At 42.2% G+C, this 144,179-nt stretch overlaps 1 protein-coding gene across 3 annotated transcripts; it reads left to right on the top strand.

Annotated features, from left to right (window-relative positions):
• Window positions 1–23,078: 23,078 nt before the first annotated feature.
• On the top strand, window positions 23,079–142,655 carry AMOTL1 (angiomotin like 1). Of its 3 annotated transcripts, XM_016158703.2 has the most exons (14): window positions 23,079–23,211; window positions 33,087–33,137; window positions 76,621–76,770; window positions 80,788–81,712; window positions 93,466–93,757; window positions 100,239–100,383; window positions 101,600–101,689; window positions 119,372–119,517; window positions 122,681–122,830; window positions 128,078–128,268; window positions 132,286–132,411; window positions 133,058–133,284; window positions 135,513–135,776; window positions 136,721–142,655. In XM_016158703.2, exons 1-14 carry the CDS (start codon window positions 23,094–23,096, stop codon window positions 136,825–136,827), a joined length of 2,982 nt encoding a protein of 993 aa, XP_016014189.2. In that variant the 5' UTR covers window positions 23,079–23,093; the 3' UTR covers window positions 136,828–142,655. The 3 variants fall into 3 exon arrangements, with proteins under 3 accessions (XP_016014189.2, XP_016014192.1, XP_036076249.1); XM_016158706.2 differs by lacking the exons at window positions 23,079–23,211; window positions 33,087–33,137 and adding an exon at window positions 51,041–51,325; XM_036220356.1 differs by lacking the exons at window positions 23,079–23,211; window positions 33,087–33,137 and adding an exon at window positions 75,624–76,460.
• Window positions 142,656–144,179: the final 1,524 nt, after the last annotated feature.

Genomic DNA, 144,179 nt, shown 5'->3' with positions numbered 1-144,179 from the left:
AAATGTCAATAGAAGAAACTATGTGATAGTATGGGTATTCACTGTAAAATTCTTTCAACGCATCTCTAAGTTTGAAAATTTTATAATAGAATGTTAAAAACAAAAGATAATTGAAGAGAATTGGCAGATTGCTCATTAGAAGGAGTCCTGGCCTTAGAAAAAGACAGTAGAGTCTAGCTGATGTGTAGAGGAACAGGGTAGGCACAAGTGGCTTCTGGGTCCAGAAACTCGCTTTCTTTGCTCCATCCTAACTTTGGCAATAAACTTGAGGCAAAGCAAGGGCCTAGTTCCTCTTGCATCTCATGAGACCCCCGGGCTCATGCACTCTGCAAGTGCCTTGTTAACCAGATGGTGATTTTAAGTGTTCTCAACAGATCTGTTCTAGAAATCAAACAGGAAGGGGCTGTCTGACACTACTTACTGTCTCCCTAAAGAGCACCTACTGTGTGCTACTCTCTGTGCTCAGCTTTGAAGAGACTGTGATGATGTGAATAAAAATAGCTCCTATCCTTTTATTGATCTTACTACCGATGAAACTCTGCTCTTCTTCTACTTATGTTGTTATTTATACCCTGACCAGAAGATCTGTGAGTTCCTTTTATAGGCCCTATTGACATTTCTTAAATTGCTGAGTTCAAAAACCCCTTTCTAACATTGGACATGAATTCCATATTCTAAACAGAAAGAGATTTCTTCTTGTTTTACTCTCTCTGGAGTGAAACTTGACACAAAAAAATCCCAGAGCCTCAAAATAATTTGCAAGAAATTGGACACATTCCTAGTGACCCAAAGTCAACCTTTTACGCTCCTGAAGTAGGGTAGTGAAGGAAAGGGCACTGGGTGGCTAGGCTTAACCCTCTGCCCCACTTCTATCAGAGGTCATGCTCATCGCCATTCCTCGACCTGGAACCACAGCCAGAAGTCCTGTCCAAAGTTTAGCCCAAGGACAATGGCATCAGGGAGAAGTGCCTGGCCTACTGGGGTAGCTTGACATGACCTCGGATCCCATGTTACAAATCCGGTTGCTCAAGCCACATCTTTAACATACAAAAGAGAGAGTTCCTTACCTAAATATCTCTTTCCCTAAATCTTCTGGTGAAATGTAAAGATGTTTTGAGCTGATATATTAATGTTACAAATGACACCAGATTGGTTGAATGGTACCATATTCAATAAAAAGAAAATAAAAATCGGTTGCTTTCTTAGAAAGGCTGTCACACTTTCTTTCCATACAATGACTCATCCCCTTCGCTTAACAGAATACTTCTCTGGAAAGTCCAGACTGTCACCCATTTGTCACCTTCGTATGCTTATAAATCCGCCAGCTCTGAGAACCCCTTAGCAAGGTGATTATTTCCAGCTTCTTAATGTCCCTTGTCCTGACTGAAATGTCTTTGCTTCTTCCCTCTCCCCTACTTCTTGAAAACTTTTTACCTCTCAGGAATTTAAACATCTGTTTTTCTTCCCTAGAAGCTGTTTTTCAGACAGTTGGATTCTTGGGTGATAATAATAGGACTCAGGAAATAAGTGCTTGGTTTTCTATCCCTGGTGCTGGTTGAGTCGATCGGTGTTTCAGGACTTTCTGCAGCTCTGTGGAAACAACAGGGCTAGTCAGATTCCAGCGATTTACCTTCTGGAGACTGAGCATGTCTGGGCAGTGGCTGCATAATTTGGATGGAGTCATCACCAATGAGACAGAGTTGGCTCGGCCAGGAAGCACTCGTTGCTCTTTTAAACTTCACGGCACCAGGGATGAAGTCACCTTTCTTCTTTTAAAACCAACAGATTTGCCCTGTGAGTCCCTATCGCTTCTGTTAGAACTTGGTATTTTTTCCACTGCCAGTCACCAGGACCTTCTCTCAGGTAAGAAAGCTCTTATTTCATGAGTTTCCATCCAGGAAAGCTTGATTTGAGGGGGAGTTTTTAGGGCATCTCTGGATTAAGTTGGAATCAGGTCAAGGGACACTCAATCGGGTGTGGAGGATGGCTGGTTTTCAGGCAGCTGGTGTCCACCTGATGGGCTGGCAGGCCCTGGGCTGGGTGAGCTGAACCCAACTCAGCTTGGAGCAGCAGCGGTGCGTTCTCACAGTGAGCACAGAAATCTAATCTGGGCTTTGTTTCAGGTGCCTATTCTAAGAATTGTGTAACAAGCGTGCTGGTGAAGCACCTACAGGTGATCTCCCCTGGGTTGGAGCTATCTTACACCCTTTGCCTTCCTCACGACTGGCTTTGTGTTTGGGGCAAAACTCTTATAGGGTCTCACAACAAAAGTTGATGTGCAGAAAAGCAGCAGCTCTCTGGAGAGACTTCATTTGCTTCATTTGCTGGCTTGAATGCTTTCCATCTTCCTCAGAGTGTAGCAGGAGACAAAGGGGCCCTGGCTTTCTGTCCTGACATGCAGGCACCTTGTGTAAATAATAGCTGTGCTGCTTTGTGGGGCAGAAGTGTGCAAACACGTCTTCATGCCTGTCCATACAAGTTCTAAGAAAATGAGCATGAGTTTTGGGATGCATGCATGCATGTATGTGTGTGTGTGTGTGTGTGTGTAAGCAGACATGTGATCCCACAAATACTTCTCTGCAACACTTACTATAAGTTATATGAGCACTGTTGCTGATTGAATCATACATTTCTTATTAGCTTTGGAAGGCTCAATAAAGACATCTTGGTTATGACAAAGGAGCCTCCAGGGTGATAAATGGCTTTGGGGGAAAGTTGAACCACTGTGAAGTGAAAACTTTGAAAATTGCAAAGCCCTTTCTTACTTGACACAGAACCCTACTACATGTAGTTTTCAATACATTCATCCTTAACCGCTGAAGGGAGCAAGAATCTGCTCCCCCTTCTGTGTCCCCAGCTCAGTGAGGAGCACCTGGTTGTCTGTAACAGATTTTTGGACTTCACATTTGAGTCCTCTTTGGTCCTCACATTCCCACATCTACTTTGGAACACATCCAGCAGATCCCATCTCCATATTATCTTTCAGATCTATCCATCCTCCTACTTCTATGGCTTTTTTCCTAGTTAAGCCCTAATCATCTTCTTCCAGGATTATGGAAACCTCCCATTCAGGCTTCCTCTCTTCGGCTTACCTTCCTAGTGCAGCCAGGTGATTCTATAATGACTGATCAGCACCTGCACAATCCAATCACTCACTAGTCCAGTGATTCTGTCTTCTTAATATCCCTCAAAATTTTTCACATCTCTCCATTCCTTCACCAGTACCTTGTTCCAACCCACCAACACCCTGCCTGAGTTGCTGCAGTCGCCTCTTAGCTGACCTCCCTGCTACCAGGCTCACTCCCTTCCTAATATAGTTAAGATTTTTATCTTCCTAAACTTCCCCCCCCCCGCCCCCACAAGAGCAGAACTTGAAACACCTGTTCTCCTATCTGGGATTTAGAAGCATCAGCATTTTTGTGACTCTTGTAGAAACTCCAAGGAGGGAGGCAGAGAGAATGGGGGGACGCTGGGGGATGTGTATCGCAGTGAGAAGATGGCCTGAAGAATGCATGAGGTGCAGGCCTTGGAACCATGAAGGTCTACATTTAGACCCCAGTTGCTCCACTGCCTAGTATGGCCTTGACCAGATTGCTAAACCTTCATGAGATACATTTTTCTGAACCATGAAATGGAAATAATAAGGCCTACTTCACTGGGTGAATATAGAGTTAAGTGAGAACACTCATGGAAGGCTCTGAAACATAGCAATTAAGAATTTTTAGTTCCTTTTCTTCTTTCCTTCCCTAAAGGCTTGTAATCTTTACCCATCACATATCTTGTAAGTATTCGTGTGTATGTATATGTATAATTATCTGTTTTTGGCATGGTGCAAAGGAGGAGTGGCAAAGAAATACATGAGAACTCTCTTAAGGAATTTGCAGTTTATTAGGGAGGAAAAGCAAACCTAAAAAATATAAAAACATCTATAAAACAAGTATTCTGCAACTGTCTCGTGAACAGTACCAGGTGAGCACATAAACAGGGAGGACTTGAGTAAACAGGTTTGTGAATACTTGCAGACAGGGTATAAATAGATCTATATTGAGCAATTTTAGATTTAGGCTTTTTGAGGACTTAAAGGTTATTGCCCTCTGATGTTATAATAAAATTTCCCAGAAGGCTTTCTACTTTTAGAATGACTTAAGGACACACAGATTAGTGTTTAAGTAACTTTACTCATTCATCCATTGTTCATCAAGTATTTATTGAGCACCTACTCTGTGCTGGGTCCCATATCACACAATTTCTTTGCTATTCTTCCATGGGACATGACAGATAATTCTCCTTCTCTTGAATTGGGGCTAATCTTAGGGACTTGTTTGAACAATCGAATAAGAAGATGTGACTTTTGAGGACGCCCATGATTAGGTTCTAAGAAGCTTTGCAGCTTCCTCCTGGGTTTTGTGGCCCAGCCACTCTGGAGGAAGCCATCCACCATGTAAAGTCATGTGTGGGTAATCTGACTCTTAAGGAAAGAAAAGAAAAAAAAAACCTGATTTGTAGTGTTTGCACATTATCATGGTAAAACTACTTCCTCCTACCATGGCTGATTTCATGCTACCAAAGTGACAGCACTAAATGTTGGGTTGGAAAGAAATACACAGAATCAGCTCTAACATGTTGGGACAAGCTGGCCCTGGTGCATGACTGCCAATCGCTTTGAGACCACCACGCTGTGGGAAAGCTCAAGCTAGCTAGGTGGAGAGCCCCCCTGGAGAGAAACCCTACCAGCTCCAGATTTTCCAGCTGGTCAAATTTAGGCTCTGGGAAAGAAGCCTTCACATGACTCCATACCCAGCTACTGACTGCAACTGTCTGAGAGCCCCTGTGGGAGAACTGCTCCGCTCAGCCCAGTCAACCTTCAGAATCCTGAGAGATAAAAACAACATATGCCATATAAGTTTAGAGGTAGCTTGTTACACAGCAATAGATAACTGGAACGAGGTCGTAGTCTTCCGTACCCACAAGCCAGCCTGGATGAAGCTGGAGGGTGTGGAAGAACAGAGAAATCTATCCAGAGTGTTCTTGGTCCTTGCGTGTTCTCTAGGCCTTAGACCGAGAGAATGTTTTAGTTTAAAAGAAAATGTTTTAGTTTAAAAGGTCTGAGAAAGAGATTCAATTACTTTACAAACTAGTTTACCCCTATAACAAAATCAATGGGAAAAAAAATTCTCTTATACGCACACACAGACACACACACTCTCACACTTTTTTCTCATCATCTGTCTCCATCACTCATCCACCTAATTCTGTTCACACGGAACTCCAATAGAAAATCTCCCTCACCTGCTCTTTACACCCTGCTCCGTCCTCCACATGAAATTTGCTGGAGAAAGTAAGCAGAGCAGAGAAAATATGAAGTCAAGGAAATATCCAAAGTCTGCTGAAAAGCAACCGAGATCCCTAAAAACAAGCCACAAAAAGGAGGATTTAAGACACGTGGATTAGTGGTTAGAGCATGAATTTTGAAACCAGATGACCTGGGTTTCAATCTGGATTCTGACATTTCTAGCTGGTTGACTTTGGAAAGTGTCTAGACATCCCTCTTCTCAGTTTCATATTTATAATCTGGATAGTAATGCCATCCCACAAATTTATCATGAGGGTTAAATGAGATATTCGTAGAGTGCTTAGCACAGTGTCTAATAATACATCGTGCTGAATCTATCAATTGCAGTTAGTAGTAGTAGTGATAGTGTTGGTGTCTACTGGTGGTAATGTCACAAGTTCCAAAGCCACAGGCTCCCTGGCAAGCCCAGAGCTTCAGTCAATCGGTCATACTACAGTTGCCCAAGATGCATGTTCAATAAGTACTTAAATCAGACTGGATATCTATATTCTGAATGTTTATTTTGCTGTCAATTTTTTCAGTTATTGTCTCCAAAACATATTTCCAAATGCTTAAAAACATACCTGTGAAAATAAATTAATTAATCAAAAAACAACTGTGCATTATTTTCCCTGTATCTTAAACAATGTGAACTAAGACTATATTTTCTCATTTCCTATAAGTCCTCTTCTCTTCTTACCTTCTACTGCATGTTGGGTAGTTGACTAGTTAAGTCCTCAATACATTTTAACTATTATTATTATTATTATTATTTTAATTCTATTTAAGAAAAAATTGAAGTGACTTTTACAGGGATCCTGAGCCCAGGGCACTGCAGAAATGTCAGGTTCGCCAGTTTGCACACAACATCACTTTGGTAGGACAGTCAGAATGAAGGATAACAGAATTCTGAAAGCAAAATGAGAGTTTTAAGTTCTACATAATTTGTACTTTGTGAATAAAAGTTACTAAAACTTTAATCTATGAACTGATATTAGGCAGACTTGTCTCATTAAATTTATGGTTTGGTCTAGTCGTTGTGACTATTATAAACAAACAATAATATGAACATTCGGATTGTTAAAGACTAGCTGATTTGTGTATTTAAAAAAGCTTTTATTATGAAATATTTATATGTTTATGAGTGTGCTCGCTTTACCCCGCTTCCCCCAATATTAACATTTTGCGTAACTAAAGGACAATATCAAAACTAGGTAATCGACATTGGTACAATCTATGGACCTTATTTGGATTTTATCAGTTATACATGTACTCATTCGTGTGCGTATGTGTATAATTGTATGCAATTTTTTATCATGTTCACTTTATGTAACTACCACCACAATCAAGATACAAAACTATATCATTACCCAGCCCCCAACCCTAACCTTTTGTAACCATTAATCTGTTGTCCATATATATAATTGTATTTCAGGAGTGTTCTATAAATGGAATCATGCAGTACTTACATACATGAGATTGACTTTTTCCACTCTGCATAATTTTTATGAGATCCATGCAAGTCGTAGCATGTATCAAAGTTGCTTCTTTTTTATTGCTGAGCAGTATTCCACAGGTGTGGATATACCACAGTTTGTTTAATTATTCACCATTTACCCATTGAAGGACATCTGGGTAGTTTCTAGTTTAGGGCTATTACAAATAAAGCTGCTTGAGCATTCACATGAAAGTTTCTGCATAAGCATAAATTGTCATGTCCCTGGGATAAATGCCCAAGGGTGCGATAGCTGGATCTTATGGTAAGTCCATTTTCTAGTTCTAAACTGAACTGCCTAACTATTTTCCAGAGTAGCCATAACCTTTTGCATTACCACCAGCAACGTATAAGTAATGGAGGTTCTCTGCATCCTTGTCAGAATGTAATGTTATGGCTATTTTTTATTTTAGCTATTCTGATAGGTGGGTAGTGATATCTCATTGTGATGATGAACATTTTTCATGTACTTATATGCCATCTGTATATCTTCTTCAATGAAATGGCTGTTAATGTCTTTTGCTCATTTTCTAATTGGATTGCTTTTTTATACTGTTAAATTTTGTGAGTTCTTTATACATTTTAGATATACATCCTTTTTCAGATGTATAGTTTACAAACATTTTTTCCCACTCTGTAAAGTTTTACTTCATCCTCTAAATAAGATCTTTATAGAGCAAAAGTTTAAAATTTTGATGAAGTCCAATTTATCAGGTTTTCCTTTTATAAATTGCTCTTTTAGTATAACATATAATAACTTTTTGCCTATTCCTAGTTCTCAAAACAGCTGGGTCTATTTATATGATTCTGTCCCTGGGTTTTCCATTCTATTCCACTGATCCATGTGCATATGCCTCAGACAGCACCTCACCATCTAAACTACTATTTCATACACTATATAGTAAACTGTACATCAGGCAGAGTGGTTCCTCCCACGTTAGTGTTCTTTCTTAGGGTTGCTTTGGCTAACCTCAGGCCTTTCACTTTTCATACAAATTTTATAAAATGATTGTCTATGTCTACGAAAACCTTGTTGAGATTTCAATAAGAATCCTGTTAAACATACAGTTTAATTTGGAGGGAGGCGACATCTTTACTATATGGATCTTCCAGTCCTCAAATGTGAACAATTTCTGCCATTATTCAGGTCTTCTTTGGTTTCTGTCATCAGTAATTTGTAATTTTCAGAATGAAGGTTCTGTATATATTTTGTTAGATTTATAGCTAAATATTTTATTTTCTTTGGAATAATTGAAAATTGTATTACATTATTAAATTTCATTTTTTGGTATATATTTAGTATATAGAAATACCATTATTTTTTCTTTTCTTTATTCCTTAGCTTTATTGAGGTATGATTGACAAATAAGCATTGTATATATTTAAGGTATACAACATGCTGTTTTGACATATAGACTGTGAATGATTACCATAATCAAGCTAGTTAACATATCCATCTGCTCACATAGTTACTGTGTCATGATTGTATGTGTTGGGAACATCTGAGAGAGCTAACTCAAGATCTTATTCTCTTAGCAAATTTCCAGTATACAATACATTATTATTAACTATAGTCATATGCTGTATATTAAGTCTCCAGAATTTATTCATCTTATAACTAAAAGTTTATACCCCTTTATCAATGTCTCCCCAAAATGCAATTAATTTTTGTGTGTTGGTATTAAATTCTGCAATTGTGCTGAACTCATTTATAAGTTGTAATTTTTTTGTATATTCATTGGAATTTTGTGCATAGACTATCATGTCATCTGAAAACAGAGATAATTTTAATTTTTCCTTTTCCAATCTGTATGACTTTTGTTTCCTTTTCTTGCCTTATTGTGCCGTCTAGAACTTTTGGTACTATGTTGAGTAAGAGTGGTGAGAGCAGACATCCTTACCTTGATACCAGTCCCAGAGGAAAAGCTTTCATTCTTTCTTTCACCATTAAGTAAGATGTTAACAGTAGGTTTTTTATAGATGCTCTCAATCAAGTTAAGAAAGTTTCTCTCTATACTCAGTTTGCTGACAATTTTTATCATGAATGAGTGTTGGATTTTGTTAAATCTCTTTTCAGCATCAATTGATATAGTCAGACAGTTTTTTGATTTTATCTGTTGATAAGGTTGATCACATTTGAATGACTTGAATATCGAACAAGCTTTGCAGCTTCGCATATCTGGAATAAATTCCACTTGGTCATGGTATATTATTCTTTTTTATAAAGAACTGCTGGATTCAACTTACTGATATTTTACTGAGAATTTTTGCATCTTAGTTCATGAGAATTATTGATGTGTAGTTTTCTCTTTTTTGTACTGTCTTTGATTTTGATATCAGAATAACACTAGCCTCATAAAATGAATTACAAAGTGATTCTGTCTCCTCTACTTTTTTAAAGAGATAGTATAAAGTCGATGCTAATTATTCTTTAAATAGTTGGTAAAATTCTCAGTGAAATCATTTGCACTTAAAGATTTTCAGAAAGCTCTCATTATAAATTAAAACTCTAATGATTGTAGAACTATTTAGATTATGTATTTCATCTTAGCTGACTTTTCATTGTTTATGGTTTCAAGGTTTTAGTCTATTTCTTTGAAGTTGTTGAATTTAATAGTATAAAGTTGTCCAGAGATTTTCTTATTATTCTTTTAATGGCTGTAGGATCTGTAGCAACATCTTCACTTTTATTCCGATGTTGGTCATCTTTTCTTTTTATCTTTATTAGTCTAGATAGAGGCTTATTAATCTTATTGAGTTTTTTTCTATAACAACCAGTTATTTGTTTCACTGACTTTCTCTACTGTGTTATTGTTTTCAGTTTCATTTATTTCTGTGTTATCTTTTCAATTTTCTTCCTAGTTGGTGAGTTTTTTACTTCTGCTACTGTGTATTTAAATTTATATTTTGCATTTGGTTCTTTTAGATAACTTCTATATTTTGATGAGATTTTAATTTGTAATTGTTTAAGGATTTTTACAATGGCTGTTAAAATCCTTGTCCAATAATTCCAACATCTGATTCACCTCAGCGCTGGCATTGGTTTGTTGTCTTCTCTCATTCAAGTTGTGTTTTTCCTGGTTCTTGGTGAGTGATTTCCAATTGTACTTTGGATATTCTAGATAGTTAGGAGACTCTTGACCCTACCTAAATATTTTATTTTTGTAGGTATTCGCACTATTTAGGCTTACAGTATAAGTCCAGGCCTACTTTTGTGAGCTGTAGTTCCAGTGACAAGCTGTTTTCAGATTTCTTGCAATACTAATATGGGTACCTGGTGCTAGTTAGGTTCCTGCTGTGTTACTGTGCTTCATGGCTGCTTGTGGGTATGGGGAAGATGATGGATCCCTACCCAGGCTCTGCTTACTCTATCCCTGATGATGGATTGGCCCATCTCCTGTCTCAGGGACCCTACTGATGATGATGCAGATGGGGATTACTGCTGTTCTGGTTATAGGGTGAGGATCCTGCTAATGCTGACACTGAGGAAGGTAAATCTTGCCATCAGGTGTGGGGTGGGGAATGAATTAGCCTGCTCTACTGTCATTAGTGCTACAGGCAAGATCAGTCTCTTTGTTCTGTCACTATACTGCATAGAGACAAGGGGATGTGTCTTTCCCACTAGGTCTCTGCTGAGCTCGCCCTTTCTTTGTCCTTTGGCCAGAGAGAGAATGTTGTTCTTGCCCATTATTTTTTAATTCTATGCCTGTTTGGTGGTTTCAGGTTGTAGGCTTCCTTGGTACCCAGTATGGGTTAAAAAAGAAACCTGGGGAAATCACCAGGGTATCTCAAGTCCTGAGGTCCATGGTCAGTCAGCCTCCTTTTTTCCATATGTAAGAGTTCTTTTATGCTTGTTCATTGAGTAATCTAGGATATTTAGTTAAATTTAGAGGAGATGAACAGGGAGAAATAAGTCTGTAATATCTTGTCCCATTATAAACTTAAAAAAAAAAAAAAAGAATAGCTAGGCACCTTCCTGGGGGTGGAGGGTGGTAAAGAGATGTGAGAAAGGAAATCTAGCCATACTAGATATTAAGGCATGATCCAACATACAATAATTAAAATAGTGATGCAACACTGGAGAAATCAATGGAAAAGCATAAAGAGTCCCAAAATAGACCCAACAAACATGGCAATGTAGCATTTCAACCTAGTGGTATTGAGAGAAGACTGCCATTTGGAAAGGCAAATAAAGCTGGATCACTATCTCTAAATGAATTTCAGATTAATAAAAACATATATTAATATTCAATAAAAAATAATTTAAATGAATAAATTATTTAAAAATCTTAAAGTAGGAAAGACCTTCCTAAGCACGGCACCAAACCCAGAAACTATACAGAAAATGATCAATACATAAAATTATGTGAAATATTAATGAAACATAGGTGATGAAAACAGCATAATGAAGTCAAAATACAAATGACAGATAGAAAAGTCATTGCATTATCTATGTAGCATATCAAAATATATTTTTCTGAAAACTTAAATAGTACATTCAATAAGAAAAAAAATTGAGTAAAACTGGGCCAAGTACATGAACAAACTGTTCAGAAAAATTACAAATGGCCAATAAACATAAGAAAGGAAGATGAACTCATAATTTCAGTAGAATAAATTAAAAATGATAAAACTTTCTTTTTGTTATTTAAAAATGATTAATTAATAAATATGCATTTATTATAAAACTATACAATATATAAAGTGTATTATGTTAAATGACTATTTCCTTTAAAGCCTCACCATAGTCTCAAGCTTAAAATCTCTCCCTTCTCTGAAGTATTAAAAGTTTGCTATTCCTTCTAGCCCTTTCTCTGCACAATTAGAAAGGTACATGTGTGTGTGTGTGTGTGTGTGTGTGTGTGTGTGTATGTGTGTACTTCTTTCTTTTACACAAATTGAATCCTACTTATAGATTGTTTTCCACCTGGCATTTTTTTTATGATTCACATTATTATCACAACTTTTCCTATCAGTTCTTAAAGAGTCACCTTATTTGTTTTAATGGCTACCTAGGATTTATAATATAACTATATTTTATTTAACTATTTATTGAGAGGCATTCAGTGTTTCCCTTTTTTATTATAAGGAATGCTTCTTTATATGTATATATCTTTGTGCTCACTTGTTTTGTAATTGTATTCTGTAAAATAGTTACTCAGAAGTGAAATTATTGGATCAAAGGACTATGAATTTTATATTAGAGAATATTCTAATTGCCATTTAAAAGCTGTATCAATATATTATTATTCTACCAAACTGTGTGAATACCCATTTATTGAAAGAATCACTACTTATTGGTATTAATCAACATTTTAAAATATTTTTGACAATATAAGTGAAAAAAATAATCTAAATTCTCTGAGTATTGAGATTGAATATGTTTTCATACATTTATAGTTTGTTTACCTGTTAATTATTAGTTTATACATAGCTTTGCCTATCTTTCTGTGTGATTATCATTTTCTTATTGGTATGTAAAAATTTTTCATAGTATGGATATTTATCTTTTTTATACATATTGTAAATATTGTCTTCCATTCACTCGCTTTTATTTTACTTCTCTTTATTGTGTCTTTCTCTTTAGAGAAGTTTTAAATTTTATGTAGCCTAATCTGTCTTTCCTTTATTTTGTGACTTCTAGATTTCACATGTTAGTAAAGTTTTCCCCACTCTTGAATAAAACTTTCTTCTAACATACTTAGGAATTTGCTTTTATTGTTTAGATATTTTATTCATCTTGAATATATTTTTATATATACTATAAAATAGAAAACCACTTTAAAAAAACAACCAATTAGCCCAGTACTATCTATAAATAGTCTACCCTTTCCATGTACTAGCTTAAATGCTAATTTTCATATACTAACTAAATGAATTTAATTATTTTTCGAACTTTTAATTTTATTCAAACATATAATTTATCTATTCCAATAACAAGATCACACTGTTTTAATTCCTTTGGCTTTATAATTTATTGAATTATCTGGAAAAGTATGTACCCCCTGAAACCCTGTCATTATTTTTTTTGTTGTTAAAATTTTCTAGGCAAATAACCAAGATATATTAGTAAGAGAAAAAGATAAAATATATATATGTGTGTGTCTGTGTATGTATGCATGTGTTTGTGTATATACATATATGTGTATGTATATAAATATATACATATAAGTATATATGTGTATACACGTCTTTATATATAAGTGTATGCACATTATACATGTATTTACCTATATATATTTGCACAGGCATGAACTATTTGTGGAGAGCACACAAGAAACTATATTAGTCACTTGTTGGGAGTGGGGCTGTTGGAGATTCTATTGATGAGTGAGACTTACTTTTTACTTTGGATCATTCCCTACTTTTTATATATTCTTTATAAAACAAATATGCATTTATTTTATAATTAAAAATAGTACATGATTTTCTTTGCCAATAATCCAAGGCTGTACAAGGGTTTACCTTGTATATCAGTGTTTCTCAGTTGTGGCTACACATTAAAATTACTTGGGGAGCTTTTAAAAGAAATTCAGATGTTCAGGGACGAGCCCTCAGAGATTCGAATTTCGCCCGTCTGGGAGAGGGCCTTAGCGTCAGTGTATTTTAAAAGTACCCCAGGTGGCTCTAATGTGCAGTCATGTTTGGGATCTACTGCTATAGATGATGTTAAGGCTTGAAAGAGTCCCCAGAAGGCCACTGTGATGAGGTCTTTTCAGAATAATTAGTTGGGAATGAAACCCAAAGTAATCCATCACTTCTCTGTCAGGCTAAGTGTTGGCATGAGACTGAGTACAAATAAGTCCAGAGGGGAGCGGTGGAAAAGGCTTTGCTCAAACGTGTGTGAAAGCTTCCATCTCTGTGGTGGGCCTTATTGTTGAAAGGTATAGGCTCACTCAAGCTCCTTCAGAACATAAGGGATTCTTGCAAACTAGTCATGACCATGAGAGATACTGGAATCTCATGGAAAACCAGAAACAGCCAAACAGCCGTGCCTCAGGAGCCCAGAATGTGGTTGTTACTAGAAGATTCCAACAGAGCTCCAGGAACCACGGTTATTTGGAGACCTTCCCAGAGAACGATTTCAAATTTTTTTTCATCTGGAGAATTGCTTTGTTAAAATGAAATGGCTTTTGGAAGGCTGATCTAGAAAACAGATTGAAGACCTGAAGAAGCCTGAGGACTGACTGGAAACACAGGATTAATGTCGCTCTCTCTATTTCTGTTTGTCTTCTTCTGACGCTTCTCTCTACCAGCTGATCGATTGTGCTTCTGCAGTCCTGACGGAGGATCTGATTGACCCAGCTGGTCCCCAGTGGTCTGTTCCTGATTGGGCGGGATTTTCCACACCAGATGCCGCCTGCATAAGTGGGTGGAATGGTTCGTAGAGTCATGCGCCCACCCTTGGTCAGCTGGGCCAGGAAAGTTGTGGGGAGAAGCAGATACATAAAGCTGCCTTAGACTTGCAGGACGAAGGTGTGGGCAAAGCAGTTTCCCCTGGAATGGGAGAATGGAAGGGGCATCCACCATGATTAACCTGTTCAGCCAACCACTAAGTCGGCCCTCGGTGAACTGGATGATGGTTTACAATGGGGTGTGAAACTACTTAAATTCAGCAAAGATGCTAAGGAAAAACCTGTCAGGAATGTGTAGATGGCCTTTGGACTCTGAACATCTCCAGAGGTCTTTTCTGGCTCTACGAATTTGGGTCTTTAAAAGGTCAGGAAAATGGAATTCATTTTCCCTTGAGATTAGATCTATGGCCATATGTGGCTATTGAGCACTTGAGGTATGACTAGCACAAGTTGATATGTGTCGTGAACATTCTCATTACTAATTTTTATATTGATTACATCTTGAAATACTATTTTAGATATAGCAGATAAAATAAATATATTATTAAAATTAATTTCACCTATTTTACTTTTTTTTTTTAATGTGACTATTAGAAAATTTGAAATTGTTCACATGGCTCACATTATCTTTCTAACAGACAGGTGGATTAGAGGGCCACTCTGATATTTTCCCCTACACAGATGTGGCTGTAAAGATCTTCATGTGAACTGTGGGGCCCATGTCAGTATCCTACTCTTGGCTGATAATCAGAGCGTGGCGATTTATCTTATTCTGGCTCCTCTTTGCCTCCTAGGCTGCAGCCCAATTCCTTTTCTCAAATGGAGCCACTTAATCCTCTCCTGTGGTTTCCCAACATCTCACGCCCAGGCGGCATTATTTGCTGCTCTCCCTCACCAAGCCCTTGCAGAACTTTACTCTGCCTCTTTGCCTCTGATACCCTTTCCCGCCTAGTCTTTCCCCTTCCTTTCTCAGACTGACATAACGCAAGGGTTTCATGTTGGTACTTTTATCCACTTTTCAAACGTCCTTTTCTGGGAAAGTGTGTTCTGAACAGCAACCTTCCTTTGGAAGTTGGTGACTGCTTCCAAGTGCCTCGTCACAGTTCATCCTGTTTCCCCACAGACTGAAGTTTGCAGATGAGATTTAGTCACTTCCAGCAGTGTATCTACTTCAAGAGTAAATAATGATGATAATAAAAACAACTGCTATTGCCATTTATTGAGTTTTATTACTAGCCAGGATCTATACTAGGTACATTACAGATATTTTTATTTAATCCATGCAACAACCCCATAAAAGCATGTCCTATGATCCCCCATTACAGATGGGAATAATTAATCTCAACAACATCATATACCTTGCTAGGAAATGGTGGATCTGGGATTTAAATCTAGATCTGTCCCCAGAGTCCTTGCTCTTACCCACTACATTTATACTGCCTCCCACATGCTATGTCATCTCCCATGTTGAGCAACTCCAAGTTGGAATTCAGTGGTGCATAGCAAGTGATATCTATAAGCGAATTTGCTGAATGATAACAGTGCTGTGCATCGTGTGCTGTTTTGATGATTCTCTACTTGACATTTGATATTCACAAAACTCTATTAAAGATAGAATAATGGACATTATAAGCCCTATTTCACACACCAGGAAAACAGAGCTTCAAGGAGATGAAGCGATTTGTCCTGGGTCACTAAGTTAAAGAATGATCCCAAGCCAGATGAGAACGCAGTTCTTTTGAAATATTTATTTCCCTTTTTCTTTGCTCATCCATGTGTACTTGGGAATTGTGTTGCCCGGATAGCAGAATATGGTGACAAATGTTTTGTTATGATTGCTGATTTAACTCTGAATTATGTGAAGAGTTTGCAGGTAGAAATTCATTTGAGTTTCTCAGCTGTAGGTATGCCAGTCTCATTTATTCAACAAGCATTTCCTAATTCCAAGTCTGGCCAGGCATTGTATAGGAAGGGAGGGGTGAATAAGATCTGACTTTGTCATGAGGAGACCACCTTCTAATGGACATGGCAATCACCTTGTAAAGAGAGTATTACCATCCAATGGAAAAGCAGTATCTTAATGGAATATAAAAATTTCTGAGAAGCACAAAGGGAGAAGAAAATAACTCTGCCTGGGAAAGTTTTATGGTGGAGGGGGCTTCTGAGCTTGGTCTCAATGGACTGACTTAGAGATGAAAAGCCTGAGTCACAGAGTTTTGCAAAGGACCTCATCATTTTTTAACTTCATTAAGTTTGCTAAAAAATGTGCTTGTTGCCACAGCTTCTTAGAGTAGTAGCATAATTTATTTATTGGAATACTTAAAATATTAACATCAATAAATTCTATAGTAGCTTTACAAATACTCTACCCAGTTGTATAAGCCAATTTGAAATAATAATTTTCAAGTTTCTCAAACTTTCCAATTCTACAAAGCTGTTAAGAATTCTTTGAAAAAACAAGAAGCCTGGAATAATTATGCCAACTTGCTAAATATCAGCCATTTCAGACAGAGGGAGAATCTGTGCTTCTAACATTTCATGTTTTTTTATTTATGTAAAGAGGTGTTTTCTCTCACAGTAGATACTTAGAGCATTCCACTCTTTTCTTCCAAGTTTAAGAATTTATATCGTGTCACTAAATTTTATCAGTTGAAAGTTAAGAGTCCAGATGTATACTGCGATGTGTTTGGACTATTTGGAGCAGGAAGAAAAAGAAGTTTAAAATTGTAACTCATAAGAGCCAAACATTGGGGCAGCCCCAGAGGAGACTGCCCTCTCCTCTATTGTGGTCCACAGGTGGCTGATGACCGAGTTTTCTGGTAGTTGATACCAGGCTAGACCTAGTGCAGTGGACTGAGTGTTTGTGCCTCCTCAAAATTTGCATGTTAAACTCCTAACCCCCAATGAGATGATATTACAAGGTGGGACCTTTGACATGGAATTAAATCATGGGGGGCCCTCATGAATGGGGTTAGTGCCCTTATAAAAGGGACCTCAGAGAGCTCTCTAGCTCTCCTTCTTCTGTGAGAGGATGCAATGAGAAGCCAGCAGCCTGCACCCGAGAGAGAGTTCTGGCCAGAACCTGACCATGCTCATACCCTAATCTTGGCCTCAAAAACTGTGAAAATAAGTTTCTGTTGTTTATAAGCTACCCAGTCTATGGCACTTTGTTATAGCATCCAAAATGGACTACAACACCTAGAGCCTAGATAATGTTGACCATAGCTAGAAATTCCCAGATGAGAAGGAAAATCCCAGCCTGTGACCTCTTCTCTCTTGTGCTTCAATTTAGTTGTTTGGTTTGTTTTCTGGGTGTGACAAGATAAATTCACACCCTCCGCTCGTAACCAAGATGGAATGTTTCTCCTGATGGCTGACTCATGGCAGAAAGAGGTCCTTCTATGCAAGGCTTGGAAAGCATCAGAAGTAGGGTACAATCTTGGCATTCCTGGAAGAGTATTTCACTTTCACGCAGCCTCTGAAGAAGAGAACAAGGTGCAGAAAGTCCTGCAACAGTTCAGCAGCAATCAAGATTGTTGGTGAATATCAATATTTTGTTGAGAATTTAAAATGAATTGCTAGACAAAAGTGTTCACAAACACTGGGCAGAAAGTGAGCTCCTTTCCACTGGTTGTGTTTAAGTATAGTCTGGGTAGGCATATGCTGGGGAGTCATGCATAAAAGCAAGCATTGGAATGAAGGCCCTAAGATCTCTTGAATTTCCAGATTCCATTATTTGCATATCCTTGATTTAACTTGTGCATGCCTCTATTCTTGTACGTAACACATTGTTCTGCAATGATATGTCCAGACATGTGTCTCCCCTACAAGGCTGAAAACTCCTTGAAGGAAGGGCAATATTTATCCTTTTCTATTGCAAGCATTTAGCACAGAGACTAGTACAGAGGCGATACCTTAGTAAATATTTATCAAACGACTGAATGAATTTATTTAGTATATCTATATTTATCTATATTTATGCATCTTTTGATTTATAGTATAAGTATATTTCAATGTATAAGTTATCGGCGAATGGACTTCCTTGCTGTGAGGGTGTTCATATTCCTTAGAACCCGTGGTTGCTCGACTACCGGAATGACGGCATATACAAACAAGGCACATCTAGTTAATTAATTATTTATCTACAGACCAAGCTATATCATGGTAGTTAAGGCAGAGCCAAAGTATGGCCAGGGTTTTTCTGAATCAGTATTTTTAGAACAAGCCCTCACTGCCAGAAATGACTCTAGAAGTGTTGGTTAGAGGTCTAGGTGTGACAGGGCTGCATTATGGGAGCAAGTGTCTCCTGTGTAGTTTCATCCCCAGCTTGGGGAGGGTTAGGGATGCAGGTACATCAGGGTAGGGGTTCTAGTGGCATGCTGGGCAGAAGAGCAGGTATGTTAGCTTAAGTGGGAGCGTAAGTGGGAGAATCTCAGCAAGTTAGACTGGCTGAGACAGTCAGAATGGGGCCAGGAAGCAGAGGCAAATAGGGTGTGGTTTTTAGGTGGAGAAATTTCCAAAGAAGCTGAGGGGGTGGGTAAAGTTGCAAAGAGAATATTCTCCAAAGGGACATGTTAAACTGAGATATGCTTGTGCCAAACACTATCATTCATTCATATATTTATTTATGCAACAAATATATATTGAGTGATTACCTTGTGACAGCCACTATATAAATGCTAGGGATACAAAGAAGTAGGATCTCTGCTCTCATGTACATAAACTAGAGACTAAACCCCAGAGACATAGGAACAGTCAACTGCACTACAGCATGATACATGCTGTAATAGGGTGAGCACACAAAGTCTGAGGCACACATAACCAAATCTAAGATGAGATGTAAAATGGTAAGTTGCAGTTAGCACTGTGAGGCAGGAAGGACAATTTTGCCAGAGCTCTAGGAATGGCTGAATATACAAAAGACCAAACAGGAAAGCTTATTCAGGGCTTGCAAAAACTTTGCTATAGTTTAACTTTATATGCCATGTTAAGACTTTCTCCTGGGAATGATCAATCATTGGAATATTTTATTTTATTTATTTATGTTTAATCATTGGAGTATTTTAATCAAGGAGCAAAGTGATCATATTTGTGTCTTAAAAATATTACTACAGCAAAGCATAGAGAATGGGTTGGAAGAAAGGGAGACCAAGGCCCCACTAAAGTCACTGCAGTATCTCAGTGAGAGATGCTAGAAGCTGAGCTAAGGCTGAGGTTATGAAAATAGAGACAACCAGTTGCATTCTTGAGACATTTGAAAGTTAGAATAGACAAAACTTGGTGATTGATTGGATATGAGTTATAATCAGTCAATCAAGGATGGCCAGTGTCTGCTCAGGCAGCTGGGTAGATGGTTCACCCTAGAGGCAGCTCTGAAAAGAGAGGATGATGTATCAGCTCAAGGAGAGTTCTTTCTGGTCATGGCGTAGCCATAGAGCTAAACCTCCTTAATCCCAATGGTCCATTTAGGCTCACACCACTCTCTCAGGGCGACAGGGTCTTGATTGGGAGCTTAATAGTAATTACTATCTGACTAGGGTCCTTATTCACTAGTTATTATCACTTATTCATCCATTCAATCAATTGATATTTATTAAATATCAATTATGTATTCATAGTATCCCAGTATTCCATAGATCCCAGTGCCCAACTCTGCAGGTGGCTTAGTTTTTCTCTCCCTCTCCCTCCACCAGTATTTTCTGCTATTTATTTATTTATTTATTTATTTAATTTATTCTTTTGCTTTATTGAGGTAGATTTGACAAATAATATTACAAGATATTTAAAGTGGACATCATGATAATCTGATATATGTTAACACTGGGGAATGATTCCTTTCATTTAATTAACACATTGATCACCTCACCTATTTATCTTTTTTAGTAGAACATTTAAATTCTATTTTTAAACAATTTTAATTATACAATACAGTGTTATCAATCATAGTCACCTGTTATACATTAGATCCTTAAAACTTATTCATCTTATAACTGTAAGTTTGTACCCTTTTACCAATCTCTCCCTATTTCTCTTATATCCTGGCCCCTGGCAACTACTTTTCTACTGTGTTTCTATGAGTTCTATTTTTTTTTTCTTTTTAGATTCTACATATAAATGATACCATGCAGTATTTGTCTTCCTTTGGCTTATTTCACTTGACATAATGGCCTCCTGGTCCATCCATGTTGCCCAAATGGCAGGATTTCCTTCTTCCTCATGGTTGAATAATATTCCTGTGTGTGTGTGTGTGTGTGTGTGTGTGTGTGTGTATCTTTATCTATTGATCTGTTGGAAAGACACTTACATTGTTTCCATATCTTGGCTATTGTGAGTAATGCTTCAATGGACATAGGAGTACAGACATCTCTTCAACAAAGTGCTCCTCAAAGTCAGAATTGCAACCAAGTTTTCAATAGGCTTTCCCACTCATGCTACCCCACCTTATCATACATGTTATTGTTTGAGCTGCCACACACTGCTTTACAGAAAAGTATTTCTCACTTCCTGCTCCCATGGTTGCATTAACTTCTTTTCTCTCTTAGGTTTCTTCTCCACAGACTTACTCTTTGATAGAATTTTGACTTGGGTAAAGGTTAAACACATTATAAGAAAACTCTGGATAAGTTGTTTTATATGGCCAGAGGCCTGGAAAATATTTTCTAGGCTCCAGAGTCCCATGAACAACTCTGGGGCTTCTCGTGACTGAATGATGGTGTTAGAGTTTCAGTAACAGATGTGATTGATCAAAGTCTTCCTTGAAATACTGGTGTTTGGTGCAGTTTCATTTCACATTTTGTGCCTGGCCTTCTCAAGTTGAGGTGTGAAATTCAAGTATCAGAAAAACCAGCAGGTTAATAAAACACTCAATATGAACCTATGTAGTTCAGATTAATAAAATAAAATGCATGGATGTGAGAGCCAAACCTCACACATTCAGAAGATAACATCTTGCCAGTCTGTTTCCTGGGGGCCAGTGAGTGCCTAGGCCCCTGAGCCAAGAGGAATGGGGAAACTACTTTGAAAACTACTCTCCAGTTAATCAGTAAAGCTCTATTTTTGTCAAACAAAGCTATTGGGATTTCCAACTCACTTTTCAAGGATACTGCAAGGATTAATGAAATGATTTTAAATGTCCAATCTATTACAAATAAACATTGCTTTTTAAGGATATAGTATTATTGCTTGTGTTGTTTCATAATTGATGAAAATAGAAGATGTTAAATATTTAGTTCATTTGATTAAATGATGATACCAATGTGATCATGGCCCAAGATTGGATTTCCATATTCCAGACACGTTTTCACTTTTGCACCAAGAACATGTTTTGTGCCAATGGCAGTCTACCTCTGGTCTCAATCAGCCACCTCTCATGTGCTGAGGCTGATGTCTCTGTTTGCTAATGGATAAATAATGCAGATTTCTTGGCCCACTGATGTAGCTGGAGAGATTGCCTTTGTATGCAGAAGCATATTGTTATAGGCTACAAGTTTTGAAAGACCGAACAGATCTTTGACAATATCTAGTCCCGATTCCCTCCTTTCAAATTGAGGAAATTAAGCACAAAGAGAATAAGTGGTTTGCCCAAAGTCACCCAGTTAGTGCCAGGGTCGAGGGTAAAATCAGAATTTACTGATGAGTCCAATGTTTTCACTATGGCGTTGTGCTATATCCATTCTGGCCCAGGACTCCCTTCTAAAACTTTTGGGAGCTTGGGTTGAACACAAACTCCTAGAGACCCAGTACCCAATAGAGAGCAGTGCACCCTTTGGTACCTCCTGGTATTTTGTGAAAGATTTTTGGTTGTTTGTTGCAACTCCCAAGAGTACCTGACTTCTCTAGGCAGACCGCCAAAAAGCAACAGGTCAGTTTGCCATGTCTGCAGTCCAATGGGCTGTGCAAGAGCCTACAGGGTAACTCTGAACAGCATTCTAAGGACCAAATCTAGCCAGGTGATCTGATTACAGCAAATGATAATGGCTGCCCGTCCTAATTAGGCTGACAGGATTTCTGCGATGTGGATGTTCCACTTGTTGCATTCACAGGTTAGGTCAATCAGTCGTGTTCAATTATTCAGCCACATTTGAGAACTTGCTACATGCAGAGTGTTATAAAGATGTCTTTGTAATGTGGGCAGAAGTTTGGCTATGAGTTATAATCTTCCCAGATACAGTTTATAGATAGATATTCCCCAGGTTGGACTTCTTGGGGGCAGCCAGTGAGGTATCCTTTTTAGGAGAGCCAAGGGCCCTTGTGACATATGACTTTTTATCATAGTTTTCTAGAGGAAATGGAAAATTTGTCTCCTTGTTCCTTTTTGGCTCTAGAATTTTTAAAAAATAATATTCACATATATATATTAGATTATAAAAAAGATGTCTTTTTATTGTGGAAAATGCAGACAATTACAAAGGAAATAAAAAAGCGTGAATATATCCAATACAATGGTAACTACTTCCAACTTTTTAATTCAATTTTTTTTCGGTTTCTTTTTCAGGCATATATTATATATACCTATTTATTTTTACGAAATCGAGATCCCACTGGACACAGCCCTGACATTCTAGGAGTCTATGAAACACACAGAACTCAACATAGTCAATTCCTTGCTCGAAGCCTGGCATGTAACAGTTGTTCCCTGTACACATTTGTTAGCTAATGGAGTGGGAGACCATGGTTTCCAGAATTTAGCAGCTTCTTTGGAAGATCTCACACACAGGCCATGCCCAAATTTTGACAATATTTGCATGTTAAAGAAACATAATAAACTAGGAACAGACGACTTTCCTACAAGAAAGCCTCCCCTTCCCAGGAGAGCATCAATAGTAATTCATCTCCATGTGTGTGCTCATTATTTATTTTAGGAGATTCCATTTGATCTGAGAGCTTCGCACACAAGAGACTCACTGGAAGCATGGACCTCAGTGAAAAATGGCCTTTGGAGGAAGGAACCTGGTTGTCTCATGCTGGAATTCATCATTTCACCAGCACCAGAGGGGGTATGGCTGCTTTTGATGTCCCTGATACACATGGTACGCTTCAACTCCTGCACTCATTGTGTCAACCCAGCTGTATTCAGTAGGTGCCCAGTGCTGTTTATCGTTTAAAAATCAGTGGGGTAAAGAGGAGAGGTTATGGACTTTGGAGTCAGACAGACCCAGTTTCAGATTCTGAGTATCCTACTTACAGCTTTGTAGCCTTGAGAAAATCTATTGTGTCCTCAGCTCTAAAATTAGAGTAAGAATGCCTACTTTGTAGGGTTGTGATAAAGACCGTGAGTAAAGTAAGCTGTTATTTATTGAGCCCTTTCCATAGCCAGGTGGAAGTTAGTCGCATATCTTTGGGCACCTAACCTGTGTTAGGTACTGTGTTCCTGCTCTCTATTCTCTTCTCCTCCGCTTTCCTCTTTCCTCTTCATAGCCTTGAGGATAATGCAACCAGTATAGTCAGAGTGGGGCAGTTCACTCGCTCTTCTTTTTCTTTGTCCTAGCATCTGATTAATGCAAGTCAGCATTAAATTATGGGGACATCGTTGCTGTCCTTGAGTGGAACATAAATGTAAGAACCAAAACCCTGACACTGAGCTGTGGTCCTCTGTCAAGTCTAAGAGTCCAACTCTCCCCCAGCTCCCAAAACTAAAGATCTATTTTGGTGGTAGGAGCCATTCTATGGATGGGGAGATCAAAGGCCACTAAGGTCAATGTATTCACATGATGTTTTTATTAAGGGTATGCCTCCCATTTGCTTGCTGTTTATAATTCACTCAGTAAATACTGAGTATCTACTATGTACCAAGCACTGGAAATACGAGAGCACGAGACAGACATGGAGATCACCAGACCACTCTCTCTGCTGTGTCCCAGCTCTAAAATGGGGTAACTTATACAGCAATAAACATTTATTGAGCTTCTGCATTGCACAAGGACACATCTTCCAACCAAGACTTCTGCACACAATGAGAGGGAGATTCCCCAAAGGAAAGTTCGATACTCGGAGAAAGAAGTTTGGATGCAGTCCAGCCAAAAACCAACAGCTGTTCACTCCTGGCCCTTGTCACCCTGCTACCCTACCCACTTTCTTAGAGGTTCTTAAGCCAGCATTTCCTCACAGCCCGTGGAATAAAATTGAAACTTCTGCCTGCTTCTCTAGGCTCATCGCCTGTTGCTCATTACTAACAGACAAACAAACAAACCCTTCCTCATCACTATATCGACCTATCTGTGGATCCTTGAATATATCAAGCTCTTACATACCTGTGAGCCTTTGCAAAGGCATTCATTAGTATTCGCCTTCCTCTTGGGCAGCTTCTATTCATCTTTAAAGCTTCTGCTTAAGTCATCTATTCTGAGATCTTTTCCTGCTGCTGCCTCCTACATATCCCAATCCTGGTCTGAATGAGAGGTCCCTCTTCATTGCTGCCAGAGAACTTGCAATTTTCTGTGTCAGAGTGGTTACCAAGTATGGTGATTGTCTAGATCCTAGACAGCCTGTGAGATTCTTGGGGCAAATGTCTGGTTTTATTCACCTTTGCATCCCTTTCAGGAGTAGTCTGGCAAATACTTGATGTATATTTGATGGCTGGGTGGCTCGATGCATAATAAATGAATATATGAATGAATTAGGGGCAGGACCACATCCTCTGCATCTGTCTGCTTTCACTGAGAGCCTTTTGGACTGTGGCAACCCCGATGATCACACAACTGCTTCTAGCACTACCACCTCAGTTCACTTTTCTTTCAGCATACCTGGGAGAGCATGTTATTTAATGATTTCAGGCATGTTTACCAAAACTTAAAGGCAGAGATAGAGGTGAGGAAGGAAGTAGGTGTCGTTTTCTGCTGATGCTTGTGTAACCTAGGCAATAGAATCGTCCATCGTAGATTTTTAGAAATGAAAGAAGCCTTAGGAATCACTGCGACAAAGGGGTGGCTAGCTCCAAGCACTACCACATCTTTCCATGAGTTCACAATGTCCTATAACTATAATCTTTAGGGCATGACTGGCTAGTTGGAAGGGGACCCAGATTTGTGTCTAGATCTGCCTAATGGGAAGGCACTGCTCTCAGGTAAGTGACAAGCTTCTGGGGCTGATGGAGGAGCTTACCGCTGGTGGGCAATAGACACTAGGGTGTCTTGCCCGAGCTGAGACAATCAGTCAGTGGTGATGGAGGTGTCAAAGACAGAGTAGGTAGTGTCACTGTATGTGGATGAAGCACCACAGTGAGAAATTGATGTGGCTAAAAGTTGAGAATCCTGTGGGCAGCTGGTATTAGGGTGTTTCTCAGAGGCCTGAGCTAGGGTTCTGGAAAAGGGCTCGGGTCCTAAGAGGATGCGGTAGTGTGCCCAAATGGGAACCTGGTGAAACGAAGTGAGATGAGGAAATTCACCTTCAGAAACTGAGTGGAAGCCCTGCTGTGCCAGACCTAAATCAGAATTGGACAGATTACAAAAAAAAAAAAAAAAATTATGACCATTTATTAGGTAGATACGTTATACCAGACTTTATGCTAAACCGTTTTTGTATAGACTGTCTCAGTTCATTCTCGCGACAACCTTATTCTCATTTTATGAATGAAGAAACTGAGCCTGAAGACACTGAAAAACATATGCAAGGTCAGTCAGCTGGTAAAGGGCAGAGTGGGGATTTGACCTAGATCTGCCCAACCCCAAGCCACCATAGACCATTTCCCCTCAATTCACCTTCCAACACTCCCTAGTCTACCTTATCGGTTTAAGGCTCTGGTGGTCCAGTTACAGATTTTATTGCTGCTTATTTTATTGTCACAGTAAGAAAATAAAAAATAAAAACAACAACAGCAAAAAACTAGCTCTGAGCAGGGTTGGAAAATAATCAGTGCTGTTGCAATGTGTGGAGTATCATCCAAGACCTTCCTACGGCTGCCTCAGCTAATGCATTGCCAAGGCCTGACCCACCTGCTTCAGAGCATCTTTCGTCCACAGCCCAGCCCCCAGTCCTACCGCTCTCCTCACTGGCTAGTACCAGCTGCTCCACGTCCGAGGCCCAATGTGGGCTAATGGGGTTGACATTTTTAGTGAAGTACCAGGGAAAGTCCTGGAAATGTCCTGGCTTTGCGGCTTTGTTCTTGGCTTCATGGAGTCCTCTGGGAACTGTGTTATCTGCCAGGAGGCTCAGTCATTCTGGTGAGTCACGGGCCTCGAGGCAGGGCCAGATCCACGCAACATCTGCCTTTGCGTTATCCTCAGAGCATCTCAGGCTCCTGTGAAGTTGAGAGGCCTCCAGGAAGCTGCCTGGAGAGAACCCAGGCGGTCCAGGGGTGATAAGGAGTTTCTGGAGGAAAGTCCCTCTGCCATTCCTGCTTCCTACACTCCTAAAAATACCCTCAGGGGACCTGGGGCAGTGGTTTTATAATCTTATTTCAAAGGTCTGAAAGACATTTTCCAAATGAAATCGCGTGCAGTGCCTCACACACAAAACAGGGGTTGGCCCATGCTGGGCCAGAACCCTGTTTCTGATTGTCACATTGTAAGCTGATGAGGCTGCTGCTTCAACTCGCCAGTTGCCACCATACCTGTGGGGATTGGTGCAGCTCTTCTCAGCGAATCTATAATATACTTCTTCCTGTTATAGATGTGCTCACTCAGCTGTTTGGGAATCCTGCTGTCATCTACTCTTCCCAGGGGACTCAACCTGCTTAAGTTCCTCATTTGGGGAGAGGCAGGAAGTCTGGGAAACATAACCTGGCAGTAGGGCCAGGTGCAACTAAGAAGTCGGTGGTGCGGTTCCTATGACGATTATAAAAACAGGAAGGAGCAAATTTCCCTTCTGGTGCCTCTCAAGGTCAGGGAGAGTTTTAATACATCAGGAAGGAAGGAAGAATCTCTTGCTGAGAGTGGTCTGTGGGCCAAGGACTGCCATGGACATTATTTCATTTTATTCAATCCTCACTGAAATCTTGTCAAGAAATTATTACCATCTCCGTTTTGCAGATGGGAAATAGAATCTTGGAATGGCAAGATAACTAAGCCAAGCTCCTCCAAAGGCCAGAGGAGCTCATGTTCAAACTCAGGTCCTCATTCCCCAGAGCTGTGCTCTGTCCATTTTAATTCTGTCTCTCCGTTTCTAAGAGCAACTCTTGAGCATCTCCATCTTCTTGTAAAGCTTGATCCTTTCTGTCTATTTCTTTTGCATAAAATATGGTAGAAGGATTAATACAATGGCATCCATTACCCATGATCTCCTATTGGTATTTGTTTTAAACAAGTTTTATAAAGGTCTTTTCCTATTTACAGAGGAGATCACAGTCCAGGCAGACTTGGCAAGATCAAAGCTTACTGGCAGCACTTGGGCTGGAACCCAGGCCTCCGCTTCTTCTTCCAGCACCTATACTATGCTGCCTGTTAAGGCCTTAACTTCATGGAAAAAGACACTTTAATATGAAAAAAGAGAGATCTCCCCCACCATGCAGCCAAGAAGACTCTATCTGCAGTCCCGAAAAGAAGCAATGCCCTTTGAGGCCTCTGCCCAGGATGCTGGGGTGGAAAATGCGAGTTTGGGGTAGTCTCTGTAACTTGCCAGAAACTCACATTCATCCTAGAGATTTTAATAGTTTAGTCATAGATTTCAATTGTAGCTAACGTTTTTGCACTTAATCTTAACACAGGGTATTTTGTCTGATTTCACTCAGTAGATCCAACTGAGTGTGAGTTGGAAGTTTATGATTTTCCTCTGCAGGGACATTTTTCTGTGTGTATTTTTGGAATGGTTTTTTATTCTGATTCATGGCCACATACACCTTCCAGTAGCTTCTTGGCTCAGCCAGAGTTTATTTCCTTTGATATGATGTTGAGTGAACAGTCTTTTAAATCTTCATCTCTATTCCTGGATCGATTCGATTTGTTTATATATTTCGCAAAACACCTTGCTATTGTTAATAGCATCTGCTGCATTGGTATTTGAATTTTTCAGAGACCATATTTAGCATTTTTACCAAAATGAATCGTTGGCTTCCTGTCAAACTTAATATCAAATCATCTCTTGCCTGTATTGTTTCTGCTAAAGATAATGATTTTTTTTTTCAAGTGAGATATAGTTAACTATTCTTTCTGTAGAGCTCATTTTTTTCTTCTGGAAGTTACAAAACACTTAAAGCAGTTATCTGAGGCTTGATTTTTATTTAAGGGAAATGAAGCAACTACATTTGTTGTCTCCCTTTTATCAAACATTATAAAAATGTGAGGTTTTGCTAAAAAAAAAAAAGAATATTAAACCCTAAGAGATGAAGAAATATCCTTTTGGCCAATTCAGTCTTGGAGCTAATGCTGTGACCAATTATTGCAAATTCCTTTTTGATGAAACTGTATGGGTGTATATACATTTGTCTTTGGTGTCCTCTATTGGCTTGTCCTAAGAGGATGTAAATAAGAAACAGGGTAACAGAAGAGAGCCATGCTGTGCTCAGGCAGCCATAGCCCCACTCTTTCTTCCTACATCGGCCCTGCTCCCCAGGGAGAGGAGGAGAGGAGGGGTGAGCACTGCTTCTCCACTTGCTCTGCTGTTAAATAGCAAAGGGCCTCCAGCAGACAGGAGGCTACCTGCAGAGAAGATGAGCAAAGAGCAATGCCAGGGAGGAGAGGAAGGCAGAGGGAGGGCACAGCCCATTTCTTTCTATCTTTCATGCTTGAAATTGGTGACTTCTCAGGGGTTGGGTTAGGAAGGTTGTACAAAGATCCTAGTGGCCTCTGGTGACCATTCTAACTTGTTATTATGACATTCGTACAGCTCTTTCCTATAAAGGGAATTGACAGCATACCTTGGCTTAAAAAAAAACTTCTCCCTTTGTGGCATTTAGCCCTTCACACATCTCTTGGAAGGAGAAGCCATATTTGTGTGAGACTCATCTCATTCTCTTGTCTACTTATCGAAGAGCAGTATAGCCCCTAGAGACCCTGGAGTCAAAGTAGCCCATAAAGGCTAGCTGCAGAAAGCAATAGGGACCTTTCCTCCAGGCTGAGCCTACAGTCAAGGCAGACCCTGCCACCTTTACAGCAGAGACCAGCTAGAGGCTGACGGCATTCCTAGACTTCTTCAGGGCATGGTCCTAGCCCACAGTGCAGTTCCTTCACATTAAGCAGGGTATCAGTAATGGGCCTTGTGCTAAGAATGCCTCTTCCAGCCACCCCAAAATGCATTTGAAGCATGCCCTTAGCTCTAGAAATGGAGCTAAGTATTCCTTTGATCCTAAAGTGGTATCCGATATTGCTATATAACCATACTTCATTTACTGGAGAACAAGGATTCTGATTGAGTTTTACTAATAACTGAAGCATAACCCTTGAAATGCCTAAATTTTGTTCCAAAATTTATTGTTTTCTAATAGCTGATAAGACCTTTTTCCTATGGCTTTTTGTACATTTTCTTGCCCTACTAAACAGAAAATAGTCACATCTCAACTTATGATGGAAGTTGAACCAACTTTTCATTTAGAAATGTATTGCCCTTAATTTGAAGTATACTCTGTGGTTAGTGACTCCTTTCAGTAACTCAAAGATATTAAGGAAAAGAGCCCATTTTCTCAGCTGGGAAAGAGGTATGCCATCCAATAATGACTAATATTAACTCAATCTTTACGATACAGCAATCTCTTTTCTGGGCACTCTCAGTGAATTAGTTTATTGTAGTTTCACTACAACCTTATGAGTTAGGTATTATTATTATTATTACCTCCATTTTTTCCAGAAAACAGGCTGGCGGAAATTAAATTGCTAGCTAACAGTGGAGCTGGTGTTAGAACCAAGGTCTGGCTGATCCCAAAACCCTTTGTAGACTGTCTAAAGGCTTATTGCCTCTCAGTATGATAGGGAAATAAAGGAGACTGATCCTCCAAAAAGTCCATCTGGGCTCATCCATGCATGGGATCAGTGGGTCGAAAAACTGCTATTAGGATGAAAAACCAACCATTGGAATTGACAATGACAAGACCAAGTCTTGATCTTGAAAAGAGCTACTTCGGATAAGCGGTGAGCTAGAAGCCTGTTTGCCTTTAAGAGCAAAAGGAAGAAGTGAACACAATGAGTATAGACAATTCTTTTGATGAATTTTGTTGAGGGCAGCCAAGAATTGAGAGTGGTAGTTGAAGAGAGAGGTGGAACCTAGAAAGGATTTTTTAAAAGAGAGAAACATAGAAGCATGTGTATATATTGATGGAAATGATTTAAAAAAGAGGAAAACTTAATTTAGGTTAGAAGGGAGAAAAGTCACATGAGAGGGTACAGGATTTGATTCATAATGAAGGAGTTGGCCTTGGATCGAGTATAGATGGTTTATCCACAGTAACAGGAGAGCAGGAAGATAAGTAAATCAGGCAAATGTGAAGTGATTACTGGGCTGCAGTAAGATATACTTGAAGTTAGAAGTCATGAACTAAAAGTAAGACCAGGTAACATGATGGTATGCTTCTCCAATCATGTTTTAGCTGAGTGCTAGAAGAGAGGAGGTAAAGAATTAGATTTTATCAGGATTATGGTTTTTCTAAGGATATAACATGGAGAGAGAGAGAGAGAGAGAGAGAGAGAGAGAGAGAGAGAGAGAGAGATTTGAGTATGTATGTAAAGGAGAAATGATAATAATGAACCTGAAACCAAGGTGGGTATAGGAGAAAGGAAAGTCATGAGGGGAGTAAGTGACAGAGAAAATTTATTGGGCAAGTAAATTATAGGAGCTATTAGGGTTAAGGAGACATTGAATTAGATAATAAAATGAGTTGGAAAGGCAGAGGTGGTGGTTGGAGAGTGGAATGCTTGACAGTGATGGTGTCACTATGAGACCAGAGAGCCGAGGTTGTTAGAGGTCAAGGGAGGGAGAGGACGTTGAAGAGTTGAGAGACCAGAGTATGAGAAGAATCCATATGTGGATTTGGAAATTCTTATCATGGGAATGGTATTGGGGAAAATAACAGTGAGCTAGATACCAATATTTGTGAGGAATGAGGTAGACTAACCCAAGGGTCTGCATATGACTGCAATAAGTAGGATAATGTGATCTGTTATTTTCAAAAAGAGCCAGATTTGATCAAAGTAAGAAAATGAAAGAAACATTCAGACAGGAGGCTGTGGATGTTGGGGATTTTGCTGGTAATGCACCATGAATTCCTGAAGACAAATGGGAGGATTCTAAGAAGTGGGAGGGGATGGTGTGATGTGCGCATTCGCCCAAGCACTTTCACCTCTTGGATTTGAGAGCTCAGATTGTCCAGAGTGGGGAAAAAAGATGATAGAAAGATAGGTTAGTCAGCTCAAGAATGGTTGCTTTGATGGGGAAGGACAGCCTCGCCCTGTTTCCCCATGAGATACGCTGGCTGGTTAGAGTAGCTTCTTTCTGTCCTCCAAGGTAGTTTGGACACCCAAAGCTGACAGTGGAAAACCCAGAGATGGCTGAGTAGTGTCTACAGAATTAGAGCACATTGGCACAGATCCAGGGGCCCTCAGGCTGGAGCAGCTGGTGATCTGATGACTTTGAGACTAGAGAAGGCCCCCAAGAGGTTATTCCGACTGCTGACTCCAACTGTCAGTCTCCTAGGACAAGGAGAGAAAGGACAACCATTTTCCATGTTTGCTCCTACTTTCTCTTAACTCCTTCCCGAATTGGGGTGGGTTCTCTCTCTCTCTCTCTCTCTCTCTCTCTCTCTCTCTCTCTCTCTCTCTTCCCCTTCTCACTCCCTCCCCACTCCCCAGCACATCTCAAAAGCCCTGGTCCTTCCCAGGCAGGGCAGTCAGTCGGTCTTGGGGGAAAATACATAATTCAACAGCCCAAGTTTTCAGGCCACTGACCCAGAGAGAGAGATTCTTACAATCAGACATGAATTACTTTAGGGCCTATAACTCCAACTCAGGCCATAACTTTTCTCTCTACATTATGTATTTGAAACTACTCAATTCGATATAGTGGCAGGGGCACTGCTCTGTTCTCTTCAGACAGACAGACAGACAGACAGACCCCATCAGAATCCATAAGTTACTTAACTTCCCGAGGCTGTTTCCCAGTCTATGAGATGGAGATATTACTTCCCCTGCTTGAACCAGGTGGTTGGTTGTCTTAGGGGGGAAGAAATATTGTTTGAATTGAGTTAGAATCCAGGTTCATAAAGAAGGAGGGGGTTAGGGGCATTTGAAGCTCCTCCTTCTCTGCTGCATGACATATTCAAGCTCTAAAATCCTGCATCTCCCTCATGAGGAGCCGAGAACAAACGATTTCCCAAGCATTAGAGTACGACAGACGTTATACAAAAAAGCAGAAATCGTTTTGGAACTGGTTATGCTCTCATTTTTAATAAATGGTCAAAGGAGGTGGGATGGGGTGGGAGAGGACACCCTCCAACCGGGAGTTGGGAGGCCGCGCGCGCGCCGCTGCAGAGCGTGACGGCCGCGGTCGCCTAGCAACAGGAGGAGGGGATGAGCACGGGGCGCCGGGTTGGGTGGGCGCGGGGAGCTCGCCGCCGGCGTGCGCCCTCGAGCCTCCCTGACCCGCTGGGAAACTTTGAGGCTTCTCCGCGCCGGGGCGTCCGCGCTGGGCCCGGCAGACTCAGCGATGCGCCCAGCGGGCTGAGGGCAGAGGATGAGGTCGCGGCCGGGCGCGCCTGGCCCGGGGAGCTGCGGGGTCTCACCCGGGGAAAGTTGGTGCGCACCTGCCCGTGCCTGGAAGACGCTTGGTCCCAGGGCCGCATTGCCCCCGGGATTTCTTTGGCCATTCCGTAACCCCTGTGGATCTGGAGTCCCAAACCCTGCGTGGCCCCGGGTTCACGGATTTTAATCGGCAGGAGAGAGAGAAACCCGCGCTTTTCTTAGGGACCTGCGCGGTAACTGATGTTTAACAGATTCACCCTGAATGGTTGCGATTCTATTTTTGTGTTCTGTTTTTCTTCTTCCCCTAGACAGTGAGTTTGTGGAAACCTCTCCCGCGTCCTATGACCAGGAGGAGTTAGGTAAGTCTGCTCTTTTGCCTTTTTTCTTGAATTCTGTTCGTAAACCGCGAGTTTGGGGGGGGGCGCGGAGACGAGATCACCGGAGGGGCGGAGGAAAAGAGTCGGGGTCACTTCTCGGGCTGCACGTTCCTTTCGAAGAGAAAGCTGGCTTTTTCTCGGCGCGTGTGCTCAGGGGTCGCGGGGAAAGAAAGTGTAGGTTATGTGGGAAGGAGGGAGCGGGAATGGGGGGCCAGGTCATTGATGCTGCTCTGAGGACCGCGGCACAGGAAACTTCCCGACATGGAGCCCTTGTAAACGTTCAGACTCATCCTACCTGGAAGAATGCGGCGATGGCTGGTTCTGTCTAGCCAAGTACTTTGCAAGAGGATATCGTGTGAGTAGTCTTAACCCGAATTTAAATAAATTGAGGACCGAAAACGGCATTTCAGTAATTAATTTCCAGGACCTGGAAGCTGCATTTCTTTCTGGTTTATTATAGTTCTCGTTTTGCCTATTACAGCCAAAATAGGGCATTTCAGTTTCCTATGCCTGGTCTTGTAAGTGGTGATCTGTGGCTGGTAAACCGTGACACTGGTCAAAGACAGACTTCCTTATGCGAAGAGAAGGAAATTTGCACTGTCAGGATCCCTCTAAGTACTTCCGCCACCTAGTCTCACTTGGTGGCTTAAAGGTTGTGTTCTTTTCTTTTTTCTTCTTCCTCTCTCCTTCCCCTCCCTCCCCCCGCCCCCCCCCCCGCGTTTAGTTTAGCCGCTAACAATCTGGGCTGTCAAGTCTATCCTTGCTGTTCTCTTATTATCAGCTTAAAAATCTTGCCTTCCTACCATGAATGACAGCTGTTTAAAAATGTTTATCCACAGTACCCTTCTCAGCCTTGCGTACTTTGTTTCTGATCAACCTCTTGTCTGGGATGTATGTCCTCATCAAATCCCACACCACCTGATGTAAAATTCCACTTCAACAATGACTTTCATTCATTTCTAGAAGCCAGGCACCCAAAATAGGTCCGGATCAAGGATGGCATTCTGAGGAAGGGAAGAGTACCTTGTTTTATTCAGAAGATGTGTTTTTGACAAGTTCCAAGGCAATCACATCTCTGTAAATGGAATCATAAATTAAATGCATGAGCATAACTAGCATTTAAAGGCACACTATGGTGAATCTTATTATGAAATGAAAGTGACATCTAAACCATAGCTCTATGTGACGTGATTTATTAAGGGGGCAAATTCTTGGTCATCTGCTCTGCGTGTATATAATTGTGGATTAATGACACCAGCATTGGCACTCCACAGTGTGGCAGAAGCTATTTGGTTGTGTTAAATTATAGATACGTGTAAGCAGTGGCAGGATGAGTATTCCTTGCTCTGAGAAACCACCTGTCTAACTACTAAATCGTTTGCATTCACAAAACGATATATGTACCAGAAGGGACCACGTGTCTGACCCTCTTCCATCTCTCTCTCTCTCTCTGGGACTAACAGGCAGGACTGCCCAGCTGACATACTGATAAATAGGGGGAGCCCTTGGAATTAACAGTACAGAATAAGAAAACAACGTTTTTTTCTCTTCAGCTTCCCCATGCGAAAAGCTCAGTTTCTCATGAGGAAATGAGCATGTCATAGGAACCATGGAACTCTGGGCTTCCAGAATGATAGGGAATGTAAAACACAAGTTTGAGTCAGACCAGGGTTCTAACCCTCATTCTGCTCCATCTTCCTTAGTAGATATGTTAACTAGCCTGTTTTTTCATCTTCAAAAAGCTAGAGTTGTGCCTGCTAACCTCTAAGGCATCATTGTCCACTTCTAACCTCCAGAGATGCTGTGCGTGGCCGGAAGCCAAAGGAGATCCATAGCTATTAGATATTTATTATTTACATTCAAGTGCCATGCTGTTTGGGTGCATGGTGTCTCCAAAGGGTTATTCCCTTCCTGACAGAGCAGCTCACTAGATGACACTGCATTGTTTTCATGCTATCTAGGTCAGAGAGGGAGCTGGCACTTCTCCCCTGGAAAGAATCATGATACTTTTTGGTGCTTTTCTTAAGAACGCAGAAGGAAAAATGCCTCTTATTGCAGTGGATGTGCTTGTCAAGCAGTTCTGGAGCCCAGATGAGCACAGCTTCCCCCCGCCCCAGCTAGAATATAAGGGTAGAAAGTGATAAAAATTTAGTTTGAATTCTAACACTGCACTTATGACCTTGGGCAGGTGAATTAAGTACTCTGAGCCTCAATTATCTCATCAATTCACTTGGAGGCCTTGCGTGGGTGTTGTAATGGAACATGTAAAGTTTTAGCTCCGTGTGTTGTATGTGCAAGTACTCAGGAAGTGCTTGTTGTCATTACTTTATTATTATTATTTATTTGAAAGACATTTATTTCCCATGAATGAAGGATGGAGTAGCTTTTATCAATTGTGCCACCTGGTAACCAGAACCATCTTTATTTCTACAAATTTCTCTGCAACACACCTAGTCTCCAAAAACAGATGCTCAGGCATGATGATCAGGTCAACTGAATTATTTAGTGATTTGTCCCTGGAGCAGCACGTGGGATAGTTTCCCATCTGAGGTCTTTGGTGACAATCCCACTGCTTTCTTGTGGCATGATCGGTACTCTTTCACTTCCAGATTTCTGTGTCAGTCTCCAAATGAGCTTCAACTGGATCCTTGGGGAATTTATTCTCCAAGTGTTGCAGCAAGATCATATAATGAAATTATTGCCAAAAAAGGGGTTTTCGAAAAGGCAATAGAAAAAGGAATGTATTTCTGCATGAATGCTGTATGTAAGGCTTCCCGTGATGGAGAGTCCAGAGATATGACCTCTCTTCTGTGGTGGTACCATTTTCTAAGGGAGCAACGCCCACATCTCTCCATAGCCTTTTTGTGGAGAATGCATGGAGAATTGGGATGAGCCCAGATGTGACCATGTCTGCCCCTATCTAACAAGCTTTATCGACTCCCTGCTATCTAGAGGAAAGATATTTAGTTCGGCATAGGAAGACCTCTGTGATGTCTGTATTACTCTCACCTGCTGTAACCTTGTAGGTATGTCGAACTATGGAGCAGTCCTCTAAATTTAGCTTTGTTCCCTTTGTCTGCCTGCCTTTCCTCCCCTTCTCCCTTCCTTCTGTGGCTGGCTCTTCCCTGTCCTTCAGCGCTAAGCCCATGTGTCATGTCCTGCTAGTAGTTCTCAACCCTACACACTAGAACTGGGAGAGCTATTAAAAGTCTTGACGCCATGTCCTAACCCTGACAAACTACATCAGAATCCTTGGATTGTAGACCTGAGCATCAATAGTTTATTAGTGTATGTGTTCATGTGTGTGTTGTCTGTGTTTACGTGTATGTGTGTTTTAACTCACATCTCAAGTGATTCCAGTGTGTAGCCAGGGTTGTGAGCTACTGCCCTAGATTTGGCCCTCTCATTCTTTTTAGTCAATCTAGTAGCCAGCACAATGCCTAACACCTGTAAGTCTTCAGTAAATGCTTATTGTACAGGTGAGTGAAGGAGTCACCCCAGGGTGTTGTATCGTGTATCAGAAGAATGATTGGGTAGGGTTTAGGTAGAAATTTGGGCTTGATAACTAGTAATCTTTTTAACAAGTTACAGGAAGCAAGTCTTAGTGGTTAAGAGCATGGACTTAGAATCATACTGTGTGAGTTTCAATTTCGATTCACCCCTTATTTGCTTTATGTCCTTGGGCAAGTCACTTAATCCATGTCTCTGTTTCCTAATTGGTAAAATCATGTATAGACTGTTTTCTGCTACTCTTCCAGACCCACTCACCACCCTTTACCACTCTGATTTGAGCCCTGGAAAACTTACTTTTGGGGATGTGTCACCTGGCTTCCAGTTGGATTTAGCCAGTAAGGGTCATTGGCAGGATATGGGAGGGTGGAAAGAAAGATGTCTTGGAACTTATTCCTCTCCCTTCAGGCCATGGGGTAATACGGTCGTATTATTCCAGGCCACAGCTCTTCTTATAGCATCAGATCTTGCTGGATTCTGGAACCTCCTCTTTCAGCTTAGGGCTGGTAGCAGCTCCCCACTGTGGCTAGCTCCAGGTGCTGCTTCATTAATTCTTTTCCTTTAGCCCTGCCCATCACACTTTTGTCAGCAGAGTCCCTTCGTCAGGCTTTCTTCAGTCACTCCTTTTGAGCATTCGGTCTATTTCCTGATAGGGCCCTGACTTATATGAGGGAGATGATAATCGTACCAGCTTTAGACCCTGGTCATGAGGAGTAAATACACTTTAGGAGGAATGCTCAAATGAAATAACCGTCATTAAATGTTTACTGTGTTTTCATGTACCTGGGCAAGTGCTCTAGTACCTTTCAGCCCTGGTCAAAACCTTCTGAAAGATTTAATTTCTGATACACCCCATGTTGGGAGGATGCGTCGATTCAAAAGTTGAACAAATCTGTTCCAAGTTAAATGTATCTTGCATCCAAAGTTTCTTCCTTCCTATTACATGGGGACAAGGAGAAAAGCTCTAGACCTAATATTCACCTTCTTGGTACTGGGCACTTTATGTGTATCAAGAGCCTGCCCAGCTCCCCAGCTTGGCATTTAAATCGTGTCACCCACATTAGTACCTCCAAATATATTGATCTCCGAGGATTCACCTGCCCATATTACTAAGAAATCAAGTCTTTTTTTAAGGCTACCCTCTAATTTTATATCCAAGAATTCTCAGGGGTGGCTGTTTGCATCCACGGAGTCAGTTCTGGCTGCTCTAGCCTTTTTCCCGGAGAACTGGAATTCAGATATACCTTACCAAGGCCAGTGGACACCGTGATACCTGCTCCAAGTCCTCTGTTCTCCAAGAACCAGTGCCCACACGTCACTAGCCATCATTGCTGCTACCCCTGCTCACACCAGAACCTGGAGGCTCCTCATTTGCTTGCTGGGATCCTGACTGGTTTCCCAGTGTCCTAACCTCTGCTGGCTGCAATGACAGAACACCACTCTCCTGCATTCTCTTTCAGCTTCAGAGTACACCCAGATCCTGCTAATTACTACACAAGCCTAGTCCCCCTGAGGATCTGGGATCAGGTTGGCTACCTGCCCAGCTCTGAGCCAACCTCCAAACAGCCAGGGCCATGCACTTCACCACTAGATCCACCCCAGACTTATCTTACCTTTCTTGCCTTCTTCCTTCTAAAGCCCCAAACATAGCTTTTGAGAGGGAAGGAATTTTTCTCATGATGATTGACAGTGGAAAATTCAATTCCCTTCACAGGAAACCTCACCCTGTGAAAGGGTGTGGTCTGGCCTCCTGGCTACAATAACACAATCACAGAATAGTTCACCATCGTTATAGTTCTCTAAATCTGGGCAACTTAGTCTTTCCCATTATTGATCTTTTTGGGTATATCAACTCATTTCATCCTTAGAACAACTCAGTGAAGCAGGAGAAATTATTTTCACTTTACAGAGGAGCAAACAGGCTCAGAGAGGTTAAATTATTTGTCCAGCGTCACACAGCTAGTTGGAGGCAAAGCTTAGATTCAAAATACAATCTCTGACTCCAGAGCCAATTTCAGTTTCCTGGGGAGGAGAGTAGACGAGTTGCTCTTTTCCCAGGGAGATTTAGTTGTGGGTGGAATAAAATAACACATGTAAAAGTAACTAGCACAGAGCCTGGCTGTTCAGTACACAGTTGTTGAATAAATGAATGAGTTGTAGATATGCAAAGATATGTGTGTGTGTATGTGTGTATGTGTGTGTGTATCTTTTTTTTTTTAATTAGATCATCACGTAGTGATCACTGTGCTCCAGAGGAATTTTCTATAATGGCATCTGAAGCAACAACCAGAAAAACCCCTCCTAGCTTTCTTCATTCACTTCCTGTTCTTCCTGCTTCACATTACAGTGTAGAGTCCCTGGGGACAGGAAACCTCTTATGGCTTCCTGGTGGCGCAGACACTATTTCTAAAGGAAACTAAACCTTTGCAGTGGCATAATCTGGGGCAAGTCAGTGGAAGCCTGGAGAGAAGTGTGAAAGCATAGCTAAGGTAAGGCGGACTTAGGCCGAGACACGAAATTCATCACCTTTCCCCAAAATGTTTGTTTGCAAAGTAATGCTACACATTGCCCAGGAGGCAAAGTTTTATATCAGGGAGAGAATGGAGTTGGAAGAGAGAATGGAGCAGGAAAAGGGAAATGGCAATGAATTCTGAGGGACAAACGCTTATCTATCTTGGCTAAAAAAAAAAGAGAAAGAATGAAGAGCAAGGAAAGACATATGGAATAGCAGGATAACACACACACACACACACACACACACACACACACGAGAAAATGGAAAGGGCATTTTCCTTGCCAAACAGATGTTTTTACTAGAAATATATAGGACCGTGTCCAGTTATTCCTGAATATTAAACACAAACACAACTACCTAGAAATGATGATATTTCATCATTTATTAAGGATTACTAGATTCCAAAGAGTGTTAAATAACCAGCTTGATCTGTTTGAGAATACCGATTATGGTTTCTGGGTGACGTCCTCATTGGATGATCATTCTGGAATACGTCCTGTTTGTTTTTCTCTCAAATCAGTTTTGCTCAGAGTGGACACATTCGAATGAGTTGATATCACTTGTTTCTCTCTCTCTCTCTCCTCTCCTTCCCCTCTCCTCTTTGCCCCCATCTTTTTGCTCCCCATCTCTCCCCCTGCTCCATTTCTGTTTCCCTGTGTCAGTCTCCCCACCCTTGCTCCTCTTGCTCGAGCCTTCTTTTTCCTATCTTAAGTTGGAATATGGACAGAAAAGGCAGTGCTTGCCTTCCTAGGGCTCTCTGCCAGAAAATGAAACAGGTCAAATTATTAAAAAAAAAAAAAAAAAAAAAAAAGGATAAAAAAAGAATGTTCTTTGGCAAAATGGGAAAACAGATGTTCAGGGTGGTTTTGCTGTCTCTAGCTGTCTGCTGCCTGCTGCAACACACTCCTTACAGGATTACTAGATATGGACACTCCTCATCATGGCACACATGCGTGGTTATTTTCATTCATGTATGTATATATATTTATCTCTGCTTAGTTCTCTCTTCCCTGTGACCTTCATATCCCCAAATCCAGAGTTGGCAAGATTACTAACTCTTGGTAGCAAGATTTATTTTCAACCTCTTCTCAGAGGGTTTTTTTTAAGACTGCTGGCAAAAGCGGACACTGTAGCTGCTTTCAGGTCACTGTTTAACAGTCAATATTTGATGGAAACTTTAAGTCCTTAAGAAAATAGAGAAGGGCCCTGTGGGTGCAGAACCTGGTTTGAAAGGAACCCTATGGAAAGTCTGGTGTCAAAGGGGGCTGAATGATGAAAGTCCACTGCTGGAATTTTCAACCTGCAAAGATTCCTTTTTTTCTATCCCCAAAGGTTTGCTATTTACTGACTGTTGACAGGAAAGAGAGATCCATTATTATTGCCCTTGTGGTTGACCGGGAAGAGAACTTAGACTGTCTCCTCCTTTAAAAAAGATATTTTCCTTTTGGTTCTAAAAGCCATTTTCCCCCCAAACTCAGAAGAAGGATTCCAGATTCTGAACAATTGCTAAGGACTGAAGGAGTGTGGCATGCTCCTTTACATCCCTGTGGGACACCTGTGTGGGTTACCCTCACATGACCACCTGCTGCTTCCACCTGCGGTGGTTCCCCTTGTGGAGAAGTGTAACAGACGAATTAGGACATGTGAAGCACTTAGAACAGTGCCTGACAAATGACCAGAATTTAATAAATATCCTTATTTTATTTACTGCTTTCCTTTTTTCTTGCCTTCTCCCACTTCCTTTATCACTCCAGTATGTCCTCCTTTCTTCCCTGAACTCCATGTTATTTCTCCTCCTCTATTCCATGACGCTGAAAGAAGCAAAAAAGGGAAAGAAAATCAACTGCGAAAATATTAGGCTAGAACCATCACAAGCCCAAATAGCGCCTTTGAGCAAGTTAGAAAATGCATCTCCAGGTGGATGAAGAGCAGAGACAGTTCTCTCAGTTTAACGAGCAGAGTACGAGCTAGACTCTGGCCCCCACCATCTTTGCCTTGTTCACCCCCTCAGCCTGGCACTTTTGCTCAGTGAATGGCTACATAACTGAACATGGAGGCCCTGATTCTCCATTCCCAGCCTTCTCAGGGATATTTCTTCCCTTATTCATAGGAGACTTAATTCTCCTATGAATAATTATTTAAAAATAAATTTCCCCCAAATCATTTATGTGATGGGGTTTACTTTCCCTGAGTTCTGATCTCCTCAATAGAAACTATATCTAAAACTTGCAATACTTATGCCAATAGTTAACCAAAATTTACTTACTCCAGCTCAAATGGCATTATTAAATGCAATATAATAAAAATATCTATTTGTTGAGTACTTTCCATGTATTAGGTATCTTGATAAGAACTTTGTTAGTTATCTCAAAACAGTCTTGTGAGGTAGGTGCTATGATTTCTCTCATTTTACACATGGGGAACTGAAGCTTAGACAAATTAAACAACTTGCCAAGTCACACTTGGTAAGTGGTAGAGCTGGAGTTTGAATCTAGCTCTGTTCTCTACTGCTAGGATTTTTAACCATCATCCTCAATTCCAGAGCAAGTTACTAGAACCCAAACTCCTGATTCTCAGTGGCAGATTCTTGGAAGAACCACAATTTGCAGCCAGGTCTATTTAACTGTAAAATATGGGCTAACCCATTTACAATACTGCTTACGTTGTGCCACATACTGCAAGGTTTGGGGACATGAGGTTGAATGACACACAGCCTCTCTCCCTCAAAGAACTGTTAACCTAACTAGGTGAAAAAGAGCAATTAACAGAAAAATTTACCATGTGATTCTGGCTCCTCCAGGCCAATGGGCACTTACTGACTGTGTGACCTTATAAGGGTTATTCAACCTCTCTGGGCCTGAGTTTCCTCATCTGTGGTACAAGAATGCAAACATCTAGTTCATAAGGTTAATGGGAGGGATTAAGCGAGATAATAGATGCAAAGTGATTAGCACATAGTTGGCATTCCACAAATGTTTGCAATCATTATGGTGAGTCCTATAAGGGAAGATGTAAGGAGGTCTTGAGACTCCAGGGAAGAGGAACCTGGCTGAATTATGGAGGTTGAGGGGAGGCCAGGCAGGCTTCCTGAAGGAGAGCCATCCTCTGCAGCGTGACCTGCAAGAGCAAAAGTACAGGACATGAATAGCATCATGTCTGCCTTACAACAGCTGCCAACAGCCAGTCAACATCTCCTCTAGGGTCCACGTAACTGAAGACTGAATAATGGAGTGCAGGTGAATGCACCTGAATCTTCTCCCTCACACAAGCCCGGATTTAGCATGGAAACTCTACAAAGTGAGACTGTAACTTTATTAACTCCTTCCTCAAATGTTGTGCATGTCCTCATGGCTCAAGGAGCCTGTCCCATTCTTAAAAAGACCTTACATTTGGCTCAGTGGGGTTCAGTGGGACAAAGCTGTTACACCATGCTCATTTGAATTTCACTCCTTTTTCCATTAGTATCATCAGCATTGTTTGTACTAGTAACAGCTCCTTGGAGCTGACTTTTCACACTGTTTGCCAAATGAAGGACAAGAATTCTCTAAAGCAGGTAGAGGGATATAACACAATGCAGGCAGGTATTGCCAGAATTAGCAATCAAAAATACAGGATACCAGTTAAATTTGAATTTCAGATAAAAAGCAAACGATTGTTTTTAGAGTACGTGTGTCCCCTGCAACATTTGGAACATATTATACTAAAAATTTTTGTTTCTTATCTGAAATTCAAAGCCAACTGGCTGCTTTAGCTGGCAGCCCTAGGTGTGAGAGCAGCGTCTGGGCATTTTGTGCTCTTTGCATTGGATGCTAACTTGCTCCCTTAGGAGGTGTGGTAAAGCAGGCTCCGTTCCTATCATCAGGTATTCATTTCCCATTGGACTTCCATTAAGGTGCTTACATGAATGAGATTTGATTGCTGATAGGTTACTTTATCACCTTGATTAGAAAATGGATGCTGGGAATTAACCCTTTCTTAAGCAGAAATCCTAAACAATTTCAGGGATTTGACGTATGCTCCATTTTGTATGATATGTAAACATGGAACAGTCCTTTCTCTTGGATTGGCTACATGGCTTCTAGAGTCTGAATATCGAGGTTTTGATTTTCTCCACTCTCGTGTAACAGAGACTCAGGGCTGACCTAGTCCACTTTGGAGAGTCAGAGCATCTTAGCGTCTTCATTGCAGTGAACACGCAGTGCCTTCCTTCCTTAATGCATGTCACACAGCCTGTGCTAGATCATCACCGGAGGGGGTCCCGCCTCCTCAGGATACCTGCTTTAGTGTTATACAGTGATCATTACTATAATACTTTTTTTATGGGAAGCTGAAACCTGACTTCCTGTTCTTGCACCCAGTTCTCTGTTTTGCCTTCTAGAGCTTTCAAAGCATTGTTTTTACTATGACCCAAGATAAGAATACATTTTACATTTAGACTCACACATATAAATTATAATATAAATATAAATAAAACAAGTTTCATGGAATAGCAATTAATTTTAGTAGCTGGGCTGCATCTAGTATTTCCTATTATGTTCTATTTTATTTATTTAAAATGCTAGTTAACCAGTTCAATTGATTTCCACTACAGGATTGCCAACTACCATTTGAAAAACAATGCTCTAGAGTGTTATATAGCAAATATAGAATAAGTCCGTCTGTTCTTTTCTTTCTGAAAGCTCCCGATATGTGAAAATGGCTATCAAATTATATCTTAATCTTCTCTTCTCCATGCTAGGTATCTTTCCTAATATGTTCTGGTTTCTCTATCCATTCCCATCCTGCCGAACATCTGCTGAGCTCGTCATAGTTGGGGAAAGTTTCTCTTTAACCTGGCACTGAGAACTGAGCACATGACCTCATGTATAGCTTGACCAGTACTTGGCATAGTAGGGTCATCAGACCCCTTGTTCTCAACCCCCACCCAGGTTAATACCACACCATGAATCAATACCCATTGAGTATGGCTATTTATTCATTTTAAATTTGCCTAAAATACCTAATCTATCCCATTTTTCCCCCTTCTTTGTTATAAAGGTATCTGGATATAGTTTTCTTAATTGGGTTGGGGTAGAGGCCTCAAATCAAGATGCCCATCATTCGTATTTCCTGGGTCTACCAATTAAACATTCCAAAACTCAAGACATATAAACAAAAAGAAACTCTGGGGTGGAACCCAGCATTCTGTGTCTAGAACAGCAATAATTAAAACTCCTTTAAAAAGACCATATCTTGAAAGAAAATGGATAACAAGTTGGTGATAATAGCTAATTATGGAGTGTGTACTGTGTGTTAAGTACTGTGCTGAGACTTTTATATGCAAATGAATCATGAATTTCTCACAACATTTTGAGGTGGATACTATCGTAGTAACTATTACTAATTGAAAGAAAAACTGAGCTTTAGTAAAGTCAGGTAATTTAGTTAACATATAACTGCTAAGTGGCAGAGAGGCAGTTGATCCCAGGTCCCTCTGACTCCTTCTAAGCCTGTGTTTTAAAATACTTAATGGTGCCCCACAGATTGGAAACCACCTCTGGCGGCAATGGATGTTACATGCCTAACATCGTGCATTTGTGGGGGCCTAACAGATCTTACTCCTCCCATAAGGAAAGGGAAGAACTCGGTAACAAGTTCAGGTCCCTAGCAGCTCCCAAGAGTCTGAGAAAACTATCTCCACTCATCACTAACTATACTAGGGTCAGGTCTTGGAGTGCTTTCCAGTGGTGCAGAATGGTCTGGAGCCAGGGAGAGCATCTCTCCTGTCCAGGTGAGCTGGGTGGAGGAACTGCTTGCTCGGGAGGCAACACAGTGCAGTTGTTAAGAGCAAGAGCTCTGCTCTGAAAAGCGGGCTTGAATCCTGGCTCTGTCAGTCATGAGCCATGTGATCTTAGGAAATTCACATATCCTCACCAATGTCTTTTCCTCATGTGTAAAACATGGATAATACCTACCTTGCAGGGTGTTATGTACTGATGAAAGAGATAATATATGAAATTACCTGGCACAGAGGAGACACTACTCCGTACATGTTAGTTCAAGACTGGGTTTTGATCATTCTCCTACAATATCTCTTGCCTATTCCCAGATTTAGCTTGGACTTATGAGTGCGTAGAAATGTCGGTTCACAGGTATCTTACGCCAGTAGTTCTCAAAGTGTGGTCCATGGACCAGCAACATCACATCATCTGGGAATTTGTTGGAAATGCAATTCTTGGGCCCCACCTTGACCTACTGAGTAGGAAACTCTGGGGTGGGACCCAGCATTCTGTTTTAACAAGCTTTTCAGGTGACTGATGCAGCTCAAGTTTAAGAACCACTGCCCTACTGGGTCTTGGCACTGAGGATCTTTGGTCTTCCCCTGCTCTCAGTGGAACTCAGTTGGATCTTCTAGAGAGACCGTATCTTCTGTGTAGATATTGTGACCAAATACATAGACAGTGGAGCTTACTTTCAGGTTGTTTCTAGATCCCTTTCTTGTTTACTCCAAGTTGGTCATTTTCCAAGGTTCCTTTTCTTTCTTCCACTTAATTTTAAACTCATGTTTTATATGTCTTATGTCATAAAGGTTGACTAGAAAGGGAACACTCCCCGACACTGGGCAAAGGGGACTGATGACATTCCAAAGGAGCTCTTCGTGGGCCCATCCCTGGATCCTCAGTACTGGATACTGGCGCGTCCTCTCTCCCTTTGCCTCCTTTAAATTCCTCACGTTTGTTGAACTCTTTCCTGTTTAAGGACCTTTGCATATGCTATGCTGTTTGCTCTGCTGAAACATTCTTCCCTTTCTTCTTTACTACCTTGGATAAGCCTTCCCTTTCCTCTTCTCTAAGTGGCTACCATTCTCCTTCATTAGTCTCTGTTCTTGCACCCTGTTCCTTTTCTTCACTGCGCATAGACGAATTTGTAAATATAGATTTATTTATATACATTTTAGTAAGACAGGTCCCATACCAGGGTATTTATGCACCTAGGGGAGTATCCTATTGTTAAAGTAATTGATAACCTTTTTTGAATGAATGAACCATTACAACTCTCACATAATAGTGTTTTCAGTGAATCCTTTCGCTTAGTCCTTCTGTTTAGGATTTAATTTTTTCTGCTTAGGATTTAATTATTTCTACTTATTTTCCTCTCTACCTTGGATTTTGTGAAGACTCTGTTCTGCATTGTATGATGATACTGGCTCTATCGCTGATACACAATAAATACCTTCTGATTTCTGGATGAATCATTAACCATTTAAAATGTGAATTTTAACTCCTCTTCCCACTGTGAGTTTATGCTGTAAAACAAAATTTTCTTTTGAATTGAACCATCCAGAGCAGCTGAAACAATAAGAATCATGAGAGCGTCCCTATTTCTCTGTCTTTGGCATTTAAACTATAAGACATGGGTCGTCTTTAGCTCAAGTGATTACTTTGTCGTGACAGACTACTCAGGTACAAGCATGCTGGTCTTTAGCGCATATTCTAGAAAAAGAAGAACTGGACCTGTTGTATAAGTGGAGGGGCCATTCTTCTCACTGTTCTTTCTAGCTATCGATAGAAAAGACATGTTTTTGGAATAAAACCCCCAAGCATCCTTTTCAGAATGGTGACTATAAGGGATCTTAAGTATGAAGATACTTAAGATCTAAGTAGCTAAGTTATCTCCAGTTATTGTGACAATCCTTGTTTTTAATAGTGATTTTATGTTGTTGTTATTTTAGAAACTCAGTATGATTCCAGTTTTAGAAGGAAAAAATGTGTCTATATCATCACTGGAAATAAGAGAGTAAAACATGATTAGGTTTTTGTTCATGCAAAGAGGAAAAGGAAGAAACTGCCATAGCATGGTATACTGTGGGATAAATGAAACTGAGGCTGCCTCCTACTCATATGCAACTGCATTTACACAGCAACTCGATGGCATGATCAATGTGTTTAGAAGCTTGGGAGCCTCTAAACTGGGCAACATCAGTTACTCAACTAACTCAGTGGTTCTCAACCAGGGGCAATTTTTCCCCATAGGAGACATTTGGTGATGTCTGGAGGCATTACTGCCACAACTTGGAGTTGAGGTAGGGGAGGATTGCTATCGACATCTGGTAGATAGAGACCAGGGAAGCTGCTAAACATCCTATCTTGAACAGAGCAGTCCCTCACAACAAAGAATTATAAGCCCCAAATAGCAACAGTGGCAAGGCTGAGAAATCCTGAAATAGACAATAAACCAAGAAGTATGAGCTTTCGATACTCCCAAGGTTTTTGTAGTAATTATAGCAAATAATAATTGATTATCATTTATTAATTACCTGCCATATACCAGGCTCTTTATAGTCACAACTACTCAGTGGCTCAGGCGGGATCTGACCTCAAGTTTGTTTGGGGCCACCTCTAGAATTTGGTGGTGGGGACATCAGGAATCGAAAATTTTACGTTTTGGTTTATAAATCACACTTTGAGAAGTACAACAGAGCTTGGGCTTAAAAAATATCCTTACATGTTCCAGAAGCGAGACAAGCATTTTGATTAAGACAGTTTGGCTGCATTGGTGTGTTCATTTAATAGGGATTAATCAAGAACTGCTAATTGTAGTGTGCCCTGTCCTGGGCGATGCTGTGCAGTGGCTGTCCCTTTTGTGGTCATGCCTGTCTACTCTCCTTTTGCCATTTGGTACCAGCTTCCCAGCAAGCTCAGGCCCATTCTTAGGGCCCATTCCTAAGGTCAGGTAGTAGCTGATAAGGAATTTAAGGGTGTATTTCGTGGGTGCAGAGAAGAGTGAGGGGGAGATATTTGCATGTTAATATAAAATTAAAGTTCTTTGATATTTCAAATCAGAGAAGGGAAGGGTTTCTTTTACTGAATTTCTATTACATGCCCAGAACTTGACATAAATTATCTAATTTAATCCTCACAATAAGCCAATGAGATAAGTATTATTATTCCCATTTCATATAGGAGGAAACTGTGGCTCTTGTTAGGTTACTCTCCATAGTTACTCTCCTAGGGAAATAGGTAGAAGCAGGACTTATTCTAAATGCCAGGCGCATTCTCCTCTACTTGGATGCCTGTTACCTTACTCTTCTTTCGGCCTCTGTGCTTGTCTAGAACATCCTGGTACCTGCCCTGTTTGGAGGCAGTTCTCTGAGCTGTCCCTTAAGGGGACTGAAATTCTTCCATCATCTTCCTAACTTTCCTAGAGATAAGTACAAAAAAGACAACCTGGGTCACTTTAGAATGGATGCTGACCTTTAAATAGAATGTATAGATGCAAAGAAAATAAAGATGCTGACCTGTTCACTGCCTAGCTGCTGCTAAAACTGTATTCAGTTTTTATTGTAAACATATCTTCTTTCTATTTGGCCCCAATCATACATCACAGTCTACAACCAAGTATACTGTACAATGTTATTGATGATCTCTTGCAAGTTGAATCTAAAGCCTTTTTCTCGGGCCTTAGTTGTCTGAGATTGAACCATACATTGAGATGTATTTGATGTAGTGATTATTAATAGTTGAAGAAATTAAGGTACATGGGAAAAAATTGGCCTCCAGCAAGTTTTTCTCCCTGTGCTGACACACACTTGACTCTCGCGTCACCACTTGGTATCAGTTTGAAGTGTCTAGGTTAGGCCCACCTGATTGAATCAGAAGATTCTTGAGCCCACAAGCTGTGCCTATCACTTCATCAAAAGTCTAGGGATCTGTAGTATTTAAGAGAGGGACCATCTTCTTAAAACTTTCTTTGGCTTCCATGCCTTGAAACCTGCGCAGCTATTTCTCCTGGTTCTTCCTTTTTCTTCCTGCTTTTACTAATTTTTCATTGTGGATATTCTCTAAGTAAACTGATCTTCACAGCTTTATTTCTTTTATTTTATTCTCTACACCTCTGTTTTTGACTTCTCACCCAGGCTATTCCTTATTTCCTCTTGCCCAGAGGATGCTAAATCGCTCCACATCATTCTCAGATTAGTTACTCCCCTCAACTCTGCTTATTCCATCATTAGTCCAATGACCAATTCTAAGAATGGTCCATTTTTCCTATGGTTCAAAATCTGGGTTAAATTAATTGCTTTGTTCTTTCTCCCAGGATAGCCATCTAGTCAAGAAAAATAGTAAAATCTTGCTTCAAAGATTTGATATCTTTCTTCATTGTATTTGGTATCTTCAAAGATTTATTATCTACATGCTATTTCTTCCTTTCCACCTCCTTTGCCCCAACCTCAAACATCATTGCTTCCTGCAACTATTTCCTAGAATCTGTCTTACAGGGCTATTGGAGGGTTGTTGAAATAATAGCAATTATACATTGAGTACTTGTATGCATTGTGTGCTAAGTATTCTACATTCGTTACTTTATTCAGTCCTTAAAACCACCCTGTGAGGCTTAGTACTGTTTTCATCATCTCACAGATGAGGGAACTGAGGTTTAGAGAAGTTAGGTGACTTGCTCAAGGTCACACAGATGGTGAGTGGTTGCACTGTGACTCAACTCAGGCCTGTTTTGTTTCCATGGATGCTTGTAACTGCCTCCTGGGATATAGTATAATGTCTAATAGGGGGCAATTAATAAGTGTTAGTTTCCATCCTTCTTTCCCTCTTTTTCTATTACCTCTTCCCCAGTCTATACTGAAATGCTAGCTGTTTCTGAACTCCATCACCCTTCAGGGCTCTCCTTTCTCCCGTAATCAGATCTTCTCTCTACCTTTTCCAAGCATCTCCAGTGCTTGGATCTCCTGTGTTGATGCTTTCTCGTTTGCATATCTTGTCTTCTTAAATAGACAATAAATCCTTGAAAGGTTTATTTGCTGCTTTCGTCGTGCTATCAAGTACTAGGATAGTCGACTTTAAATAAAGTAAGTATTTGGTAAATAATTGTTAAATTACTGCATTTGGGCTTTACCTTGAGAGGGGCGGTTCCTGAGCTAGCCATCATGGGAATCAGAAGAATAGACTGGAATCAGAAGGACACAGGACCCTCCAGGATGAACTAGAGGGGTAAAACCACTGGCAGACTAGTTAGGTAATTGCCACAAACTTGGCCTAGTGAAAAGGCAAAGGGAGGAAAGCACCGGAGATGTGAAATATACTGACTCCTATTAACATCTTCCACAACAAACAGCCCTGTTACCTGGCCTTTCATTCTATGAGCAGCAAAGCTGGCTCCTGAAAGCTGGGAAGAAATGTGGTAGAGGCCAGGTTCCTGGTCTCCAAATCAAGGTTCCAGAGGTCTACCCAGTATAATTGAGTATAATGGGACTGGTGAATAGTGTCACTTAGTACAGCCTGATTTAAGAGGTGAGGGAGAATTGGCAACACCTTTCCAGAGCCATTACTCTCTTTGTTTCCTTCCACTCAGGCAGATGAGGCTTGGGAGTTTGTGGCCACAGGATAATAGCTAAGGTTGTAAGATCTGCTGTGGTCCTTCTGCTTGTCAACGGAGCACATCGTAGCAGTTTGCCGTCCAATCTCACTGTGTGATGGAAGCACTGGGACCTGGGGAATGCAAAGGGAAAAGTGTCGCCACTTTTCCCTTGGAAATTCCACTCAAGAAAAAATCCTAAACATAATCTATCCTGGACCTCGAGGGCAGATTGGGAAACCGATTCTGCCGGAGTTGGCCTGGGGGGAAGAAAGTCAAAGGAAGGAGAACTGGTGAGTCTGACATTAATTAAATCGCGGCAGGGGACAAAACAAGGGAGGATATGACCCTCCTCACTCGGGGAGACACGTCAGCTTGAGCTCCGGGCAATTTCAGCAAGCAATCTCGCGGGCCCGGGGAGCGGTGGCGGCGGCTGAAGACGGGCTCTAGGGCCCAGCGGCCCGGCGCCGGGACGGGTGGAGTGTAGGGTTACAGTGACGAGCCCGGACGACCCTTCCCGACCCGCGCGCGCGGAGCGCGGGCGGCCGAGTGAGCGCGCGGGACGCTCTAGGACCCAGCAGCGGATGTCGGGTTTAAGGCTGGAGGTGAAGCCCTGGCATTTCTCTCCTTCCTGTGTGAATGGGGCTGATTGTCGGGCGCCGCTTCCCTGCGCTGCCCCACGCCATGCCCAGCGTGCTGCCCTGCGGCCGCTTTCCCCAGCTGTGAAACTGAACTAGCCATGATCGCCTCATGTGGAGGGCAAAGTTGCGCCGGGGAACTTGTGAGTCTGCGGTGAAAGGTAACCAGTCCCGGATCGGGGTGCAGGGAGGGCGCCTCGGAGTCTCCCAGATTTCCCACGAAAAGGACCCAGCCGTCTCCTGCTGCCCCTCCCCTGCTGCCCGCGGCAGGGGGCCGCTCCTCGAGGGCTTGGGGCTGAGATCCACAGGGCTCGGAGAGACTTGGGCAGCGGATTCGGCGCCAGGGGCCGGGAGTGCCCGCCACCGGAATCTTGCTCTCTCACCCAGATATTTTTACCCTTTTGGAAGGAAAAAAAAAAAAAGAGCAGCTCTATTCCCGCGCCACTCTGCAAGCCCCCGGTGAGGGCGGGCCGGGTCACAGAGGCGCGCCTCTCTTCGGCCCGTAGGAGACTGAAAAGTTGTGTCCCCGCGCCGGGCGGGGGGCTGGGGGGTGCGGGCGCGCCCCCGATGCGGGGGCTGGCCTTTCCGGAGGGGCGCTGCCATATGGCTGCACTCTCCGAGACGCGCCCGCGCGCGGGTCTCCAGACTGCGGAGGGAGGAGGCGGAAGGGGGTGGCCGGTGGCCGCTTCCCTCCGTGCGAGACAAAGGCGTGCACGCCCGCCTGCCCCACAGGCTGCAGCGCTCGGGGCCGGACCCTTCCTGCCGGCGGGGGAGTCTCGGCTCCGGCGGGTGGGCGCGACGGCGGGGTCGCGCCCCGGACCCCAAGGCTTGGATCGCGTTAGCTGCTACTCCTTTGTTCTCCCTTAGACAAGTTTCTTTGACAGAAACCGGGGAGTTACATCTAGCTCTTTCCTGCTTGCTATTAGCGCTGTCTTTAAAATAATGAAAAAAAATTAAACTTTACAAGTAGAGCTGTTTTTTCTTGGAATGTGACATTTGTGGCAGGAGGGAGAATGGCATGTCGACTGATGGTAACCGAGCGAAGCTGGGGCCCTGCGCTTGGGTAGGGGCCGCCCGTAGTCAGCCGGGTTGGAGGACCAGGCGGTGGAACAGACGAGCCTCGGCGCGCACCCACCTCGGGGCCTCCGACGCCTGGACTGAGCTCGTGGCGACTATGCCAAGTTTACCCCCTTAGAATCCCAGTCTGAGAATCCGGACTCCCCGACTGCAGCTCCGGCGCCTTGCCACGCCCTACTCTCTAGTGTCTTGATTGGTGGCAGGGAAGACTTTTTTTCCCCTTTGCATTCTGGAAGAATTTTTCTTTTTTGGCTTCGACGTTGGCTTATTGTCTCCAGGTGGCAAATGCTTTGGAAAGTGCTGGGCTTGTGTGTGGATCCCCTGGCCTGGGGCTTTAGTAGACAGAGGCCCTGAGGGTCCGGCCTCCAGTGGGTTTGCGGTTTGGATGTACATTTTGCGCCCTTGGTCCCTCAAGCTCTCTTGCCATCCTGATACAGTGCGGACACGGTTGCCCATGATCTTCCTAGGCATATTATGAGACTTGAGTTTTTGTACTGCTTCTAAAGCTGTTGGTGGTGGAGGTAGGGTGGGGTGGGGAGGGGGCGGTGAGTAGGGTGTCCCAAGAGCCATTTATGATACCCGGAGATGCTTTTGGTTTTGACTACTCCAAACGATAACGTTATTTGCCATAAGGGAGTGAAAGCAGAATGGAGGGATATTAATAGCTACTATTCCAAAAAATTTCCTTCCTTTTCCGGAAGTGAAAAGTCAGGGCTTGAAATGTTGAACAGTCATGGGTCTCTGCTTCCAAAACTGGCCTGTGGGTCCCTGCCAAACTGAGTAAGATTTCCTGGGGCGGCCCACCACTCCTGGCCCCCTGCAGCTCCCTGTGGACTTCAGACCTAGGTAAAAGATTAAAGATCTCTCTAGATTGCAAGTTCTTAAAGAATCTAGACTAATGTAAAATTTACTCCCCATCACATTGCTCTGAGCATTGTGGTGCCTTTACTATGGCCTCTCTTTGTGAGAAGTATATGAGAACAATACTTAGATACACCTTGAACTGTTTTACGGAGGAGTAAAGGGTTTGAAACCACTGACTTGACCAGAATATAAAGGAGTAGAACATAGAGTAAGAGGTGCCTTTAGACTCCCTGGTGAGATGTGGTGTGGTGGCGTGTTTAGTTTTTGGATGGGTATACTTTTGCTTTGCAAGATATGTTTTTTAAGATAAATAAGGTGAACTCTGCAAAGTGAAGAGAAGGTGCTGTACTTATAAACTCCACTCCCCTACCCCCTTCTTTTTAAAATGCTCAGAAGTCTTGGTCTTTTAGGTTCTGTGCAGATGGTGGAGGGTGAAGAATACTAATGTACAGAAAGGCATGTGGAGATCAAAGCATTTAAAAACACATCTTTTCATGGAAGCTAATGGAGGACTTTCAGTTTAAATGAGATTTTAAAGTGCTCTTGTTAAGAAAAGCACATGAATGCAGAAATGTAAGTGATTTTATGGGAAGGCATTCTACTGATTAGACTGAGAGTGTCTGCCCTTGGACAGTAAGTCTTGAGGCTTCTGTGGGTAAAGCTCTGCTTGCTTTGCTTTGCTTTGCCTTTCTTTCTTTCTTTCTTTCTTTCTTTCTTTCTTTCTTTCTTTCTTTCTTTCTTTCTTTCTTTCTTTCTTTCTTTCTTTTCTCTCTCTCTCTCCTTCCTTCCTTCCTTCCTTTCTTTTTCTTTCTTTCTTTCTCTGTCTCTCTGTCTCTCTCTCCTTCCTTCCTTCCTTCCTACCTTCCTTCCTTCCTTCCTTCCTTCCTTCCTTCCTTCCTTTTTTCTTTCTTTCTTTTTCTTTCGATTATGGGCAACCGTGTCTACTCCTATATGGAAAAGTGTGGACCCAGGGCCTAGGGAAAGATGGCTGAACTAATTGAAATTAGATGCCAGTCTGGCTAGTTAAAGTTCTGTTGAAAAGTACAGCCTGTAGGTACCAGTACTGTGTTTCTTCAGAGTAATTTGTGAAAGTGCTTTTAAAAATGATAAAACACTACAGTAGTCCTCCCTTATGCCCCAGTGGATGCCTGAAACTGTGGGTAGTACTGAACCCTATATATACTATGTTTTCTCCTGTATATACATATCTATGGTAAAGTTTAATATATAAATTAGGCACAGTAAGAGATTAACGACAGTAACTGATAATAAGATAGAACAATGATAACAACATACTATAATGAAAGTTATGTGAATAGCTTTGGAGCCGTTAAGTAAAATAAGAGTTACCGGAACATAAGCACTGCAGTTCATCTGATAACTGAGCTGGCTACCTAATGACTAAACGGGTAGGGAGTATATACGCTGGACAGAGAGATGATTCGAGTCCTTGGCGGGATGGAGTGGGGTGGTGCGAGATTTTATCACGCTGCTCAGAACAGCGAGAAATTTTAAACTTATAAATTGTTTATTTTGGGAATTTTTCGTTTAATATTTTCAGACTGAGGTTGGCCTGTGGTAACTGAAACCACGGAAAGCAAAACCACGGGCTACTGTATGTAATGTAAGGCTTTTTAAAGAAAGAATAATGACTGTGTAACAGATTGCTAGTGAAAATTATAAAACTCTGAAAGATTTTCCAGGCCAATAAATTAAAAAGAAGTAACTTTGTTAAGACCTGTTGGTTTTTCCGATAATGGAAAATTCTCCCAAAGTAACAGCCCCCCTGTCCCTGCCCCAGTGTGGTCTCTGCATTTTAAATGTGTATAGGTGCTCAGGTCAGGAAATTCTCTAGTGTTTTGAATAATTTTTCTCCTACAATTTTTAAATTAATTTCGGTAGGTTCTTATGTCCCAGAATTCACTAGGCAATAGAATACTTGAAAAGCAAGGGGTAACTTAAAGGTCAAATTAGAGGACATTTGATTTTAAGGTTTATTGGAAATAGTCTGAGGTTGTTGTTTTTGTTTGTTTGCTTAGCAATTATTTTTAAAAATTATTTTGTTTGTCGTGGTTTTGTCTTGGAGAAAGGGCAAACTTTAAATCTTGGCCATTGTACGTAGGTCAGTACACTACTCTTGCTGGCAGGAAGTTATGCCTGGGCTTGTTTGTGTGTTGGCACCATGTTGAGTTTATAACTTGGGAGGCCCCTTGGCCTTAGTTCTTGTGAAACCTTAGGATATATTCAGCCCAGGCACTTAGGACAGGACTCCTGAACTCCCAAAGGGGCTTACATATCAGGCATTGTTTTTCCTTTTATGAAGGGGATGGGGGAATAGCTTTAAGGTGTTAGGAAATCATATCTCTGTTCAGACTCTGGAGAATTGCATTTAACTTTTCAAAAAATAAAGTCATATAATACTGCTGTGTATGTTTAAATCTGTGTTTGGGACCTCGCTGGCCAGTAGCGCAGCTATATACACCTCTTGTTTTGTTTTTAAGTAAAATACCTATAGTTGCACTTTTTTTTTTCTTTTTGTAAACTTTTTATTTTGAAATGATTACAGCTTTATAGGAAGTTGCAAAAACAGTAGAGAAGATCTGTTTATTCTTCACCTAGTTCCTATTCGTAACATCTTATAGAACCAATAATACAATAATGGAAGCAGGAAATTGACATTGGTTCAATCCCGAACATGTTTAGATTTCCCAGTTTTACATGCACACATTTGTATTTGTGTGCTTTTTTTTCAAGCACGTGTAGATTCCTATAGCTACCACCATAGTCAGGATACAGAACTATTCTATCACTTCAAAAACCTCCTTTGTGCCACCCCTTTATAGTCACATCCATCTTCCTCTCCCCTGCCCCATCTCTAAACTGATGGAGAACCACTGATGTGTTCTCCATCTCTGTAATTTTGAGAATGTTACTTAAATAAATTCATGTGATTTGTGACCTTTCGAGATTGCTTTTTCATTCAGCATAATACCCTTGAGATCCATCCAAGCTATTATTGCATTAGCAATAGTTCATTCCTTTTTATTACTGAGTACTATTCCATGATATGGACGTACCACAGTGTATTGTTTAACCGTTCACCTATTGAAGGGCATTCAGGTTGTTACCAGGTTTTTGATTCTTAAAATTAGAGAAATGCCCAGGAATGTGATTTCTGGATTTTGTATGGTGAGTGTATGGTTAGCTTTTTAAAGAAATTGCCAAACTCTCTTTTCTAGAATGCTTATACTGTTTTATATTCCCACTAGCAATGTATGAGAGATCCAGCTTCTCTGCATCCTCACCAGCATTTGTTTATTATTCTAGCTGTTACAATAAGTGTTCTAGTCTCCTTGTAGTTTTAATTTGCATTCCCTAATAGCTAGTGATGTTGAATATCTTTTCATGTGCTTATTTGCCATCTGTATATCCTCTTTGATGAAATATCCGCTTATGTCTTTTGCCCATGTTCTAACTGGATTATTATTATTTTTTTTTACTATTGAGTGTTTTTTATATATGTTAGATACTAATCTTTTGTCAGATATGTGGCTTCTACTTTTTTAAATTATATTATTTGTCTTTTTATTCTTTTAACAGAATCTTTTACAGCAAAAAAGTTTTGAATTTCTTAAAGTCCATTTATTGAATTTTTTTCTCCCCTTTTGGATTGTGCTTTTGGTGTCACAGCTAAGAACGTTTTGTCTAGGCCTATATCCCAAAGATTTTCTCTTCTGATTTCTTCTGAAAGTCTCATAGTTATATGTTTTTTACTCAAATTGCAGTTTACTTTTACCATTTTAAGAATTCGTATGTCTCGCTATCGATCTAATAGGTATGTATTATGTGTTTAGTGCTCTGGAAGCTTACAGATGAATCAGGCATAGTTCCTACTCTTAAGAGCTCACTAATTAGTAGGGTTGTGCGTAGACATTTCCATATATTAAGTGCCACAGTGGAGACAATGTGATGAGCCCTGAGCAGAGAGGACTTACTTTGATCCAGGTTGTCAGGGCGGGTTTCCCTGGGTATGCTGCCTGAGCACGGTGGGGGTAAAATTGGTTCTTGCCTTTGATCCAGTTTTCGGATACCTTTATTGCCATGACTTCTCCAATGTGGGTTACCCTGGTTCTTGAGCACATGCTGAAGGAATTAGGGGTAAACTGAGTGGTTGATGGACTTTAAAAAATATGTGACATAATAGCTTAAAAAAATGAAAATACTGTACTTAAAACTCAATAACATAGAGTATGAATTAGATTGAGTAGATTTAAAGTTTAAATATGAGCTAAAATGTAAAAGGAAGTAATATTTTGGATTCTTTAGGAGCAAATAGACCTAGTTTGCTTACTGGTCTTGCCTCTTTCTTGCTGTGTAACCTCAGGGAATTTGACTTGCTGAAGCCTTATGGATAAAATACAGACAATAATTCTTACCTCATGGAGTTGCGTGAGGGTGAAATGAAATAATACAAATATAGCACTTAGCACAATGCTGGGCACATTGAAAGCATTCATTCAATAAATGCTCGTAATAATAATAATAACAGTTATTATTAAAATAGCAGAGAGACAAGTGGTTTTATAATGTTATGTGTGTTCTCATATATCTCCTTTCTCTGAGAAACTGGAATCTCAGCTCTTACTCATAGAAGCTTACCTTTTCACAGTTGGGAACGCTGTATCATATACCAAATACTATTTATTGAATGAAATTAGAAGCTAGGATACTGTATTTAGTACCTATAAAATAATACATTTTTCTCACTTATAAACTAAGATTTTCTGAGTAAAGAACAGTTTCCTCTCTGCCCTGACCGCAGGAAGTGGCAGGAGGTGTGTCTGCTGTTGTGAGCTACTCAGAGTTTATGGTGGTTATTCCCGGAGATACAGTAAGCCAGGACTGATGTCACCAAACTTCTCAACCAGCAGCTCTTTTTCCTTTCTCTTGATGACCAAGTGGTTTCCCAGAGGAAATGGATTAGTTTTTAGATGCACAATTCTACATCAGTGGTTTTAAACATGGGTGAGCAGTTGGGCTCAGATCTCGGAGTGCCTTCCAGACATAGGTTTTGGAGGCACATGGATGTGTAATTGTAGTAAAGACCAAAAAGGACTCAAGGCTGGAAAACAGCTTGAGCAGATGCTGGACTGTCAAGAGATTCAGCTTCCTTGTAGTAGAGAAATATAATTCCAATTTTTTTTTTTTCCTTTTCAGCTTAGGACAGATGTGATCTGGCCCCCATCTATTTTTTTTTTTTTAAGTTCCAGTCCTACTCTGTACACAGTAGACAGTAGCCACATGTGGCTATTCAAGTTAATTAAAATCAAGTAATTACAAATTCAGGTCCTCTGCCATACTAGCCATAGTTCAAGAACTTAAGAACCGGGTCCATCATCGCAGCAAGTTCCATTGGCTAGTGCTGTTTCAGAGACATACTAGCCTTTTTGTCTGATGGCAGCATCCTTGGGTTTCATATAATGGGACAGGGACACATTTTTGAGTAATATGTGCCATTTCTCCGTTGGAAGTCTGGCATGGACCTGATTGGGAGGAAATACCAAAGGGCGACTGCTCTATCAGCTTAAACCTCATTTCGCCACTTTTTCTGGAGACTCATCTCATTTGGGAGCTGGGTCAGCAGGGCATCTGAGTTATGCTGGGGTTGGAGCTTACCAGCTTAGCAGGCTGTTATCAAGCAGTATCTAAGATTTCTAGGGGGCGTTTGAGGCTTTGGCTCATTTTATAGGATTCTCCCAGAGATCTGGTTCTTGAGAGGAGCAAACAGAAATGCTAGGGTGGATTTGGCACTAAGAGGTCCTTCCGGAGAGGCTCAGAGGCTAGCCTGGACTCCTCCACTCAGGTCTGTTCCACTGTTGAACCAGCTTTTGTCAGGGGGAGGCCAGGGGCTGGCCTTGTTCGTCTGGCCCATTTGGGCTTGCTCAGATACCACTCTATACTGCATCGTTCTAACTGTCGCCTCCCTCGAAAGTGTTCTGTAAACTGTAAAGTTCCTTTCCTTACTTACCCCATGTCCAGTTAGTCACTGGGTCCTTGCAGTTGACTTCCGAAATACTTGCATACTTTCCCTTTCTTTGCATGTCTCTACAACCCAACTATTTTCAGCACTCATTACCTATCTCCTGGATTATTATGACAGCCATATACCAGGTCTTCCCACCTCTGTTCTCTCACACCTCTTCTGATCTCTGTCTTTCCTTTCCCCCTTCTTCTTCCCTCCTTTCCTCCACTCTTAGAACAGGTAGAGCAAGACAAGAATGATAGGTATCTTGTCTTCCAGGTTTTGCTTCCTTACTGTGAGGTGGAGCTTTGCACATACCATGTGGTCAGGTGCCAAGGAGGAAGGAAGGTTTGTCACATTCAGCTGCTGCTTCTCAGCACCAAGGGCTGCTCTATATGGTGTGACCCAGAATATGACCCCGTTAAGCAGGTCCTTTCCTTTCTAACATGAGCTGTACTCTAAATGGCTCTGAGAACCAAGTTTCTTGTTAGTAAGCCCCCTCTATTTGGGGGGATTTGGGGAGAGAAGAGAATATGAAATTCTCTGGTAAGGTCCTGTGTTGAGAGAGACTGGTCCATTAATATCACTACAGCTAGGTCGACTGCTCATCCTGGTCATGTGGGAAAGGTTGAAGATACAAGGGCAGACAAGATTGCCTTTCTGCAACCTTTTTTGAGGAATGAGGGGAGGGGGGGACAGAAAAAGAGACTAGGAAACATGCTTTTTTCAGAATTATGGAAACTGGTGGAGGCAGTACCTAAGGGACAGCAGTAAATTCACTGCAGAACACTATAACGCTAATGTAGTTTCTGAAAAGAGAAATGGTCTAGTGTTCCTTTATCTAGGAGAGTAAAAGAAAACACCTTCTGAAATGACGATAAGTTTAAATTAAGACACCTGGGAAGGTAATGTAAACAACATCACAAAACCATTTATATAAACCTGGAAGACAGTGGGAGTGTCAGATAATAAGCAGGAGGTTTGTTAAAGGACATAATCCTGTCAGACTTACTACCTGTTCAGGGCAGTGACTGGTAGATTAAAAATGAGAGTTGGTGGCATGAAAGTGGTGCATAATTACTTTAGCTAACTGTTAGACTTGATCCCATAAAATATTCATCCAAGAAATTAAGAACATAAGGTCTAAAAAGGTTTACTCCGAAATATGGATTATCTTAGTCCTGAGTATAGAGGTAAAATTTTCCGAAATTCTGAAATTTCTTACCTTCAACTTCAACAGAAATTTAGAGGGAAAAAAAATCTGAAATAAATATAAGCATTTATATTTTAATAGCATTTAAGTAACTAAGATCACTTTATTAGTTTAGGAATATAAAATGGGTTCTGGGTAATTCAGCTTGCTCGTAAATGAACAGATTTCATAGTATTAAATTTAACAGTTTATTTAGGTAATAATCACAAATATTGTTTTATTTGAGATGTTTTCTGTTTCTTTTAAGGAGGGCACATGTTGGACATTAGGGAGCATGGCATTTCTTGTTTTTGGACAGAATGTAAATCAGGTAAAAATTTAAATACAGAAACAATCACTGCTCCATAACTATTAGTTGAATGCATAAATCTGGACTATGCAAGTCCATTTGGTGAGGATGCAATAAAAGGATACAGTTCTTCGATCTGACTTAAGAGTCTGTCATATGCCTGGCACTAGACTATATGGGGGTGTATGTCCTTTGCTCTCATGGAATTTATATTCTAAATGAGATGTAATGAAGTAAGGTTTTAGAAAACAGACAGCAAATGAACTGATTTATTCTGCTCTGAGGCTAGAAGGCCAAGAAATGATTTATAACTGCCTTTCAAGTATTCCAACTTCACAGTAAACAGATTAAGAGGAAATGTGTTTAAATTACAGATATCATAACTTCTACAAGTATGGAAGAGTTCCCTGCCAGGGAGCTTGGGAGGATATGGAGGGCACAGGTGTATCCAAATAATTACACTAAGTGTGGGGTTCTAGAAATCTCTTTAAATCGAGTATCACTTAATGTGGTCCTGTTTTATCGTAGGACGTAGGCCTCATGGGCTAGTTGTGATGTGTTCATCTGTAGAGCTTAATGATGAAGATTCCAGAGCTGGAAATGGAGATACATTTCCCACCTATGTCACTCACTGGCTTTATAATCTTGGGCAAATTACTTAACCTCTCCGGCAAGTAGTTTCCTCATAATGTTAAGTAGGGATAATAGCAATACCTACCTCAAAAGATCATTACAAGGGTTATAAGTATTATGGCAGTAAAAACGTATAAAGTGCTGAGAACAATATCTGACACACTGGAAGAGTTATGTGTTAGTTCTCATCATTGTTCCAATCACTGGTGCTGTGAAACAAATGGCCTCAAATTCTAGTGGCTTCAAACAGCCATTTTGTTATGCTTACAGATTCCATGGATCTGGACTTCAGGCAGAGCATAGTAGAGATGGCTTGTGCCTAGGACTTCAGGTTAGAAGGAGTCTGGATGGTTTGGGATTGGATCATGTGGAGGCTCCTTCATTCCCATGTCTGGCACCAGGGCTGGGATAACTTGCAGGCTAGGTCTGCAGACTGGATAACCTACAAGCAGCCTTTCCACGCAGCCTGGCTTCCTCACAGCATCAGGCTAGTCATAATTCTCACATGATAGTTCAGGGCTCCAGATGTCGGTATTCCGGCAAACAAAGTAGAAACTGCATTGCCTTTTATGATCTCATCTTATAAGTGACAGAGAGTCACTTCTGTTATTCTTTATTGGTCAGTGTACTTAAAAGCCTGCCTTGATTCAGGGGTGGTAGTAGTGGTAGTGGTAGAAATCCAAAGAATTTGCAGACATGCATTAAATTGTTATCATCATGTCATCGTTATTATTGAGATAAAGTATTAAAAATTTAGCACACAGTAAATCCTCAACATGTGGATCACTGAGAGAATGCATTGTCCTAGAGATGTGAGTTTTCCAGTTAAAGGTAAATATTTTTTATGGCAGTTTTTCTGCAAGATTGATCCCCCCCCCACACACACCACCAAAAAAACAAACAAACAAAAAATACACATACCTCTTGCTTTTTGTAACTTTTTCTTGATGGCTCGGGATCATCATTATAAACATTAGTTAATGTGATGTGTTGTTTGAGTTGGTGGTGGGGAAAGAAAGGCATGTAGATAATACAAAAATTTTCTGAGAGTGACTCACTTTTTTGTGTAAGCACCACAGTTTTTTTCCAAGAGGATATTTCTCTATCCATAGTTAAGATTATAATTCTAAAGTAGTAACCGAAGGTACAAAGTGTGAGCAAGTGGTACTGGATGATACACTTGAAAGCCCTGTGATGTTCATTATGTTTTCCATTTCTTGAGGATCTTGGGCACTTGGTAGGTAGATATCAGTTAGTACCCACAGAACAGAGCAGAGTCATCAGCACTGTAAAGCAGTTCAGGTAATAGAAGATGCTCTGGATTGAGTTCTGAAAAATTCATCTTCTTTTAAAAGAATATTCATCTTCTTTTAAAAGAATATTCAAATTGGCAGACTCTTTTCTTTGGCCATATTTAGCCTTCTAATGCCCTTAGCTTAATTTGCAACCTTAAAGACCTCCCTGTAAATGGAGTACTTACATTTACTGTCCAGTTGACGATTTTGCTTGTTAAGAAACAAGAGCAGCCTTTCACTTCGGCTCTTTTTCACTAAGAACTGCTCTTAGAGAAATCCACTGAGGATAGTTTAGAACCTTCATGTAAATTCTAACAGCTGAGTTTTCTGAGTCTGATAGGCTGTGAGTCAGTATTGTATTGATCTGTAAAAATTATCCTGTTCTAAAGCTCTTCTTTTTCTTTTTCTTTATTTCTTTTCTCTTTCTTTTCCTGTCTCCTTTTTTTTTTCTTTAACCATAATCATATTTTAAATCATAACTTAAAAATCTTAGTCCTTGGCTTATGATACACTGTCATTTTTTGTATCTGGAGAAAGTGACAACCAGTCTGAGAACTGAAAATGGGCAGGAATGGTGCAGGTCTTAGACCTAAAGAATTTCATTTGTTGAAAAGGAGCATAGCAGCTTTGAGGAACTGCAGGAAGCTGGAAGGGCTAGAACTGCTACTGACGGGCCTGGCAAGAAACCAATCAGATTCAGAAGGGATCAGGTTCTCCCAGATGAGGGGGAAAACCACCAGGTGTCTGGGCCAGAGCGCGATTGCATGTCTCCATTCGCTTTTCAGTTTTCTCTTTAAGTGAGTTGTACAATCTGGGAAGAACAGTGGACAATTAGTGCTAATTACGCATCATTGTTTGCAAAGTTTGCCTTATTTATGTAGAAAAAAGGGCTTAGGAATATATACTCAATTTGTTCTTTCAGTTTAAGAAATTAAAAAAAAAAACCTAGATACTTAATTTTGTTCGTCAACTGTAAATCTCCATTAAACAAAACTTTTAAAGCTCATCAATACAGCGGGTTTGAACTGATAACACTGATAATCTTCATACTGATTCAGACCTGAGGTTCAGTCTCCAGAGATGTTATATTATGTTCTGATCACATTGATTCAGACATTTCCCCCCCAGAGAATTATTGCAAGTCAGTTTCAAAACACTTGACTTGGAGGAATTATTCAGTCATCAGTTGGACTAAATATTAGAAAAAAAAAATATTCTGATGGGGTCTTCTTGTCAACTGATATGCTATATGCCTTGAACGGAGGTTCACCATTTTTATTCTTTTATTTTTCATCTTTTTGGCCAAGCTGTTGTTATAAGACTCACTGTTTGAAGGATGAAAATCATCTTTAAATTGCCACATATGCTATAATCTAAAGGACTAGGCTTTCTCTCACTTTTGGTAAGAAAGAGTAAGTTTTTTTCAGCGAAAGGGATAGATTCGCTACAGCAGACGCAGAGTAGATTGAGAGTTCACACCTTGACCTCCATCTTGTTATTTCACAGATGGAATGAAAGTTATGGAACAAAGGTGCCAAGGAGAGGAGAGGTTTTTTGTTTTCTTATTTGGAGTGCTTAGTGTGGAGTAACTAAGTAACTACCAATAACAACCCTATTGTTTTTATGTCTGAAGGATCCTCCTTGGTAGCTGAGGGTATTCAGGTGAAGAGTCCTGATTCCTTCTCTGGGCTCTGCCTAGCCTTTGACCTGCATGCCAAGTTGGCCAGACAAGTTAGGTGTTTTGAAGAGCCTTTGAATGATTCCATGTATTCTTTTATTTTGGTTTTGTGATGGTAAGACCACAACATTAAGCTTATTTTCAGAGAAAGACATTCTCTATTTCAAATTCTTGGAAAATAGAAAATGTAATCTTAGTCTAATTTGCCAGTCAGCTGAAAAGCTGACCTGAAAAGCTCTAAAAGCCTTCATCTCTGATCCGCGTGAGCATCTTGCTGCTGCTTTGTAAAAGCTCACTGATTTGATCCTCTTTTGAAAGCGAATTTTACAGCATTGATTCCTTTCATTTCTGCATTCTCATAAAAAGTAGCTAGGATTTACTGAGCACTTATTATGTGCTGGAACATTGTTTATAGCTCTTCCTATTGTCCCATTTAATTTTCTTAACCTTACGTAGTAGGTGCTATTATTGCCCTCATTTATTGAAAGATAAAGACACCAAAAAGTTAACTCATTTGCTCAAGTTCAAGTGGCTCATAAATGGTAGAGCCTGGATTCTCACACTGCTTAAGAAGCAGATTTGCCAAAACAAAACAAAAAAGCATGGCACATCTTTTCTTTCCATTTAGCAGATATTTTTTCTCTTCTATCTTTTTTATTCTTTAAATCTTTCTAATATTTCAGTCTTTTAACTTGACAGTATCATTCTCTTTTCAGTCATCATGTCTTAACATCCTTCCCCTTTGTCCAAGGATTGCCTGAATTCCTGCTGAGCAAGTTATTACAATTTCATTTCTCCCCAGCTCTTAAAAGTATCTCTTGGAGTCTTTTTGCTAGTGCAATATCGTTGTAGATTTGTATTCCCTTTTATAAAAATTCCTCAAGGGCAAGAAGATGCATTTATGTGCAGGTGTTTTCTGAAGGGACTATCTTTTTTCATACGCATTTTCTTTAATTGAGAGGGTTCATTCATCTGACAAATAGTGTTCAAGCAATGCTTTACATCAAAGGGCCACTGTGTGCCTTCTTCAGGCTTCACCAACCTCCCGGGGTTGTGGGCATCTTCCTTTGCCTGGGCAGGGAGGTAACTCAGGCTCAGTTATAACTGGTTTGCAGTCGGTTTCATCTTAAAGTTCTTAAGTGACATATCTTTTGATCCCTTCCCCATAAAAGAGGCTGTGTAACAAAGAGCAGGGTTTCTCAGAGTGTGGTCTGTGGATCCCTGGGGTTTCTGACCCAAAAATGATCTTCATATAATACTAAGACACACGTACCTTTTTCACTCTATAGACATTTGTACTGATGGTGCAAAACCGATGGTGGGTAAAATGGCTGGTGCCTTTGCGTGAATCGAAGCAGTGACATCGGACTGGTAGTCAGTCCACTCCTCCCCAGCACACAATGTGAAATGTTTCACTTAAGAATGTTCTTGTTGAAGCAGTGCAAATAATTTCATTAAATCTCAAACCTTAAACATGTCTTTTTAATGTCTTTGTAACAAAATGGTAAGCACACACGAAGTGCTTCTGCTGCAGACTGAGGAATAGCATTTGTGTGACTGAGTTGTGTGCCAGTTGATTTTCCTCCAGAAAATTTTATTTTGCTGCATGTTTCCCGCTATTCTCCCACTCAGCATCATGGCTGATTATAAATTAGTGGTTATTACGCCAGGGTTTGTAGCAAACTCCATGAAACTGTAAGTGAAATTAGTGTTGTGCATTTTTCTAGACCGAAGGAGAAGCTCTGTAGCTCTTGACATTCTTTTAAAGGGGTGTCCATGGTCCAAAAATATCAGGCCAAAGAATAAAAAGAGGTAAATGTAGGGCCTCCCCCGCCACACACACACACAGTTCTAGATCCAGGGTGTGCATTCTGCTAAGAGGGAAACCAACACCGGTATCCCTGTTTGCCACCTCACGTGACCTTGAGCCCGCCTGTGTCACTGCATTTGTGCATTGTTGGGCAATTGTCTGCTTTAGACGTCTGTTTCCCTCACTAGCCTGTCAGATTTGGGTCCCCATACCAGGCACCATCTGGCCCGTGGCAGATGCTCAATGTTATACATCCTTGTGGGATGAATGAATGAATGGATTAAAGAGTAATTCCGCATTTTGCTGCTGATCAAATTCACAGACCCATGACCCAAATACTATCACAAATGTATAGGTGTTTAAAAATATTACTGATATTTTAAGGAACTATAAGGAATTACAAGGAACCCAAATACTATCACAAATATATAGGTGTTTAAAAATATCACTGAAATTCTGTGGAATGCTTTGGAATAGTCAAAATTGAGTTTGCATCTCAACCTTACAGCTGTGAGCTGTGGGACCCAGAGCATGCCATTCCTGTTTTGTTTAAAAAAGAGATAATGAAACCTAATTCTCAGAGATAGGAGGATTACCTGACATAATGTTTGTATCATGTCTCATTCATTAATGTTAGTTTCTGTGCCTTCCTTCCTTCCCTAGAATTTGGTAGCTGCTTATATGACTCTGCGGGGTACTTGGCCATGTAAGTTTTGAGTTCCAGATCTAGCAAGCACTTATCATACATACTAGGGAGTTCCATGGGCTTTTTTTTTTCTTACGTTCAATTAGATGTACTTTTTTGGTATAATTGCTTTGTTTTTATATTTTTATAACAGTATTTTAGATATAATGAGAATAGCCATATTTTCTTATTACTCATTCAGATTAGCAGTTATAAAATATTGAACACACAAACTATTGACTTTGAATCTGAATTTATTAAAAAGTAACAAATATACACAAAGGATTCTTCATGTTATCACAGGAGTCAATGAAGGTTGGTTAGTTTTTGAAAAAGTTATCCCTTTTTCATCATTATTTGGAATCATCAGATCCAACACATTTTGGCTTGGAATGTGATTGATTTACAAAATTACAGTTTACCATAACTTTTTAGGAGTGCATATGTTGTATAAAAGCTTATATGGCAGAGAAGTGCAAGCCTCCCAAACCTGACTCTGTGTTCAGATCAACTGTGAAGTATGGGCAAAAATAAAAAAATAAAAAAATCATTACTGGTCCACACTTGTGGAGATCCCGATGTTACAGGTGTAATGTGGAGGCTTTGGAAGTGACGTTTTTAACATGTTCCACAAGTGACTGACACACCACAGGTTTGGATTCGTTGTTAAAGTGGAGACAACATATGAAAATAAGATGCAGCCAAATGGAAGGAATGAGGAAGGAAGGGTGGCTTCATCAATTGCCTTGGTGTTCTGGTGACTGGCAGGGAGTGTGCTATTATTACTCTAAGCTTTTATAAGAAATGCCACAAATAAAAGAGTTCTGGCTCCTTCTCTGCCTCATACGTGCAGGGAAGGAAACTTTTCCAGTTCCTTTCTCCATTATCTGCAAACAAGAGCATTTCATTAAAACTCCCCTAACATTAATGTAAGAAATTAGGCAGGAAAAGAGGATTTAGGATTAATTGTGCATTATTGAGAAATCTTTGGAAGGCAGAATGGCATAATAAAAAGAGCCTTCTTGCTGGAGGGGCTGTGTTGCAGGCTAGTTATGTGACTCTGGGCGTCACTTATCCCTATCTGCAAAATGGGGATAGGGCGGTGATAATTACAATAATTTTTATATCATCCCTGCATTTAATAAATGGCCTTCAATAAATGGTAGCTCTTACCATTATTGATTATACTCTTATTACTAAAGGGATGTTAATTTATTGGGGAATATCGGTTGCTTTAAATTATGTAGTTCATTTATGACCCAATGTCGACTTACGAGATAGGTGAGTGGGATGAGAAGAAATGCGCTTTTTCTCTCGACAGTCCCAGTCTCTGTGCGACACTGCTGCCTGATATGCATCTTGCTGTCACCCAGCTGCCATAATGTACACTAATGGGATCTGAAAAGCTGGAGGCATCAGGTGGCAGGCCGGAAGTGCGCGAACTGCTTCTCTCTCTCCCCAGTGTGGGTGAGAGAGGGAGCTTTGCGGAGCATAATTATGCATTTATGTTGTCATTTTATGTCTTGGGGTTTATTTTAAGGCTGTTCATTGTGTTTTTACAAAAAAAAATATTAAGTACTTATTGTCTGCGTACAGTGATAGAAACATGTTTGAGAAACGGAGTTTGCACATTAATAATATTTTTCTTTCTCAATGGGAACATAATGTGTGCCAGGGCCACTCAAAAGAATAGCTTTGTGGTCCTGAGATAGGTATAAACCAATAGGATATGTTTAAAGATTATTTAAATTTTAGTTAAGATAGGGCTTATTTATTAAAACTTATCTGAATGAATCACTTCTAGAGATCTACTATACAGCATAGTACCTGTAGCTAACAGTACTTTATTGTATACTTAATGTTTTCTAGGAGGGTAGATCTTACGTTAAGTGTTCTTACCACATGCACAAAAAAAATAATAAACGGGATGGGAGGAAGTTTTAAGAGTTGTTGGTTATTTTTATGGCCTTGATGGTGGAGAAGGTCTTGATGGTTTCATGGATTAATATTTATTCCCCAGACTCATCGAGTTGTATACATTAAATATGTACAACTTTTTACATGTCAATCATACCTCAGTTAAGTGATTTAAAAAAACTCATCTAAGGAAAAGAATCTCTGGAGTCTAGGTACTTTAAGTTTTAGATAAGTTAAGTACCGAATGTATCAACATGAAATATGAATTTTGATATCGTGTACCATTTGAGTCGAGGTATTTATGTAACCTTTGGATTTTTATGTTAAAATTCAAATTTAAAAAAATTATTACCTTTTTAAAGGTAGAGCTCTTTCATTATGGGTACTCTCATTGTGTACTCCCTGTGACTGGGGCGATTCCATTTTTTATTGTGAGAGAGTGCCTATCCTGAGAGGTCCCCAGGTCCTGCTCCTGCTCCCAGACCTGTGAAAGGAGCAGGAGCCAAGGGCTGCACTGAGGGCACAGCCCCAGGGCCCAGGGCCGCCTGCCAGGGTAGCATGGGATGAAAGAGCACCTTTCTCTAAATGCGAGTTTGTGTCCAAGCTACAAAAGCCCTGTGATGTTTACTGTTACTTCTAACATCATGTACAAAGCCCCTGCAGGAACTGAATCATAGTACATTTGTAATTAACCTCTTTTAGCACTAGCACTAGATGGCTTTCTCCTGCGCCGCGCCCCCCCCCCCTCCCGCCCCTGCAGTAGCTTTTACCAGCCTTGGTCTCCTGAGAATTTTGAAAGAGACAAAACTCTTACATCCTTCTCACTTTTGATTTAAGCTCTGTGGAATTAAGAATGTTTATAACTATTATTTAAAAATGTATCTTAATTCTGCAAATATATATTATTGAGTGCTCATTATGTGCTAGAAATTACTAGGTACTGTGAACCTATGCAGATGATTCATTATTCAATAAATACGTGTTGAGTACTTATTATGATCATATTTCTGTTAAAAACGGGAGCTACAAAGGTGAATAAGACATGGTGCCTGCTGTTAATCAACGTATGAGTTAATGGGAGGAAAAACCCTAAATACAGAGGCAGTTTTATATATTGTGGCATGAGTATGCGTGGAATCAGATAGGAGCACCGACGGGTGGCATGTAAAAGCGGGGGACTGGCATATATAAAGGAAGAAGGGGTAGATGACTTTCTGGAGGAGGTGACACAAGTGGAACTTGGAAAGATGTTTGGAGAGTCGACATGTGTTTTAACATCTGTTGTGTCCCAGAGTGAGAGTTACCTTGACTCACGGAGAACCTTTGGGGCAATTGCAAGTATTTCTCTAGGGTGCGTGCAAAGGCAATAGATACGAGTTACCATAATTCAAGGCAGGTTATGCTAAATCATCTAGCACTTGATACAAACAATGCTGTGTTCTTAGAATGGGGGTCACGCAATTACTTTTTTTAAATGTAAGTCTCTATATCTGTCAGAAGTTCTTGATTATAAGCAGCACGAAGTGACTTTAGTTAATGTAAGCAAAAAAAAAAAGGAATTTGTTGGAAGTGTATTGGGCAGCCCACACATTAATGGGAAGGCTCAGAAAATGGACCTGAACCTAGGTGACGATATGCTGGGAACGCATTTGGAGCTATGCTACTTCCGTCGTGAGGGTGGGGCCGCCGTGGACACCGCTGCTCCTCCTGGACTGCTGGTGATAGTGTCACCTCAGATAACTTATCAGGACCCTTCGTCTTTGTGTCAGTTCTTCAAGATTCAAAGTCTTTGGTTGGAACAGCCAGCTGACTGAGCTTAGGTTGTCTTGACTAAGAGAACAGGGAGGGATCATTTGGATTCTGTAATGGGAGATGGAACCTTCCCCCAAGGCTTGCGCGATGAGGGCAGGGTTTCCATTATGCTGAAAATATGTAGTTAGAGGCAGTTGACTATCAGGAATATGGTAGGTAGTAGTTGGAAGATGAACCACCTCATTTCTAAATTATTTTCCAGTTCCGTAGTATCATGAAAATTGCTTTTAAAAAGCTCCTTTAAATACTGAATTCTGCGTCTGTAGATGTAGCTTCATCCTCCTCCTTACCCATACCCAAGCTGTGCTGAACTCTTCATTCCTTCCAGAACGGAAGCACTCAGTCCCTTTGCTTCTCCTTTACCAGGCCGGACTTACCTTTTTTCATCAGTACCCTCCCCTCACCCTACAGCAGATTAACATAACGTCCTCCTCGATTTTTTCCAGCTCAGCTCACATGTCTTTTTTCTTGTCATTTCAGCTCTGTATCACGTCCCTCAATCAGCAGGTAGTAATGAATTACTCTGGGGCCTCCAAAGCATGGTGTCCCTTTAATAGAGCACTAATTCTATGTTGAAATGTGGGTGCATGTTGGTCTTCAGAACCAAATCATAAGATCCAAAGGCAAAGGATAGTCTCACTTATTTCTTTGTGATTATAGCTCCTTGCACAGTGCCTTGTTGAACTCAGTTGTTACTTTAAAGGTTAAGCATACATTCTGCATTTTGGTTCACACTAATAATATCTCAGAGATATTTCTAAATAAACATTACAAAGTCGAACTTCGCATAACTTTAGATAAAGCTGTTCACCACAAGACGTTCAGAGAGCCAGTGTTCCGCTTTGAGAGAGTCTAGATTAAATAGGTATGTGTGTCATTTATTTTACTTGTTTTCTACACTGGATGGATTGGTCCTGGGATTAGAATTCAAGTTTGGTGCCCAGGAAGACCATACCGTGTAGGGCTTGAGATCTTGGAAACCTTCCTGTTGTACTCCTCACCATCTCCATCTTGGGTTTCAAATATTGGTTCCTTGGGGAAAGAGTGAGAAAGCACATTCCAGTGTGTGCTCTTAGTTTAGTGGAGGAGCTTCCTGTTTCATTTTTAAAGATGTGTGTGTGGCTTGCAGGTGTTCATAGACGGTGCTGCCAAGACTGCTCTATGCTTCACTCAGGTGCTAGTTATGGATTCTCCAGACCCCTTCTAATCCCTGCTTTAGGGCATCTGTCTCTCTGAGCAGAATATTCCATGACCCAGAGAAACCTGCTGGAATCAGAAGGCTTGGGTGCTTACATTTAACTTTGAGGTTGCTGGCACACCCAGGAAATTCCTCAGCTCTTTGAAAGGGAAGATAGAAGCTGTTTGTTGCTATGGTTGAGATCCGTTACAAAGTTATAGGAGGTTATTCTAATCTAGATGGTGAAATTGTTTTTAAATGCATTAGGAGGTTTGGGATTACATGGAGCCAGCAGAAGTTTGTGGCTTTGGCGAAATAACACCTGGGGGCTGCTTTGTAGTTAGTAGAGTCTTTGAGGAATGGGCCTCTGGCCTATAGACCTCAGAGTACCACTGTCAGCTGCAAAGAGAAGAGCAAGTGCTCCCTCATCTTAGGAATCTGAAAGGTACAAAAGGAATCAGAGACTGGCTTGGGAGAGGTCTTTGACCTTTTCATTAAACTTACTTGGTAGTGAGATCATCCCAGAGGACAGCGCCATGTTATCTATCCATCAGTCAGCAAGTAGTAAGAGGGCATATGTCATATATACTGCTTGCAGAAAGTAGCAAGTGCATGAATGGCGCCTGTCTTCAGGCTTTTCCAGGGCAGTAGCACCAGCCCGCATGAAATGACTATTGCAAAATACTAAGCAGTTGATGTTTAAGTGCTAAGTTGTGTGCTTCATATCATCATTGCTGTGGCAGTTGAGGGAAGGAAGGCCAGTTTAGGGGGTAGGCGTTCTAGGGGATATACTGTAGAGCTAAATTTACTAGAATAAACTTTATAGTAGTATGGAGGAGACTGAAGCTAGAGGATGGTCTTCTTAGCCAGAGTTTGGAGAATGAGGGTCACATGTTCCCGGATGCTGAAGGGACCAGTGAGACTGATGACAGCTAAAGGAGGGACCCGATTATAGACGGCCTTACAGACCAAACAAAATTTATACTTGAAGCTATAGCCAAAATGGTTGTGTGCAAGTGAGTGGCGTGCTGGAGGTGGAATCGAAGGACAGGTGTTTCCCAGCTGTGCGACACATGTTGGATGACAGTGGGGTGGCAGTCCGAATGTCCTCCAGCGTTTACACCTACAGGAGACTTCTGAGCCTGTTACATTGGCCTAGCTACAGATTCAGGATCTGATCGTCAGGAATTAACTAGTTATGGTAGAGGCGAAGTGGATGAGCAGGTCGCTACAGTTCTTGTGTCTCTTGCCTCCCCAGAAAACTTACTTCATTTGTCTTAATTCGTTTCTCCAGTAACAATGAGGCCCTTTGTTATTGCTACTATTGAGGAAGAAGAAAAATGTCTTGGGCAGGGTCACATTACCTAAAAGCCTCTGGACAGTTAAAGAAAGTAACAGCATAAAACCATAATGGGAAGGAAGTTTTTAGTGCTTTAGACACGAGCCAAAAGCAGTCATGCTCATAGAGAGGAGCAAAGGATTCTTCTTGTTGACAAATGGCATGCAGATTTTGTAAAAGGAACCATTCTTGATGAAATAGTCGTAGTCAATAGAAGGCAGAAACGTTGAATCCTGAACTGGAATTTCAGAATTTCACCCTTTGTCGAGTGCAGCACAAATGGAGCTCCAGCTTTCCTTCAGGTCCGGAGCCCTGGGAACTGTACTTGCCCCTCCCCAGAGGGCAGCCCCGCAGAGAGCGGGCTCCTGTATGCTGACCGTAACCTCGTTTTCTATTGCTTTTGCCACTCTCCCCATGCAGACTAAACCTGTGCGAGTGATAGTTCTGAGATGAGGTCCTGGTTTGAAAGATGCAGGTGATGGCAAGTTAATAAGTCCAGAGGACCTTATACGGGAAGAGTCTTTATGAAGCCCCAGAGGCAATGACACGATGTATTACACACACTGCTGAGCCAGCAGGAGCTTTGAGTGGTGATGAACTCCACTAAAATTCAGCACTGTGCCGGTTACTCAACCTCTGGGCTGGAGCCAGGCCCTCAGGGGAAACAGGTTGGGAGCCTTATCCTGAGACTCCAGTGGTTTCTCCTTGCTCTTGCTCCCGGGTGTGGAAAATTGCTAAAAAGAAAACAACGTCCCTACTTGTCAAGTGTTTACTTCCGGTTTCTCATTTCAGATACCCTCAACCCTGTTGGTTAGATCGGGTATCTTGCATTTCTCATAAGAAAATAGACCGAAATTGTCCTATTGGATTTCCTAGTAAAGATTCTGAGCTAGAACAGGAAAGAGTGGGTTATATACATGTGGGATTAGGGACAAGGCCTCTCTCATTTTTGCCGTATAGCCCAAGAATCTGACGCAGACCCTGGGATACACATTATTGTCATTTTTACCTTGACTTACAGGTGAGGAGGCTAGAAGTAATGGTTCCTTGAGGGCATGCTAGTGCTGGGTTAGTTCAGTTGGTTGTCTCTTGGCTTAGTAGAGTGGATGATCCCCAGGCCTGTCTATCTGCAAGGTCCATTCTCATCATCTCCTCGGCTTGTCTTTCCTCAGCAGTGAGGAGAGTGGGGGTAGCAGTGGGGAGTAACTCAGTGAGTACGTGGGCCACCAAGTGTGTGCAAGAAAAGAAGTCTTTAATGATTATCGATATGTAGTTGGACATCCTGTCCTTCAGTCTGCATGGGTGTGCAAATGCGTGCGTGCGTGCGTGTGTGTGTGTGTGTAGTGCAATTAGTTCTTCCATAACATTGAGATCTGTAGGAATAGTGTTGAGAGGAAGCATATCGTTGGTGTCCTCTGTGCTCAGGTCCCCTTCAAGGACCATTCTCTGTGTATAGTGTTCTGTGGCCTGGAGCCCTCAGACCTGCTCTCACTTGGCTGGCCATTGCACGAAGTGTGGAAAAGCAATTTATATTAGTGTAATTTGTACCAGTGTGGTGACTAGCGATGGCTTAGTGCCAGGGTTCTTAACAGGGCTCCTTATTGCAAGCGTTTAACTATACACACACACACACACACACACACACACACACACACCCATACACTCCTTTATATGTGTATGCACATACATATGTATCCTTAGTTAGGCCTCAGTTTTATTAACAGTTTGCTCTCTAAGTTTTCACTTAAAATTCTTAGTCATGTGACTAGATAGTGTCACCCAAAGTTGTAATATGCTGGCACATGGCACTCCTGTCCCAGATCTGCTGTAAGAAAGCACCACACTTTTATTTTCTTGAAGTGTATGCGTCCTCGACATCTCTCTGACTCCGATTGGGTGGGAGTGAGACTCAGAGTGCAGAAAGGTGTTTTCGTGGGGGGTTTTGTTTTGGGTTTTTTTTGGGGGGGGGTTGCCTGTGTGCAGTGTTCTTCATCCAGTTTTGTGCTTCTCACTTTGACTCCATATTAGAGTTGTTCGAACAGCTTTATAAGATGCCTGGGCCCTCTCCCCAGAGATCTGATTGAAAGGTCTGGATGAGGCCTGGGTACTGGGGTTTTAAAAGTTCCCAGGTAATTCTCATGTATGGCCAAGGTTGCACCTTGAACCTTTCCAGTTTTCCATCAACATTTTCCACCTGCTTGATATAGAAGCCACGTCAGGATTTGCTTTTGGATCTAAGCCATTATGATTCCTAATTTTAGCCCTAGACTTTTAGGTTTATAGATGTAGAGGATGAGGCCCAGAAAGGGACTGGGTTTCTTTCCAGGGTAGTCCTTACAGTTTGGGCAAAAAGAGAACGCTGACAGATACTTGCCATACACATTGGAACTATAATGTTAGACTGATCTTCACATGATATGTTATTCATATTTGGTTTATATTCATCTTTAAGATAAAGTCACAACTATATTGTTTAACTTTATAAGACAGTCTAATTGTAAAACTTTTTTTCTCTTTAGTTCTAACATGCCTATGATACATGAGCTCACGTACAAATATTATTCCATGTGTTGAGGCAAAAAAAAAAAAAACCCTCAGAAAGACAATGAGTAAATTCTCATCTTAAGGCCTCTCAGAGTATTTGCATACTTACTATTGGCTTTGGTCTTATGGGCAATGGGTAGATAAGAAACCTAGGAAGAAATTTCATATCACCAATTTGATGCGATTGCTGAAAAACATTATCTTTCTTTTAATGGAATTATCTTTGGGGCAGGGATTTTAATTTAAAAAAAAAAAATAACATGACTTTTTCCTCAGAGTAAACTTCAGTTACTTTTGTCAAGAAGAGCCTTAAACTGGGTGCCCACATAGAGCAATCAGTGCAGAGAGAGAAGACAGCCAGGCCCGTCCCGCTGAGTGTTCCCACGATGTCGTACGTGTGGCATCACGGCTGGGGAAGTGTGCTCTCTCACACTCAGAGACGGTGGGATGGAATATGGCGTCACGTTTAATTGGAAGAGGAAGCAAGCTCCAGTTTGTGTGCGAAACAGATATAGTGGAGCAGAAAGGCCAGTGGTTGGCAGGGGGCCAGAACCCATGACCCTGGCCCCACGTGACCACATGAGGCTCCGGAAACCTGAAAGTGGGCTGAGTGCTCATTCCTGGGCTGGGATGCGCTCCTGCTGGCACATGGTCTGGCAAAATAACCACCCCTCTTTTCTGTATTACAAGTCAGCTGCTCTTCCCATCTCAGTGTTCCAGTTCTGGCCTCTTCACTTCCCTCTTTTCTCTTCCCCTCCTCGCCTCTCCCGAACTCTGACTTGTCCAGTTCTGCAGAGGACTCTTTATGTTGGTGGCGCTGCCGCCGTTAGAACTGGGTTGTGTGAAAGTGTCTGTGCCATCGCTGAGCGTGTCTTGAACAGTGTTATTTTGACCTCATGGGTCATTTTGGTAGGTGGCTAGACTGCTGATGATTCTGAATAGTAAGTAACTTTGGAATTTTATGAATCGAAAAGACAGAGCTCCCACTACAAGTCGAAATGTGGGAGAATGCCTCGTGGGCTCTTGTGAGTCACACGGGGAGGAGGGAGAGGAGAACTTTGTTGGCCCTAATGTACGCTTTGCTTTCTCCCTCTCCTGCAGGTCCCCCTCCTGCTTGTTACAGTCCTAGTAGTCCCGTCCAAATTCTGGAAGACCCCAACTACTTTTTCTCAGACTTTCCACTGTACTCTGGGAGGCATGAAGCATCTGCTTTGACGGTGGAGGCAAACAGTACCATCAGGGAAAAAGTTGGTAAGTTCTTTTACTGGCACTTGTGTTGGAAAAGCAATATGATCTTATGTGTCTCATTTTTAGCTCCTTTGCATAATTTGTTCTCTGTTATTTTAAAAATCAGCATATGGCATTATGATTGTTTATTGGCAGGTGCCTTGTTTTTAATGTTTGTGCTATGGTGTTAACAGACTATTTTACTATAATATGTGACTCAACAGAAAAGAGTTCCTAGGTATATAGGAACTTCAGAATTATACCATTTATTCCCTAATTTTTCTCTAATTCATAAATACTTTTTTGAACTCTTTCCTGGAATCTGTCATTTCTTTTCTCCTTCTCTACTTCAATCTTTTGCAAATAATTTAGAAGTTCAGAAGAAATTCAAAACTATAATAGGAAGGGAACTGCCTTTTTTGTAAAAACTTTCTACCTATTTTTGAGGGCTTTTGAGATTGGTAAAACTATGAGGGAAACTTTAAAACCACCTTAGGGAAGAATTTCAGCGTCCAGATGTACTTATGAAAAGGGAATTTAATAGTTTTCATGCTGATGAGACCCCATTCATTTTATTGTTCATCCAACATATCATTTTCCTTTGAAAATGTGTATTTTATTTGAATTTTTATTCAAGTTTTATTCAGAAGGGTTGATTTTTATTTGAATTTGCTTGTTCCATTAAGCCTTTCAGAGCAGTTACCCTGAGGGTAGAGACTTGTCCTCTTTATTCTCCCACCCCAACACCTGTGAGAATACGTGACTAAGAGGTTTTCAGCCAGTTTCTGTAGAGTGAATGATGGCACACTTCACCCCACATTTATCTGTCCTTCCTCGAGTTGTTCATCGCTTATTACAGTTTTTTTGGCAATTCATCTTGAGTGGACTATCAATAATCTGCTTTTACTGTTAAAATTTTTTACCGTTGAACTTTGAGTTTATATTTCACTTAGCGTGTACATTCTCTGAAGATGAGGAATAAGTTTGAATTTACTCCCCATGCAGTCCTGTGAGGCAGATAGGAAGTCTGCCCATGTTACAAAGGAGCAAGGTCCAGAGAAGCCAGGTAGTTTGCCTGAGGTCACAGAGGTATGATTTGAGGGGGAGACAAGGGAGAGTGATATAATCAGAGTTGCCCTTCAAGAACCAGTCTGTAAAGTTCTTTAATTATGTTCTGAAGGCCTTCTGTGGATCCTGGGTAATGTTCTAGGCACTAGTGACACAGAATATGAATAAAACAGATAAAATCTATGCCCTCTGGTGCTTGAATTCTATTAGTGGAAGGTAGATAATAAATGTTGTGTGGATTGAAAGAAGAGGCCAGAGGCAAGAGCTATTAGGAGGCTATGCAGGACATTTAAGCAACTGGTAAGGAGAGCCAGGACAGGGAGTGGCTGAGGGCAGAGGGTGTAGAAGCTAGGGTTGCAGTCTTTGCAATTGCAAGGACACTAAACATGCCTCTACTGTCACCTTTCCTGACATTTTAATACCAAAAAGAGTAAGAGGGATGTAATCCTTGATAGCCCTTGCCAAAAAAAAAAAAGACTGTAAACCTAATGACATGTTTCTATATACACATGTATATGTGTGAGCGTATGTATAGTTATATATCTTGTGGGCATATCATACCACTTTTATTTTTCTTGTTTCACTGTGGACTAAGAAACACTAGGTTGGCAGTTGATTAAATGTATGGAGCAAAGGAGACAAAAGGGTCAAAAGTGAATCTGAAATTTCTATTCGGATGACTCATATGATGAGGATACTATTTATAGAAAAATTGCAACATTGGGGAAGAAGGAGGTTTTTGGGAAAATGACACGTTCTTTGTATATATAAAAGCACAGAGCCATCATTGCATGGAATTGTAGAACTGAAAGCTGTAAGAGATGATCTAGTTCAGCTCCCACAATTTACAGGTGAGGGTATTGAGCTAGAAGAAAGTAAGTGATTTCCTCAAGGTCACGCCAGCAGTCAGTGGTAGAATTTTTGCTATCATAATGCTATATAATATTCTCAACACACTATTTGCTAGCACTGTTGTGAAATAGGATAAATTTTATATTTCCTGGAGCTCAAGTAGGTAGTCTTTTACTGGTTAAATATTTGATCCTCCTCACTTGTCTGTGCAGTAGGGAGACCCAGAGAAGAGGGTCTAAGCCTTGCCTTTAAGAATTTAGAGTCTCGTGTAGATAAATAACTGCCATTTATTGTGATAATTCCTCTAATGAGATATATACAAATGGAGTATGGCATTAGAGGAGGGCTTAAGCCTGCCGGGTTTTAGCAGAAAAGGTTTCACTCAGAAGGTGGCTTTGGAGCTATACTTGAAGCATGTCTAGGAGTTTCCCAGGAGGGCATGATGAGATTCATCTTTCTAGGCAGAGGGATGAATGCAAGTGAAGACCTAAGGTCCAGAGAGAGCTAGTCTGTCTGTGAACTATATGTCCTTAGGTATTGCTGGAGCTTAAACTTAAGAGTTTGCCAGTAAGTGCAGAGTGGTGGTGGCGTGGAATGTTGCTGGATAGCTAAGGCAGTACCTGCTACATCATGTGATAGAATGTCAGTTTCATCCTGTAATTATTGGGGAATTTTGTGCAGAGGAGTGATATGATTGGGTTTTCCTACCTGGATAATCCTTCAGGATAGTTTAGAAGATAGATTGGGGTCTGAGGGGTAGGTTTGGAAGTAGGAATAAGACTGGTGTCGGAGAATAGATAAGGAGGCTGTTGGCATGGTCTGGATATGAGACATCAAGGGTTTGTAGTAGTGTGGAATGAACACATTTTGTTGTGGCATGAGTCAGATCTGGGCTATGTCTCTTCCTACCTCTGTGACTTTGTGATTTACTTTCTGTAAACCTCTTTCCTTATCTGTAAGATTGGAAGAATTAATATCTGCCTCATATGATTGTATATGGAATAAATGAAACAATATATGGAGAGAATTTATTACAACGTATGGCACATCATATGCACTTTAAAATGGATCTTGCAGTTGTATTGTGGTTTTTAATAATCAACATGGAGATTGTCATGGGGATAAAGAAGAGAGTTGGGGAGATGTTCTGAAGGTAGAATTGACAGGTAGTCACTGACTGGATGTTGAGGGTAAAGGAGAGGAGGGAATTTTGGGAAACTCCCAATTTTCTTACTTGGCAAAGAGTAGACAAGGCAGGGATATGGGGATATGGGTGGGGAAGTGCTGAGTGAGGAAGACACATTGAGTTTGAAAAGCTCATAGGCCGTTAGCTGGTGGTTATAGATGTGTGGGTTATGGGTCAGTAGTTGAAGACGAGCAGTGATCGTGAAGACCCAGGAGAGTCTGTCGAGTGAGGGTGGAAGAGCACTTAGGGCAGAGCTGTGGGAAACACCAGAATTTAAGAGGCAGGTGGAGAAAAGAGAGGCAGGAGCCAGGACCAGGAGGGGAATGACCTGGATGCCAAGTTAGGAGAGCATTTCAAGAAGAGGGTGATCAACGTGCCAAATGCTTTAGGAAGTTTACTTGTGTAATATGAGTGCTGGAAAATTCTCCCTGGGTTTGGTCACTAATCAGAGCAGTAGAGAGGGCAGTGGATGGAGCATTCGGAAAGTGGAGACAGCAAGTGTAGATTGCTTACTGAGGACAATTAGAAGAGAAGGAGAGAGGCAGGGTGGCAGTTAAAGGTATATGTAGGACCACGAAAGGGTGGTTTGTTTTTGTCTGGTTTTGGTTTTTGCTTGTATTTTTTTTTTAAGCTAGAAAAGACTTGGCATGTTTCTATGGAGAAGAGAAAGGACTAGCGGGGAGGTTAAAGGAAAGGGAGGGGTTAAAGGATGGAGCGAGGCCTAGAAGGAAGCAGGAGGCAGAATGGAGAGTAGTAGAGATGCTGAACTGAAGAAACTTCCATGAGAAACTGCCAGGTACCACGGAGGCGCTGGCGTATTTGAAATCCTATCTTTAAATGCTCCCGCATTAGAATGTTAATTATTCACCACATACTCACAGACCTATATTTCTGTGCAACAGCCTGATACCTTTTTTCCTATGTTTACCTTTTAGTTGAGGATCCTCTTTGTAACTTCCACTCCCCAAACTTTCTGAGGATCTCAGAGGTGGAAATGAGAGGTTCCGAGGATGCAGCAGCTGGAACAGTATTGCAGCGGCTGATCCAGGAACAACTGCGGTATGGCACCCCGACCGAGAACATGAACTTGCTGGCCATTCAGCACCAGGCCACAGGGAGTGCAGGTCCAGCCCACCCGACAAACAACTTTTCTTCCACGGAAAACCTCACTCAAGAAGACCCACAAATGGTCTACCAGTCGGCACGCCAGGAACCGCAGGGTCAAGAACACCAGGTGGACAATACGGTGATGGAGAAACAGGTCCGGGCCACACAGCCTCAGCAGAACAACGAGGAACTGCCCACTTATGAGGAGGCCAAAGCGCAGTCCCAGTTCTTTCGGGGGCAGCAGCAGCAGCCGCAGCCGCAGCCAGGGGCCGTCGGCCATGCTTACTACATGGCCGGGGGCACCAGTCAGAAGTCGCGGACTGAGGGGAGGCCCACAGTGAACCGTGCCAACAGTGGACAAGCGCATAAGGACGAGGCGCTGAAAGAACTTAAACAGGGCCACGTCCGCTCTCTCAGTGAGAGAATCATGCAGCTGTCACTGGAGAGGAATGGTGCTAAGCAACACCTCCCTGGCTCAGGGAACGGAAAGGGGTTCAAGGCAGGAGGGGGACCTTCCCCAGCCCAGCCTACAGGTAAAGTGCTGGACCCTCGGGGTCCTCCACCCGAGTACCCCTTCAAGGCCAAGCAAATGATGTCCCCGGTCAGCAAGACCCAGGAGCACGGACTTTTCTACAGTGACCAGCACCCTGGGATGCTCCATGAGATGGTCAAGCCTTACCCTGCTCCTCAGCCTGCAAGAACAGAAGTGGCCGTCCTGAGGTACCAGCCACCCCCAGAATATGGGGTAACGAGGTGATTATCAAGCCTAGAGGTTTCACTTGGCTGCTCAAAATTTAGCAGTCATGTTTTTAGCACGTTATTTTCATTTTCAAGGCATGCTAGGTTGTTGTCGTCAGTTTTTTTTTTTCTTGTGCATACTTATTAAGCCACTTTTTGGCCAAAATATGTAGAGTGAAACAAACAGAGGGGGCAGTTGAGGATTTATGAGTCTAAGGGAGGAGCCTTGGTTGTTGGCTATCCTTGGGAGTTCTGCCGAGTGGCCAGGCAAAACAGCAATTTTCCTGGCTGGCTTCGTGGAGAGCGTCCAAACTCCTGGAACATATTATTACCACAGGGTTTTACAGAGCCTTTCTTTATTGTAGATTTTAAAGGGAACTGTAGTCTGAATGCTAGAACAGAGGAGTTAAAGGGACTGTAGAAATCATATAGCCTCACCCGCTATTCAACAGATGACAAGATAAAGTCTGGAGAGATTAATAAACGTCCACAGTACGCAACTCTGAAGCAGCTGGAGCTTGGCTCAAATATCCTGACCATCAAAATCTTTTCCCTCCGTTACCCTAAGTCCTCTTCTGACTGACTGATAGATTCAGAAACACTTGCTGAGTGTGTTTCCTGTGCAGCCCTGTACCAGGTTCAGAGATAAAGATAAGGTCCTCACTCTCAAGGACCTTACAGCGATGTCTCTGGGGAAACCAGCTTCTGAGCACATCATTCCAATGCAGTGTGCTGTTTTCGGATGGAAGTATGTAGAGAGTGGTAGTATGACCAGAGAGGATAGCATGACTCACAACAGGAGGGAGTGGGGAGAGCTTCACAGAGGAGGTGGCATTTGGGTCTTCAAGAATAAATTAGAGTTTCAGGACAGAGGTGACATAGCAGGATGTACTATGCAGGGAGAATGCCATTTCTTCAGACAGAAAGTTTAGGAGATTTTGTCTGGGATGAGGTGCAGTAATGTGGTAGGGGGTATAGTGTGGTCAGAAGTGGCCAAAGATGTGTTTAAACAGAAGAGTTGAGACCAGTGAGTGAGGGTCTTTGAGTGTCCGACTAAGGAGTTTAGAATTTATAAACAATTGGGGAAACCAGTGTTTTTAAGCAGAGACTATGTTGACTTCCATGGCAGTAAAGGGTGAATAGGAGGAAAGGGAGAATAAGGCCTTGAGGACCTTCAGGGACAGACAGTTCCGACGGTCTAGATAATAATTGGTGAGGCCATGGTATAGGGGAGCATTATATGCTAAGAGAGATAGGGAAATAGAATTGACAGGATTTAGCGATTGATTAGATGTGGAAGTTGAGGAATAGGGCAATTGGAAATAAGGCGAGCTCCCAAAAGAGAAATCGTATCTACAGATACAAGCTTGGGATTTGCCAGCATTTAGTTGTTGCTAAGCTTCCTTGGGGAGAGCATGGAGCCTGAGAAGAGAAGACAAGTGGCCACTGCCTGTTATTGGATACGTCTTCATTGTCACAAAGAGCTTTATTTATCTGTTTCAAAACGAATGAGCTGAGATTTCCCCATGCGGGCCCGCAGCAGATGCGTGCAAGGCATACCTTGGCTGCTCATCTTCTATAAAGGGAGTTCTGGGCCTTGGTAGAGAGAGAACTGGCCGGCCCATCATCATCCACTACTTCCCTGCTACGGACGCCTTTGCTTCCATGAGGCTGGAAATGTCAGCTTTGAAGGAATATACCAAGGTTTTGACCTCTGACAGGTAGCAAACTCATTCTTCCAAAAGTGGGCACAGTCTGACCCCACCGGGGAATCCAAGTTGGGGCCCCAGGGTGTCTTGTTCTTACCCTTTTATAGTTCCGTAAGCCAAAGGGAAAATTTAAACTCAGAATCTGGTTTAAAGAGGGGACAAAAAAGTCTTCAAATCTCTAGTATTTGTACCACATTGATTTACCATAGTTGTTTAAAATAATCCATTATGCTTATCCCAAAATCATATCAGAGTTTGGTTTGCGATATTTCACATTTTTTTTCCTGAACATTTAACTCAGCCTGTAGAGATCGACGGAAGGCGAAAATATTCTCAAATGAAATCTCCTTCCTTCTTTTGGTTTTACTATTTGTTAAATGGAAATGCAGAGAACGGATCGTTTTGTTTTTTGCCACTTGGCAGTAGGTGTGATATGAGGTGGGAGACGTGGCGAGGGGAGGAGGGAGGCACTTCTTGGAGGCTTACCCAGTTATTTGTGGAAAATGTCATTTGTCTCAAATTTGTGACGTCAAAAAGAAGAAGAAATGTATGAGGGACTTGAGCCAATTACCGGGCTTGGCAGCTGTATCGACATGACACATTAAAATGTCACAGAAGACGTAACAGACAGGCCTTTGAGGCTGGGACCCAGAACTACAAGGCCCCTTTGTGAGCTTGGCCGTGGCTAGCCAGCATGGCTCCAGTGGCACAGCCCTTGGCTGACAGGGTAAACACAGTTGTGCCCACACCAGCTCTGCTTCAGACACGTTCAGCGTGGCCTGGACTCCAAGGGCTGGATCGGAAACTCAGTAGTATTTGATGTTCAAGTTATCTTTGACCCAAAAGATAAGTAGAACTCTTTCCTCCAATTTCACTGACACATTCCCTTGTACTCGAAAGGTTATTTGTCATTAATAGTGATGGTTTCGAAAGCTGTAAGCTATTGCATCACTATGTCATAGACTTGCGGACGAGAAGGAGAGGCCTGTGAGTGAGTTCTCTGAGTCCATCTCTTTGCCTTGTGCTGCAAAAATGGTCTCGGTGTGTTGCAAATATTCAGTGCTTTGGTCCAACCCCAGGGAGAGGCCATTAGTCAAGGCCTAATTGACTTGTACCACCTTGTCCTGGGTGAACTAGTGAGGCTGGTGGAGGTGGAGGGCCAAAGGTGACCTCGCCTGACCCAGGTAGCTGGCGGGGACCTCCAAGAAACATGAGCCAGCTCAGGATAAAGGCTTTGGTTTTGTTCCTGCTCCATCTTCCTTTTCCTTCATCCTGAAAGTGGAAATGGATAGAAATAAAGACAAGGTAAGAATAGAACAGGTTGTTCCGTGAAGAATTGTGCTTTAAAAAAAAAAAAGACAAGCATTTGGATGTTAATTCTGACTCACTCTGTGGAAACAGAACTTCTAGAAACAATAACTTGGCTTATGCAGTCTGTACTGTTAATGGAAGTAAATGCATGAATGGATACTAGTGGATGATCTGGTTTTTATCAACACAGTTTGGTATACATTAGTCAAATGCATGTTTGTTTTCCAAAGAAATCTGTCCACATTTCCAAAACTTAAAGTATCCTACTTGTTCAATACAACCACTGTTAACATCTTTCCTATACAAATTATTTTTTTTACATGCTATAATTATAGGTTATAGTTAGTTTAGTATCTTAGCTTTTTTTTAGATAGTATTTTATTACAGTGTTTTTTTCCACAATGTTTCCATAATCATCTTTTTTACTGCTGCATAATATTTCATAAAGTATATAATCCATATCACTTTATAAAGAATGTTGTGAACTTCATCATGCATGTCAAATTTTCCATATTTTGGTTTAGGTCTTTAGGAATCATTATTTAGATGAAATTATTGGATAAATCGTAGTGAACATTTAATGACTTCTGATGCCATATAACTTTATAAAAATATTACAGTACCTGTTTCACTGTACTTTGATCAATGTTAGGTCATTATAATTAGAAAAGCTTTGCTAATTTAATAGGCAAATGCTGTTAACTCCTTATTTTAATTTGCAATTATTAGCTAGGTTAACTTTTGGGAAGGTATATTTTACTAGTCAGATTTGTTTGACCTTGAAAATTGGCTCTTTGTGTTTTGTGTTCAGACGATTTTTATATTTTAATGGTTTCAGAGTAAACTAAAACCTGTTTTCTTTAATACTTGCTCTGATTTTCCAGTTTCTGGGATTCCGTTTCCACCTGTGGCAGGTAATAACAGAGCAGACATGGTAGAGGCAGCAGGAAGACTAAACTGTCCAGTGCCTACTGTGCGCCAGGCACTTCATGTAGGTTGTCCTTCTTAATCTTCACAATAGTCCTAAGGGGGTGTGTACTATTAATATCCCTATTTTCACATATGATAAAAACTTAGAGGAAGAGGTCAAAGTAGCTAAGTCACGTACCAGCTGGGAAGAACAGAAGCCAAGGTACAAACCTGGATCTCTTTGCCACACACGCACCTCCCATGAGGTTGCATTGTATGTATTTGCGTCTACTCTATGTTGCAATGGAAGTGAAGATTTACATTCTTACCTGGTGTCACTTATCTGCTGAATTTCTAATTAGGTTTGCATATCACACCTAATGTCCAGTCTGTGCTCTGCCCACCTTTTTTTTTTTTTTTTTTTTTTTTCAAGAAGACCGGAATACCGATAAAGTACTCTAGACTCTAGGAGGAAAGTCCTTCAGATACTCTTCCTCTCCAACACCCTGACGGATTGTAGGAGCAAACTTAACATTGCGGACAGCTCCAGGCTGTGGGCCTTAGTTGGTCTTGGGGTTTGTTTTCATTCAGAAGTGGGGACTTGGGAGAGCGTTGTTTGTTGCCTCAGCCTGTTTTTAGCAGAAAGTTTCAGTCGGGGAAGATAAGTATTATTTTAATAATTAATTTTTTTGCTTCAGGCAGTATCAGTTTGGAAAAAGTGACTCCTGTTGGTGAAGAGAACACTTTTTTCCCACTCTCTGAGCCTGTCTGTTGCCTTTGTTGCCCTTTATCTCGGCTGGATCTTTTTTTTTCAGCATAGGAAGTTTGACTTACCAGCTGCCTGGAAGCAGAGAGGAGTGGTAACTGTTTATTGTTAATATTTTATTCATCTGCGAATATACGAATTTAATTTTTAGTATATAGATACTTTATAAAATCATGAATTGGTGGAGTCTGACCCAGCCCTTCTGTCCTAAGCTGATAAAAACATGTTCTTATGAGATGACGTCAGAGGCAGAGGTGCTATGGATTTCTTTCCACAGAGCGTGCTCACTGTTCTTTGTGGCCGCTCTTCATTACCACCATCCTTCCCATCAGTGCAGGGGGCTTGCGGTTAGTTTCTTACAGTAACAGAGGGAACCTGTGGTGCGACCATTCCCCCAAATCGCTCATATTTCCCTTTAAAAAAAAAAAATGTGCTGTGCATTTACCCCCAGAAAAACCTGGTTTGGTTTTGTTTAGGATAAGAGTCAAAGTTACTGACATTCTCTTGGGAACATGCCAAATAACAGTGCAGGGAGAAGGGAGGGAAGCAAAGGGGGACAGAGCCCAGGAGCACATGTGGCAAGTTAAAGAGAGAGAACGCCTCTCCCAGGAAACCCATGTCAGCCCAACGGCACAACCAGAGTGCAGATTAAAACATGAGCAAGCATAAAGATACGTGCTGAAGAGCAGGTTGTATTCTTGGTGGGCTTGAGGTTTGGAATATGCTATAGTATGAGAAAGAATGGTTGGTGGTCCTATCTTACTTTTTTAAGTTGGAAATGGCTGGAGGAGGAAGGATAATTTTTGGGATAAGTGTATGTTTCCAAAGTGGCAAATTATGATTTGCAGCTTATATAGTTGTGAAAATAAATTGTGTGGGACCCAAAGGTAAGCCAGACCCACGGCTGTTGTATTAAAAACTATGCATTTTCCTAAACAATGAGGCCGAGAAGCCTTATTTAAATTCTACCAGCTAAACATGTGTTTTGAATACCAGCATTAGAGCTCCAGAGTTTCTACATTTTTTAAGCTGAATTATGGCTGGAAGAGCCAAGTAAAATGCCCTGTTTATCCTTAGAAACAGCTCTGTAGTATGGGAATTTCAAAAGGCTAGGATCAAGTTCAGGTTACTTTCTCAGGAAACCTAACACAGTTATAGCTGTAATGCATTAAATGAGTGACTTCTCCCATTAAGAGGATTATCTATATCCATTCTGTGTAGCAGTAATTATGATCTTAGTCTACCTAAGAGTAGAGTCTTAATTCAAACATTTATGAGTCTTAAGGTGTCTGCACAACCAAAGGGGTCCAGTTGGGAAGGCTCTGGGTTTGGAAAAAGATTTAAGGGGGGTTTGTGTTCTGGCTCTTACACTTTGCAGCAAATTGTGGAAGTTCTCTGATCTTCAGTTGCCTTATCTACAACTCGTTACAGCTGATTCTTCCTAAAACTGATTTTCTTTTTAAATAGAACATGTTTTTGTAGAAAATTTTTAAGTACAGATAACTCCCACCCTTCTCCCCCCCAAAAAGAAAAAGAAGATAAGTAGAAATCACTTGCAGTCCCATTATCCAAAGATAACCATTGTTAACTACTCTCTTAGCTATGTTGCTTTGAGGGTCAGAAAACTGGAAGAAAATACTCTGAGTTGGAAAGCTCTGTGTAAATATGAGGTATTTTTACTGAGTGAAAAATTTTTAAATTTGAACCTTTTCACAGCTAAGAATCCCTTTATTTCATCTTATCTTTATTTTCTAATTTTGCTATAACATACGTGTATTACTTAGGTAATGAAATTTTTTTTTTAATAACCACACATGTTCACTGTATAAATTAAAGAACAGAAAAATATAAAGAGAAAAAGAAACCCCGTAATCCCATCACCTGGAGATAGCCACTCCAACTGTTGGTCGTACTTCCTTCTATTCATTTATCCGCGCATTGTTTTTTACACAGATGGAATCCTAATAGATATCACATCTTGAGAATAAGAAAAAAAACGATCTTTGCCTAGGGGCTCCGTAAAAGCTTGTTAAACTGAATTATTGATGTTAGTAAACTGAAAAAAGTTGTTTGATTTTATTTTTCTATTAATTGTTTTGGAAAACATATTTAGCTGCTTGGATTTTCTCTTGAATGTTCAGTCAGACCCTTTGTCTATTTATCCATTGATTTTTTTTTTTCCTATCATAGTTTGAAAATTTTTTGCCTATCACACAAACCATATTTATTAAATGTTACCATGATGGCTTAATTGTAGAAAGACATATACTTTAACATTGAATATAATTTGCTGATCACCATCGATAGTTGGGGACTTGGGGACAACGAAGTGGGGATTGGTGGTTTGTTTGTATGAATTGCTCTGCTGCTCACGGAATTCTGGAATTGTCTTTCCAAAGTGAGGCCTTTTGAAATAAGGGCCGTTTGTCCTGGAACAGTGCTGTCCAATAGAAATATAATGTGAGCCACATGTCTAATTAAAAATTTTCTTAAAAAAAATTTTTTCTAGCAGCCACATTTTTAAAAAGCTAAAAAAAAACAGGTGAAATTAATTTTAAAACATTTTGGTTAATCCATTTAAAAACATATTTCTTAAAACATGTTTTAGTTTGCCTGTTATATCTAAAATATTATCACTTCGGTAAGTAATCAACATTAAAAAACTATTAATGAGATATTTTACATTTTTTGCCTCACATCTCGATGTCTATTTTACCCTTCCTGTATATCTTGATTCACACTAGTCACATTTGAGGTGTTCAGTAGTCACATGTGCCTTGTGGCTACCATTTTGGATAGCACGGACCTAGAAGGAAATGAGAGTCTGTGTCCGAGAGTGTCCTGACATGTATGGATGTCACCTTGAAGCTGGGCTCTTGTTCTGCTTTGCAGGAAAACTCTTCAGAAGTGGAAAATTCTGTGGTACAAGAGTATGCTTTGGTTCCTCATTGAGGCTTTAGGATTAGGACTGTGACTCTCACCCCAGGGTGTTTGAAGAGGAAAGGGTACACAAGGGTGGTGCTTCTTGTCTTTCTCCTAACACCCGTTAGCAGTGTGTGATAGAATAATGGAGGCTGACAGTTATTAAATACTTTCTTAAAGATAGACACTATGTGCAGTGCTTTATATGCATTATCTCGTTTAATGCTTACAGCAACTCTGTGAGGTAGATTTTATTATCACAATTTAAAGGTGAAGAAGTTAAAACCCTGCCCATGGTTACATGGTTAAGAAGAAGAACCAGAGAAAAAAGACCCCATGTTAAGAAACAGTGCCGACCTCTACCAACATGGGGACATGGCCCTGGTGTGGGGGAAGTATGGTGGCATCAAGACCCCCAGTTCAAAGCACCCTTCCTTTTTTTTGCTTTGTAAAAACCGTCTAATCTCGTGTTTGTAAATCTTCTGAGGCTGCTCGAGCTTACGAAACATTCCGATGCTTCGTGTGAGGGTGAGAATCATGGATGTGACATGGTGGTGGCTCAGACTGGGCGACAGGAACCCAGGATCAGAGGACCTAATGGGGCTGCCTTCCTTCCCTGCTTCCACTAGTACAGGGACATAGTGAATTGCACAGGCCCTGGAATCAAAAAGCCTGAGCTTGGACCTCCTTTATGTTCTCGTTGTCCCTGTTATATTTTGCAAGTTACCTACCGTCCAGTGCCTTTTTTCTCATTTAAGTAGAGAGACTGACAGTGACACCTATTTTGTAAAACACTTTTAAAGGTTAAAGTTAGATGATGCGTGTAGCAGTTTACATTGCAATTGGAATATAAAAAGTGCCCAATAAATATTAACCATAACAGAAACATATTCTTGGACTTCTCATGAATTCCACACTCAGTGCTAGGCTATGTACTGGGGCTGTGGGATAACCATAATAATTATAGTAATGGTGATAATAGCTAACATTTGTCCAGTGTTCATTTTATGCCAGGCTTTCTACATATTAACTCCTTAAGTTCTTTAACAATGAGATAAGTGGTATATACTCCCAGGAAACCAAGACACAAGACATGTGGTATCAAATAAATTAGCCCTCACACTTCTCAGTGATGATTCCTATCCTTTCTTTTTCCCTTTTCTTTCTGTCCCCATTTATCCTTATGGTGGCTTATCAATGGCATTCTCTTTGAAAGCTGAGGATAAGCTGTTTCATAGCACTGGTATGATCTTGTGTGAAAACTTCCTATTCTCTTCCAACACTTTTTCCCCCTAAGCCCAGATCTGCCTGTTCACATTTTTGCACCCACCCCAGCTGGCTGAGTAGTGGAGCCAAGGAATAGAAGTTTGCTCTCCTGCCTGCACATCACCTATTGTAATGTGGTGTTTTTGGGATGTGTAACCCGGTTATCGGGGGGGTGGGGCAGTGTTTTTTGTTTAATAGAAGACTTCCCATTTTGCAAAAGCCTATTCTTTCCTGTCCATCCAGCTTGGCAAACACCCTTTTCCTGCATTGCTTCGGAGGACCCATCATGGATGACTTAGGCTGGTATTAACAAAGTGCTTCCTTTTTGTTAGGTAACAGGAAAAGATGATAAGATAAGCTCATCATTGACCATAAGAGAGTTCCAAATCTCAGAATTCATTAACTGTTAATAGAAGCCCCAGCCCAAAGCTGCCTGTGTCAAAGGGAAGCCCCGATGCTTTGGAGAACAGGGCTGTAGACTCACCTGGGCCACCTCAGCTCCAAGGAAGCCACCATGTCTGTCCTCGGCATTTGGTGAAGTGGGGAGGGAGTACTTAGGTGAGGATGGGTGTCTGCCTTTGAGCTGAAGCAGTGTAATTTGTGGTATTTTGCCTATTGCCAAGATAACCTCTTTCCATGAAAATTGCACTGTAGGATTTAGCCAGCCTGCAGGAATGCACTTACTCAGTAACAGATCTGTGGTTCTTTTGGGTCCATGCCTGATAGGAGTGCCCGTGATCTGGGTGAAAGCTGGGCATTGTGGGTGGCACTCTGGGGATTTCACTATCGGGATGGAGTCAGACCTCATGCACGCAGGACGACACATATTCACACACACTTCAGTGTGGAAGGGGCCCAAATTCATCAAAATACAGAAGCGTTTTGTTTCTGAAGAGATGGCCAGATGGTTATATAATAGGTGTGGGGAGGAAGGGAGACGGGATGGCCAGCATCTCCTCACAGATAGCATTCCTTTCTGAAATCTGAGGATGGTGAAGCTCACTTAAGGAAGAAAGAATCTCATTAAGCTCCATGGTTCTCCACCTTCTCTTGGGGAACTTAGATCTCAGTTATTTTCATGTGAAATGGAAGGAGCTTCTGGGCTGAAGGCATAAGGAAATCTAGTTGGGAAGCATCTGCCGAGCTCAGGTGGGGTCTCTGATGTTAGTCAGCTTCCAAAGCAAGGCCTATAAGTAGTTACTGTCAGGTACTGCCGGGTTTATCCTGAGGTCACCGTGTGAATGTCTGTATATCCGTGTAGGGAGGGCTAAGACAACCTTTGTCAAATAGTCTTCTAGAGCAAGGGTCCCCAATCCCCTGGCTGTGAACAGGTATCGGTCTGTGCCATGTTAGGAACTGGGCCACATAGCAAGAGATGAGCAGCGGGCGAGCGAAGCTTCATCTGTATTTACAGCCGCTCCCCAGCACTAGCATCACCACCTCGGCTCCATCTCAGATCATTAGGCATTAAATTCTCATGGGAGCACCGGTCCCTGGTGCCAAAAAGGTTGGGGATTGTTGTTCTAGAGTTTGACATTTAGTTGCCAGGAGTTGGCATTCAGAGGAGCCCTGGCTACAAGAAGTGCTTACAAAATGAGAGGTACGGAGGCTGACAGGGACCAAAAACATTCCAGCAAGTATGCCTAAAAGGAAAATGTAAGGCTAGGCACCCTTCTGGGAAAAAATGAGGCTCGCTCTGAGAGCTTTGCCTGTCGATGGCCACAGGTAACGAGAGGTGACACAGGTAACTGTTACAGATTAGAAGTAGCTGGATCTCCAGAGGACTCAGCCTTTCGAGGCAGAATGTTGGTTTGGGGATTGCTGATAATTTTTAGCACCTGGGTTCTCAGATTGTGACCTGAAGGTTGAAGGAGATCAATAAGAAAACTAGTTTTCTTAAGTCTGCGGAATACAGACACCTGTGGTTGGAGAACTAGATATCAAGACTATCTTTGCTGTCTTTACCTGTAGAAATTGTTAGGTGGCCTTGGTTTAGGCTGAAAGAAAATACAACGGTTCTTATAAAACAGGTTAACAGAACAGTAAGGAGGAAATTGTTAATCTAGAAGTAATTTTTTAAAATTTTCCTCACTTTCTCTCTTCTTATCAATGACATGTACAAAACATGCCCCAAATTCTTCTATTATTTCTCTTCTACTACCCTGCGAGCCTTCGTAAGTTCTCACCTAGACCACACCTAAGCCTCCTCACTGGTTACCTTTCCTGCGTTCTTGCAGCTTCATTGGCTTCTGTTTATGCCCTAAGGGAAGGGCTGACCTTGGCTTACAAAAGCCTTGTCCATCCCTCTGGTCTTACCTTTTGCTGCTTTTGCTGGTTATGTTTTGTGTCTCTTTGCTTTCTTCTAACTTGACCTTGCCCATGAAAAATCCTGATTCCCCTACCTGAAATGTAGGTAGGGGAATGAGGAACCATGGGTACCTTCTTGTCTGTCATTCAGACTTCAGCTCAAGCATCTGCTTCTCAGACACCCCTTCCCTGACCTCTCAGTACAAACCTGCCACTCAGTCATTCACTGTCACGTCATTCTTGCTGTATTCTTTGGAGAGTACTTATTACTTTTCAATACTTTGCTTTGTTTGTTTATTGTTTGATTCCTTGCCGATCTCTCTCCCTGAGAATGTAAGCTTCATGAGAGCAGGGGCCTTATCTGTCTTATCCATTATGTCCCCAGTGACCAGAACGGTGCTGAGTCAGAGGGAGACATTAAATATCTGTGAATGAGGGACTGAGCCTGCTATACTCAGCCCAGCACTGGAAGGTACATTGATGACCTCTGGTACTGGAAGCCATTGGTAGTGCGTATGTTGTTGGGGCTTCCTTGCCTTTCTCTGGAACCTAATTACTGGTCTTCTGTCCCCTTGCAGCCGCCCGTGCCAACTTCCTTTCCCGTCAACCGTGCAGCAGCACAGCCCGATGTCCTCCCAGAACTCCTCCGCCAGTGGGCCTCTGCATGCCACCTCCTTGCCACTTGCACTTCCAGTGACTCTGGCAGCTCCACAGCCCCCTCCTGCCGCCTCCGCCAGCCAGCAGCTTGGTCCAGATGCATTTGCAATTGTGGAGCGAGCCCAGCACATGGTAGAGATACTAACAGAGGAGAACCAGGCGCTTCACCAGGAACTTCAGGGTTACTATGACAATGCCGACAAGCTCCACAAGGTATGGGACTTCCCAAGGGAAGAGAAGGGTGAGGGTTCTCTAGAAGGGACAGAATTCCTTACCTTCTTGTGGGGGGCTGGATTCACTGACTCACTTGCGAACAGTTAACTAGACCCCTTTTATGCCAAGTACTGTGCAAGGCTTTAAGGAGAAAAAATAAATAAGACACGATGCCTGCTTTGAAGGAGCTTACAGTCCAAAAGGGCGGACTTATCTACATTGATGCCTGCAGTAGAAAGTCAGAGGGCTACAGTAGCTACAGCAGAGGTGGCCCTGGACCTGAGATTCAGAAGCTAAGTAGCATTTCCCCAGGTGCACAGTGTGGAAGAGGGAACACTGAGAGTAACACACTAGAATGAGTTGACAGCGACAGGTTTTCCTTCAAATCTGGGAATCTCAGACAAGAACCTTGCAATTGCCCTGTTTGTTTCATTAGCTGGTGTATGCAAAAAGCCATGTTGTCTCAACACTGAAGGTAGAGTACGAGTTACTGCATGCTCTCTTTATGCTTGTGACTTATCGGTGCGAAGATGCTGCGTAATTCCAGCCTGTGTAGTTATCATGGGAATATTAGAATGTATGGCAGCCTTCATTCTTAGGGCTTTATGCTGACAGCCAAAGTCAATAGGAAAATATCCAGCAAGAGTAAACGCTTGTGGGCAGTGATTTCATGATGATCCATGTGTCAGTACCTGAAATGCTGCAGGTAGAACAGAAGAGGTGAGGGGGGCAAAGATAATAGGTGCTCGAGGCAGCCGCAGGTCACCAGCTTCCTTTCTGGCGGCAAGGAGGCGTGTGGTAGAAGGGATCTTATAAATGTCTAAGTGCATGGCTCAGTCCTGGCCAGTCAGGGGCTTTTTTAAAGAGAAGAGGTAGGATTATAAACCCTGCCTGACCACAGGAGCCATTTGGTTCCATATGACAGTTAATGCTCCTAGCTGGCCAGTTAGTATCCACTGTTTAGTAGTGATCTCTCTGGTAAAGCCCAGTCTTTTTGCTCATTAGCGTTTCAGAACAACCAACTCCTCTGATTTCTTGAGGGCTGGCAGTAAATCGCCAGGAGCAGTGGGTTTGATGGTATGACTGTTCACAGACAGACTCTGCCTCAGCACGTTTGTGTGGCTCTTCCACTGAAAAGGTCTGGAGCTCCCTGGAGTCAAGACCAAACTTGGCTCAGAGAGCTCTGGCTGCCTTTATTGGAGGGGGAAAAATGAGAGCCAGAAACAAATGGGTTGCTTAAAGATTGCGTCCTCATTCCCACCCCTGTTACACCCTTAGAAGTTGGGAAACAAGTGTGCTGTTTCCTGGCCTTGGCTGTAAGTCAGTGCTCAGGCCCCAGCTTGCCTCTGACACCTCACCGGGCAGCTTCTCTGCAAGTACGGTCTGAAAATTGGAAAGGACCAACTCAGCACTTCTGAGAAATAAGTGATTCTTTCTTCTCCCTAATGGAGCTCTGTGGCAGCCATGTCCAGAATTACGTGGACCCACCTGAGGGCAGACTTGGGTTCTGGGTCTTTTCACATGGATATTTTTGAACAGTTACATGGAGGGTACAGAAATTGGGAGGTCTTGTTCTTCTTCATTGACCTTTTAATTAATATATACTTTGCTGACCTGTCACATATATATCTCTTTCTTGATGTTGATACACATTTCTATTTTGAAAAACAAAACAAATCTCCCAGGGACTCATGTTCCCTGCACGAAGGGTGATTCTTAAAGGTTGTGGCCAAAAGGATTTTGATGCCTTCTGAAAAAGGATAAAAATCTAAAGCAGTTTGCCTTCTGGAACCCAAAACTTCTTCAGTCCCTTGAATATCATAAATGGTTCTTTTTTTTACATTTTTACATTTTATTGGTCTGTCATGTAAAACTGGAATTGTGAATTTAAAAACTCAGATTTTGACGAATACTTGAGCTACTCATCACTAGTTCTATAGCTGGCTGTTCTCAACAGCCAGGACCAGGAGACAGAAATGCTGCACAAACTCTGGGACTTAACATTTTGTGGCTTGTGTTCCCAGGATCATCCTAGTCTCAGGCCTTCCCTTGGCGCTGACCTCACCACTTAGCTGTCCCTAAGCCTTAGGTCTGGGGAGAGGACTATCGGATGAGGTGACAGCTTTGCTTCTCAGTGGCAAGGACCCCCACTTTGGGTGGAGCCATTGTACTGTGTCGTAGGATGTGGCTGCCCCCGTGCCAGCAATAACATCCAATCTGGGATCCTTGTGCACTAGGAGCACTCGCAGGGAACCAAAAATAGATGAATTTTTAATTGCAGGGCTTAGCTTATGCACACTGTGCCAGGAGCGTGGCAGGAAGAACAAGTAAACCCGGAGACTGCCAAAGCACAGCCTAGGTAGGCAGACCCTGCTTCTAGAGGCACAAGGTGGTGACTGTCACTATTAGTGTTGGAATGAGGGTTGAGGACCCCCAGAAAGAGCAGCTGCTCTTCAGTTATTTCCTTTTGGTCACTCATTTGGCTTCTCTTTCCTCCCAGTTTCCCTGAAACATGATTAATTGTTGGAGTTTCCAGCAAGACCAGACTGTGGGCTGTTGCGTGGGTTGGCCTTAGAAGCCATCGGGGTGTATGTAGATGGATATTTGAAGGGAAAGAGCTTGAAGGCATTTGAAGGCATTTACGGTTACCCTAGGCTTGCTTTACTGAAGACCCTCTTTTGTCAGTGTGATACGGTGGCTTCGATTGGGCAGTCTGCGACTTGGACAGCAAGCCTGTCTTTGATCCTGAGCTGAACATAGGAAGTTGCTCAGGGAAAAAGCCAGTATCTAGAGTTTGGAATGGCTGAGATTTTCCCAGGGCCCTTCCCTGCCCATTTGTTTCTAGGGGCAGGGCTTTCTACTCTGCTCGCAGTTCTGTTTCTGGGACAGTGAGTGCTTCTCTGTGAGTTCAGGGGCTCTTAATGGCCTGGCCTAAGAGTTTCCTGACATCTGGGCTGGATGAAAACTGTGAAGGCAAACCCAGTATTCTCTTCATATGATCAGACTCAGACTCTGAACTGTCCCAGATGGATTTTATATCAAAGCAAGCCTGTCCAATCTTCTCTTCATCTTTAACAAACATCAGGGAAGACTTAAGATGCTCTGGGCATGGGGAATATGAAGAAGAGGGTGTGGTTCTCTTTCTGAAAAAAATGTGCAATCAGAAATCATAGAGCATTAGAGATAAAAAATTTTAAATGATTCTGGCCCAATTTCCCATCCCTTGGGAATTTTTGCTTCATGTCCCTGAGCAGAGGTCATTCATTTCTTATTTGACTGCTCCCAGAGAAGGGAAGCTCACTAGTGGGCATAGTACACTTCTGGAAAATGTGGTTAGGAAATTCTTATGTTGAATCAAAATCTGCATCTCTTTAACTTCCTAGTCTGGTTGTCATTCTGTCCTCCATAACCACACTGAAGGAGACTAATCTTTCTCCATCGTGATGCAAAATGCATATGCGCATCCAAATTTCGGTCAGGCAAATAGAACAGATGAGAACACAATGAAATCAGATGGAGGCAAGTTCCTGTGGGTGGTGTGGTTGAGGAGAGCTTCCTAGGTGTCCTGCACTTGAAGCGTGCTCTCACAGTGGGAGGTGGACACCTCAGGCTTCAGGGTCCTCTCAGCTTCGGAAGGGACTGTCCTTGTAGCATGCCCATCTCTCTGAAAACAAAGACCACCTTTTAGAGATGAAATTAGCATAGAAATGGTGGTACGTTTTGGAGCCATCTCTTTGGAAAACAAAATTAAAAGGAAGGAACATAATTTGTGGTAGAACTATGGACAGGATTCAGGACATGTTGTCCCCTCTACTGCCACATTCCTGACAGTTCATAGTCTCTTTTGAAGAAACAGAAAAGCCTTGTTGAAAAGAGGGGACCATGGAAGAACCAATTCTGGTATTAGGAACCCTTGGAGAAAATAACATGGTACTGACAGGAGCCTTGGTGTTCTTGGCTTCACCCCGGTTGGCTGCCACTCAGCAGAAGCCCTGATGCTCTCCAGCCTTTTCATTGACCTTCCAGATGTGTCCTGGTTCCATTGTAGCCTCTGAGGGCATGGCCCACATTCCTTCTCCTTCAGGTTTTTAGCTTCCTGCCTTATGGCACCACTGGCTTCAGTCTCTCTCACTGGTTCTTCCTGCCCCATCTACTCCCACAGTGTCGATGCTCCCTGTCGTTGGCCCTCTGCTCTCCTGTTCATGTCCCTAAGTGCTTTCCATTGTATGACTTCATCTGTCATCTACACGCAGTGACAAAACTGCTTTCCTGACTTTCAGACCTGTGTCCTCACCTACTAGCTAGAAATCCTTGCCAAGAGGTTCTGCTGCCTCCCCAGACCACAGTATCTCCAAAACCCAACTGGTTTCCTTCCTTTGGTAAACCTGTTTCTCTTATAATCATTGATCTTGGTTAAGTCTTATTACTTCATCTTCTAAGTTATGGATGTCTATGTTGTCTGACTTCTTTCTTCCTTACTGTCCAGACCAGTCACTAAGACCTATTGATTCTACTCGGTGTCTGGAATTTGTCCCAGTTCCACACTGTTGTCATCTGTCGTTGCACTGTTTATATTAGCTTCTTACCTGGGCTTCTTTTCTCCTGTCTCATCTCCCCACCCACACCCTCCAACTCCATCCTTTAGTTTGATCTCTTTAAAACCTCAGGTAAGATCATGCCGCGCTTCTGCTAATACGGTAGTTATGTCGTCCCCAGGCCCTCCCACCCCCATCATTCTTCCTTGTACATGACGTCTTCCTTTTTGTCCCCAACTCCTGCCGCTTGCACCTTGCTCTCATCCCCTAGGCTACCTGTCATGTCAGAGACATGTACTTTTTTTCGTGGCTGTGTCTTGGCTCCTGTCCTATCTTCTGCCTACGGTGCCAAGACCCTTTTGGCCTCGTCTTTTCTGCTTGGCAAATTCCTGTTTATCCTTCAAGACTCATCTTAAATGGCATTTTCTGTGAAATCTGTGTTAAAGAAACTCCTCCTCACCCCTGCAAAATTGCTTTATCTCTAGGCTGTGGAGAGCATTGCAGTGCCACACCCCTTATGACATTGCAGTGTAGAAGTGTGTGCATCTGGGCGCAGGCCAACACTAGACCTTGAGCTCTTAAAGGCCAGAAATGGTCTTACTTAATTCTGCATCCTTGGCACCCAGACACATAGTAAGGGTACCATAGAGAACTGTTATGGTATGGTTTATTTATAGGAATCTTGGCAGGGACTTTCTAATCTGAGTAATTGGGGCTCAGGCAATTGGGGCGCCTGGCTCGTGGGGTCTGTAGAGAGACCAAAAATAAGCAACAGGTCTCTTGGTGCCCAGTGAGGGGCAGTAGTGCTCTCAACCCTGCCTGCTTTGCTTTTCGTTCTGACATTTAGCAGCAGTTCATCAAGGTCCCATGTTGGCAGACACTCTTTATTCTTACCCCTGCATTTATGATACACAACAGTAAAATGGGGTTTATTGATATCTACTTCAAAAACACAATATTATATTAGACTCCTGTTATCCAAGTTATGGCTGCTTGTTTGTTATACCTTTCTTTACATGTGTCATAGGGTAAAGGCTCTCCCAGTTACAGCTCTTGATTTAGCGAAGTACCAAAAAAATGGTTTTAGTCCCATATCTTTAATTCCTTTATATAAAGAGATTTTCTGCGGTATATTTGTTTCCAATTGGATACAAGTCCATTAGTCCTTTATATAGATAATTTCATAGAAAAAGGGGTAAAAATGCTAAGTAAAGCAGTGTCTCCTCAAGTGGGTTTTTCATTCCTTTAGGGATGGATTGGAAGGTCTCCGCAAGAATACTGTACTTGCATTCTAGAAACTTGTGATTCTATTTGTGGTCCTTTAGTTTTTTTGTACTTTTATATTTTCCCTTATGTTAACCAGGAATAATAAGAATCGTTATAAATTTCCATACAGAATATAAGAGATTTAAGTTATGTTTAATTTCACCCCTTCCTGATATTTCTACAGAGGGATGTTTCCAAGGTGCCATCAGATGGTCTAGCCAGATGTGAACCTACTATTTACACATTCCCAGCATAACACTTAGAGGCCAGATGGAGGCAGGAGGTGGAAGTGAAGTCGATTTACACCAGGGGTCCCCAATCCCTGGGCCATGGACTGGTACCAGTCCACGGCCTGCTAGGAACTGGGCTGTACAGCAGGACGTAAGCGGTTGGTGAATAAGCGAAGCTTCATCTGTGTTTGCAGCTGCTCCCCAGCGCTAGCATCACCGCCTCAGCTCCACCTCAGATGATCAGACGTTAGCTTCTCGTAGGAGCACCAGTCCCTGGTGCCAAAAAGGTTGGGGACCGCTGAATTACACGATTTGGTAGACACAAAACTTGAGATGCAGTAAGGACTACATTAAAGATACAACCTTCGCACTTGGAATGTCAGAGTCAGTGTAACTAAGGCACCAATGTGAATGTCAGAGTCCCATTTTCATGCCTCTTGTTTCTTTCAGTTTGAAAAAGAACTTCAGAGGATTTCTGAAGCCTACGAGAGTCTAGTCAAGTCTACCACCAAGCGAGAGTCACTGGACAAGGCGATGAGAAACAAACTGGAGGGCGAGATTCGAAGACTTCATGATTTCAACAGAGACCTCCGAGGCATGCTAAGTTCCATTCATGCCCTCTCTACCCCAAACTGTCCATGTAGCTAACAGCCTGACTTCAGATTGTGTTAGATAATCTTGTAAATTCCAACCACCTGGGGAAAGGGCGCTCAGAGAGCAGAATGGTTCTTTTCTGCCTTGTAGGTTGTAGGTCGTAGGTCGTAGCATTAGGCCTGAAAAGTGACGACCTCTGTGAGAAGTGAGGGAGTACACGTGTGGCTCCTTCTCACTTTAAAAGTACTTGTCAGCGACTCATGACCATGTGAATGGGATCGTTTGAAAAGACCAGTGTTGGATGCATAGCCCTTCCACATCAAGCTGAGTCATTTAGTGGCATTCTTTAAAAGCTTTGCTAGCTGCAGAATAAAAAACAGAACTAGACTTATGTCCTTCTTGGGAGAAAATAAAGGCCCACAGTTGTGAGAAACTAGGAGCTACCTGCTACAGGGTCTTGACAAACCCCAACATGCAAAATGATTTAACCCATACTTTACTTTTCGTCAGCCAAGCCACTTTTCAGTGGCTTAGTATGTCACAATACTCAAGGTACTGGTAGTCTCCAGTAGTTAGATCCTACCTTTTCTGTTACTGTTAACCGTTTTGTCTTGAATGTCATAGACTTTCGGTAAAGACTTGTTAAACTGAATTATCTAATCAAGTAAATGAAGATTTACCAGGTGGTTTGAATAAACATAGAACTATGTAGACTCTTCATCAATTAGATCATTTTGACTTTTTTCTTTTTTTTTTTTTTGTTGGTGTTTATTTAATTGCTGTTTTTATCACTATTATTATTATTTTTGGTTCCAAAATACAGATAGCACTCACTGGCTAAAACAGAGGGCTGATGATCAAGGTTAGACTAGGGCTGGGTTTGTGAGGTCAAGGAGACTCGACTCCCTTTGCAAGGATTCAAATCAGAGTTTTGCCAGCCTTGCAGGCAGCAAAGCAGGCTTTTCTCAGAACCTGTTCTTAGCTGCCTCCTGCTGGTGCATGCCTTGGCATTCAGTTGCATAAAGGCACAGCGTGGCATCTGGAGACTTTCCTTTTGATATTTTGGGAGGTATTTTTTCTCCCCAAAAGTTGTTCAGTTTTGGGCTCCTGCCTGAGCATCTCTTCATACCCAGCTCTTGGCTCCCATTTCATTTCTAGTTTGATGATGACTTAGATCCATATGCATTTCTTTGTAATCATTTTCTCTTTGTGCACAGATCGACTGGAGACTGCCAACAGGCAGCTGTCCAGCAGGGAGTATGACGGGCACGAAGACAGAGCTGCAGAGGGCCTTTATGCTTCCCAGAGTGAGTCTCCATATTTATCTATCCCAAAGTTGATATTTTTAAAAGCTGGAGGCCTGAGAAAAGAATCATGTTAATTTTAGGTAGGTTTTCAGTTGTGTGCTCTTTGTTTTTATATTTAGCATGTAAGCTGTTGGGCCTCCTAGGTCTGCCAGAGACAAAGCCGGAGTCGATATGTGATATTTCAGTAATGTTTATTCTGACCTTCTGACCCAGGTTGCCTAAATGATCATGTCATATATCTCCATATGTGATGCTCATTTTCAAAAGCTTTTGAGCTCATTCCAGCCAGGAATAAAATGAAGAGTAGCTTTCTGGGCCTCTACATTTATTGGGAGAATATTGCAGTAATTTCACCAAAGGCAAATGATAGAATCAAATGGATTTTGAGAAACCATTGGTCAAAATTTGAATTTCTGAAAATCCATTGTACAAGTCAGAAATGTAAAAATCCAACTGTCAAGCTGTTTAGAGAATTGAATTTGTTTCTATATTATAATTCTCAACAATATTATGAGTTAACTAAACTAAAGACTGAACAACAAAAAGTCACTTATTTAGACATTGTATAATGGTGGTATTCTGGTGCTTTGGTCCTTCAATACAGAATACATTTTCAAAGCTGGGAAATAATTGCTTGAATTTTCAAATTTTCATTAATGTTTGGCTGAGGTGAAGGTCTTTTGTTTCCCCCATATTTACATGTGGTTGCACTCCAATTATTAGTCTCAGTTTCATTTTTTAAATTCTGTTTCGGCAAGTAGACACTAGTACTGTCTAGGGCTTGTGCATCAAATCCTTTGTAGTCTTGCAGTAAGTGAATTGGCCTCTGCTCCAGATTCATATAAGAGGCTATATTGGTATCTTGAATTGTTTACTCTCCTAACAGAGTTTATCCCTTCTTATGAGTACAGTAGATTTACCATCTCATGTGAGCTTTTATTTGAAAAATGAGTCATATGTACCATTTGCATTTAGGATTTTGACACCTTACTTTTAGATGACCATATTCCTTGGTAGAGTAAGTACCTTTGTGGCAGTTATATTAGCAGTGTCACTCTGCTGATACTCTACCTTCTTTCAAAGGATATTATTTTGTCACTTAATTCAGATCAAAATGGGAAAGCCAATTAGTTTCGTCTGACGGGCATTTGTTCTAGCTTCCTAGCCCAGGCTCTTCCTGATGGAGTAATAGAATTTGGTGTCGTGTGAGTTTAGAAATGTTCCTGAAGACTTCAACCTTCTGGTTCAAAGCTAAAACATCAATAATCCAGGCACAGAGGCCTTTTTAGCTTTATAGGCAATGATTTGCTCTGTGTAAATATGCTCTATTGTGTTCCAAAGGCATAAACGAGAGATTCCAGAGGCATTTTTCAACTGCTTACAGATATCTCAGTGTTGAAGTGTGATATAATTGAACCTAGGTAGGGCATTTGAAGCATTTGAAGCTAACAATGATATCTAACCAATTTTTCAATACCTAATCTTTATGGGATACTTTATCCCTTTATCGTGTTATGTAATTATTTGCATTAGCTTTTCCTTTCCTTGGTGTGGCCATGAGATGGACGAGATATTATTTCAAATTTATAGATAGGTATTTTTCTTAGTGAGTTGTAAGAACTCTTTGTATATTAAGGAAATTAGCATGTTGCCTACCATATGTTGCAGATATTTTCCCCAGTTTTTTTTTTCTTGTCTTTGATTATAGCGTCCTGTATTTTACAGAAGATTTTTTAAAGTAGCTATATTTATGACTTTTTGGGTTTTATGTCATGATGAGAAATGCTTTTTCCCACTCCAGGAGTATAAAAGTATTCACCTACGTTTTCTTAAAATATGTTTATGATTTCATTGTCTGCAGAGCTTATATTTTAGAAGCTAGTTAAGGAAGCACAGTAGAAGAGAAATTCATAAGGGACCAAACCAGAGTCAAGTAGATTAGTTAACAGGTATTTTAACTAGTATTTAGGTGAGAGGGTTAGAGGTTCTGAACTAAGACAGAAGTAGAAATGGAGACTAGAGGACAGATAAGCGAGTGACAGATTTGGAGGACTTGGTGACCAACCAAACAATGACAGTAAGAGAGAGAGAAAGAGAAAGGAATGTGACTAGAATAGCTAGATGGCTAGTCGCTCCTTTATCAATAAAAAAGCAGAAGGAGCAATTTGGGATTAGACAATGAGTTAAGTTTGAGCAAGTTGAGTCACCGCAGGCTGCAGCCCATCACTAAGTGAGCAGGTATAACAATAGGTGCAGACGTACCCGGAAGGCTCGCAATGGGTGGCGCCTCTGTCAGGTTTTCATTTCAGTATGTAGGTACAGAATGGCAGGCATGAATTACTACCTCCCTTCTTGGTTATTAATGTGTTCCATTATCTGTATAGTCTTTTGAAGCTCTATTATTAGAATACTTTTCAAATGCCTAGTAATCATAATTATAAGCATTGCGCACTCAAGAGGAGCCATCTTTTTCAAATGAATCTTTTGAGATCTTGCATTTGTCTAAGAGAAAGACAAGACTGCACGGCAGATAGTAGTGATTGCTCTGGATAATGCATACCAAGGAGCTAAGGCTCGATTGAAAAGCCTCTGATAATCACCTCGGCCAGTGGAAAAGTTAGAAGGAAGGGAAAAGTAGTGAATAACATGTTTGATTTTTTTTTTTTTCTTGCTAGGAGTACAGGTCCAAGAACACCCAAGGCACTCTTCCATAAAGCACTCTCAGTTGATGAAGGGGAAGGTCCTTCCTGGCCTGCTTTCTAAGTTTCCCTGCTGTCCAGGGTAGTTTTCCTATAAAGACTGAGCTCTACTCTTCTGTTGGAGCCTGATGAAGGCGTTGGTGAACTGCCTGGGCAGTTACCACTTAGCTTTATAGGTTAAGATGAACATTCGACAGGGTGATGATTGTTATGAGATCTGTCTATGTTAAAAATCTTGCCTAAAGTGCTGAGGAATTTGATGGCTGTCAGGAATTGTCATCTCCATCACGTCCTGGTGTTGCATTGTTTTCACTGGAGGAATTGAGTTTTGTTTGTTTTCTGGTTTTGCTTGTTTGTTTTCCAAATGTTTTTATAGCTAAATTGCTCCTGAAAAACAGAACATCTAGCCAATTCTGGTTTGGTCTGGCTATGTGAAACTGGAGTTTTTTTGTCCTTTAACTTCTTTAACTTACTGAGGTTTCTGGTTTTTCTATTCATTTATTTGTCATGTACGTGCGGGCATGCGCGCACACACATACGCACAACAGAATTAGGCTGCTGTCCACCAAAGGCGGAGCCCTGGCAATGTCATCATTCTTAGCTCTGTCTTCTCAGTAAGTTGGACTTTTAAATCATTCTTTCTGAAAATTGATAATTCTGAAGAATTCCCATCATGATTAGGCCAGAAAGCCAAAAATGAAACCTTAGATGTGGGGGAACTAGATGGGTAGAGATGATCTTATTATGTTCTTGTGTTACATGGGAACAGGTTAGCTCTAGTTATTCCAGCATAAAGCCAAGTTGCATTCTAGGAAGCCCAAGCGCTTCTCTCTATCTCTCTAGGGTTCTTTAGGCCCCACGGGTTGAGCATATTTGGTTAAAATTAAGTCTGTGTGATTAGATTTTGGCCATTAAATAGTCTCTCTTTCTAAGAAAAGAAGATTTTTTTTTTGAACATTCAGTTATTCATTTAAATTGATGAGTAATGAGTAACTAACGGATTTGATTTCCCTTATAATTCCCATAAGTTTAACAACAAAAAAAAAAAAATGTGAGACCACCCTGTTTTAAAAATAATAGTAATTTACCACTTTTAATGTATCTTGTAATCGTTATCTTAGTATTGAATCTTATTTTTGATGTTCTGTCTCTTGTAGAACATGAAAGAGACTAAAGTAATTTCCTTTAAAAAAAAAAGTCCCTTTGGCTTTTGTATTTCCTATAGGGGCTTGTGTGAAACCCAAAGCAGAAATTACAATGATATAAACGTTAATTCTGTTGATTCACAAGGAACAACAGGAGGTTATTTTGAATCCTTCATTACATCATGTCATAGGTTTCTGTCAGGCTTGGTTAGGAAGGACATGTTAGTTGTCGTCAGGTGGGGGCTCACTGGTTTACCTCCCGTGGGTCCGCCAGCACCTGCGTCTCCTCCTGGCTCAGTGCAGAGCTCCTGCTACAGCGCTTACTCTGTCTGCATTTGGTATGGGCACTGTTTATTTGCATGGACCTTCTCCTGGCGGTGGGAGAACTATAGGCATTCTTTACCAATATCCATCCCCGGTGCTCACTAAAACCCCTGAATCTTTATGTACCTAACACTCAGTAAATGTTTATTGAAGGGATGAATAAAAGTGGAAAATCCTTGTAACAATGGGCTTGGAATTCTCTTCATGCAGCGTCAGTGTTAAAATGTTCTTTTAGCTCAATGTCTCTCAGTTATGTTGGGAGATACCCCAGGTTGTCTTCAGTTATTCCAAGGCATTAGGCAAAATTATTAAAAGAAATACTATCGGAACAGAAGCAACTTAATACTGCTAGAATTCTCTTTTGCCTTCCTTGTTCTCTCCTTCCTTTTCTTTTTTTTTCCCCAAGTAGGAGGATACTCAGGTACAGGGAATTTTTTCAATATTAGAAACAGTAGTATTTTTCATGAAAAATTTTTGTGATATAGTTGATTTCTGGTTCCCTTGACTCCTTCTTTTTTACTCTGGTATAGATATGTTGGAGGTGACAGTGACCGTGGTATATAAAGGTTTTTGTAGCAACCAGCCAGATGCTCACACTGACCAATCCACAGACCATGACAGACACCATGGACCAGCGCCTGGGCAAAGGGGCAGAAATTGTCCACGAAGCCTACCAAGGTGGCATCATTTAAATCAAGAAAATTTTCTTGCCCTAAATTAACTGATTCTCCTTTAAGATGATGCCTACACTTAGTAGGACTCTGCAATTCTAAAAATAAAAGATTTTATAGGCACAGCCTCAAGGAAATAATTTTGGATCAGTTTCTGCCGCTTCTGATTCCTGGGTTCTCAATAACAGGTTCAGTGATTCTGAAGTTAGATGCTTAATCTCCCTGCACCTCCATTTCATCCAAAGAAATGGGGAAATAAATCTCCTAATTTAGCCAGCAGAACTCTGAGGAATAACCAGTGTGCAACACTTCTTCCTGCCTCCTTACATCCTTCCTCCATCTATTTTAGCACTCACTGTCTCTGGAAGGACCTGCCAGTTTTCAGGGGTGGCGGGGATGGTCGATGTTCCCAAAGAATGCCAGCATGGCTCACCAAGCCTTGCTGAATTGGGGGAGCAGAGCATGTGAGCACTTAAGCCACTTGATCAATCTTGACAGGCAGCACTGAGAAATATCAAACCTACATGACAACCAGAAGCGCACCCAAGCTGCAGGGCATCTGTTTATGTTCAATCAAATCTTTTCCCCCAGTGTGAAAATTAATGTTACTCAATTTAGGCTGATTTTCTGTGCCGAAAGAATTGGAGCTGATTGAAGAACTGCCTCCTGGTTATGTGTTTATGTCTGGTCTCTAACAAATGAACGTGGTTTATGATTTATTTATTTGCCTGGTGTTCCCGTTTGGGGACTGAAAAGTTAGGTCTTAAACTTTATTATAGTCCATGTTCCTTGCACAGTATATCTGGATGGATGGGCAGAGTTAGCACAGACTGGACTGCAACCCATTTGCATTTCATGTGGCATCAAGAAGTCCTCATTTTCCCTTAGAATTCATTACTAAAAACTCCACATTCCGGTTTCAGCTTAAGTGAAATGGCAGTTGCTCAGGGATGGTCTTGAGACAGGGTCGGTCTTTTCTATAAACCCCCAGCACCCTGTATTTTTTTCTTTTTAAACACTCATCACAGCTGTAAATAAGTAACTGTTTGGATGATCATGTTCTGTCTTTCCTTATGAAAGTACATACCATGAGGACAGGGGCCCTGTCTGTCATCCTCACCATTGTAGTCCCAGGTCGTTGTGTTTCGGAACCTGGCACAGCACCTGGCCCTTAGAGGCACTCAATACATACTTGTTGGATGTTAAATGAAATGATGATCTTTTATTCAGACAAACAGATACTGGCTACCTCCTGTGAACTGGCAATGTTCTAGGCCACAACTCTGCAAAATTCTTCTGAAAAGGGCTACAACTAAACTCTGTCCCTGTAGTTGAAAGCCACCATAGGTGAACTGTAAACAAATGGGAGCCACTGAATTCCAATGAAACTTTATTTACAAAATCAGGCTGTGGCTAGATTTAGCCTGGAGGCCATGGTTTGCTGAACTCTATTCCAGGTACTAGTCATGGAAGGGAAGAAAAAGAAAGGACCTCAACAAAAGGAAATGGAAAATAAAGCACTTCAGATGTATTCCCTAGATATTTTGTAAATTGCTCTAATTTATAAATCAGGATGTAATTATTATTTTCTTTCCTGGGAGAGTTTTACAGTCTTTTTTTACTTAAGCCCTAATCAGGTAAGCCTGATTATTTTCATTTTAGATAAACCGAGATCCATACAAATGTAGTCACAAATCTTAATTACCTAGTCGGGATCTAAAATTAGCTAATGATGGAGATAGGGCTGGGTAGGACCAGCCCTGTGGTTAGTCATGGTAGTCAACTGCCTGGATAGTGAGGTGTTAAGGATGCCTGTATCCCAGGAGTGCCATAAATCCTACTATAAGCATCTTAATGTGAGATGAAGTCAGCAGATCTTAGATACCAGGGTTGGAGAGGACCTTGAAAGTCACCAGCAATGCATGTGTCCTCTGAACTGGAGCTCATTAAGAGGCCATCCGATTGCCACTAAGAGAGACAGTGCCTCTGGAGGCTTTTGATCTGATAGTTAAAAGTTTAACCTTACATGGAGCTGCAGGCTTACTCCCCTGTTTGCTCCCCTTCAGATCCTGCTTCAGGCCAACCTGGATATGGTCATTTAACAACAGTAACGGCCGCCAACACCAATTGAGCACTTAATCTGAGCCAAGCACTATGCTAGCCCCGATAGGTACATTGTCTCCTTAATTTTCCAAACCAACCTGCGAGGTAGATATTTAACAGATGAGGACCCCAAGACACAGGAAGGTTAAGTAGTTTATCCGTGGCAAGTGGAGCAGACAGGTTCTGAACCCAGAGCATTCTGACTCAGAGCCTAAACTCATACTGAGCTGCTGTTGGGAAGCCACTTCCTGTGTCCCGGGGAGGTAGAGAGAGGTGATAACCTGAGAGGCAACAACGTTGGACTTGTGATTTTAGAGCTCATTTAGCCTGACCTTCATGTTTCACTAGTGAAGAAACTACAGCTAAGAACGATCAAATGGTTTGCTCAAGGCTCCAGAGGTGTTCAGTGCTTACACCACAGTGAGAATGGGGATGTCCCTTTCCTTATTTTTCCCTTCCTCTGCTCCAAAGGTCATCTCTTTTGGCTCTGGGGATGATGAAAGATTTCACATTTTTACCCCAAGAAAAATCCAGGATAGTAAGCGACATAAATAACTCTTATACTAGAAGTCTTCTTCGGTTGCAATTTTTTTAGCCCGTACTGTGACTTAATTATAATTATCCAAGTAGGTCCTCTCGAGTTCTAACTACTGGAATTCACACTCCATGCTTCCAGTTTCTGCATCTATCTTTGAACCAAAACCAATTATATTAAAAGGCCTTATTCGATAACCCAGTATATCTCTTCAGATGTAAAAACAAAAAATTATTGAGACCAAAACAGAGTTTAGAGCATTAAAAAAAAAAAAAATGTTTTTTCAAAATGTCTACAAAATTAAACTTTTTGTGTCTGGATGATAAAAATAAAAAATAAGGAGAATACAATGAGTAACTGTGGTTTAGTTTCTTACAGTTAGTTTTTGAAACTATTTTTGGTTCACGAATTGTAGTAAGCATACAGCTGTATCTTAATGGAATCCGAGAACTTTGAGGGGACAAAGTGTTTGTTTTAAGTCCAGAAAATTTGGTCTCAGACCATTAAAAATAAGCTTGCATCTGCTACTAATTTTCTTTTTGCTTACAAAGACTGTGGTTTGGTAAAAGAAGAGAAAAAAAGGATCCGTTCAAAGCATGTTACAAAAATGACTTTGGGAGGGGTTGTAAAAAAGTTAAAGAAAGGGAGAAAATATAATTGCAGAAAACACATATTTTTTTCCCTGATCAATCCTAGAATGATCCACTTCTTTCTCCGCATGTAACAATTTCCCCAGGATAAACGTCTATCTTTGGGCCAGGTTTTGGTGTTAAGCCAGATTTGCCATTCAAAGGGCCCATTTAAAAAACATTGTTTTTATATATGCATATTATAATAATGCCTTAATGCCTCAATTAAACTAAGCATAGATATGTAATAAATAATATATACATACACATATATATACACCTATAAATATCTAGGTATTGAGGTAAAAATAGCTAACTAAGGTAATATAGATACCCATATTTACTATATGCACATACAATATATATACAATAAAATGTACATACTTTTTAAGTATACAAGGTAATGAAATGTAACAACCACTGCAATCAAGATATAGTACAAGCAGAGCCTATAGAGATAGGTCTTTCTTCCCTCTGCAAGTGAGCTGGTACTCCCCACCACCATCTGCCTGCCCAAGTTCACTTTTTATTACTTTCAGATCATTGCTTTTTGTGTTACATCCAAGTTTTACAGTTGTTTTCCGCATGGGGAGCCAAATCGTGTAGTAGGGTCTTACTTTGTCATACTAGAGATAGAAATGTCTGCTGTTGATCTTTTTGTATTAAGAGGAGGCCAAAAAAAAGACTTTAGTGGTGGTTATAGAAAGTTTAAGTCTTCAGGTTTGGTTTATAATTGATTCACTAATTTGCGTATAGTCAAAACCAAATGCCATCCTTTATTTGTGTGACATTATTCATTGCCTAATTTGTTATTATACTCTCAGCAGTGATACAGAAGTAAAAGTACATTTTTATTTCAGGTTAAAAAAATAATAAAGTAGAAGGTTGAACAGTACATGTGGAAGCTGAGCCAGATGAATGGGTTTACATTAAGTCAAGCAAGTTTGCAGGCTACATATGTAATAAACTTAGGAAGTTAAAAAAAAACTATGAATTATACTTAAATGTGTAAGTACAGTTTCTAGAATTAAAATGCAATAGGAAGAATGACTAGATTAGAGAGAATTATATTTAAGAGAACTTGGGCTGGTATTCGAATAAATATTTTACCAATTCATACCTGAGATATTTTACTTTTGGTACTCCAAACTCATTTTAGGGCATAGATATTAAAGAGCAATAGGAAATCATAAAAGTAACAAAAATATAATAAGTATGTGAAGAACAAAATATATTGTTTTCCTCCATTAGATCAATAGAAGATTTTATGGTTAGGCTTTGTTACTTTCTAAGGATAAATATCTGAAAACTATTATTGTAAATTTTTATTTTAAAGGCTGAATTTGAATTTGAATATGTATCAATAGCATCCTCTTATTCAATAAGCTGTTGTCTAAACTTGCCATATCTCTTCACATATGAAACACTTCTGCTATCTTAGATTCTTAAAATCCTCCAGAGATAGAAAGGGTTTAGACACATCAAGTTAAGCCTATTAAGAAGGATGAGACACACAGGCATCAGCCTCTGTACCTAGCATACAAGGCAGAATACTGCCAGGACTCATCATAAAATTACTTCCCCTCAAGCCTAGGCCATCCCGTATAGGAGAGAGAGGTCTCTTGAGATCTGTCTTGTTGAAGGAACTAGAAGAGCTTCATGCAATGTGTATGTAGCCTGTTGGGTGGTGGGCCTTGGACTATATAATATTTTAGAGTAATTTTGCTGCCTTAGTATTATGCAAAAGGAAAAATTTCTATTTTCCTTTTAAATTTGGGCAACGAAGTTTGAATAAACCCTTCTCACTTCAGGCTTTGTCTCACTTTCTCACACTGAGTCATCTCTCCAAAAGATTTCTTCCCTACATCTTAACAACAGCCATTTTTACAAATCTTTTGTTTCTTTTGTAATGTCTGAACCAGTGGCTTTGAAACTCAAAACTCTTGTTTAAAAGAACGCTTACTTGGGAACCCAAAATATAAAATGCACAAAAACTAAAAAACATTTCTGTTTAAGACAGGGGAGCATTTTTCAGCACCCCCTCTTCCTATCTACCTCCCACCCTCAATATTTCTTCTCTCCCCTTCCCTTCTCTCTCTTTCCCAGCGCTCTGCAAAAAGATTTTGGTTTGAATTCCTGTTAATTTCCTTATTACAGAATTCATTTGAAAACCGTTCATTCTCTCAGCCATTTAAGACAAACCCTCACTGGAGCATTTCTGTGTTCGTTAATAGACCTATTTAGCTGCCCACTCACAACCTATGTCTCCAGTTGTCTCACGGAACCATGGCAACCTGCAGTGGCTTACAGGGACAGCACAGAGCCTAAGACCCTTTCCTGAAATAACAAGGTTTCTTACTTGAGAAACTATATCAGCGAATTTAAAAACAACAACAAAAAGCCGTATCAGTCAGTGCCTTATGGGGTTAGCTTTGTATTATATTACTTTTTCATTTCTGAATTAATGAGTGTGGCTTTTAAATGTAGATCATCTTTCGCATTGTTTTGCATCAAGCTTCATGTGAATAGATCCCTTTTGTATAATGTAAACAGTGCTTTGTTTGGATTATATTTTGAGGGTCTCTTTCTGGGTTCATCAGTTTAGTTTGTAAACTGAGGGCAGGCAGATGTTAAGAATCAGCTCCTGAGTAGAGAATACCTTTGAGGAGAATGAGCCTAAATAGTTTTGCAGATTGTGAAGTAAATGGCATACCTTCCTATTGTCTTCCCACTCCCACAACCTCAGAAAAAAGAAATTACTTTTGGTGTCAACAAGATCTTCCACATGACTCTGATGCTTCAGTTGCCCCATAGACCATAGCTCACCCAAGGAATGGACTCCTCCCCAGCACTTTTGTAGTATTCCACGATACAGTACCAGGGAACACGGGGCTGAGGGATCCTTGAGGAAGAAGAAACAGGAGGAGAAATTTGGGGAGGGAAAATACAGCGAGTAAGTATTCAGACATCTTTTCAGAAAAGAGAAGCCATTCATTATCATTGTGGAGGACTTTCTAGTGACTTGAATTAACGTCATCAGTGTTGGTCAGCCTTGGCCTAAAGTGTCACCATTCTACCAAGCCTTCTTGGTGGAGAAGGGAGTAGAGGTATAAAGAAGGAAGAGAGAGTGTCCTAGTGATCTTTTTTTATACAAAAATAAAATCAGCTTGAGCTGGCTTAAGCTCAAATACAAGGACTATTTTTTCAGTACATATGTGTGTGATGGACCCCAGGTGGGACATGCAGGCAAACCTCATTATTATGGACTAAGGACTAAGGACCAGGGCTAGCATGTCTGAGAAGCAAGGTTTAGTTTGTATTTAGGGGTCTGTTTGCCTATGTGTCTGTTTCCCACTGTCCTTCTTACCATGGACCCTCATCCACCTTTCTACATCCATCTGCCTGATTCTCCATTTTCTACAGTGCAGCTTTCTCTGTTTTTCGAAAGCACACGCTGGAATATGGCTGCTAGCCTGGGAGCTAGGTGGCCCGTCTGCATCACTGCCTCTCCCCAGCTCCTACTTGCACATCCCCAGATGAGAGACACTGATTGGCCTAGCTTGGGTCACATGGCCCTTAAGGTTTAACCTGTCAAATGGGAGTGGTGGGCAGGGGCAGATAAGAAGGGCTTTGGAATGCAGGCACGGCTTCTTGCCAGAACTTAGCCTTGTGGATGGAAGGAGGACTTGGTAGATAGCTCTTTAAAACTGAGTCTTGTCTGAGCAGATACTGTGAAGATTACCTACTCCATAGAGAGTTCTAGGTTAGGAAGCACTTGACAACTCTTGCAGGCCCTCTCCCAGGGACCCTCTGTGCGGACGTGGGGCCTCTGCTGTAGCACGCAGACAGCCTGGGCACTGTCAGCCACAGCCCTCTTAGCTCCCTACCCAGCCTCTTCTTTGTCTGTGGCTTCTTCTCTGGTCACATCTTTTAAGCTCTCTTCACCCAGAGAGACCCAGAGACTATACTCCCCAAATCAGCCTCATCAGTCAAAATGAGGCTTCTAGCCATTGGCATTTTAGAGAAGGTTCGTTGGATTGTGGGTGCCTCCTCTTCCCTTAACTCTATCACCACCACTCCCTCTTCTCACATCCAAGGTTTCATGTACCTTCTTGGAGGAGCGCCAGGAAAATAACTGCAGAACCAGATGCCAAAATGGACTAGTTTTGCATTGCCGTGTGAACATATGAGATTGCAAACTTGAATGGAATTAGTTTAGCCTGCGTTTATGTCTATACAGACACCCACATGCACACACAGTCCAGGATAGATGTTAACCCCTAAAGAAATAGCCAGTTAAGGGGTCAAACCTTGATTATGGCTGAAAGAAAAAAAGGAGAGGAAGACCTTTTTCACCTTACAGGCATGCCAGGGAATTAGTTACCGCTTGGTCAAGCTGGCGGCACCGGGCTTCCTCTATCCCTCCAGTTATTTGAGCTTAGGGAAGAACTCATCAAAAACCCATTATATCACAAAAGGCCTGGAAATTCATTCCTACATTAGAAGGGCCAGGTTACAGCTTTGCACTCTTCATGAGTTCCAGCTGTAAGTCGGAACACTGAACTAAAAACTAGTACCACAGCACGTGGTGCCCTGACACTCCCACGGTTAGACCCCACACACATGCCCAGCCCTAGATATTTCTTGACAGCTTACTAGTGCCCATCATCCCATAATTCAGCCAATAGTTAAGCTTTGTGCTCAAACGGTAGTTGCAAAAACAGTTTTGACAGTCCACTTTGGACCTTACCCAGAACTGGCAAAGGAGAAAGGTAAGGTGCACAGGGAGCATCTTTGAATAACTGGGCCCAGTTCTGGTTTCCACTTTTGCTCTTTCCTTAAGGGAAGAGGCTAACCCTTGGGTAGAGGCACAACAGTAGCTACCATTTGACTTTGTACAAGTATCGCAGCTCATTGCGCTTCAGTTTTCTCAGTTGTCAAGTGGAGCAGTTGTGAAGATTAAATGAAGGTCTCTTGTAAAGTTCAAGGCACAATACCTGGTACATGGTAAGCCCCCAGTACTCTATAGTCAGTATGTGTTATGTGCCAAACTCGGTGGTCAGTATTTTACAGATAGTCATCCTAATCCTCCCAACACTCTTGAAAAACTGATCACGTTAGTTCCATTTGAGGGGATGGAGTCTCAGAGAGGTAGCCGCGTTTCCAAGGTGAGCCAGCAGTGAAGGGACCAGAAGCAAACCAGGTCGGCCTGGCTGCAAGGCCTGTGCCCTCACTGTGGTTTCCAGAGTAAACAGTGTATGAGCAGACATCTCTGTGTAAATGGGACCAGAGCCATCAGGCCAAACAACTCCCTGCGCTGCGCGGCCCAGGGTAATTCATATCCACTGAGTAAACACACCATCTGGGCAAGAGTTCCCTTGTGTCAACTTGCCTGTTCTAGGAATTCTCAGTATATACATTGGAGCCCAACCAAAAATTCAGTGTGGGGCTTGTCGTTCTTGACATCCCTCCCAAGGGGCTTAGCTAATAATAAACCAAAGGGACCTTTCTATGAGGTGGTTTCACGCATGGGGCTCTCCCTTGACATCTCCCAAGAGATGACTTTTTAGAATGGCTCTGACATACTTCAGTCCCCAAGTCTCCAGGGAGTTAAGGGACACAGTTACCCCACCTATAGGCTCCCTGCTTTGACAACCCCTCCCTTGCCCTCAGCCTGAATGAGATGTTCTGTGTTCTCATGCAAGTATCTGTTAGAGCAACTTGTCACATTGTCTTTGCCTATGTCTTCACCTCTCTTCTGGTCCGATTGAGAGCCGAATGCTATGTCCTCCTCACCTTGTAGCCCCAGAACTTATCACACTTTTCGGAACAACAGTAACCACAGCATTATCATAGGTGATATTTACTATGTACTTACTGTGTGCATTTTGAGGTAGGTACCATTGTGATCCTCACTTTAAAGGCAAGGAAACTGAGACACAAAGAAGTGCTTTTACTTTCAAAGTCACAAAAGTAAAGTTGGATATGAACCCAGGCAGTTTGATTCTAGATCCATGTTTTAACCAGTAGTACTCTGTGATGTTTCCACATAGTGGATGCTTAATTCATTGATATTTGCTAATGGATACACATGTGGATGTAGTTGCTATATTTTGAGAAATATGATATGACTGGTGACAAAGATCTTTGCAATAAGGAGCTGTGTTACAACGGAGTTCTGCTATTCTTTCTGCTTCTGTTATTCTGCAGTTCATCTCCCTGCTTGTGAACATGGATTAGATGCAAATGCAGCTTCTGGCTCTACCATTGATGGGCGCCACTTCTGTGGGCACATTACTTATTCTTTCATAGTGTCATTTTCCTCAGCTGGAAAATGAGATTCATAACGGCACCCACCTCATTTAGTAAGCTTAAATAGTAATATATAGGAAAGAATGAAAGGAAATAGTATAAGTCACCATTTTAGAATAGCCATTCAACAAACATGAGCAGGTTTAGTTATTATTATCACTGTTGGCATGAATGTTGTTTTTAAATCTTTGCCATCAAGAACACTACTTTCTATCAGTGGACAAGGAGTTCTGAGTCAGGGTGATATTGCTGCAGCCTGAAATCTAAGGTCACCAAACTCAAAATAGTGTTTTGACTATGAAGTCCATAGGCCCGCAAAGCATTGCAGAGTTAATGGAGTCTTTGTCCAATACATACATCTTCGTCCTGTGGTGTGCACTCTTGAGTTTCCAGGAGCCTGAGCAGAGAAGGGAACTGGAGATGTCCCTGGTCAGTACCGGCCATCTGATGCCTCACAGGTGGTGTGGACAGCTGTTAGGAGATCGCGAGGATACCGAATACCTAACAGCTAATGGGAGTTGCCATTTATTGCACAGTCGGCAATGAACTTCATCCATAGTAGAGATTCATTCATTCATTCGACAGTATTTATTGAGCCAGGCGGTGTTCTAGGCTCAGGGAATCAATAATGACCAAAATAGATAAAGTCCTAGATTTTTAGGTCCTTTTATACTTCATATGCATCATTTCTATCAACAAAGTCATCACAACAACACTGATGTAGTTGTTATCATTCCCAGTTGATGGGTGAGGGAGCTGAGGCTCAGAGGGCTACTACATACTGCACCACAGAGCTAGAAAGTGGTGAACCTAGGATCTGAATCCAGTTCTTTCTGATGCCGAAGTCCATTATTTACCCACAATTTGATACCATCTATCAAGGAAATAGCAAATGCTGGAAGTGTGTGTGTGTGTGTGTGTGTGTGTGTGTGTGTGTGTATTGGAGGAGAGGGGTATTTGTTAACTCAGAAATCTAAATAGCTGTTATTGTGACTTAGTAATAATTGTGATCATCAATTTGCAAACTGCAATAAGCTCTGGTATGGCTTCTAGTCTTGAGTTCAGCCTATCATTTTATTGCTTCTGGTCAAATTCAGTGTGTCCTTGGCTGCCCTCTACAAAGAGGATTTTTATGCTTAGGTTGGTAAGCAGGTAGAAGCTCTGAAATCCAGTGGTTCATTCCCAGGCATGCCTGTGGAGTAACTCCTGGGTGCCCTCCCGAGTCTGGACAAGGCCAGTGGGCACCGTGCCCGTTGAGATGTTGTCCAAGCCCGTGGAGCTGGTGCTCAAATGTCAGTAACTGCACAGAAAGAGTGAAATGCACTGATCTGTTCAGGGCTGTGGATGGTGGGGCCCAGAGCCAGTGGGCTGCTACCGACCCACTGGTGTAGGCCTCTTGCATACCTGTTCCTGGGAAGGAAGTCTCAGAGGCAGCATTTCAAATGCCACTGAAAGGAGGAGGGGGAGGGCAGCTGGACACTGCAGCGGGGCATAAAGAGCCCCAAAGTAATGCTCTGTTCTAAGTCAGGATCTTTGTGGCCTCGTTTTGTTTGCAGGGGATGCCACTGTTTCTAGGCAACACAGCCACTACTTAGTTTTACAGGGCTACTCATTCAGTCTGTCAGTTCTGAAGCTGTTCCATTGCACTCTGGTCCCATTAACATAAACTCACAACGCAAGGGTGGTGCAGTCAAGCGGGAAGGATGTTGCAGTGGGACATTGGGAGACCCGGATTCTGGCCCTGGCTCTGCCCCAGTTGGCAGAGGGACCTTGGACAAGTGCCTTCGCTCCCGGGCTTCCTTGCCTTACCCATAAAGCGAAGGGAGTGAAACTGGATGGCGGTGTTTCCTATGATCTCTTCTGGCTCTAGAACTGTGAGTTTGTTAATTAGGTATTTGTAGCCTTAAAGTGTCATTTTTATTCTTATATGTTGTTTTCAAAACCACATTTTCTGCTCCTTAAGTGTTGCATTCTGTCTGTTGCTTCAGTGCCCCTAGGGCTGGTCCCTACTACTGGACATCTGTTGTTAAATTAATGACTATAGGAGGAAATCATGAATGAATGAAGCCACTGTCACATGCTGGTGTAGCTTCCAGTCTTTGGGTCTCTGTGTTTTACTGTGAGTTGGTAGGAGGATTGACATAACCAGTATGAGGCATTCAAATGGTGCAGACACACAGAAATCAGTTTCTAACTATTGTTGCTGCTGTGGCTTTAAGTATATGCCCTGTTTTCTGAAAATATAGAATAGTGTGCACAGGGTTTTGTAACCACCTTTTTTAATAATGAAGAATTTTTCCCTCATGTCACTGATATTTTCTTATTTGATTTGAACGATGGCATCCTATTCTGTTATAGGGCTTACAGTAGTTTACTTAACCAATCCCTTAATCTTCACACATTAACTCCACTTAAGTGTTTCTATATTATAAAAATATATCTAAATGTTCTAATTTATTTAAAAATAAAATGTATTGCTTTCACACCAGGAAAAATGTTTTCAGTAGGTTATACCGATCCCATGATGCTGTCGGCCCTGCCTGCCTCAGTAAATGGTAGACGCGCCTGTAGGGGGGCAGGCTGGGAGCACTGAGTACAAGGCGGCCTTTGCTTTCCACACGCAGAGAGACGTGACCACCATCAGTTAAATTGTCACTGAGTGCGAGGAAAGCAGTTTTTCTAAATCCAAAGCAATTTTCCTTCTTTATCTCCAACAGAACTAGGAGAAAATGCGGGGCCAGGTCATGTGGGAAGAGGATCCAGCCAGAGACGGGAGGCCTGGGTCAAAGCTCCCTTCTGCCGTCTGGCCTCACACCAAGAGCTTCCACTTCTGGACCTTGGTTTATTTTTCTACGAATGAGAATATTAGTACTGTTGTTAATGTTGCCGGCCGTTTCATCACTGATTTGGAAAACAGAAACAGGAGGTTGTGAGCCTCTAATGAAATTGTGGGTAAAATTTTAATTTGAAGCATTAAAGTTAGTGCTGTACAGAAGTGAGTTATCAGGAATATGGGGTCACTGGTTCTTTATATACCATTTATCTGTGGAACCGTGGCCTGAATGTATCTGAAGTTAACAGAGGTATTTCAGAAAATTCTTACGTCATAACACCACCACTATTAAGAGGGAGCAAAGCAGTAAATCAGCCCTCTGCTCTTTGCATACTTTTTTATTTTTAATCCTTGCCAGATGTAGACTGGCAGTGAGCCCAGAGGTTGAGTGCTTTCTGATAGAGGTAGTTTTGTTCTTGTCTTCCTTCTAGACAAAGAATTCTTGAAGGAAAAGGAGAAGTTAGAAATGGAGTTAGCCGCAGTGAGGACTGCAAGTGAGGACCACCGGAGACACATTGAGATCCTGGACCAGGCCCTGAGCAACGCGCAGGCCAGGGTCATCAAGCTGGAAGAAGAGGTGAGACTGGGGGGGGGGGGCTGGGGGGGAGGGTGGAGCAGAGTCCTAATGGCTTCCATTTCCTTTTCCTAACCTAGCAACTTCAACCAGAGCCAACTCCAAGGAGTCGAGTCAGGGGGAGGAATGTAGGAGACCTCCCAGATAAAAATCAATAAAAACAGAGTCAGTCCAACCCGGAGCCAGGCAAAGTATGAAAGGCATACATGAATACCGTCAGCAAAGAGCTCTCTCAGCCTAAAATCCAGCCCACAGCCCACTGGTTGGCAAGTGTCCAGGCTGGGAACAAATGGAAGGACTGGAAACCACTGGTGCCTGTATAGAAAAGAGACTAACAACTTAAAAAAAATAGTTCAGTTGCTCTGTCTTCGAGTTCTTGATTGCATTAAAAAAAGCAAAAGTCTTTGGGTCCAAATGCAGTAGGGTGGCTTTCAGCAAACCTGTCTCCAGTTTCTAGAAGCTGGCTCAGGCTTGCAATGACCCCTCCAAACCAGGAAATTTTGATCCCACTCAAACATTCCGGATTTAATGATTCCTGCGGAAATCAATCCTTTAAATTTTTTTTTTTTTTTTTTTTTTGCGAAGTAGACTTTTTCTTTAAGCCTGACTGTAAGTAAGATGACCACTTCTGAGGTCTAAGCTAGGGGATTCAGGTAGTAAGTAGATGGAGTCAGAAAAGGAGGAAAGGTTTAGCCATTGTGGGAAATAGAAACTCAAAGTCTGGAAGACATGTAACCCAGATAGTCTACACAGCGTACTTAGCTTGGTGTCTGACACACAGGAAACAATATTATTGATCCAACTGTGGCTGTTGTTGAAAATAAAGTTATTTCTTCAGTAAATATCTCCGGATGCCAGGTAACTCCATGTCTCAGCACACTTCAATTTTAAGGTTAAAGCCACTAAAGGGAAACCCCTTATCCTTATCCTAACCCATTATCATAACCCTTTATCCTTATAATTGAAATCACTTATTGTGGCTCCATCTCTGTGTGTAGAACATAATAAAATTGTGATTTTTAAAATCTTTTTGTTTTAATATTTCTATGAAAGTAAAAGTTGTGAATTCCTTGAAGATGGGTTCTTTATGATCACCATTATGCATCTTTTCTTGTCATTAACATTTATATATAAGATCTTTGATTGCATATAGTCTCTCCAAGGTGTCTCATATGCCCGGCTTCCAGTATCACTCTTTGTTCGCATTAAAGTTTCTTTTAAAGGGTCTTATTCAGTCCAGATGTCTTGTATAGTGTGTTTACCATAATTTCCCATGATAGTTAAGAACTTGGACTCTAGAGCCAGACTGCTGTGAGTTAGAATCCTGACCCAGGATGGACGTATCACCTGTGTGACCTTGAGCAGTCACTTAACCTCTATAGTTCTCAGTTTCTCTTCTCTTAAATGAGGTATTAAAGGAGTTTACCTTTTACTGTTATTGGGAGAATTAAATGAGATATTGCATATAAAGCACAAAGCTTGGTATGATGATGCTTCAAAAATGTTGGCTGATATTATTATTAATCATCCTCACTTAATAATCATAATATACTCCTTGCCTCACATAAGGCTGATACAAAGGTGGGTGAGAGAGATCCATGCCTTCAAGAATCTTGCAGTTGACTAGGGATAATATTTATTCATTCATTTAAAAAATATTTATTGAGTATTTACCGGATGCCAGATACTGTTCTAGGCATTGGGGACAACTGTGCACTTAGCTCAACAGGAACCAAAACAGAAAAATCTCATGGCTTTTATATTCTGGTGGCTACACACTTAAAAAACTATATACAGTCTAAGACATGTAAATGGCATGTGAATGATACTTAAAGTATTCGATCAAATGAGGCTTTTAGCATAGGAACATGCAGTTAGTAGTCCTCAAGTATCTATTAAATAGAATCAAGCAATCAAAAGCACAATAAATAAAAGGACCAAACGAAAACCGATCTCGAGAGCAGGTGTAAAAAAGGCTATAAAGTTGCTGTTTCCCAGCCCTCACCCCTCTGAAGGATCAGCGGCACCACCATTTTATACCAGTGGCTTTGGCCGAATCTAGGCATAGCTCATGACAGTGTGCCTGCTAAGTCAGAAACCACTCTTCACAGCAAGCTCTTAAATCACTGGTATGTTCCAACATGCCAATGCAATCATGGGTTGAACTCAGGATCTGAGTCACCTGCAAAGAATCTGCACACCCAGGTGCAGAATGACAGGAAATAGCATCTGATGCCTTCTCACTCAGGACCAGATAAGTAAATGCCTCTGCCCGATTTTTGGCACTAGCCAATTCCCAGATAGTTAGAAATGAGCCTGGAATTCATGGACGTGGGCCAAAGTCCTCACTGGAAGAAAACAAAGTCCGAGGGTGAGAATTAGAAGTTGTTAATCAGGATTCTCAGTCCATACCTGATGTGACATTTACATAAATCATTTTTACATTAATTTCTATCTCCTCAGTTATTGTGTTGTTTGAGTGTTCATTAAACCCTTCCTGTCTCTTCAGGACTGTCGATCAGTCATCTATAAAAGCTCTAAAATCCTTGGCAGAGCGTTACTCAACAAATATCTATAATAAGTTTTTATATTTACTCACACATACACATGGGTACACACGTATATACATACATATATAATTCTCGATTACAATAGTAATTTGTAGTTATGGAAATTTTGAAAAATACGAAAGAGAATAAAGAAGATGGGAAATTACTATACTGCCATACAGATAAACATAATGCTTTTAAGTATTTCCTTTCAGTCTGTTTGCCTAGATAGATGGATAGACAGACAAACATAATTATGATAATAATTTTTTATTCTGAATTTTTCAGCTATTATTATAGAATAAGGACGTCCTCATAACATTAAAAACTCTTAATGTCATTTCCAGTGCCAGCAAATGCTATAATTACTAAGCAATAAGCAAGGACTGTGCTCAGCTGTACGTACCTGAAAGCAGGCACCTGAGTAGGGTCTTCAATTCCAGGCATCCCTGCGCTTTGGGTGTACCTGGTGGCTGGTGTCTAAACCTTTTCTTTCCCAGCATGCCTGAGTGATAGGGGTAGGGAGGATCTTCAGGTAACCTGACCCCCCATCTCCACCCCAGCTTTGAGAATCATTGGTCTAAATTCCGTGCTCCTTTTTCGTCTCTTCTGCTCAGTTACGAGAGAAGCAAGCCTATGTCGAGAAAGTTGAGAAGCTGCAGCAGGCCCTGACCCAGCTACAGTCTGCATGTGAGAAGCGAGAGCAGATGGAGCGGAGACTGCGGACCTGGCTGGAGCGAGAACTGGATGCGCTGAGAACCCAGCAGGTGAGGGAACGGGGTGGGGTGCACAGCAGAATCCTACACCTTCTTTCAGCAAACATTCTGGAGCAGGGCACCTGCTGTGGGCTCTGCACTCTGCACTGAGGACGCAGAGGGAAGTGAGAGCCCCTGTCCGAGCAGACCGACACAGCAGCCAGTGAAGGAGCCGAGCGGTCTGCTCCTGGGAGTGACAAAAATCCTTACGGAAAGTGGTGACCCCAGCGGCCGTGCATCCAGGAATGTGGCTTCAGATGGCTTCACAGAGGAGGGCATTGAGTTGGACTCTGAAAGATGAATTTGTTGGCGTTTCCAGGGAAACAACATCAGAGGTAGAGGAAGAGTATGTGTAAAGGCAGAAGGTGTGACACAGCATGGCAGGTTCCCTGACAGCGGGCACAGCTCACGGGCAGAGAATGCCCGGTGAGGCTCTGGTGAGGAGGCAAAGGCCAGTCTGTGGAAGGCACTTAGTCACATTGCGAGATTGGACTTTTTCCTGTAGTTGACAGAGCCAACGACTGGGAGGTTTTAAGCTGGCGAGGACTGCGGTACAAAGGAGCACAAAGGAACAAGGAAAGAGCACTCTGGTGGTCTCAGAAGGGTGTGGAGGGGCAGATGATAAGGTCATAGGAAGGCCCGCCTGAAGGCTGTTGGTAGCATCTAGGGTGTAGTGACAGTGGGAATTCACAGGGGAGCTAGTAGGGAGATGAAATTAGTAGGACATGATCATCAGGGAGTTTTCAAGGGTAAAGGAGAGGAAGGAGCTCAGGATTACCTGTGGAATATAATATTGGCCATAAGCTCCTAGTTCTGCTTCTACTTCTTTCTCCTGGTAACAGCTATTAATGTAACTCAGCTACGAATAAGCTCAGGGTAAAACACTCCAGCCCAGGGTCCATACGCATCTTGGCAAGGGAAGAAGTCCTGCAGGACAGCTCTGCAGCTAGACTGGGCTCCATGCAGCCAGGTCAAAGGCTCCTGGCTCCAGAAAGCAACTGGGCTCCTTTGTCCTCAGCCAACATGGTGGGCAAAGCCCTCTATGCAGCTGAGGAAGGGTGTGCCCTACATTAGGAACCAGGAGAACGCAAGACAAGACTCCATGAAATTATCTACTGGACGGGGCATAGTGGTTGTGGTTGAAACACTTGAAAACACTTGAAAGCGTACACTCAGGCCAGCCCAGCCCAGTTCCCTCTGGTGTGTGTACTTGGCTGGAAAAGGAGGTGTTAGTGAGATTGCCCAGAAAATTAAGAAACCTACCCAGCCTCCCTCCATCTTGGCTGAGTCAGTGACTCATAAGAAAGGGTGAGTCTGTCTCTGGACATTTGTACGTTCCCTGGCACTTGTGGTCCACCCCTCAGCTGTTCTCCGTTGTGCAGTTATTGTGACCTTAACCTCCCCAACGGGAGGGCAGGCTTCTCTGGTGCCTGGTACCATGCTAGCACCCCAGTGGAAACGTACGAACCTTTGGCTGACAAAATGGGCACACCTCGATACTTAGGGCAAAAAAGAATGTTTGTTTCCAGTCAGTGTGTCACCCACACCTTATAGTTAGATTACTCAACCTTGGACCTTCTATTTGGGGTGCTATGAAAGCAGACTCAACTCCGTTATCCTCGTTGTTTATCAGGAAGGAATGTGAAGTTAGAATTAATTTGAAAACCATCACTACTGCCACAGAGGACCATTCACACATGCACACTCAAACCCAGGCACACGCACACCCATTATTTCCTCAGACCCATAAGAACATTCCTGCTGTGCATAAGGCCTGCTGGCAGATGTAGGTGTACCTGGAAAGACAGGAGTTTCAGAATTGAGGGTCTCCAAGGAAATTATCCAGCTTACATTTTGGATTTGGTTTGGGGGGCTAATAACAGATTCCCAGCTGTTTATGGCTAGCATGAGACCAAAGAGAAGGGAGACAATCTGTAAACAGAATTTTGTTTAATTCAGCATCTCTTTAGAAATAATATAGTTGTGTTTTTTTTAATGAGTGTGTTCGTCTGTCTCCTACGATATGAAAGACACTTAGAAATTTCCCTGTTGCTTTTGCCAACTCATTAAAAATGAATACTATTTTTTAAATCTTTCCTTTAATACCTCTTTATTCTATCATTTTACCAGTGAGCATACCTTATTCTATAACCAGGAAAGGTAAAAATTTTATTACAAATAAATCCACCTAAAAACCTTGAGTCTCTAACTAGTCGTATGTGGTAGTTACTGTAAAGTGTGGCCAAACTCTCACCTGGAGCTCGTGGACCAGCGTGGTGAGCACAGCCCTGCTGGCCCTCAGCAGGCACAACGAGTCCCCTCTAGTCCACTCTAGAGCATGGGGTCACCTGAGAAACTCAGCCTTTCTGGGAAGGGTATCCGGGGGTCTCTCTGATCGGCTTCCTCCTCATTCGCTCTTCAGCAGCTCATGCACTTGCCTGCCCTGGACATGGCCAGCCCAGACCGCGCTCTGCTCCTCATCCTTGTGTCACTAAGGCATTTATCTTATCCCTTTAGAAAGTATGCTGAGGTCAAACTGTAACAAAGCTCCTGGTCATCTCCCCCACTTCCTCGACACAACCACTTCCCACAGGAAGTTATTCCACAGGGACCATTGAGAGAGTAGCTTAGAGAACTTACTAAATCAACACCCTACACAAGGGCTCTGCCCTTAGACTGGTGCCAAGACACAGCCGAACTTCTCTACTCACATCCTTAACAACACAGAACCCCAAGTGACCCCCAGTTATTCCTGCGAGGTGCCCTGGAACCATCCAGAAAGTGGGCGGACCAGAGTTGAGCAGAGTGGCATGGAACCGGAGTTGAATCCTGCTTGCTCTTCCTACTAGAAAAGTTAACTTGGGTAAGCCAGCCTTCTAAGCCTCAACTCCCTTGTCTCTAAATTGGAGTTGATAAATTATACTTACCTTGTTCTTATAACTATAGATAAGAAAATCTGCACAAAGTTCTTAGTACAATAGTACTTGGCATTTAGCAACTGGTTAAGAAAGAATAACTATCATTGCTGTTCTTATTATCATCATTACCTTCAGAGTCATTCAAAGGCTTAGGGCATCCTTGGGACCCTCCCCCAAATTCCTCCCTTACTCCAATTTTTCCATTCCACTGAAAAAGTGACAAAAATGTGGCCGATTGAGAAGGAGGTGGTTGGAGATAGTTCAGGACACAAGGACTAGCAGGAAAGAACACCTTCCAACGAACAGGTTCTTGTCAGTATAAATAATCTCCCTCCACTTTGGGAGCTGAAGTACTTAAGTCTCATTAGAAGCTGGGAGAAGTGAAAGAGAAATAAAAGTAAGAGAGAAGGAAATTAACATTTTTAAGAACTCACAATTTTATCTTTCCTGCAAAGTGCTCAAAATAATTTTCACGTCTTACCTCCATAGTTCTCCTGTGGGGTAGAAGAGAGAAAGAGGGATCTTCTTGAAGAGGAAAATGAGACAGACACAGGGCAGTCAGCACAAGGTCATTAGCCAATTAGGACATCTCCCTTGGGTAAACACATTTAGGGCGAGGATTTTGTCTGTACTGTTCCCCATGGTTTCCCCAGCACATGGTATGTGCTCAGTAAATATTTGTTGGCCAGCTTGTATGGACAGCAGAAGCTGGCCTGCCTGACCCTCAGTCTGTTTTTCTAACCAGCGTACTTACCTGTTAGACCATGCATGTTTGAATGTTGAAGATCATGCATTTATTTAATAACTTAATGACCTGAATTAGGTGCTCTATGAAAAGTTGTCATGATCTCATGTGAGGTCAAGAGGATTCTGCAAAAATTAGCCTGTCGAGATGGCAAAATAAGGATTTAGATAGAAACTAACCAGCATAGATGACGGTTTAGTGAGGCTGTGGAATCTTTTCCTTGGGAAGTTTCTGAGAACAAGAGAGCTTCTCATCTCGATGGACTGGTTTATTTGTCCTCCTGCCTGAGGCCGGGTGCCTGGCCAGAGAGGGCAGGGGTGGTCAGTGACTTCCTGTATGGGTTGATGAGGACAAGTTCATGCCTTCTGCTGTATTCTTTTTAAAAATTTGGTCACTGGCAACACCTAGAATAATTTGTATTTGTATCTTTAAACAATCGGATAGAGACATATGGTTTACAAAAGCCCATGGGCCCATTTGCTTTTTTAGCGGGGGAGGGGGTAGGATTTGATTCCATCATGGCAGCTCAGATGCCCAGCTGTTGCTCTAGGTAATTTTTGTGGTTCAAGGTAAAGCATTCAGGTACCTCCTACCTTGCAACCAGCTCTGCATTTAAAATTTGTGATCACTGGGAAAACATGAGGAGAATGAGTGTCCCAGGATGTAGAATAGCTGGGATGAAATCATTCTCCCCTGAAGCCAGAACCTCCTCAAAACCCTATCGTCCTCTAATCATGCTGTTTAGAAGACATAGTATACCTGAGTTCAAAGGAAAAAGAAAATATTTAAATGTGCATATCCTCAGTTCGTAAGCAGTTCAGTTAACATAACCGATTTTTCATATCTTACAGATGCAGATGTAAAGACAGGGCTGAAAAATGAGCTTGATTTGTATTAGAGGATTTCTGATAGCACTTTACCTTATTTAGCCCTTCAAATGCTTTCCTACATACTATCTTGTTTGATTCTCAGGCTTCTAAGCAGGGCAGGTATTAATTTCTGTTTCCCAGATGAGAGCATAGCAGCCGGGAGAGCACACTTGTTAGGGCATCTCACTCCCCACTTCCTTGGCCTTTACATGGTATCTCCCAGACTCAGGTAAAACACACAGCTGGAATCACTTCCTTGAAGGCTGGAGGAAGTGCCTAAGACTTACTTCCTGTTGTTGCTTTTGCTTTAAATTAACTGCAGGACATTGGACAAGCCGCTTCTTATCGTGCAGAGCTGTATGACCAGATGGATTCATGTTGGAATCCTTACCCCACTACTGATGAGCATAGAGACATTGAATAGTTCATTTAACCTCTGAGAAGCTTCCTTTTCTCATCTTCAAAATTGGGATGATAATGTCTGTTTCATGGAGTTCCATGAGAATTAAGCGGGACAGAGGAATTCGGTAGCATGGCGTTAGGCTGCACTGAGTTTGGTCACCCATCTTGGCCAGGGAGCAAGCTCGTGATGATAATGTGTGTGGATGTGCTGAGGATCTGGGTGAACCAGGTGTTCTCCATGTGGGGAACAATGCAGACATAATTTATGTGGTTCACTTTATAGCCCCATTTCAGCATCATGCTGTAATTCCTTCTGCTTCTCCAGAAACATGGGAACGGCTCGCCAGCTAGCATGCCAGAATACAGTGCCCCAGCCCTCATGGAACTTGTGAGGGAGAAAGAGGAGCGCATCCTGGCCCTGGAGGCCGACATGACCAAGTGGGAGCAGAAGTATCTGGAGGAAAGCACCATTCGACACTTTGCCATGAATGCCGCAGCCACTGCCGCAGCTGAGAGGTGAGACCAGCCGAGAGTCCAACAAGGGAGATCAGTCCAGTAATGAAAAGTACATCCGCACAGCGGAATGTGTGTGGTCTTCAAGAATGACACTGTGAAAGTTTATTTTATGCTCCTTTTCAACAGTGGGTATGTGTCATGGGCCAGACAAGAAGATTTAATCTTCATAACAGCCCTGAGAGGCAGAACTATCATTATCCTCATTTTGCAGCTAAAGAAATGAGACTTAGAGAGGTGCAGTGGTTTATTCCGAATCACACCAGTAGTAAGTGATGGGACCACATGTCCAAATGAGATTCGTCTGACTTAACGCCTGATTTTGCTTGGCTTGAAATTGTTTTCTGCTGTTGTCGGTTATTGCCTCTGTTGCTTTCTTTCCCTTTTGTAGGCACACAGTCTAGTCTCCCTTTAAAAATTAGCTCAGAATGCTCAGTCATTTCCAAAATAATTTTGTGAAGCTATACTCTTGTCTGAGTAAGCAGGTGGTTCCCTTTGACTGCCAGAGCTCACCTGCACGCGTGACTGCCGCACTGAGTTGCATGGTGGTGCATTCTGCCGGTCAGGTCTCTCGCTGCCTCCCCCCACTCCATCCCCCACCAGTTTGCTTTTTGCCCAGAAGTTATATTGGGCATTTAATTCAGAGTTGTTTAGAATTCACTAAAATTTAGGGTCAGTGTATTTGGAGGAGATTTTCAAATTCCAAAGGAGCATCTATAAAACTAGACTTAGTAAGGGCTGTTGTCGCACCGTTTGAGATGGTAAGACCTGAACCAAGTGTGATGAATAAACACTGAAGATGCACCCCAATCTTATCAATCCCACGTTTCCTTGAAAGAGGAAGACAGGGCCTGTTGGCGGGGGTGGGCGGGAGCATAATTTATAAGCCATTGATGGGCTCGCATGTTCATTAGTCAAGTGCAGAACCGCTAGCAGTATGCCCAGCTGTCCCTTCCGAAACCTGGGAGAGAGAGCAGTGCCACCCGTGCAGGAAGATGCCTCCACTGGGTGCCACGGCACACGCACCCCTAGAGAGACCTGCAGACTCGTGTGAGACCATCTTCTAGTGCTCAGATGTTTATGCATGTCTGCGCCACCCACAGTCGTCCATCTGAGCGAGCCCTCGGGAGTGGGAATAGACATTTTCGACGTGCACTGTGCGGTAAAGCGCCAACGTCATGACGTGAGGGCTGGAGGAAGTTGCAGCCTCCAGTTCAGTCCTTGCGCTCTATGGGTGAGAACAGTGAAGCTCTTAGAAACACTTCTTACATAAGTGAAATGTTTTTATTTTCAGCTTTTTTTTTTTTTTTTGGTAGGGAAGAGAACAAACTATCATAAAATTACAGAGGGATTTGGCCTTCTTTGCCAGAGTTGGTCTAGCACATAGCTGTCAGTGATGCCCTGGAAATTGTCTTTCTCATGATTTTTAATGGAGAGAACGCTGCATAGGGAGGCAGGATGCCAATATTTAAGGCTTCTCCCGCTATCGCCAATTACAGGCATGTGAGTCTGCAAAAGCCTTGCTGAGTGTCACTTACTTCATTCAAATATTACCTATTTTCTGAAATGGAAGACGTAACTTTTGGCATGTTACAAGCAGGGAGCCAGACCCTATTCCACTAGCCGAGGACACTAAAGTCCTAGAGGCCGTGTGAACGCGTTCCTTTGGAAGCATGACATGGGGCCTTTGTGTGTCATTGTCTCAGCTCTAATTGATTTATCAGATCGGATGCATGTTTGGGATCCAGGGCCCTAAGGGAATAAATGGGTCTGGAATGTAAAATCAGAAGTAGGGAGAATAAACAGGTCTGAGGCATAAGACCCTATGGTGGGCACAGGAGTGGGACGGTCGAGACCTGAGTAGAACCAGACAGCCCAGCCTTATGCGTCATTCTTCGTGCAAGGGGAAATGTCTGTTGCCCTCAAAACAGTCCTGTGGGGTTTCCCTAGCGCCATTGTTCTCTCCCCTGTTTGGAGTCCTGGACAGACAGGCGGGTGGATGGATGGAAGGAACGAGGCCCTTTCCACTACTCTTACCTCCTCCTTACTGCTCACTCCTTCCCATGGTCTTGAGAAAAATCAGATTTTTAGCTCCAATCTTAATGTTCTTTTCAAAGAAAATTTCTGTAATTTCAGGATCGATTTTCTGTTGATAGAGAAAAAAGGAAAATAAAAAATTTTTGAGAAAGATCAAAATTCTGAGCTCTCGTCTAGATGCTAAATGGCCGTATATGAATTGATAGAAGTGATTATTTCCGGCCATTAGTTTTGTGTCTTTTCGGCCGTTGGTGCACACTTCACATTTATAAGCAATGACTTTCAAATAGAGAATTATTTTTGTATACCAACTGATTTTGCCATCTTGGTTCATTTTGGCACCGTGGATCAGAATTTTAAGAGGTTGGGCCTTTTTTTCTGGTTTTGAAACTTCGGGCACATTTCGAAGCAATGTAATATTTTTTCAGAGTCTTGTGTGTTTACCTTCTAAGTTGTTTTCATCTAATTGTGCCTGCTGTCCTTACTTGGCAGTATAAACGTGGATTTTTAAATTTATTTATGGCTCCGAGTGAATTCTCCAGAAGTAAATCTGTTGAAAATGTTTCTCCAGCCACTAATTCCTGAATTAATGATTTTTGAACACCATAGGGTGAATTTATAGTTTTGTCATCATGTTTAAAGCATTTTGCTTGTTTTTTACATTATTTGGCTGTATTATTTATTTTCAGCCATAATCTGCACTAGGCCGCATTCTCTCGTGTGACCACTTTATTGGTTTATTTTATCTACGTGCATTTTTGCCAAGGGCTTCATTAAAACACAGGAAACTTCGGGAGTGTAGAGTGGTGGTTAGGGACGTGAACGTTGGAGTCATAAATATCCAAATTTGAATCTGTTTCCACCTTAACTAACTGGGTGTTCTTTCAAAGTCACCTAACTCATTTGTTCATCTGCAAAATGACAATAATAATACCTACTGCACAAGTTTCTGTGAGAACTAAATGAGATACTGTGTATAACATGCTTTATTTTACCCAGTCCCCAGCGTGAAGGAGATGCTCGTTCATTGGTAGCTATTGTTAAAAGAGATGAAAGAAGAGGCTCGTTTTTTCTGTTTTTGAGTGTTCTAGGAAAGAGCTGTAAGATTTTAAATGTGATTGTAGCATGGGAATATGAAGTTAAAGAGATGCAGACTGTTCGGCCAGATTATTTCCTATTAATTTACTGTCCACCGATCGGAGACATTGAGCTTTTCAGTCTAAGATATACTTAGATCACTTAAATGGCGCGGTTCTCTTATTTTTACCAATCATCATTAATTAGGACTGATTAAATTGCAAAAACCAGTGGCAGGAATAGTTTTCTTTGTCCAGATGTTTTCAGTCAGATATGCTTCCAGCTCCCTCTGTCTGTCCTTCCCTCACTCTGCCCCCTGGACTGGACTTTGCAAGGACATGGTGTGTGTCTTCATCTCTGTGTCCTGCTACCCAGTTTGGCTGGCACATTGAGTGGACCTAAATCCTCAGCAGGGCCCCCTAAAACAAGAAGTGAAGGAGATTTCAGCTTGAGCCTCTCTGTTCAAGAGAGCTGGTGTCAAGTATTTACTAAGTCTCCATTTTACTATAAAATATTGAAATAGCTACTATGCAGGTAAGAAACAGAAACAAAACCTTAGCTCTGAATGAGAAAAGCAGAAAGGATAAGTAGGTATGAAAGCATAGAGACATAACAAATGTGATAATAGTATCCTTACGCCAGTGGGTATACTGTATCCATGTTCATAGCATGCCACAGAGCTTGATATACAATGTAGTGAGTAGAAAGGGCAGGGAATTTTTATTTTGGATTGTATTTTGTTTCCTTTAGATACGGTCTCAATTCTATCAAGTCAAGGGAGAGAATGGGCCAGGACTTAGAGGGAAAGTGGCCGAAGGAGTATATGGGGAGGCATTTTTAGTGTGATGCCCTCGCATGCCTCCCATGAGCATTTGCATCATTCTCTCGTGTGTCCTGTGTTGCCAGGGACACCACGATCATCAACCACTCGAGGAATGGCAGCTACGGCGAGAGCTCGCTGGAGGCCCACATCTGGCAGGAGGAGGAGGAGGTGGTGCAGGCCACCAGGAGGTGCCAGGACATGGAGTACACGTAAGGGACAGCCGTGTGCGTGGCTGTGCGGACAGGCTCCACTCCATTCACTCACCTCAAGGCCCCAGTGACCAACCTTTCGTGTTCACACTCCAGACCCTTCCTGTTTTGAACAGTTGATAGGCTCAGCAAGTTATTGTCCAAGTTGTGGAAAGAACTCAAGTGTTCTCTGATTCTCATTTTTGGCTATCAGGGAGAAAAATTATCCTCTCCCAGAAAAGCATCTTTTAATTTTTTTTTTTTTTGCAGAAAATGAGGAAATTGATTTTAGTGGAAAGCCTACCCTGTGTGAGGCTTCAGAGTTACTGTGCTTCCTGCTGCTCTCCTGCCCCCACAGCCAGCCGGGGATCCTAGACCCTCTGAGCTGAGCATGCCATGGTCCACGGGTCCCTGCTGGGAGTCCACAACTATATGTCCTCAGGTTCCCAGGAAGTCCTCAGAGGCCAGAGAAGGTCTTCCCTTTTGATTTACTACAAAAGATTCATCTTACACAATTGGCAGATTGGAAATGTTTGAAGACTTAACTGCACTTAACTCTTCATCCTGAAATATAAATCAAGTGCCTGGGGCAGCCTGAGAGAAACATTTCAAGTTTGCTAGCCAGGTGACTCCTGATTATGATTGTTTCATTTCGTTTGTTACACAGCATTAAGAACCTCCACGCCAAAATCATAGAGAAGGATGCCATGATCAAGGTCCTCCAGCAGCGGTCCCGTAAAGATGCCGGGAAGACAGACTCCTCGAGCCTGCGGCCCGCCCGCTCCGTCCCGTCCATTGCCGCGGCCACTGGCACACACTCCCGCCAGACCTCTCTCACCAGCAGCCAGTTAGCCGAGGAGAAGAAGGAAGAGAGGACCTGGAAGGGGAGCATAGGTGAGCCCCGTGCCTCCTTCAAAGTCGGGGTCAGGAAAGCGAGAGCTACACAGACATTAAGAGTCGGTGTCGTCTGGTGGAAAGGGTCCTGACGCTTTTGAGGTATCTGGCTCTGCCACTCATGGGACACAGAAATGTCACTGAATATCTCCAAGTCTCTGTGAAATGGAGAGGGTAATCAATCATACTTTGGTTGTGGAAGTTAAATGAGATGTGTGGAAGCAAAGGCCATACCGCCAGAGTAGCTATTAGCCATGGATTGACCCACAGAATTATCATTATTGTTGGAAGTCGAAATGACCCTTTACAACATAAATGTTCTGATGCGAAAAGCCCAGTTGGGTCTCTGAACTTGTCTCTGTCCCAGACCAGTTATAAGACTGCTCCACCTCTGCTGTGCCTGGAAAACCAGGGCAGCATCTGCCTCGTTATCACATGGGGCCGTGGTGAGGGCAAAATGAGATACCGAGGAGAAAGCACTTTGGAAGAAGTACGCTTGAGCATGAGAGGTTGGTGGTGGTGGTTTTCCTATTATTTTTGCACAGGCAGAATTTTGAGGAGAATTCCGCAGATGTGGTCTTCGCCACGAATGGGCTTCCTGGGGTGAGGGCCAGCCAGCCGATGGGGCTAGCCGAGTCCGGAGAGGGGGCAGGCAGCACTCCCGGACACACGTCCTTCCCTCTCTTCCCCTACACTCTGGCAACTCCAGGGGTCTGGCCCTCCTTTGATGCATTTCCCCGGTCAGCGGTCAGCGTGTGTTTTGTTTATCTGTGGAGCCGAGAGCCAGTTTTTGTCAGCACAGAACCCCAGAGGAGCCTGGCCGCTTTGTGCCAAATGGGATGAAAGCTTCCAGCATGAACCTGAGTGGAGGGGATCAAAGGCGCCCAGCCAGAATCCCTGTTTGAAGTTCCTCCATGGGTTGCTTCAGGAGCCCCTGCCCTCTAAGAAAATGGACTTCAAAGGGGACGTGTGTGGACAGCAGCTGGGATCATCAAAGACCCTCCCAAGGACACTTAGCTCACCACCCCAGTTGGAGAGCCTGGGAGGCGACACTCAGACAGGCCTGATAAAGGAGTCTGAAATGCGCTCGGGCTCATCCATGACATCTAGCCAGGCAGGCTTTTCTCTGGGGTCTATGCTGGTATCTATCCCCTCGCGTTTGGCACCTCTACGCCAGGCCCGGGAGCCTGAGGACCTGGTTTGCAGGAAGAAATGTTGTGTTCTGCACATTGTCATTGTGATTGTTATCCACATGTCACAGAAACAGAGAGGGGCTCTCTGAGGGGCCAGGCAGAGACACACATTCACGGGCCACTGCATGGTTCCCAAAATGTTTCCATAGTTAGTTTCTTGCCTGACGGGCTCTGAGGAAGTAGAGGTGACAGTGTATACCTTCGTGGTGGCTCAGGGGCTCCCAGGTGAGATGACCGGCTAGTGATTTAGTTTCACTTCCTCCATCTCTGCAGGAAGACATTGAGGAAAAGGGACAGCACTGTCCATCATGACTCCCTTTCCCTAACCAGCACGCCCTCCCCTCCAACAGCCTGTCTACTCGAGGTGGAGAAGAAGAACCCAGCTGGCTTCCTGCTTCTTGAGGCCAGGGTTCTCGGCTGCAGGGGTCTCTTTTGAGAAGTAGTGTGCATAACTCATTGGTGCCTGACCCGGAAGTTTGCTTGTTTTTGAGCCCGGGCCTGCAGGAGACTCTCCAGTACTAATGCGGGGTGGAATCATGGGCCGTTCAGAAACAGAGTAGGCCCGTGGGACCACATCTGGGACCTGGAAGCATCCAGTTTTTCATTAGCACACAGCCACTGCTCAGGGCCAGCCCTCCAAGGCCATGTTAGGTAAAGCAAGCATTGTCTCTAGAAAGCCTTGCAGAAACGCCCCCACCCCTTGACACTGGCTATTGGGCACCTCTTACCACCCTGAGAATAATTTTATCCTACTATTTATCATATTAGATTATAACCAATTTACTTGAAAACTTTTCTTCCCCTCAAAAATAAAGGAGGGGACTAGGTCTTTTTTTTTTTTTTTAATTTCTTCAGTGGCTGTCGTTTTATCAGGCACATAATAAGTGCTTAGGAAAGCGTTTGGTGAATGAATGAATCAATCAATGAATGACTTAAATGATCTTCGGTCAAGAAGGGAAAGATCTTTAAGACCAGAGTGTTTCGTTTGTTTTATTTTAAAGAATGGCATTGAGAAAGCTGTTTTTCTGCCCTCAGGGCTGCTGCTGGGGAAGGAGCACCATGAACACGCTTCCACCCCCGTGCTGCCCACCCCACCTGCTGCAGCACTGTCCTCGACAGGGACCAGCAGCGCCCACGCGAAGACAGGCAGCAAGGACAGCAGCACCCAGACGGACAAGAGCACTGAACTCTTCTGGCCCAACATGGCCTCTCTGCCCAACCGCGGGAGGCTGAGCGCAACCCCTTCTAACAGCCCGGTCCTGAAACACCCAGCCACCAAGGGGACTGCAGAGAAGCTGGGTAAGAGGTTCCCACCTCCTTTTACACTGTGGGGTAACTGTAGGGCTCTCCGGCCTGAGAGAGGAAGCCTCTTGTCAAGCAGGGCAGGGATCAGGGGCCCTCATCAGCTCTCACTTTATGGTATGTTGGTTTATTTTTTTAATGATTATGCTTACCCTAATGCTTTTAGGCCACGTGGGCTCTTATGGGAATAAAACATGTGTAGACACTCCTAATTCATTACCATTTAAAGGAGTACGCAACCGGAGCATGCCTGTGAACGTATGCTCTTTACCTGGCCCGGCCCAGAAGGGGCGGAAATAGGTACTCTGAAGGATGTTGTGGAGCTGGCGCCAGGTGCATCAGAGGCATTAAGTACATAGATGGGCCTTCGAGGTGCTTGCTGCTCGGCAACGGTTTGGGGTCGAGCACCTCCAGACCAAAGGAGAGGGCAGAGGAGGGGAACTTCTGGCATGGCACTCAGACCAGCACTGATGAGTTGCTTTAAAACAACTCTAGAGGTCAGTGTGGGAGGGGCGAGCTTTCAATGAGCCCAGAAGCATCTAGGGGAAGAGTGCACTTGACCTTTTCAGGGGATGAGTCTTAGTTATGGGCACAACCTTCTTCAGAAGCTCTTCTGAGGAAGTAGGGTCCTAAGTTAACAATTTTCTCCAAGAGGGCTCTTTATTTACATCCTACAAAAATAGACAAGTATACAGCATTGTTGGGGTTATTTGTTTGTTTGTTTGTTTGTTTTTTAGAGATTTAATTTCTGGAATGAACTTTTCCAAGGCAGGCAGGGGAAGTAAAGTACCTGGCTCCACCATGGGCTGGGTTGTGTGGCCTTCCCTACATATACCAATGGTCAGTAGTGGTACTTGACATAGTTTTATTTTAGAGAGAGCTGATAAGACCCATGACCCTCTTGAGAAACGGGCTGCCAATGTTACCCTTCTGTTTGGCAGAGAACTCTTCTGGCCATGGGAAGTCACCTGACCACAAAGGCCGAGTCAGCAGCTTGCTCCACAAGCCTGAGTTCCCTGACGGGGAGATGATGGAAGTTCTCATTTAATGCTGGCATCCCTGTGGAATTTCGCAACGGGACATGGACAAATGAGGAACATGTCAAAGAGGGAGAAGAAAGATCGAGAAGGTTGTGGCTGGAAAATCAAGAATGATTTGAACTGATAAAGATTTCAGATTAATAAGAACACTTTTTATATATGTTTAAAAAAAAAAAACAGGAGACCTACATGAGTGAAGATGAGGAGAAGGTTATGGATTTTTATTGCATATGGTGGAAGAGAGATGATGCATGTAGGTTTGGAAACAAAGAAGAAATAGGAAATGGAATTTTTCATTGTACAGAAAATGTATCTCATGGGGAGGGTCCATGTACACCCATTCTCTGATTATAAACCAGATAAACCTGAACGTGGATTTTCCTTGGAGTATCCCCATTTCCCTTGCCTCTTAGCATCTTTTGTTTAAGAAGAACCTCCTAGAATCTTGGAGAGCCCATCCGGGCAGAATGTAATATCCTGTGCCATCCATGGGGTGTCCTGTGAAGGTCCGAGAAGAAATGACCAGGGGCAACAGCCAATTTAAAACGCGGTCCTCATCCAGTTCCCTGCTTGGTTTTGGGTTTGAGGAGATTTTGGGGCCTCCTAGCTTCTGTGGACTCAGCAGTATTTTCTAAACAGGGCGAGGGCATTATGATCTTGGCGCCCATCCTCCCTAACTTCTCTGACTTCATTTCTGTCTCTGCTTCATTTTCTTTAACTCTACTCCTTTTTTCCTTCATTTTTTTTTCCTTTTAAATTAAGATATGGCAGGGTAGGTCTGGGATTTATCAGAGCAGTATCTGAACTGTCACCATTCCTGCTGTGTTTAATAGTGACCAGTGGGACAAAACCATAGGCTGGTTCCTGACTGATTCTTCCATCTTTGGGTAGTTGGGCTGCAACTATTAATTCTGTTCTGACTTTGACAAGGCAGAAGGTCCGTGGTCAGTATGACACTTGCATGAAGATCATAGCCCTGGCTTTATCCTCTCATGCACGGAGCTTGGTATTTCCACCCTGTTTCTCCGCTAGGGTCAGACCTTCAGGACTGCACTCCAGAAAACGAATGACACTTGGCTTGATGGCATCCAGAACCTCACCAGACACCTTGTATACTTCCTAGTGTTTGTGACTCAGGAGCACATTCCCCACCCTCCCCACGCCTCGCTGTTGACGAGCACACAGGTTCCCGTGACTGTCAGCTCGTGTGTTAACATGTCTATTTTCCTCGGTTTTCCTCTGTCATGAGCTTGCTTTGTGACCTTACAGGCCAGTTTATATACAGTGTGGTCAGATTTTCGTAGGTTTCAGTTTGGGGCAAGTTGTTCAAAGTAAGACGGAAATACCATGTTAAAGAGCCCGGAGTGAGTGAGGAGTGGGCCCCTTTATCCCTGTGTGTGACAGTTCACACCTAACTCCTGAAACACAGCTTTCTTTAAAAATCTAGGAGGTGCTGGATCAGAACAGAGGAGAAGCCGACCAGGCCATCAGATGTTCTTGCAGGGCCCTGATGTTTTTTTCCTTCCAGGCCGGGTGGATGCATGTCATTCCAGGTCACCTTCCTCGTGCTTAATTAAAGGGGGAGTTGGGGGGGAGTCCTAGGTCTGAGACTTTCGAGTCCCACCCAAATGAAACCCTGAAGACAATACTGCTCAGGAAATCTTGCTTGGGTAGTTTATTTGACGTTGGTCTTTGGAGTTTAAGTTGGGTGGAGTTACAGCCTCCCCAGACTGAAGACATAGAAGGATGGCAGAGATGGCAGCTAGAGAGGGGGAGGGGGGAAACCAATGGCTTTGCCCAGAGGGGCCTCAGAGCTGTCCAGCTGGACAGAGTAAGCAGGAACTGACTTCCCGGGCTCTGCTCTACGGTGGGCACTGAACTTTGTGCCTCATGCTTGTCAGCTTTCAGTTCCAGGTTAAGTGTCACTGAGTATTGTGAAGCCTGGGAAACTGGAGCAGCTCCAGTTTCCTGAATGCCTGTGGGTGTGGGGGAGAGCACGGAGGTTCCATTAGTGAGGAAAGGGTTGATATGGACGCTGGTGTGGATGGTGCGGAGGGTCCCATCCCAGTCTCTGTTCCCATCACTTTTTATGGGTGATGAGAGTCAATAGATGGCAGCTAGCTCTCAAGGACATCTGACCCCTGCTTAATGTTGAGGATGTACCAAGAAGAAAAGAAAGCGTCTAGAGATAAGAGGGCAAGTCACCTCTGCCAGCCCCCGCCCCACGCCGCCCCTTCCCCTGCTTATGTCTGGGCTACCCCAAACTTGGGTTGTCTTCCCTAGAACTGGGTGAGAGAGAGCCACTGTCTGGTTTTGCCCAGACCTCGTCTTCAGCATACCTCGCTGGCTCGCTCCAGCAACAGGCTGGCACACACTCTCCTCGGTCCCCTGAACTGCCAGGCATAGTGTCAGAATCCAAGCACAGGCATCACCATGTTTCAGTTGTGCTGTGGTCTTTGTCAGTCTTTTTTCTTCTAACCTGCTATGACTTCCATAAGAAAAAGGTTATACAGCTTTAAAAAGTCTTCTTTATGGAAATGTCAAGCCAGGGCCCCTGATAGTTTTCATCTTCATAGCTTTCTTAAAACCTTGCTTGCATGTAGGAGAGAGGGATGGCCAAGGCTGAGTACCCACTGTGCGTTCCGAGTGGTTTACAATGTATTACCTCATTTAATTTTCAGAAAGAGAATGCTAGCTCGTTTTTCAGTGCTGACTGTATGTGAGCACTGTAGTAAGTACCTTTTAATGAGTCCTCAAGCCACCTAGAAGCAGGGGCAAGTTTATCATCCTTATTTCATAGGAGGAAACGGGCTCAGGGGAGTTAAGTCCCCTCCCAAAGCCTCGCAGCCAAGAGGAGCTGGGATCTGAACCATGGGTTTAGAGATGAGCTGGGCCTTTGTCAAAGGCTGGACTGCCTCCGACACAGTAATAACAACTGTCTCTTGGTGTCACGCCTTGGCCCGCTCTTTCCCCAGCTCTGATGTGTGCACACATGCGCACACACACACAGCTGCCCCAGTCTTGGGAACTAAGAAATAGGACTAAAGCCCAGAACTCCTAGATTTGTTCATAAACACCAGGCATAGATGGAGAGCTCTGTGTTCCATGAAAAGCAGGGCTACAAAATCCATTTAAAGAAATACTTGCACATTGTCCAGAGGCCTGGACTTCTGCAGAATGTCCCAATGGTGTCTTAATTATGGAATTTGCAGGTCCTATCTCAGTGCGAAGGGTAAAGGGTGTAGCTTTGTGTGAAGACGTGCCAGAGTGATTCTGCTTCCTCTTAGAATGTGTCGTCTGGCAGCTTCTGCATGCTGTCCAGGGTTTATTATGTAGACTAGGTGGTATTGCTGGATTCTGGCAACTAATTTCAGAGCATATACAGGACCTTTCCTTAGCATTTTCTTTTCTCAGCCTTTCTTCTGCTTCCCAGAGATTGGTAGCTCGTGATGGCATTGAGTCCACCCTGCTCCAGGAGGCACACTGGACAGGGCTCCGACTGGAGGGCGGAGAGTGATGGGCCTTTTTCCTTCAGTCCTGCCAGGCTTGCTCATTGGAGCGCATGAGAATTTGACTGCACAGGGCTCAGGTTGGATATCGAGATAGTTGCTCCACAAGAGTTCTGAACTTGGAACAGAGAATTCATTGGTTCTGTTGTTCAGGGGAGAGGCTGTCAGGATGCCCCCTGCGGAGCAGCTGGTCCTGTTTCTTCTCTCCTGGGTTTGCCCTCAGCCACCTGTATCCTCATGATACAGTGGCTGAAGCGCCTTTATGCTCAGTGCTGGTGGAATGAGAAGTTCTCCCTATCCAGCAGCTTCTGAGTCTAGAGACTGACATGAACACAGATGTCGTTTGAGACTGGGTTCCCATGAGGAGTGAAGAATAGGTTAGGGGTTTAAAAGGCTTTGAAGCAGAGAGCGCACACTTACACGCGGGGAGCTATGCTGGACTTAGAGGTTTGTTTTCCAAAACCAAAGTCCTGCTACCTGTCTGCGCTGGAGCCGGTGGAGTGTGTGTCTATGCTCTGAATGACCTTGCCTCCTAAACAAAGGACTGTGGTCATGGTAAGCGGGAGCCCGTGAACATCCTTAAATGGTAATGGCCTTAGGTACCAGAGAGCATCTAGCCCACAGTTAGCTTCTTCACGTCCCCAAACCTGAAGCAGCCATGGCATGTGCTTTATAAATGTTGGGTTTCTTTTCTTTTTTCTTGTTAATTATTCACTGCATTGAAACTGTCTTCGTTCAGTGTGAGGATTGTTTAATGGGTTTGCCTCTGATGTGTGGCTCCATGAGAGATGGGCAGAGTAATTAAGAAGTTACCGGAAGCTGATCAGTTGGGAGCATGTAAAGGTCAGCATTTCCGTAAATGGATTTCTTCTGGAACTAATGAGCAATTTTTTTCTCTTCCTCTTAAGTAATATACCCTTCTCTCATTTAGTAATTTAATGGTATATAAAGATGTGTGTCTATGTATGTGCATATATGTGAGGTGTGACTATAAGGCTGTGTGTCGAGTTTCCTTTCTTAATATCAAGAAGATCTACGTATTTCATCTCACCCCATCTTCCTTAAAAGGTGACCCTTTGAGAGACTGTATTGATCACTGAAGTGCTACCCAAATAGAAACTTTTTGCAAATGCCTCTGTTGGAATGGCCTCTGGGGTCTAGTAGTTTCCTTTGATTATTCTTAGAGATGAGAAATCTTCATCCTTTGAGGATGGAATTAAATTTGGAAATAACCCAAGTCATTCACTCAGTTGGATAAGTAAAGATGTGTGATTAAAGTGAGTCACACCATTTTAGCTTTTTTAAAAAACAACAACAACAACAACAACCACCCTAAGATGTTCCTTGGAATGAGTCTTTGAACTCCTAGAGCCTCTCGAAGAGACTGTTTCGAAGGAGGACATTCGTCACTAGTACATGTAACTTCTAGTGAATTTGTTTTTAAAAATCTGTTCTCTTGCCATGCCTTGTATGTGTTCACATCTCTGCGCACACACAGATGTAGGTGCATATTCATTAGTATAAAACTCCAGTAGGCACCCTGTAAAGCCATGTTATATTTAGTGCATGTTATTGTCATGTTATGCTCTGACTGAGGTGTTTATCATGAGACTTTGCTTCTTTACGGAATTAAAATATTGTTCTCAATATAATGAAGTACATATACAGCATTTTCTTGTATCAGCTCCTGAAGTTTTGACGCCCAGTGGTGTGTTTACATGTGCTTTTGCCTAGGATTCTATTCACTTATAGATACCTGTAAGTATTTATTACAAAATAGAATAGAAGCAAATTTATATCCACAGTGGTTTTCTTTGAATTAAGGAGTTTCTCCCTTCTGCGGAGGGACGACAGCGGAACCTCCTTCTCAATGAGGCACGTGCAGAACGTGTGGAATTCTGTGAAACAAGGGTGGCACCTGCATCCACCTCCGCCAAAGCTAGGACAGCCCGCATGTCCCTGCTGCCCGCACCTGCCCCGTGTGTGTCGCTGTGCTTTGTGGCAGCGAGCTGCATGCTCTCCCGTGGACTTGGGTAACATTTCGGCATCTTCATCCTGCTGGTCTGTATTGAAGGGGGGTGTACAGAGCTGCACAGCCGGGTGGGTCTGCATAGAGAGTGGGGGGAGTCCAAGAACGTGGCATGTCCCCCACAGCAACTGTCGACACTGTTGGTCATCCAAAGATTTTCCTATTCTTTGCTGCTTAAACTTGTGCCTTAATATTGTATATAATAAATGGATAATAGCTCTTCTTTCCCTTATGCTTGCTCTTTTCATTCCCAAAGAACGTATGTACTGGGCACTCAATAAATGTTTGTTGAAATTCATTTCATTGTATGGCTCGGAGGCACCCCCACTTGCCGTTTTTCTTCCCGGGGCATCCGGTGCCCCCCTCGTGGGCCTCGCTCACACCAACACATGCTCTTGATTCCAAGACGGAAATGAGTCATGCAGGCCATCGGAGCTTGCCGTCTACCCACTCCTGGCTCCTCCAGACAAATAAGGCGAAAGGAAATGCGAGGAGGCTGGGCCCAGGGAGACAGTGTCCCTTTGATCTCATCTGCGTGTCCTCTTTTGTGGTTGCTGGGTTCACAGCCTGCCAGTGACCGCTGTCACATTAACCCAAGCAGCCTGGGTGCAGAGTTGGGGCTGGAGTCAGACATGGCTCTGCAGCCCGGGACAGACGTGGGCGATGAAGCTGCCTTGTTAGTGTCTTGGTGTCACAGGAAGGGGGGTGCTCTGGCAGAAAAGGGTCACATGGTAAAAAATGTATATATATTCACATGGTCAAATTCAAGTGGGAGCCTCTTGACTGAAGCAGCAGAAGAGTAAAGACTATGAAAGCCCCCAAGTAAAGTCTCCTTTCAAAGAAACTGGCCTCCCAAGGGGACGCTGTTGGGGAGGAGGAAGTGCCTTCTGTTTGTTCTCTGGTAATGCCTGTCGGTGGAAGTCTGTCACCTCACTGACCCCTGGGCCTAGCATGGGAATAGCTTCCCAAGTGTGACCTCAGATAGAGAGAGTAACAACCCCTAGTGCCCCAGTAATGGCGAGTGCGATTACATGTATCACGTCCTTTAGTCCTAACAACAGCCTAGTCCTCCTCACGTTAAAGACAAGGAAACAGAGGCTCAAACAACTTTGAGCAAGTAATGTGCGAAAGATGGCAAAGCAGAGCCTGTCTGCTTACAGTGGAAGATGGGTAGGTACTGAGAAGCAGCAAAGCTCAAGCTCCTATCTGCTCGGGTTTCTCCCTGCCCTGCCTTCTACCCAAAGGAATTCTCTGCAGCGACCCCCAGATCTCTGCGTGCATGTGGATGTGATTAGTGCAGCTCCCAGCCTCCACCTCCTGTGACTGCTCTGGGAAGACAGCTGGAGGACCTCATTGCCTGTAGGGCTCAGCTGAAGACCCTTCTAAGCTGGAGTCTGCCTTGGCCATCTCTCTTCCCTGACCCAGTGCTCTCAGCTTGTGTGAGGCACCTCTGAGCTCTGGCCTTTCTTACACCACAGGAGAGAAATCCTCACACCCTCAGCCATTCTGTGTACCCTGAAGGAATGTCGGCCTCTGTCCTGGGGTCCTGGGCTGCGACCTCGGGGAACTACAGGGGGTAACTGTGCCTTTGACATCACCTAGGCTCTTCTTACCAGGAGTTAGGTCCCCAGTGAGGAATGAATTGAAGCTCTGAAATCCTGTTCTTAAAAAATAAAAAGTTCCGTGATGATGAAATAAAAGATTTGTCATCAAAGAATTGCTGTTTCACTGTTTCTCTCCCTCTTTTTGATCAAGCATGACCGTTTCTGATGCGCTTCCTTTACTGACCCTGTCCCTGGCAGGCAGGTGGCGATACCATGTC

Source organism: Rousettus aegyptiacus, unplaced genomic scaffold, assembly GCF_014176215.1.
Source record: "Rousettus aegyptiacus isolate mRouAeg1 unplaced genomic scaffold, mRouAeg1.p scaffold_m13_p_5, whole genome shotgun sequence".
Taxonomy (NCBI): Eukaryota; Metazoa; Chordata; class Mammalia; order Chiroptera; family Pteropodidae; genus Rousettus; species Rousettus aegyptiacus.
Note: the sequence above shows the minus strand (reverse complement) of the source record. Positions and strands in the feature narration are given on the sequence as shown.

Bases quoted from the DNA above. Each gene is read 5' to 3' on its own strand.
- AMOTL1 (XM_016158703.2), top strand. From the start codon at position 23,094: ATGGACCTCAGTGAAAAATGGCCTTTGGAGGAAGGAACCTGGTTGTCT. The intron at 76,771-80,787 runs GTAAGTTCTTTT...TTTACCTTTTAG, and splicing joins TACCATCAGGGAAAAAGTTG to TTGAGGATCCTCTTTGTAAC. The intron at 128,269-132,285 runs GTGAGACCAGCC...CTGTGTTGCCAG, and splicing joins GCCACTGCCGCAGCTGAGAG to GGACACCACGATCATCAACC.